This window comes from Triticum aestivum, chromosome 7B (genome assembly GCF_018294505.1).
Source record: "Triticum aestivum cultivar Chinese Spring chromosome 7B, IWGSC CS RefSeq v2.1, whole genome shotgun sequence".
Lineage (NCBI taxonomy): Eukaryota > Viridiplantae > Streptophyta > Magnoliopsida > Poales > Poaceae > Triticum > Triticum aestivum.
In genome coordinates, this window is record NC_057813.1 from 710132959 (window position 1) to 710277137 (window position 144179).

General features: G+C 45.8%; 3 protein-coding genes and 3 pseudogenes across 5 annotated transcripts; all 6 read left to right on the plus strand.

Moving 5' to 3' along the window:
• The first annotated feature begins 52483 nt into the window (after positions 1–52483).
• Positions 52484–62283, plus strand: LOC123158566 (uncharacterized; annotated as a pseudogene).
• Positions 62284–62300: 17 nt separating this feature from the next.
• Positions 62301–63528, plus strand: LOC123158567 (uncharacterized; annotated as a pseudogene).
• A 16739-nt stretch (positions 63529–80267) lies between these two features.
• On the plus strand, positions 80268–80930 carry LOC123159607 (uncharacterized). The gene has a single exon (XM_044577424.1). The coding sequence runs from the start codon at positions 80424–80426 to the stop codon at positions 80673–80675; it is 252 nt and encodes an 83-aa protein (XP_044433359.1). The 5' UTR covers positions 80268–80423; the 3' UTR covers positions 80676–80930.
• An 8584-nt stretch (positions 80931–89514) lies between these two features.
• On the plus strand, positions 89515–90370 carry LOC123159042 (small polypeptide DEVIL 4). The gene has a single exon (XM_044576845.1). It carries the CDS (start codon positions 89918–89920, stop codon positions 90035–90037), a length of 120 nt encoding a protein of 39 aa, XP_044432780.1. The 5' UTR covers positions 89515–89917; the 3' UTR covers positions 90038–90370.
• A 10622-nt stretch (positions 90371–100992) lies between these two features.
• LOC123163395 (uncharacterized) lies at positions 100993–101130 on the plus strand (annotated as a pseudogene).
• Positions 101131–108023: 6893 nt separating this feature from the next.
• Positions 108024–116770, plus strand: LOC123156531 (probable plastidic glucose transporter 3). Of its 3 annotated transcripts, none has more exons than XM_044574655.1 (14): positions 108024–108328; positions 108419–108533; positions 108692–108759; positions 108890–109022; positions 109480–109579; positions 109675–109787; positions 109885–109978; positions 110842–110995; positions 111094–111237; positions 111319–111392; positions 111465–111550; positions 112130–112244; positions 116062–116246; positions 116363–116770. In XM_044574655.1, the coding sequence occupies exons 1-13, from the start codon at positions 108247–108249 to the stop codon at positions 116242–116244; spliced, it is 1461 nt and encodes a 486-aa protein (XP_044430590.1). In that variant the 5' UTR covers positions 108024–108246; the 3' UTR covers positions 116245–116246; positions 116363–116770. The 3 variants fall into 3 exon arrangements, with proteins under 3 accessions (XP_044430590.1, XP_044430588.1, XP_044430589.1); XM_044574653.1 differs by having other exon boundaries at positions 108032–108328; positions 108407–108533; XM_044574654.1 differs by having other exon boundaries at positions 108038–108328; positions 108416–108533.
• The last annotated feature ends 27409 nt before the right edge of the window (positions 116771–144179 follow it).

Below are 144179 nucleotides of genomic sequence, written 5' to 3' on the forward strand. Positions count from 1 at the left end.
TCTTGCTTTGAAAAACTCTTACTCCTTTATGCTTTCCAGAAAATTCTACATTATTTCTGATCAACAATATGTCATTCATATATACTTATCAGAAAGGCTGTAGTGCTCCCACTCACTTTCTTATAAATACAGGCCTTTCAAAAAGTCTGTATAAAACCATATGCTTTGATCAATTCATCAAAGCATATATTCCAACTCCGAGATGCTTGCACTAGTCCATTGATGGATCGCTGGAGCTTGCACATTTTGTTAGCACCTTTAGGATTGACAAAACCTCTTAGTTGTATCATATACAACACTTCTTTAAGAAATATCCATTTTAAGGAATGCAGTTTTGACATCCATTTGCCAGATTTCATAAAATATGGCAATTGCTAACATGATTCGGACAGACTTAAGCATCGTTACGAGTGAGAAAATCTCATCGTATTCAACATCTTGAACTTGTCGAAAACCTTTCGCAACAAATCGAGCTTTGTAGATAGTAACACTACTATCAGTGTCCGTCTTCCTCTTGAAGATCCATTTATTTAATATGGCTTACCGATCATCGGGCAAGTCCACCAAAGTCCACACTTTGTTCTCATACATGGATCCCATCTTAGATTTCATGGCCTCAAGCCATTTCGTGGAATCTGGGCTCATCATCGCTTCCTCATAGTTCATAGGTTCATCATGGTCTAGTAACATGACTTCCAGAACAGGATTACCATACCACTCTGGTCCGGATCTTGCTCTAGAAGACCTACGAGGTTCGGTAGCAACTTGATCTGAAGTTTCATGATCATCATCATTAACTTCCTCACTAATTGGTGTAGGAATCACTGGAACTGATTTCTGTGATGAACTACTTTCCAATAAGGGGGAAGGTACAATTACCTTATCAAGTTCTACTTTCCTCCCACTCACTTCTTTCGAGAGAAACTCCTTCTCTAGAAAGGATCCATCTTAGCAACAAATAACTTGCCTTCGGATCTGTGATAGAAGGTGTACCCAACAGTTTCCTTTGGGTATTCTATGAAGACACACTTCTCCGATTTAGGTTCGAGCTTATAAGGTTGAAACTTTTTCACATAAGCATCGCATCCCCAAACTTTAAGAAACGACAACTTTGGTTTCTTGCCAAACCACAGTTCATAAGGCGTCGTCTCAGCGGATTTCGATGGTGCCCTATTTAAAGTGAATGCAATTGTCTCTAATGCATAACCCCAAAATGATAGTGGTAAATCGGTAAGAGACATCATAGATTGCACTATATCCAATAAAGTACGGTTATGACGTTTGGACACACCATAACACTGTGGTGTTCCAGGTGATGTGAACTGTGAAACTATTCCACATTGTTTTATATGAAGCCAAACTCGTAACTCAAATATTCTCCTCCATGATCAGATCGTAGAAACTTTATTTTCTTGTTATGATGATTTTCCACTTCACTCTGAATTATTTTTGAACTTTTCAAATGTTTCAGACTTATGTTTCATTAAGTAGATATACCTATATCTGCTCAAATCATCTGTGAAGGTCAGAAAATAACGATACTCGCCACGAGCATCTACACTCATTGTATCACATACATCGGTTTGTATTATTTCCAATAAGTCAGTAGCTCGTTCCATTGTTCCGGAGAACGGGGTTTTAGTCATCTTGCCCAAAAGGCACGGTTCGCAAGCATCAAATGATTCATAACCAAGTGATTCCAAAAATCCATCTTTATGGAGTTTCTTCATGCGCTTTACACCGATATGACCCAAACGGGCAGTGCCAAAAATATGTTGCACTATCATTATCAACTTCGCATCTTTTGGCATCAATATTATGAATATGTGTATCACTACGATCGAGACCTAACAAACTATTTTCATTGGGTGTATGACCATCGAAGGTTTTATTCATGTAAACAGAACAACAATTATTCTCTGACTTTAAATGAATAACCGTATTGCAATAAACATGATCAAATCATATTCGTGCTCAACGCAAATGCCAAATAACATTTATTTAGGTTTCAACACTAATCCCGAAAGTATAGGGAGTGTGCGATGATGATCATATCAATCTTGGAACCACTTCCAACACACATCGTCACTACACCCTCAACTAGTCTCTGTTTATTCTGTAACTCCTGTTTCGAGTTACTAATATTAGCAACCGAACAAGTATCAAATACTCATGGGCTACTATAAACACTAGTAAGGTACACATCAATAACATGTATATCAAATATACCATTGTTCACTTTGCCATCCTTCTTATCCACCAAATATTCAGGGTATTTCCGCTTCCAGTGACCATTTCTTTTGTAGTAGAAGCACCCAGTTTCTGGCTCTGGTCCAGTTTTGGGCTCCTTCACAGGAGTGACAGCTTGCTTGCCATTCTACTTGAAGTTTCCCTTTCTTTCCCTTTGCCCTTTTCTTGAAACTAGTGATCTTGTCAATCATCAACACTTGATGTTCTTTCTTGATTTCTACCATCATCAGTTTCAGCATCATGAAGAGCTCGGGAATCGTTTTCGTCATCCCTCGCATACTATAGTTCATCATGAAGTTCTATTAACTTGGTGATGGTGACTAGAGAACTCTGTCAATCACTATCTTATCTGGAAGATTAACTCCCACTTGATTCAAGCGATTGTAGTACTCAGACAATCTAAGCACTTGCTCACTAGTTGAGCAATTCTCCTCCATCTTTTAGGCGAATTATTTGTCAGAGGTCTCATACCTCTTGACACGGGCATGAGTATGAAATATCAATTTCATCTCATGGAACATCTCATATGTTCCATGACGTTTCAAAAACGTTTTTGTAGTCCCGGTTCTAAGCCATAAAGCATGGTGCACAAAACTATCAAGTAGTCATCATATTGAGCTAGCCAAAAGTTCATAACATCTGCATCTGCTCCTGCAATAGGTCCATCACCTAGCGGTGCATCAAGGACATAACTCTTCTATGCAGCAATTAGGACAATCCTCAGATCACGGATCCAATCCGCATCATTGCTACTAACATCTTTCAACACAGTTTTCTCTAGGAACATATCAAAATAAACATATGAAAGCAACAATGCGAGCTATTGATCTACAACATAATTTGCAAAATACTACCAGGACTAAGTTCATGATAAATTTAAGTTCAATTAATCATATTACTTAAGAACTCCCACTTAGACATACATCTCTCTAGTCATCTAAGTGATCACGTGATCCAAATCAACTAAACCATGTCCGATCATCACGTGAGATGGAGTAGTTTTCAATGGTGAACATCACTATGTTGATCATATCTACTATATGATTCATGTTCGACCTTTCGGTCTCCGTGTTCCGAGGCCATATCTGTATATGCTAGGCTCGTCAAGTTTAACCTGAGTATTCCGCATGTGCAACTGTTTTGCACCCGTTGTATTTGAACGTAGAGCCTATCACACCCGATCATCACGTGGTGTCTCAGCACGAAGAACTTTCGCAACCGTGCATACTCAGGGAGAACACTTTTTGATAATTAGTGAGAGATCATCTTAAAATGCTACCGTCAATCAAAGCAAGATAAGATGCATAAAGGATAAACATCACATGCAATCAATATAAGTGATATGATATGGCCATCATCATCTTGTGCTTGTGATCTCCATCTCCGAAGCACCGTCGTGATCACCATTGTCACCGGCGCGACACCTTGATCTCCATCATAGCGTCGTTGTCGTTACGCCATCTATTGCTTCTACGACTATTGCTACCGCTTAGTGATAAAGTAAAGCAATCATAGGGCGTTTGCATTTCATACAATAAAGCGACAACCATATGGCTCCTGCCAGTTGCCGATAACTCGGTTACAAAACATGATCATCTCATACAATAAAATATAGCATCACGTCTTGACCATATCACATCACAACATGCCCTGCAAAAACAAGTTAGACATTCTCTACTTTGTTGTTGCAAATTTTACGTGGCTGCTACGGGCTGAGCAAGAACCGTTCTTACCTACGCATCAAAACCACAACGATAGTTCGTCAAGTTAGTGCTGTTTTAACCTTCGCAAGGACCGGGCGTAGCCACACTCGGTTCAACTAAAGTTGGAGAAACAGACACCCGCCAGCCACCTGTGTGCAAAGCACGTCGGTAGAACCAGTCTTGCGTAAGCGTACACATAATGTCGGTCCGGGCCGCTTCATCCAACAATACCGCCGAACCAAAGTATGACATGCTGGTAAGCAGTATGACTTGTATCGCCCACAACTCACTTGTGTTCTACTCGTGCATATAACATCTACGCATAAAACCTGGCTCGGATGCCACTGTTGGGGAACGCAGTAATTTCAAAAAAATTCCTACGCACACGCAAGATCATGGTGATGCATATCAACGAGAGGGGGAGTGTTTCTTCATACCCTTGAAGATCGCTAAGCGGAAGCGTTTATCAACACGGTTGATGTAGTCATACGTCTTCACGATCCGACCGATCCAAGTACCGAACGCACGGCACCTCCAAGTTCTGCACACGTTCAGCTTGATGACGTCATCGCCTTCTCGATACAGCAAGACGGGCGAAGTAGTAGATGAGTTCCAGCAGCTCGACGGCGTGGTGACGGTGTTGGTGAAGAACAATCTCCGCAGGGCTTCGCCTAAGCACTACAAAAACTATGACGGAGGATAAACTAGAGGGGACGGGGTTGCCGGCACACGGCTTGGTGTTTCTTGATGTGTCTTTGGTGTTAGCCCTGCCCCTCTATTTATATGTTGAGCCTTGGGGTCGAAACTTGGAGTAAAAGCCTCCACAAGTCGGTTTCACCCGAAAGGCAAGAGTCCTTCTTGGACTCCAGGGCCAGACGCCAGGGTTCCCGGCGTCTGGCCCCAGACACCAGGGACCCTAGCGTGTGGCCCCTGGACTCCACGAAACTTCCTTTTGCGCTTTCCAAAAACCTTGTGGGCTTTCCCCTTTGGCCCAAATAACATGTTCTCGTACCCAAACATTTTGGGAAACATCCGGAACCCCTTCCGGTGAATTCCGGAACCCTTCCGGAGATCAAACACTATTATCCCATATATCAATTTTTATCTCCGGACCATTCCGGAGTTCCTCGTCATGTCCATCATCTCATCCGGGACTCAGAACAACATTCGTCTACCAACATACATAACTCATATAATACTATATCATCAACGAAACATTAAGCGTGCGGACCCTACGGGTTCAAGAACTATGTAGACATGACCGAGACACATTTCCGGTCAATAACCAATAGCGGGACCTGGATGCCCATATTGGCTCCCACATATTCCACGAAGATCTTTATCGGTCAAACCGCATAACAACATACGTTGTTCCCTTTGTCATCGGTATGTTACTTGCCCGAGATTCGATCGTCGGTATCTCAATACCTAGTTCAATCTCGTTACCGGCAAGTCTCTTTACTCGTTATGTAATGCATCATTCCGTAACTAACTCATTAGCTACATTGCTTGCAAGGCTTATAGTGATGTGCATTACACAGAGGGCCCAAAGATACCTCCCCGACAATCGGAGTGACAAATCCGAATCTCGAAATACGCCAACCCAAAATGTACCTTCGGAGACACCTGTAGAGCACCTTTATAATCACCCAGTTACATTGTGACGTTTGGTAGCACACAAAGTGTTCCTCCGGTAAACGGGAGTTGCATAATCTCATAGTCATAGGAACATGTATAAGTCATGAAGAAAGCAACAACAACAGCAACATACTAAACGATCGTGTGCTAAGCTAACGGAATGGGTCAAGTCAATCACATCATTCTCCTAATGATGTGATCTCGTTAATCAAATGACAACTCATGTCTATGGTTGGGAAACACAACCATCTTTGATCAACGAGCTAGTCAAGTAGAGGCATACTAGTGACACTATGTTTGTCTATATATTCACACATGTATTATGTTTCCAGTTAATACAATTCTAGCATGAATAATAAACATTTATCATGAAATAAGGAAATAAATAATAACTTTATTATTGCCTCTAGGGCATATTTCCTTCAATCTCCCACTTGCACTAGAGTCAATAATCTAGTTCACATCGCCATGTGATTCAACACCAATATTCACATCTATATGTGATTAATACCCATAGTTCACATCGTCATGTGATCAACACCCAAAGGGTTTACTAGAGTCAATAATCTAGTTCACACTGCTATGTGATTACACCCAAAGAGTACTAAGGTATGATCATGTTTTGCTCGTGAGAGAAGTTTAGTCAACGGGTCTGTCACATTCAGAGCCGTATGTATTTTGCAAATATTCTATGTCTACAATGCTCTGCACGGAGCTACTCTAGCTAATTGCTCCCACTTTCAATATTTATCCAGATTGAGACTTAGAGTCATCTGGATCAGTGTAAAATCTTGCATCGATGTAACTCTTAATGACGAACTCTTTTATCACCTCCATAATCGAGAAACATCTCCTTAGTCCTCACTAAGGATATTCTTGACCGCTGTCCAGTGATCTACTCTTAGATCAAAATTGTATTCCTTTTCCAAACTCAGAGCAAGGTATACAATAGGTCTGGTACACAGCATAACATACTTTATAGAACCTATGACTGAGGCATAGGGAATGACTTTTCATTCTCTTTCTATTTTCTGCCATGGTCGGGTTTTGAGTCTCACTCAACTTCACACCTTTGCATCACATGCAAGAACTCTTTCTTTGACTGTTCCATTTTGAACTACTTCAAAATCTTGTCAAGGTATGTACTCATTGAAAATCTTATCAAGCGTCTTGATCTATCTCAATAGATCTTGATGCTCAATATGTAAGTAGCTTTGCTGAGGTCTTGCTTTGAAAAACTCTTACTTCTTTATGCTTTCCAGAAAATTCTACATTATTTCTGATCAACAATATGTCATTCATATATACTTATCAGAAAGGCTGTAGTGCTCCCACTCACTTTCTTATAAATACAGGCCTTTCAAAAAGTCTGTATGAAACCATATGCTTTGATCAATTCATCAAAGCATATATTCCAACTCCGAGATGCTTGCACTAGTCCATTGATGGATCGCTGGAGCTTGCACATTTTGTTAGCACCTTTAGGATTGACAAAACCTCTTAGTTGTATCATATACAACACTTCTTTAAGAAATATCCATTTTAAGGAATGCAGTTTTGACATCCATTTGCCAGATTTCATAAAATGTGGAAATTGCTAACATGATTCGGATAGACTTAAGCATCGTTACGAGTGAGAAAATCTCATCGTATTCAACATCTTGAACTTGCCGAAAACCTTTCACAACAAATCGAGCTTTGTACCTAGTAACACTACTATCAGTGTCCGCCTTCCTCTTGAAGATCCATTTATTTAATATGGCTTACCGATCATCGGGCAAGTCCACCAAAGTCCACACTTTGTTCTCGTACATGGATCCCATCTTAGATTTCGTGGCCTCAAGCCATTTCGTGGAATCTGGGCTCATCATCACTTCCTCATAGTTCATAGGTTCATCATGGTCTAGTAACATGACTTCCACAACCGGATTACCGTACCACTCTGGTCCGGATCTTTCTTTGGAAGACCTACGAGGTTCGGTAGCAACTTGATCTGAAGTTTCATGATCATCATCATTAACTTCCTCACTAATTGGTGTAGGAATCACTGGAACTGATTTCTGTGATGAACTACTTTCCAATAAGGGGGAAGGTACAATTACCTTATCAAGTTCTACTTTCCTCCCACTCACTTCTTTCGAGAGAAACTCCTTCTCTAGAAAGGATCCATCTTAGCAACAAATAACTTGCCTTCGGATCTGTGATAGAAGGTGTACCCAACAGTTTCCTTTGGGTATTCTATGAAGACACACTTCTCCGATTTAGGTTCGAGCTTATAAGGTTGAAACTTTTTCACATAAGCATCGCATCCCCAAACTTTAAGAAACGACAACTTTGGTTTCTTGCCAAACCACAGTTCATAAGGCGTCGTCTCAGCGGATTTCGATGGTGCCCTATTTAAAGTGAATGCAATTGTCTCTAATGCATAACCCCAAAATGATAGTGGTAAATCGGTAAGAGACATCATAGATTGCACTATATCCAATAAAGTACAGTTATGACGTTTGGACACACCATAACGCTGTGGTGTTCGAGGTGATGTGAATTGTGAAACTATTCCACATTGTTTTATATGAAGCCAAACTCGTAACTCAAATATTCTCCTCCACGATCAGATCGTAGAAACTTTATTTTCTTGTTAGGATGATTTTCCACTTCACTCTGAATTTTTTTTGAACTTTTCAAATGTTTCAGACTTATGTTTCATTAAGTAGATATACCTATATCTGCTCAAATCATCTGTGAAGGTCAGAAAATAACGATACTCGCCATGAGCATCTACACTCATTGTATCACATACATCGGTTTGTATTATTTCCAATAAGTCAGTAGCTCGTTCCATTGTTCCGGAGAACGGGGTTTTAGTCATCTTGCCCAAAAGGCACGGTTCGCAAGCATCAAATGATTCATAACCAAGTGATTCCAAAAATCCATATTTATGGAGTTTCTTCATGCGCTTTACATCGATATGACCCAAACAGCAGTGCCACAAATATGTTGCACTATCATTATCAACTTCGCATCTTTTGGCATCAATATTATGAATATGTGTATCACTACGATCGAGATCCAACAAACTATTTTCATTGGGTGTATGACCATCGAAGGTTTTATTCATGTAAATAGAACAACAATTATTCTCTGACTTTAAATGAATAACCGTATTGCAATAAACATGATCAAATCATATTCATGCTCAACGCAAATGCCAAATAACATTTATTTAGGTTTCAACACTAATCCCGAAAGTATAGGGAGTGTGCGATGATGATCATATCAATCTTGGAACCACTTCCAACACACATCATCACTACACCCTCAACTAGTCTCTGTTTATTCTGTAACTCCTGTTTCGAGTTACTAATATTAGCAACCGAACAAGTATCTAATACTCACGGGCTACTATAAACACTAGTAAGGTACACCTCAATAACATGTATATCAAATATACCCTTGTTCATTTTGCCATCCTTCTTATCCACCAAATATTCAGGGTATTTCCGCTTCCAGTGACCATTTCTTTTGCAGTAGAAGCACCCAGTTTCTGGCTCTGGTCCAGTTTTGGGCTCCTTCATAGGAGTGACAACTTGCTTGCCATTCTACTTGAAGTTTCCCTTTCTTTCCCTTTGCCCTTTTCTTGAAACTAGTGATCTTGTCAATCATCAACACTTGATGTTCTTTCTTGATTTCTACCATCGTCGATTTCAGCATCATGCATGAAGAGCTCGGGAATCGTTTTCGTCATCCCTCGCATACTATAGTTCATCATGAAGTTCTACTAACTTGGTGATGGTGACTAGAGAACTCTGTCAATCACTATCTTATCTGGAAGATTAACTCCCACTTGATTCAAGCGATTGTAGTACTCAGACAATCTCAGCACTTGGTCACTAGTTGAGCAATTCTCCTCCATCTTTTAGGCGAATTATTTGTCAGGGGTCTCATACCTCTTTACACGGGCATGAGTATGAAATATCAATTTCATCTCATGGAACATCTCATATGTTCCGTGACGTTTCAAAAACGTTTTTGTAGTCCCGGTTCTAAGCCATAAAGCATGGTGCACAAAACTATCAAGTAGTCATCATATTGAGCTAGCCAAACGTTCATAACATCTGCATCTGCTCCTGCAATAGGTCCATCACCTAGCCGTGCATCAAGGACATAATTCTTCTGTGTAGCATTGAGGACAATCCTCAGATCACGGATCCAATCCGCATCATTGCTACCAACATCTTTCAACACAGTTTTCTCTAGGAACATATCAAAATAAACATATGAAAGCAACAACGCGAGCTATTGATCTACAACATAATTTGCAAAATACTACCAGGACTAAGTTCATGATCAATTTAAGTTCAATTAATCATATTACTTAAGAACTCCCACTTAGACAGACATCTCTCTAGTCATCTAAGTGATCACGTGATCCAAATCAACTAAACCATGTTCGATCATCACGTGAGTTGGAGTAGTTTTCAATGGTGAACATCACTATGTTATCATATCTACTATATGATTCACGTTCGATCTTTTGGTCTCCGTGTTCTGAGGCCATATCTGTATATGCTAGGCTCGTCAAGTTTAACCTGAGTATTCCGCGTGCGCAACTGTTTTGCACCCGTTGTATTTGAACGTAGAGCCTATCACACCCGATCATCACGTGGTGTCTCAGCACGAAGAACTTTCGCAACGGTGCATACTCAGGGAGAACACTTTTTGATAATTAGTGAGAGATCATCTTAAAATGCTACCGTCAATCAAAGTAAGATAAGATGCATAAAGGATAAACATCGCATGCAATCAATATAAGTGATATGATATGGCCATCATCATCTTGTGCTTGTGATCTCCATCTCCGAAGCACCGTCGTGATCACCATTGTCACCGGCGCGACACCTTGATCTCCATCATAGCATCGTTGTCGTTACGCCATCTATTGCTTCTACGATTATCGCTACCACTTAGTGATAAAGTAAAGCAATTACAGGGCGTTTGCATTTCATACAATAAAGCGACAACCATATGGCTCCTGCCAGTTGCCGATAACTTGGTTAAGAAACATGATCATCTCATACAATAAAATATAGCATCACATCTTAACCATATCACATTACAACATGGCCTGCAAAAACAAGTTAGCCGTCCTCTACTTTGTTGTTGCAAATTTTACGTGGCTGCTACGGGCTGAGCAAGAACCGTTCTTACCTACGCATCAAAACCACAACGATAGTTCGTCAAGTTGGTGCTTTTTTATCCTTCGCAAGGACCGGGCGTAGCCACACTCGGTTCAACTAAAGTTGGAGAAACAGACACCCGCCACCACCTGTGTGCAAAGCACGTCAGTAGAACCAGTCTCGCGTAAGCGTACGCGTAATGTCGGTCCGGGCCGCTTCATCCAACAATACCGCCGAACCAAAGTATGACAAGCTGGTAAGCAGTATGACTTGTATCGCCGACAACTCACTTGTGTTCTACTCGTGCACATAACATCTACGCATAAAACCTAGCTCGGATGCCACTATTGGGGAACGTAGTAATTTCAAAAAATTTCCTACACACACGCAAGATCATGGTGATGCATAGCAACAAGAGGGGGAGTGTATCTTCATACCCTTGAAGATTGCTAAGCGGAAGCGTTTATCAACGCGGTTGATGTAGTCGTACGTCTGCACAATCCGACCGATCCAAGTACCGAACGCACGGCACCTCCGAGTTCTGCACACGTTCAGCTCGATGACGTCCTCGCCTTCTCGATCCAGCAAGACGGGCGAAGTAGTAGATGAGTTTCGGCAGCATGATGGCATGGTGACGGTGTTGGTGAAGAACAATCTCTGCAGGGCTTCGCCTAAGCACTACGGAAACTATGACGGAGGATAAACTAGAGGGGACGGGGTTTCCGGCACACGGCTTGGTGTTTCTTGATGTGTCTTTGGTGCTAGCCATGCTCCTCTATTTATATGTTGAGCCTTGGGGTCAAAACTTGGAGTAAAAGCCTCCACAAAGTCGGTTTCACCCGAAAGGCAAGAGTCCTTCTCGGACTCCAGGGCCAGACGCTAGGGTTCCCGGCGTCTGGACCCAGACGCTAGGGACCCTGGCGTCTGGCCCCTGGACTCCGGAAAACTTCCTTTTGCACTTTCCAAAAACCTTGTGGGCTTTCCCCTTTGGCCCAAATAACGTGTTCTCGTACCCAAACATTTCGGGAAACATTCGGAACCCCTTCCGGTGAATTCCGGAACCCTTCCGGAGATCAAACACTATTATCCCATATATCAATTTTTATCTTCGGACCATTCCGGAGTTCCTCGTCATGTCCATCATCTCATCCGGGACTCCGGACAACATTCGGTTACCAACATACATAACTCATATAATACTATATCGTCAATGAAAGGTTAAGCGTGCGGACCCTACGGGTTCGAGAACTATGTAGACATGACCGAGACACGTTTCCGGTCAATAACCAATAGCGGTACCTGGATGCCCATATTGGCTCCCACATATTCTACGAAGATCTTTATCGGTCAAATCGCATAACAACATATGTTGTTCCCTTTGTCATCGTTATGTTACTTGCCCGAGATTCGATCGTCGGTGTCTCAATACCTAGTTCAGTCTCGTTACCGGCAAGTCTGTTTACTCATTATGTAATGCATCATTCCGTAACTAACTCATTAGCTATATTTCTTGCAAGGCTTATAGTGATGTGCATTACCGAGAGTGCCCAAAGATACCTTCCCGACAATCAGAGTGACAAATCCTAATCTCAAAATATGCCAACCCAACATGTACCTTCGGAAACACCTGTAGAGCACCTTTATAATCACCCAGTTACGTTGTGACGTTTGGTAGCACACAAAGTGTTCCTCTGGTAAACGGGAGTTGCATAATCTCATAGTCATAGGAACATGTATAAGTCATGAAGAAAGCAACAGCAACATACTAAACGTCGTGTGCTAAGCTAACGGAATGGGTCAAGTCAATCACATCATTCTCCTAATGATGTGATCACGTTAATCAAATGACAACTCATGTCTATGGTTGGGAAACACAACCATCTTTCATCAACGAGCTAGTCAAGTAGAGGCATACTAGTGACACTATGTTTGTCTATATATTCACACATGTATTATGTTTTCGGTTAATACAATTCTAGCATGAATAATAAACATTTATCATGAAATAAGGAAATAAATAATAACTTTATTATTGCCTCTAGGGTATATTTCCTCCAGTCTCCCACTTGCACTAGAGTCAATAATCTAGTTCACACCGCCATGTGATTCAACACCAATATTCACATCTATATGTGATTAATACCCATAGTTCACATCGTCATGTGATCAACACCCAAAGGGTTTACTAGAGTCAATAATCTAGTTCACATTGCTATGTGATTAACACCCAAAGAGTACTAAGGTATGATCATGTTTTGCTCGTGAGAGAAGTTTAGTCAACGGGTCTGTCACATTCAGAGCCGTATGTATTTTGCAAATATTCTATGTCTACAATGCTCTGCACGGAGCTACTCCAGCTAATTGCTCCCACTTTCAATATGTATCCAGATTGAGACTTAGAGTCATCTGGATCGGTGTAAAATCTTTCATCGATGTATCTCTTAACGACAAACTCTTTTATCACCTCCATAATCGAGAAACATCTCCTTAGTCCTCACTAAGGATATTCTTGACCGCTGTCCAGTGATCTACTCATACAATAAAATTTAGCATCATGTCTTGACCATATCACATCACAACATGCCCTGCAAAAACAAGTTAGACGTCCTCTACTTTGTTGTTGCAAGTTTTACGTGGCTGCTACGGGCTGAGCAAGAATCGTTCTTACCTACGCATCAAAACCACAACGATAGTTTGTCAAGTTGGTGCTGTTTTAACCTTCGCAAGGACCGGGCGTAGCCACACTCGGTTCAACTAAAGTTGGAGAAACTGACACCCGCCAGCCACCTATGTGCAGAGCACGTCGGTAGAACCAGTCTCACGTAAGCGTACACGTAATGTCGGTCCGGGCCGCTTCATCCAGCAATACCGCCGAACCAAAGTATGACATGCTGGTAAGCAGTATGACTTGTATCGCCCACAACTCACTTGTGTTCTCCTCGTGCATATGACATCCCCGACCTGCCAGTTCGCCGGAACCGCCGCTCCGGCCACCTCATCACCGGCCTCCCCGATCTGCAACACCACGACACGAGACGACCCTGTCCCTCCTTCCAAACACGCTCCCCGCCGACACGCTCCCCTCCGTCCCGGTACCACTTGGTCCCGCGCTGACTTTCGCGGAGGTAAAAATCGCCTAAGTCCCTGAAATTGTTGCATTCTGGTGCCCACTTTGAGATGCCATAACTTCATGTGTGCGGCTCCGTTTTGTGCGTGTAATATATGAAAACGTTCATTGTGAGATGCTCTTCATTTCATTCCATTGTGTCATGCTTGTTTGGGTCCATCTTGATGTCCTAATCATCGTTGCAAGAGTGCTATATCATGTTAACTGCTGTATGTTAACAGAACTTCGTGATTTGTCTTTTTCGTTGCATTTTGTGTGTGCATCCTATGAGCTTGATGTCTACATGAGTTCTGAGATCCATCATTCCATCTTTACAGGGGTGCAATCCATGTATTTTCGTGAGTCTTGTAGTGAGTGCATCAAGCTCGTGAAGTAGGCTACTTGCTGTTGCTGTTTTGCTAGTCTGAATCTGCTATATCATGATGCTATGTAAACCTGCTGCTACAAGTAATTCTATGCATAATCTGGAGATCTTCACTAAGGACATCTTGTTCTACATGTCATACTCTATCTGTCAATGCCCTTGGTTGAAATTATGGCCTGCTGTAGCTTGTTGTTATCTTGATCCAAAGTTGCTAAATAATGTTGCTGTCAGCCTGTTAACATGAAGTTCAGTTTTGCCATGTGTTTTGCTAGTGATCCATGCACCCTATGAACTTGATCTTGCCATGATTAGCTTCATAAATGTGTGTTATTACTGTTGATCACCTTTTCATGCCATGTATTGCTCTGTTGTGAGTTGTACAAGCTCACCAACATGCCTACTTATCGTTGTTCCTACCACGTACTCTTTTTCTGAATCTGTCATATAACTTGCCATGTTTACATGGGTGCCATCATATCTTCTGTTCCTTTTTGGCTCATGTTCAGTAAGGGACTTTTGTTCTATGCGTTTAGTAGATTCAAGCCATGCCTTTTTTTGCCATGATAAGTTCCTATATCATGTTGTTTGATAGCTCTAAACATTGCAACCTGATATTATTTCTGCTAAGTCTGAAACTGTTATTATTTGCAATCTTGCCATGACCTTGTGAGCATGTTCTAGTGATTTCTGGAGATAGTTGAGTGTTCATGTTTTGTTATGCTTCATCTGTACATCATGTTCATGCCTTTTGTTTTAATGTTGAGGTGCTGTAGCATACTGTTTTGATGCTTGCAAGATGCCTAGTTATTGTTTTGGACAGATTGTTGTTATATCTTGTTTGGAGCGTATGTGTTGCACCGTTGCTCCGTTTTGAGTGTGCTCTATATGAAACTTGCTTAGAATTGCATGTAGTTTCATATTATCTTGTTGCATTCATGTTTTGAACGTGTTTTCTTGATGTTTGTATGCATTTTGCATCAATGCCATGTTTAACTTGTTTTGCTCATATCTTCTAGGCCGTAGCTCCGAACTAAATAAACTTTATATGTAACTTGACTAGATTTTCGTGTAGATCTTCTTGGTGCATCTTAACTTGCTGTTTAACAACTTCAACATTGTGTTCTAATCAGATCTGGACCAATCTCGAAATTTGCATATGAGGACTTACCGGATTAGTTATATGTTGTTTCCGGCCTCATTTAAACTTGCTTTGATGTGTTGCTCTTGTATGCATCATCTCTTGCCATGAGTAGCATCTTATAGCATTTGTCATGCATCATACTTGGTTGTGCATCATGCCATGTCTATGTGTTGTGTGTTTACCTTGTTGTTTGTTTCTTTTCGGTTGTGCTCCTTCTTGTTAGTTCCTGTTTCATTGTGATCGTGAGGATTTGTTCGTCTACGCTTGGTTCGTCTTCGTGGCTTCATCTTCTTCATGGACTCGTTCTTCTCCCTTGTGGGATTTCAGGCAAGATGACCGCTACCCTGGATCTCACTACTATCATTGCTATGCTAGTTGCTTCGTTCTATCGCTATGCTGCGCTACCTATCTCTTGCTTATCAAGCCTCCCAAATTGCCATGTCAGCCTCTAACCTTTTTCACCCTTCCTAGCAAACCGTTGCTTGGCTATGTTACCACTTTTGCTCAGCCCCTCTTAAAGCATTGTTAGTTGCAGGTGAAGTTGAAGATTGCTCCATGACGGACATGATTATGTTGGGATATCACAATATCTCTTATTTAATTAATGCATCTATATACTTGGTAAAGGGTGGAAGGCTCGGCCTTATGCCTGGTGTTTAGTTCCACTCTTGCCGCCCTAGTTTTCGTCATACCGGTGTTATGTTCCTTGATTTTGCGTTCCTTACACGGTTGGGTGATTTATGGAACCCCGTTGACAGTTTGCTTTGAATAAAACTCCTCCAGCAAGGCCCAACCTTGGTTTTAACATTTTCCACCTAAGCCTTTTTCCCTTGGGTTCCGCAGACTCAAGGGTCATCTTTATTTTACCCCCCCGGGCCAGTGCTTGTCATGAGTGTTGGTCCAACCTGTCAGCCGCCGGTGGTCACCAGGGGCAACTCTAGGCTGGCCTACCGAAAGTTTGGACAATCCGGTGTGCCCTGAGAACGAGATATGTGCAGCTCCTATCGGGATTTGTCGGCACTTTCGGGCGGCTTTGCTGGTCTTGTTTTACCATTATCGAAATGTCTTGTAACCGGGACTCCGAGTCTGATCGGGTCTTTTTGGGAGAAGGAATATCCTTCATTGACCGTGAGAGCTTGTGATGGGCTAAGTTGGGACACCCTTGCAGGGTTTAAACTTTCGAAAGCCGTGCCCACAGTTATGTGGCAGATGGGAATTTGTTAATATCGGGTTGTAGAGAACTTGACACCAGATCCGAATTAAAACGCATCAACCGAGTGTGTAGCTGTGATGGTCTCTTTTTGGTGGAGTCCGGGAAGTGAACACGGTTTTGGGTTATGTTTGACGTAAGTAGGAGTTCAGGATCACTTCTTGATCACTTCTAGCTTCTCGACCGTTCCGTTGCTTCTCTTCTTGCTCTTATTTGCGTATGTTAGCCACCATATATGCTTAGTCGCTGCTGCAACCTCACCTCTTTACCCCTTCCTTTACCCATTAAGCTTTGCTAGTCTTGATACCCATGGTAATGGGATTGCTGAGTCCTCGTGGCTCATAGATTACTACAACAACAATTGCAGGTACAGGTTATGCGGTGATCATGACGCGAGAGCGATATTTGCTTGTCTTGGAGTTCTTCTTCTACTTCTTCTTCGATCAGGGGATAGGTTCCAGGTCGGCAGCCTGGGTTAGCAGGGTGGATGTTGTTTGAGTTTCTGTTTGTGTTTCATCCATAGTCGGATGCTGATCTTATGTATGATGTGTTGTTGTATTCATGTGGCATTGTATGCCTTTGGTATGTATCCCCATCTATTATGTAATGTTGATGCAATGATATCCACCTTGCTAAAGCGTCTCAATATGCGGTTCTATCCTTGGTGGGACCTTCGAGTCTCTTTAGGATAGTATCGCATATTGGGCGTGACAATAGGGAGCCTTGATGCATAAATTGTCCCTATATAACCATTTCTGATGCCTCGAATATCTGAAACACTTCATCCTTGCTACTCGTTTGTGCTCACATTTCCATCACAGTCGGAGTTTTGTGGTTTTACCTAAAACGAGGCAGATTCCAGGCACGGGAGTTTTCTAGGCACGTACCAAACTGGCTCTACGTTTACGATGCTTGGCACATCACAAACAGTTCATGATTATAAACCGTGTAGGATAGGTAGACATTCGCACACGTTTAGTTTTCCTGCACCGTATGTGATAGTGTCTGACATCACACATGCTTTGCAAACAACAACTATGTGCATTATTACGCACGTTTCCACTCCGTGAACTGTGTCAGATTATGATGTATATCGCACACACTGTGCTTTATTAATCATGTGCGCTGTAATGACCCGCACACCGTAATTTTTCCCTAATTTAATTGCTGCTATTTAAAATTGTACCTAATTTAAACTTGAAAGTAGGCTATAGCTTTATTTATATCCACCAGGTTCAAATAACCAATGCATTATTCAATTCACAGGTACATATGCTTAAGAATTACATAAGCACCACATAAAGAATGATGAACCAGGGTTCTATACTTGTACTATTACACATGGTAAAGAAAGAGGCGACAGACATTCTGGTTGCTGAACAAGGTGAAGTGGAATGACCCTATTGTGCTCTCCTGGATGCAAAAGGCACACACGACTCTAGTCCAACCCCTTGTGATGGCCGACCACCAATCATGTAGTTTGAGAGGTAATCTTGAGTAAACCGCTTCAGGATCCACTGCAAAGGAAAAAAGATTCAGACATTGTCATCTAACACAACTCATTACGTGCAGTAAAAAGAAGGCTATGCAGTTCACTGTTGTCTTGCATAAAGTGTAAAAAAATAGTTCGATTGACATCTTTTGACCCATTTTAATGACAATATTTATCAGTTTCCTCACTTGATGCTGGTTCATGAATATCTCATTACCCCATATGCAGAAAGGGTCGAAGTGTGGATCTTTGGCAATGACATGTGTACCTAAAAGCACGAAGTTAATATTAGAAGCTAAACAACAATTGCAAAATGATGTAGTACAACACCCCCTCCATCCCATTATATAAGATTTTATACATGTATCTCAAGACATCATTAGAACATTAAGGTAACACGAACATTAAGGTAACACTCTTCCTTGTTGCTATGTAGCCTGGGATTGCATATAAGCCATTCAGTAAAATGCATGTTGCTATGTAGCCTCAGATATATTAAATATGGCTCCAGTTAACCTACTAATAAATGGGTTACAGATATATTCAATGAAATGTCCGAGTCGATGATTAATCCCTTATCAGCCCCCAGGCTATGGTACCAACTATCGAGATCCTGAACAGTGAGTACATATAAGCAATGCGATGAAACTAACCTTGATGGAAAACAACACTATTCTCAATATTGTCCTGTATGAGTACACATAAAGGCATGTTAAGCACAACATGCTAAAGATCAACCAAATATATCCATGGTAGACAACATAATCTACAAATGATAGCTTCAGTGTGCAGGCTTAAGCATGCTAGTTAAGAAAAACAAGAAGTGGAAAGGTGTGTTAACTGAATCAGGCATAACATTTATAAACAAGCAAATAATCATTCAAACTGGTATTGTGTAGGTCTAAAGTACACTACTTATTGTAAAAAAACGAAAAGGCATGTTAACTGCAATATCCTTAACAACAACCAAATATCGTAATTCATAGTGGTATTGTTGGAACTGTTATTGATGAAATTGAATTGCACGGCAAATAGTTGCACATATAGAGCATCACATTGTAAAGAACTGAAATAAACAAGGCATAAGGCCATCTCTAGCCGATCCTTTAAAAGTTAAAGGACTAAAACCCTTAGTGGATATATATATATATACTCCAGCAATTTTTGGCCGTTTCTAGTCGTCCCCTAAACTTAATGTTGTAAACTTCGATTTGATCAAGTTCAAAGCAGGTTCAAGTGAAAGTAGCATGCATTCAAACATAAACATAGATAGTTTTGCATAACCGAACATAAAACATAAATTTAAACTAAGCTAAACTACTTTCAGTCGAAGTAGAGGTCGAGCCAATCCTTCCTCGTCAGGTACGGTGTGCCATGAGCGGGGCCGGGCCGGTGTCGTCATCGGGGTCGTTGGGGAAGGCACTCCTCCACTCATCGACGTCGATATCCTCTTCCTCGCCGCCCACCTCGACGCCCTCCATGCCGCCGTCTTCGCCGCCTTCGACCTCGTCATCGAAGGAGCGCGCGATAACCTCGCTGCCCTCCGCACCGCCGTCCTAGCCGCCTTCAACCTTGTCATCAGAGGAGAGCGCGATAACCTCACCGCCCTTCGCGTCGCCGTCCTCGCTGCCTTTGACCTCGTCATCGAAGGAGAGCGCGATAATGTCGCTGCCCTCCGCGCCGGCAAAGATAGCATGCTCCGCCTCCACAAGCTCCGGGTGCTGCCAACGGAGCTCTTGCATGTAGGCCTCGTAGGCGGCCTCAGCCTCGAGGCGCTCCCACGCCTCGCAGTCCTCTCGCGCCATAGCCGAGCTCACCACCCCTGGCTCCGGCGAAACGAGGTGGACCAGACACGTGCTGAAGGGGAATTGAGCCTAGCTGCCGCGTTGTGGTAGCGATCGTACTTCATGGTCACGAGCTCGGCCGTGTGGAAGGTACCGAGCCACCAGCGGGTGTTGGTCTCCCGATCTGTAATCTAGGCAACCCACGTCCCCCACCGCTGCTGCCAGACCCCGAGGTAGTACCTCATCGGCTGCCGGTGATGGAGTCGTGTACCAAGGGTAGGGTCATGGACCTGTCCAAGGTACCCTCCCCAAGGACATCTTCAGATGATGCCGTCTTCCAGTCGACCTAGAGGGACTCCACTCGACTGACTGGAAGACACTCGACGTACTCGAAGACACTCGACCACGAAGACTCACTCGACCACCAGGAGTTCAAGATCTACTTTGTATCCAAACGGTCTGTAATTAAGTAGTCTTTATGGTCATGATGACACTTTATGTAAGGCGTTACCAGTAATGCCAGGCCTTAATGTACTTTAAACCCTCCGCTACGTGGGCTGGCTGGGGTCTTGGCATCCTCTATATAAGCCACCCCCTCCACTGGCAAAAGGGTTCGCACCCCTGTAACTCTCACACATATAATCCAGTCGACCGCCTCCGGGCACCGAGACGTAGGGCTGTTACTTCTTCCGAGAAGGGCCTGAACTCGTAAAACTCTTGTGTGCATAACTACTCCATAGCTAGGATCTTGCCTCTCCTTAGTACCCCTCTACATTACTGTCAGACTTAGAACCACGACAGTTGGCGCCCACCATGGGGCAGGTGTCTTAGCGACTTATTGGAGAAGTTGCAATTTTTCCGATTCCCGTCATCATGGTTACAGGCGGAGTTTTGGTTGAGGGCCGCGAGATCCGTCTCGGTGCACTCACGTTCGTCGCCGACGACTCTGCCTGGCTGCAGGAGGCTCTGCTCGACGTCGATGTGCTCCCAGTCCGCAGGGCTACGCACTTTCGAGCGTGTGTCCGTGGCGTCCTTTTGCGGCAACCTTGACCCAGTATCGGCCGGTTTTCGTGTCATCCTCCCTCCCCGCTTCCCGCCGGTGCAAGCGCTCCGGTCGGTCGAGGCTTCAGCGGTGGGTGAGGCATGCGGTGGCTCGCCAGTCGACCACCGCTCAAGTCGCGGCAATCGAGCCCGATGAATCTCTCTACGGCCTGTTCGACCTGTCGACTGGCTCCGCAGAGACTGCATCCGAGTGCGACAGCAGTGATCCAGCGGCAGAGGTCCTGATGGTCAATGGACTGCACATTCCCCCTGGCTTTCCTGGTGCCGAGAGATGCAACGGCGGAGGCGATCCGTCACATGCCCATGAAGAATATCTCCCCGAGCCCCTCAATTCGCAGCAGAGGGAAGAGCTTCACCGCCGGAACATGGATGCGCTTCACACTCCGATCGTTGGAGAAACCCCTAAGGCTCGCGCCTTGGAGGACGCGCGCTTGGCCAACCTGGCCGAGCGCACTCGACTGGAGAACCTTTAGCGGGCACTCGACGAGCACGCGCGGCAACGGATTCCAGATTCCAGTCGACGCCAGCTCTTTCCACCTCCGACTCAGGTATATCGAACTCCGATTCAGAATTTAGCAGCTGCAGCCCGTATAGCAGAATCAATTCAGCCTTCCCAGTCAGAGGCTGGCAGAGGCTTGATGTAGATCAGAGATTTGCTCCGGGCAGCAGGAGATCAGAACTCAGCTGTGTCGCAGTCGCGGAACAGGATTCACAGTAGGTCCGTGGCTGCAAATACGGTCCAGTCGGCTCATAGCCCCAGATCGCCCCCGAGGCGTGAAGGGCGTGGTGACCGGCATGATCAGTACAGGAACCATGAGCAGTATGATCATCGATTTGATCGCAATGATCGATGTCGAGTGCCTACTCCCCCAAGGGGTGGGTCCTATATGCCTCGACAGCAGGATGATAGACGCCAGCACAGTGGTGGGCGAAGAATTCCGGTTGACCCCAGGGAACCAGGCTTTGATGCGAGATCCATCATCGTTCAAGGTCTGGTCGACCGAAACAGAGCCCACAGAGAGGGTAACAACAAAGATGTACCCACCAGCAGCCGAGTGCATGTCTCCGGGCCAGAGTGTTTCAGCAGATCCATCAGAGCCGCGGTGATTCCTCCCAACTTCAGGTTGGCGACTGGAGTCAGCAAGTTCAACGGTGAGTCTAAGCCCGATACTTGGCTTGAGGACTACCGAGTGGTTGTTCGGATCGGCGGCGGAAATGACGAGGTGACCATGAAGCATCTGCCTCTTATGTTGGAAGGGTCAGCCAGAGCATGGCTGCATCAGTTGACACCCAGCAGCATTTACACGTGGGAGGACCTCTCCCGAGTGTTTTTCAGAATGTTCGAAGGAACATGCAAGCGACCAGCAGTACTGACAGAGCTGCAATCTTGTGTGCAGAAGTCGAATGAGACTTTGAGGGATTGCATCCAGAGATGGATCACACTGCATCACACAGTAGAGAATGTATCTGATCACCAGGCAGTCTGCGCCTTCAAGTAGGGTGTAAAGTACAGAGAGCTAAGCCTGAAATTCGGTCGAACCGCAGACATGTCTCTGAGTCGAATGATGGAAATAGCCACCAAATATGCCAATGGTGAGGAAGAGGATCGGCTCCGGAGTGGCAAGCACAAGTCAGTCGCCCAGGAAACCGGAGGAGGGAACTCCAGTCGGAAGCAGAAGCGGAAAGCCGAGACAGCTGCTCCTGGAGAAGCCTTGGCCGTGACTCAAGGGAAGTTCAAAGGAAAGCCCAAGGGGCCTTGGAACCCCAAAAAAGTACAGGATAAAGAAGGAAACGACGTGATGGATTTACCGTGTCACATCCACACGAAGAAAGATGAGGAGGGTAACTTCATTTACCCGAAGCATACCACTCGGCAGTGTCGACTCCTGATACAGCAGTTTCAAGGGAAGCAGCACAAGGATAAGGAAAAAGAGTCGGACAAAGTCGAGGACAAGGAGGACAGTGACGAGGAATATCCATAGGTCAATTCCACCCTGGTGATTTTTGCTGACGTTGAGAGCAAAAACCGACTGAAAGTTATAAACCAAGAGGTGAATATGGCTGCTCCGGCAACACCCAATTATCTGAAGTGGTCTCAAACCGCCATTACATTCGACCAGTCTGATCACCCAACGCACATAGCCACCCCTGGGAGGCAATCTCTAGTGGTCGACCCAGTCGTTGAGTGCACTCGACTGACTAAAGTATTGATGGCTGGCGGCAGTAGTTTGAACATACTGTATGCTGAGACGCTGCAAGGGATGGGCATTCCGATGTCCAGACTCAGCACGAGCAACATGAGTTTCTATGTAGTCATTCCTGGCAAGAAGGCCGCGTCACTTGGCCAGATTGCTCTTGATGTGGTTTTTGGTGATTCCAAGAACTTCCGCAAAGAGAAGCTGACATTTGAGGTTGTAGATTTCCAGAGTGCCTATCATGCTATTTTGGGCAGGCCAGCTTATGCACGTTTTATGGCTCGACCATGTTACGTGTATCTCAAATTGAAGATGCCAGGCCCCAAAGGCGTGATCACTGTTACTGGTAATCACAAGAAGGCAGAAGAGTGCTTCCAGAAAGGCTCAAAGATCGCCGATGCTCATATGGTGGCAGAAGAGTGGCAGGAACACCAGAGGAATGCAGACCCGAGTGATTTGTTGCGAGCTAAGAAGCCTGCTACAGAATCAGCGTTCCAGTCGTCCGGTGAGACAAAACCAGTTCATATCCACCCGACCGACCCCAACGCTGCTCCAACTCATATCTCCACAACACTCAACCCCAAATAGGAAGAAGCGCTCATCCAGTTCCTCCGTGAGAACTGGGACATCTTCGCTTGGAAACCTTCTGACATGCCGGGTGTACCCAGGGGACTGGCTGAGCATCGTCTGCGAGTCGATTCAAAGGCAAAACCTGTGAAGGAACATCTGCAACGGTCTGCGGTCTAGAAAAGGAAGGCTATTGGCGAAGAGGTGGCTCGGCTCCTAGCAGCATAGTTTATCCGAGAGATTTACCAGTCCGAGTGGCTCGCCAATGTCGTCATGGTCCCCAAAAAGGATAATTCGCTTTGCATGTGCATTGATTTTAAGCACATCAATCGGGCCTGCCCAAAAGATCATTTTCCTCTTCCCCGCATCGACCAAATAGTCGACTCGACTGCGGGATGTGAGCGACTGTCTTTCTTAGACGCTTATTCCGGGTACCATCAGATCCGTCTGTTTGGGCCCGATGAAATCAAAACAGCTTTCATCACCCCATTCGGGTGCTTCTGTTATGTCACCATGCCATTCGGCCTCAAGAATGCCAGAGCCACGTTCATGAGGATGATTCAGAAGTGTTTGCTCACTCAAATCAGTCGGAATGTGGAAGCGTACATGGATGACATTGTGGTCAAGTCATGGAAAGGTTCCGACCTGCTGACTGACCTCGCTTAAACATTTGCCAACCTCAGGAGGTATGATATCAAGCTTAACCCATCCAAGTGCACATTCGGAGTTCCTGGTGGAAAGTTACTCGGTTTTCTCATTTCCGAACGAGGAATCGATGCAAACCCGGAGAAAGTGGGCACTATACTCCGAATGAAACGACCTGTGCGTGTGCACGATGTTCAGAAGCTTACTGGTTGCTTGGCCGCTTTAAGTCGATTCATCTCTCGTCTCGGTGAGAAGGCATTGCCTCTTTACCGACTGATGAAGAAGTCAGACAAGTTCGAGTGGACTCCTGAAGCTGACGCAGCGTTTGCAGAGTTCAAAACCCTCCTTTCCACCTAGCCGTTGCTTGCTGCCCCGATCAGCAAAGAGCCTTTGCTGCTTTACATTGCAGCCACAGGACAAGTCGTCAGTACTGTACTTACGATCGAGCGGGAAGAAGAAGGGAAAGCATTCAAAGTTTAGCGTCCAGTATATTACATTTCCGAAGTCCTGACCCCATCAAAGCAACGATACCCTCATTATCAGAAGCTTGTATATGGGATTTATATGACCACGAAGAAAGTTGCTCATTACTTCTCTGACCATATCATCACAGTCGTCAGCAACGCCCCCTTATCAGAGATTCTGCACAACAGGGATGCAACTGGCCGAGTGGCAAAATGGGCGATTGAACTTCTTCCCCTGGATATCAGATTTGAGGCAAAGAAAGCTATCAAGTCCCAAGCAATAGCAGATTTCCTCGCCGAGTGGATTGAACAGCAGTTACCAACTCAAGTTCACTCGGAGCACTGGACTATGTTCTTCGATGGCTCTAAAATGCTGAATGGTTCCGGTGCCGGGGTAGTGTTGGTTTCCCCCCGAGGAGATAAGCTCACATATGTACTCCAGATTCACTTTGATTCCTCCAACAATGAAGCAGAGTACGAAGCACTCTTGTATGGGTTGCGTATGGCCATTTCACTCGGTGTCCGTCGCCTCATGGTCTACGGGGACTCGGATTTAGTGGTCAACCAAGTGATGAAGGAGTGGGACGTCAGAAGCCCAGCCATGACTGGTTACTGCAATGCAGTCAAAAAGCTGGAGAAGAAATTTGCGGGATTAGAGCTCCATCACATCCCCTGATTGAAAAATCAAGCAGCCGATGACTTGGCGAAGATAGGTTCAAAAAGAGAAGCCATCCCGAGTGGCGTGTTTTTGGAGCATGTTCACACGCCGTCGGTTCAAGAAGATCCATTCACTGAAGAAGCCCCGCAGCCAAAAAGCGCCACAGATCCGACTGAAGTCGAGATCCCAGCTGTGGTCGACTTAATCATGGAAGTTCTGGTTATCACTCCCGACTGGGCAGTGCCCTATATCGCGTATATTCTAAGGAAAGAGCTCCCAGAGAATGAAGAGGAGGCTCGAGAGGTCGTCCGTCGATCCAAAGCCTTTACTGTCATGAAAGGACAGTTGTACAGAGAAAGTACGACTGGAGTCAGCCAGAAATGCATAACACCGGAAGAGGGTCGAATGATTCTCAATGACATCCACTCGGGGACCTGTGGCCATCATGCGTCCTCTCGGACCATCGTGGCTAAAGCATACCGAGCGGGTTTTTACTGGCCCAGAGCAAATGAAATGGCGAAAGAAATAGTCGACAAGTGTGAAGGATGTCAGTTTTACTCCAACATGTCACATAAACCCTCCTCAGCCTTGAAGACCATCCCGATCGTCTGGCCTTTCGCTGTTTGGGGTTTAGATATGGTTGGACCGCTGAGAACTGGTAGGAGCGGCTTCACCCATGTACTGGTGGCAGTCGACAAGTTCACCAAGTGGATGGAAGCCAAGCCCATTAAAAATCTTGATGCTGGCACTGCCATCAGCTTCATCAGAGAATTAATATTCCTTTGGCTGTTTGGGGTTTAGATATGGTTGGACCGCTGAGAACTGGTAGGAGCGGCTTCACCCATGTACTGGTGGCAGTCGACAAGTTCACCAAGTGGATGGAAGCCAAGCCCATTAAAAATCTTGATGCTGGCACTGCCATCAACTTCATCAGAGAATTAATATTCAGATATGGAGTTCCGCATAGCATCATCACTGATAATGGGTCAAACTTCGACTCCGATCAATTCAAAGCTTTCTGCGCTTCCCAAGGCACGTGAGTCGACTACGCTTCAGTCGCCCACCCCCAGTCGAATGGACAAGCAGAAAGAGCAAATGGCCTAATTCTCAAAGGACTGAAACCCCGGTTGATGTGCGACCTCAAGCACGCAGCAGGCGCGTGGGTCGACGAACTTCCATCGGTTCTTTGGGGATTGAGGACTACTCCAAATCAGTCGACTGGGAGGACTCCGTTCTTTCTGGTCTACGGAGCTGAGGCAGTTCTACTGAGTGACCTGCTTCACAATGCACCGCGAGTCGAGCTCTACTTTGAAGCTGAAGCAGAACAAGCCCGGCAGGACGCAGTTGACCTTCTAGAGGAAGAAAGAGAGATGGCCATGATCCGATCGACCATCTATCAACAAGACTTGTGTCGATTCTACGCCAGAAATGTGAAGAGCCGAGCCTTCCAAGAAGGAGACTTGGTCCTCCGAGTGGACCAACAGAAGCCACACAAACTCGCCCCTACTTGGGAAGGCCCCTTCATTGTTACCAAGGTTCTCCACAATGGAGCATACCGTATTTACAACGTCGACTGCCAGATTGACGAGCCACGAGCTTGGAATGCGGATCTGCTCCGCCCCTTTTATACTTAAGTATTCACTCGGATGAGTTGTAATAAAAGTACTTCTGTAGTTTATTTATCAAAGAAAAGAGTTTCATAATTTTCCCAGTGATTGTTATTACTTTTGTTCACATAAATCAGTCCCCCAGTGGGTGGCTTAGCTGCGAATCCGTTTCGCCTAAGTTTGTAAAAAAAATCCTACCGAGTGGTAAGCCAGCCTTCCACTCGGAGGCTTAGCTGCGAATCTGTTTCGCCTAAGTTTAAACAAAATCCTACTGAGTGGAAAGCCTGCCTTCCACTCGGAGGCTTAGCTGCAGTCCAAGTACTCGCCTAAGTTAAAACAAAATCCTACCGAGTGAAGAGCAAACCTCCCACTCGGGGGCTTAGCTGCAGCCCAGTGCTCGCCTAAGTTTTTGAAAACCCTACCGAGTGGTAAGTCAACCTTCCACTCGGGGGCTTAGCTGCAACCTAGTGTTCGCCTAAGTATAAAAGACAACATGCGCTCCGCAAGGAGGACGAGGCGCAGGTCGACTCCTGCCTTCTCCTTCCGAGCTACGCCAAAAATACAACGTGCGCTCCGCAAGGAGGACGAGGCACAGGTCGACTCCTGCCTTCTCCTTCCGAGCTACGCCACAAATACAACGTGCGCTCCGCAAGGAGGACGAGGCACAGGTCGACTCCTGCCTTCTCCTTCCGAGCTACGCCACAAATACAACGTGCGTTCCGCAAGGAGGACGAAGCGCAGGTCGATTGCTACCTTCTCCTCGAAAGCTATGCCACGAAAATCCTACCGAGTGGAGAGCAAACCTCCCACTCGGGGGCTTAGCTGCAGCCCAGTGCTCGCCTAAGTTTCTAAAATCCTACCGAGTGGAGAGCAAACCTCCCACTCGGGGGCTTAGCTGCAGCCCAGTGCTCGCCTAAGTTTCTAAAATCCTACCGAGTGGAGAGCAAACCTCCCACTCGGGGGCTTAGCTGCAGCCCAGTGCTCGCCTAAATTTATAAAATCCTACCGAGTGGAGAGCAAACCTCCCACTCGGGGGCTTAGTTGCAGCCCAGTGCTCGCCTAAGTTTATAAAATCATGCCGAGTGGAGAGCAAACCTCCCACTCGGGGGCTTAGCTGCAGCCCAGTGCTCACCTAAGTTTATAAAATCCTGCTGAGTGGAGAGCAAACCTCCCACTCGGGGGCTTAGCTGCAGCCCAGTGCTCGCCTAAGTTTCTAAAATCCTACCGAGTGGAGGGTAAACCTCCCACTCGGGGGCTTAGTTGCAGCCCTGTGCTCGCCTAAGTTTCGAAAATCCTGTCGAGTGGAGAACAAACCTCCCACTCGGAGGCTTAGCTGCAGCCCAGCAATCGCCTAAACATGACGAGTACAAGTCGATTGCAATTTGTGCTTCGTCCCTACCTGCAAAAGAGCATCACAGACACTAGTATATATTCCAACCCAAGGATGATGATTGTTCGAAAGCAGAGGCAAACATATTCAGCGGCAAACCAAGTTCGGATAGCGTCCTACGGATCCAGAAGCGCTCAGGGATCAAGACTGTTAAGGTTTATCGGTTAAAAAAATCACTCGGCATTCCGAGGCAAATTCAAAGCATCAAACACAGAAGTTTTTACCCCTCCTACGGAGGGCTGGAAGGCGCAACAAACTCGTCCAGGTCGATTCCATCTGCGATCCGAGTGGCAGCGGCGATGAAGGTCTCCATGAAGGATCGGAAGTCATGCTTCTTGGTGTTGGCCACCTTGAGAGCTGCCAGCTTGTCCTCTCGCGCATCCTTGCAGTGAACACAGACTAGAGATAGAGCAACATCGGCACCGCATCTGGCAGAAGACTTCTTCCATTCGTGCACTCGACTTGGAACTTCGTTCAATCGAGTCATCAAGGACTCAAGGTCATTCTGAAGTGCTTCTCCTGGCTAGAGCGCCGTGTCGATGTGTGACGTCGCAACCTTCAGCCTTGCAAGATAGTCAACAACAGCAACAACGCGAGACTCGAGTCGGAGCACGTTCATGGCAGCTTCATCCTTCACGGGAGAGTTGATGGGGTCCAAGCCAGTATCCACTCGACTAGTCTCTTCTTCAAAGTTTTGGCAGAATTCTGTGGATACGGTCCAAGGATAAGCTAATGTTCCCACAAAGTCAGTGATTACCAGTCGGATATAAAGGGTTACCTTCGAGCATGAGGAATAACTTCTTGGCGAGCCCTCCCAGATAAGCCTCCAGGTCATTCTTCTTTCCCGCCAGTTTGCTGGCCTTGTCACTTAGGTCTTTCTTCTCACGCTTCTGTTGGGTGACCTCCTTGTTGGCCGCGTCGAGAGCAGCTTTCAGAGTGGCATTCTCCTCTTCAAGTTTGCTGACCGAAGCCAACTTCTCTTCGGCAAGTTTCGTCTTGTCCGAAGCCGCTTTCTGTGCCTCGGCAAGGTCAAGGTCCTTCTTCTTCAGAGCATCCCTCAGTTTATCTGTAAAATCACAATAAGATCAGACTCGGGGACAGACAAGAAGCAAAGACAGTCGTCAAGATTCTCACCAAACATACCTTTTGCCTCCTCCTTCGCCTTCGTGAAGTTCTCCTGGACAAGCTTCAGGTCAAGTTCGAGTTGAATATGCTTGTTCTCCAATTTAGTATAACAAGCTGCAAGCTCACAAGATCTCTGCAAAAAACCAATCGAGAGATGTCAAAGATAGGTCACTTCCGAGTGACTAAGAGAAAATTCGTAGTATTTCTAAGACTACAGTTGAATCTAAACATTCAACTGTAGTCTCGGGGACTACACCCAGTGGGTGCACTCAGCGTGCCCCCACTAGTTCTATCAGCTAGACTCAGAGTCGGTCAGTCGACCAAAAAAGAGAAAGAGAGGGTGTGTTCTTCAGACCATAGTCGACTGCCAGCAGTCGACCACGGTCTCGGGGACTACACCCAGTGGGTGCACTCAGCGTGCCCCCACCGGTTTATGATTCCATTCGACCAGATCGAGTGAAGACAGTAATGAGAAAAAAAGAAAAACTCAAGACATAAAGACTATGGTCCACTGCCAGCAGTCGACCATAGCCTTGGGGACTACACCCAGTGGGTGCACTCAGCGTGCCCCCACCAATCCAGATTCTCAATCGACACACCCAGTGGGTGCACTCAGCGTGCCCCCACCAATCCAGATTCTCAATCGACACACCCAGTGGGTGGACGACAGATACTAAGATTTTTAGAAAGAAAAGTTTTCAGATACCATATCCTAATAGAACAGGCAGTGATCGACCAACCTGAATGTTGCTCTGAAGGGCCGAACTGGCGCCATAAGCTGCTTGACCGGCATCTCGGATCGCCTTCACTTGCTATATCATAACCCCCTCCTGGCGTATGGCTTCTTTAGCAGCGCTTGCTTGGTCTTCAGGGACGTGGTGGGTAGAGAAAAGTGAAGGCTGGCCAGCACCCGACGATGAAGGGCGAGCACTCGTTAGCGGCACCGCAAAGGATACGGTAGGCCGAGTGACGTTGTCCCCCTCCGCAACTAACATCTCAGGTGCTGATACGACCTGAGCTGCCTTGCCAGCAGACGCTCTCCTATTCCTCCTCTGCCTCAGTGGTTCCTCGTCTTCATCATCATCAGGAAGATCAATGATGATATTAGACGGAGCTGCAGAAAAGAGTCAAAGTTAAAACAGAAGATCCCACCGACTGAAAACGAAACTTCAAAGGTCATACCAGGGTTGGAAGTGACAGCGTCTTCCATTTCTTGATCATCAGGTCTAGCCGAGGTATCAGAAGTAGCAGCACTGCAGTTTCAGAAATCAGTCGATCAGCTAACGAATCGACCAAGAATAAATCAATGAGAAACAAGAGGACACAAGTTATGTCATTACCCAGAAATAGTGGGAATCACCATCTTCATCTTCGGCAAAGCCTTCGTCGGCCTCGACGACACCACTCGAGATTGTTTCGACGCTTTCTCAGTCGGCACCGGAGAGGTCGTCCGAGGACGCTTGGTCGATTGCACAGCAGGCGCGGCCCCCTTGCCGCGCTCGACCGCAGGGTCATGAGCAAGCTTGGACCTTCTTTCAGAACGGGGAGGCACAACTTCCTCCTCCTCCTCCTCATCGGAGCCTGCATCTTCATCACCCTCATCGCCATCCGATTCCCACTCCTCCTGACTTTCACCTCCACTTCCTTCCTCCTCCTCGGTCTGTGCTTGCGCCCCGTTGGGCATCGAATACAACTCAGTGGTAGCCTGAAAGACAACAAACAAGACAAAAGCCGATCGACTGATCTGCAGTGAAACAGAATGGACGGAACATGATTACAGTCAGACATAAGCGGTCATACCTTGTCTGCCTCATAAGATTGGTCGAGTGGCGGGATCCTCCTGGCCCCACGAGGGTTGTCCTTGTTCCCTGTGATGGCAGTCATCCACCTCTCCAGTGTGACATCGTCGACCTCTTCTGGGTGGACCCGAGGGGTGTCTTCAGTACCAGAGTACAACCACATCGGGTGGCCCCGGTACTGGAGTGGCTGGATGCGCCGTCGAAGGAAAACCTCCAGAAGATCCATGCCAGTCACACCATCGCGAATGACTTGGACTACCCGCTCCATCAACATTTTAACCTGAGCCTTCTCCTCCGGAACTACTTTTAGAGAAGACGGCTTGTTCACTCGACTCATGGAGAAGGGAGGGAGCCCAGTTGACTGCCATGGCGTCGATTGGTCTCGGCAGTAGAACTAGGTCGACTGCCACCCTCTAACTGACTCAGGAAGGGTCATAGCCGGAAAAGCACTCTTACTCCTCATCTGGACCCCAAGACCCCCACACATCTGGATTACTTGGGTTCTCTCGTCATTTGGATTAGCCTTTTTCACCGTCTGAGAGCGACAAGTGAATATGTGTTTGAAAAGGCCCCAGTGCGGCCAACAACCCAAGAAGTTTTTGCACAGAGACACGAAAGCGGCAAGATAGGCAATGGAATTGGGTGTGAAGTGGTGGAGCTGAGCCCCAAAGAAGTTCAGAAATCCCCGAAAGAAAAGATGCGGCGGCAAAGAAAACCCACGATCGACATGAGTCGCTAGGAGGACACACTCACCCTCCTAAGGCTGCAGCTGCCACTCCGTCCCCGGAAGCCTCGCTGCTCTGTGCTCGATCAGCCCCTCGTTGGCCAGGTCGTCGAGATCCTTCTGGGTGATGGTCGAGCGGATCCAATCCACTTGGATCCAACCTTGTGGCAGGCGGGACCGCGACGAGGATCCACCCCGACTGGTCGCTCTCCCCTTCGCCTTCGCCGTCGCCTTCTTCGCCCGCTCCAAAGCCGCCGTCTTCTCCTTCACCATTGTCGTCGATGAGGCCGGTACAGAGCAATGGCATTGAACAGATGGCAAGTGCGGCGGATGAATCTGAAGACGGGGGAGGGGAAAATGAGGGAGTGTCGTGGTTCTAAGTCTGACAGTAGAGTGGGGGGTAGGTATGGAGAGGCAAGGTCCTAGCTATGGAGAGGTTGTAAACACAAGAGATGTACGAGTTCAGGCCCTTCTCGGAGGAAGGAAAAGCCCTACTACGTCTCGGAGCCCGGAGGCGGTCGAGTGGATTATGTGTATATGAGTTACAGGATGCCGAACCCTTCTGCCTGTGGAGGGGGGTGGCTTATATAGAGTGCGCCAGGACCCCAGCCAGCCCACGTAATGAAGGGTTTAAGGTGTATTTAGTCCGGGGCGTTACTGGTAACGTCCCACATAAAGTGTCTTTACTATCATAAAGTCTACTTAACTACAGGCCGTTGCAGTGCAGAGTGCCTTTTGACCTCCTGGTAGTCGAGTGAGTCTTCGTGGTCGAGTCCTTCATGTCAGTCGAGTGAGTCCCTCGTTGGTCGACTGGAAGGTGACCTCTTCTAAGGGTGTCCTTGGGCAGGGTACCTAGATCAGGTCTGTGACCCTACCCTAGGTACATGACCCCATCATTAGCCCCCGGATGGATTGAGGCTTTGAGTGACGGAGGAGTTGATGTTGTTTCCGATTAACCTTTGCACACTGGTCGTGCGTTGTTCTGAGCCAGAGAATCTCTTCGTTGATAGTGAGCAACTTGTCTTCAGTCGACTCGATCCATTCTTTTCTTTCGTTGAGTGATCTTTCGGGCTTCGTCGATTTCCGAGCGACGGATCGCAGGAAATCCCGCGCCTGACAGACCGATCTGCCGTTCGCGGATTCCGCGGGATGCGAAATTTGGGGAAACGCGCGAAGCAGAGCGGACCGCAGGGTTCGGATGGGACGGAACATAGACGCCTCGATCCCCGCGCCGCTTTCTTCACCACGTATCCCGCCCGCGTAACAGTTCCAGGATATGATTAGATCTGCCGGGCCCACCTGTCATCCACTCGGAAGGGATCTTATAAATGCGCCCGGCGAGGGTTTTTTGAACAGTGCCTCAGCATTCTCTCTCTCTGCCTCCTTCGTCTCCGCCCAACGCGCTCGCTCTCACCTCCGCACCACTTCTCCTCACGCGCCCCACCGGAAGCCATGGTCAAGGAGAAGACGGCGGCACTGGAGCGCGCGAAGAAGGCGTCGGTGACAGAGAAGGCAAAGGGGAGATCCACCAGCCGCGGTGGGTCTTCGTCCAGATCCCGCCTGCCGAAAGGCTGGGTCCAGGGAGATTGGATCCAGTCGACCATCACGGAGAAGGATCTCCTCGACATGGCCAACAAGGGCCTGATCCCCCATGGAGCTGCGAGGCTTCCGGGGAAAGAGTGGCAGCCCCAGCCGGAAGAGGGTGAGTGCGTGCTTCTGGCTACCCATGTCGACCGCGGATTCTCTTTGCCGCCGAGCATTTTCTTCCGTGGTTTCTTGAACTTTTTTGGAGCGCAACTCCACCACTTCACCCCGAATTCTATCGCCTATCTTGCCGCGTTTGTGTCCATGTGCGAGAGTTTTCTGGGCTGTCGACCGCACTGGGGCTTGTTCAAGCACATATTCACATGTCGCTCTCAAACTGTGAAGAAGGCGAGTCCAGGCGATGAAAGAACCCGAGTGGTCCAAATGTGTGGAGGTCTGGGGATCCAGGTGAGAAACAAGAGCACCTTCCCAGCCATGACATTTCCCGAGTCAGTCAGAGGCTGGCAGTCGACCTGGTTCTACTGCCAGGATGAGTCGACACCGGGGCAGTCGAGTGGACTCCCTCCATTTACCATGGACCGAGTGAACAAGCCCTCCTCTCTGAAGCTGATTCCGGAGGAGAAAGCTGACGTGAAGATGTTGATGGAGCGCGTAGTTCAGTTGGTTCGGGAGGGAGTGACGGGCATGGATCTCCTGGAAGTTTTCCTTAGGCGCCGAATCCAGCCTCTTCAGTTCCGGAGCCATTGCATGTGGTTGTACTGTGGGACTGAGGATGTGACTCGGGTCAATCTAGAAGCAGTCGACGATGCCACTCTGGAAAGGTGGATGGCCGCTGTTACTGGGAACAAGGACAACCCTCGCGGGTCCAGAAGGATTCCTCCACTCAACTGCCACAGTGACCCAAACAAGGCATGTCTGCCCCACTTCCCGTTGTATTCTCATCATATTTTATTTCTGCTTTCTCTGCCGATCGGTCGACTGATCTTTGTCTTGTTGTCCCTCAGACCCTTACTAAACTGTACTCGATGCCCAACGGAGCGCAGGCTCCGACTGAGGAGGGAGAAGCGAGCGGGGGCGAGAGCCAGGAGGAGGAGTGGGACTCGGACGTCGCCGAGGCTGATGATGATGACGATGACGATGATGATGATGACGATGAGGACGGGGAAGAGGAGGAGGAGGAGGAGGTCGCACCACCGCGCTCGGAAAGGCGGTCGAAACTTGTCCATGACCCTGCGACTGAACGCGGCGAGGGGGTCGCGACTGTTACACAGTCGACCAAGCGCCCTCGGACCACCTCTTTGGCGCCGACTGAAAAGGCGCCGAAGCAGCCCAGGGCGGCCCCGTCGAAGCCGACCAAGCACCTGCCGAAGATGAAGGTGTCCATCCCCACCATATCAGGGTAATCATGTTGCTTAAGTCTTCTTGTTTTGTGTGAACTTTATCTCTGGTTGGCGCTGGAGTTAGTCGACTGACTCTTTGGAGTTGTAGTGCTGCTACTTCTGAGACCTCGGCCCGGGCTGACGACCATGAGATGGAGGACGCAGCAACCTCAAAACCTGGTACTATATTCTTAACACTGTTTTTAGTCGACTGACTCATGATCTAATCCTGATTCTTTTCTGTAGCTCCATCCAATGTTGTAATCACTCTCCCCGATGATGATGAAGATGAGGAACCGCTGAAGTACAGAAGGAGTAGGAAAGCGTCTGCCAGCAAGGTGACCCAGGATGTGACGGTGCCTGAGGCTCTGGTCGCGGAGGAGGGGAACACCACTCGACACACCGTGTCCTTCGCAGATCCACTGACGAGTGCTCCGCAGCCCTCCCTCTTCACGACGCACCACGTCCCAGAGGACCAAGCTGGCGCAGCGAAGGAGGCAATACACCAGGCAGGGATCATGATGGAGCAGTTGAAGACCATCCGGGATGCAAGCCAGGCAGCTTACGACGCCAATTCCGCCCTCCAACGCAATGTTCAGGTCAGTCGACCACCATTTGTTCTGTTAGGATATGCTATCAGAAACTTTTCTTTACAGAATTTATAGTAGTCACCCAGTGGGTGTGTCGAGTTAAACTCCGTGTTAGCGGGGGCACGCTGAGTGCACCCGCTGGGTGTAGTCCCCAAGGCTAAGGTCGACTGCGGGCAGTCGGCCTTAGGCTTTATAATTTCAGTCTTTCTGTCATTCGACTATGTCGAATGGACTTCGCAAACTGGTGGGGGCACGCTGAGTGCACCCACTGGGTGTAGTCCCCAAGGCTAAGGTCGACTGCGGGCAGTCGGCCTTAGGCTTTATAATTTCAGTCTTTCCGTCATTCGACTAGGGCGACTGGATTTCGCAAACCGGTCGACTGGTCGACTCTGTCTTCGACTGGTCGATTAGTGGGGGCACGCTGAGTGCACCCACTGGTTGTAGTCCCCGAGATTACGGTCGAATGCTTGTATTCGGCTGTAGTCTTAGAAATGCGTGATTTTTCCTTTTTCACTCGGAAGTGAATTATATTTGACATTTTAGTCGATTGGTTCTTCGCAGAACTCCTGTGATCTTGTGGCTCGCTACTCTGAGCTGGAAAACAAGCACATTCAGCTCGAGCTGAATTTGAAGCTGGTTCAGGAGAATCTGACGAAGGCAAAGGAGGAGACCGAAGGTATGTTTGGTGAGACCTTGACGACTGCTTTTTCCCTTTATTTGTTTCAAAATCTGATCTTGCTGTAACTTGCAGGTAAGGTGAGGGAGGCCCAACGGAAGAAGGACCTTGAACTAGCTGAGAAGATCAAGCTTGTTGACGAGAAGTTAGCTTCAGTCGCCAAGCTTGAGCAAGAAAATGCCAATCTGAAAGCTGCTCTTGGGAAGAAAAAAGATCTGGAGGCCTTCCTGAATGGTCTTGCCAAGAAGCTGTTTCTTATGCTTGAAGGTAAATCTCTATGCTCGGCGATCATTTCCAACCGTGGTTTTTCCATTCGACCATCGCCTTGACTCGGTGATCGTCCTTGCAGAATTTTGTCAAAACTTTGAAGAAGAAACTAGCCGGCTGGAACCAAACCTTGACCCCGTCAATTCTCCGATGGATGACGAAGTTGCCATGAATGTTTTCCGACTGGAGTCCCGTGTTGCAGCTGTCGTGGACTATCTTGCAAGGCTGAAGGTCGCCACATCTCGCATCGACTCGACGCTCTGGCCCGGGGAGACACTTCAGAACGACCTCGAGTCGCTGATGGCTCGCTTGAACACGATCCCTGGTCAAGTGCAGGAGTGGAAAAAGTCCTCGGCTCGGTGCGGTGCAGATGTTGCTCTGTGTCTGGTCCGAGTCCACTGCAAAGATGCGCGAGAAGACAAGCTGGCGGCCCTCCGGGTGGCCAACACCAAGAAACACGACTTCAGGTCCTTTATGGAAACTTTCCTTGCGGCTGCCACTCGGATCGCAGATGGAATTGATCTTGATGAGTTTGTTGCACCTTCCAGCCCTCCACAGGAGGGGTAAAAAACTTCTTCTAAACTCGACGCTTTAAATTTGCCTCGGTATGCCGAGTGGAGTTGTAACCGATAAACCTTAACGGGCTTAGCGCCTGAGCACTTTCGGTTCCTTTAGGTATCGATCCGAACTTGAATTTGGTGTTTGAATATGATTGCTTTTGGCTCGAAATGCCTTTTGCAGGTTCAAAGCGGGGCGCTTACTGCAATCGACTTATTCCTTAGTCCACTTAGGTGAGCGCTGGGCTGTAGCTAAGCCTCCCGAGTGAGAGGTTTGCTTTTCACTCGGTAGGATTTCTATATCTTAGGCGAGCACTGGGCTGCAGCTAAGCCTCCGAGTGAGAGGTTTGCTCTTCACTCGGTAGGATTTCTGATAACTTAGGCGAGCGCTGGGCTACAGCTAAGCCCCCGAGTGAGAGGTTTGCTCTTCACTCGGTAGGAATTTTGATAACTTAGGCGAGTACTTGGACTGCAGCTAAGCCTCCGAGTGGAAGTCTGGCTTACCACTCGGTAGGATTTTTCATAACTTAGGCGAGTACTTGGACTGCAGCTAAGCCTCCGAGTGGAAGTCTGGCTTACCACTCGGTAGGATTTTATTTAATCTTAGGCGAAACGGATTCGCAGCTAAGCCTCTGAGTGGAAGTCTGGCTTACCACTCGGTAGGATTTTATTTAATCTTAGGCGAAACGGATTCGTAGCTAAGCCTCCGAGTGGGAGTCTGACTCACCACTCGGAGGATTTTTACAAACTTAGGCGAAACGGATTCGCGGCTAAGTCTCCGAGTGGAAGTCTGGCTTACCACTCGGTAGGATTTTATTTAATCTTAGGCGAAACGGATTTGCAGCTAAGCCTCCGAGTGGGAGTCTGACTCACCACTCGGAGGATTTTTACAAACTTAGGCGAAACGGATTCGCGGCTAAGTCACCCACTGAGGGGAAATTTTATTGGACAAAATGAAAAGTGACAAAAATTATGGAGGAACTATGACACTATTATCTTGAGGTCCATGGACTACAGAAGTACTTTATTGCAACTCATCCGAGTGATTAAACTTAAGTGAAAAATGGGCGGAGTAGTTCCGCGTTCCAAGCTCGGGGCTCGTCGATATTATGCTCGACGTTGTAAAGGCGGTACGCCCCGTTGTGGAGAACCTTGGTGACGATGAAGGGTCCTTCCCAAGAAGGGGCAAGCTTGTGTTGTTTCTTCTGATCCACTCGGAGAACTAAATCTCCTTCCTGGAAGGCTCGACCCCTCACATTTCTGGCGTGGAAACGACGCAAATCTTGTTGGTAGATGGTCGACCGGATCAGAGCCATCTCCCTTTCTTCCTCTAAAAGGTCGACTGCGTCCTGCCGCGCTTGTTCAGCTTCTGCTTCGTTGTAGATTTCGACTCGAGGAGCATTGTGGAGAAGATCACTCGGTAAGACTGCTTCAGCTCCGTAGACCAAGAAGAATGGAGTTCTTCCGGTCGACCGATTAGGTGTGGTCCGCAGTCCCCAAAGCACCGAGGGAAGTTCGTCGACCCAAGCTCCAGCTGCATGCTTGAGATCACGCATCAGTCGGGGTTTAAATCCCTTGAGAATCAGGCCATTGGCTCGCTCTGCTTGTCCATTCGACTGCGGATGAGCGACTGAAGCGTAGTCGACTCGTGTGCCTTGAGAGTTACAGAAATCTCTGAATTCCTCCGAGTCAAAGTTCGACCCATTATTCGTAATGATGCTGTGCGGGACTCCATATCTGAATATTAGTTCCCTGATGAAGCTAACAGCAGCACCGGCGTCAAGGTTCTTGATTGGTTTAGCCTCAATCCACTTGGTGAATTTGTCGACTGCCACCAGTACATGCGTGAAGCCACTTCACCCTGTTCTCAAAGGACCGACCATGTCCAACCCCCATACTGCGAAAGGCCAGACGAGTGGGATGGTCTTCAGAGCCGATGCAGGCTTGTGCGACATATTCGAGTAGAACTGACATCCCTCGCACTTATCCACTATTTCCTTTGCCATCTCATTCGCCTTTGGCCAGTAAAATCCGGCTCGGTATGCTTTGGCCACGATGGTCCGAGAGGACGCATGATGACCACAGATTCCCGAGTGGATATCATTGAGGATGATTAGACCTTCTTCTGGTGTTATGCACTTCTGACCAACTCCAGTCGCGCTTTCTCTGTATAATTGTCCTTTGATTACGGTAAAGGCCTTAGATCGACGGACGATCTGTCGAGCCTCTTCTTCATCCTCCGGGAGCTCTTTTCTCAGGATATACGCGATATATGGAACTGTCCAGTCGGGAATGACCACCAAGACCTCCATGACCAAGTCGACCACTGCTGGGACTTCAACCTCAGTCGGATCTGTGGCACTCTTGGGCTGCGGAGCTTCTTCGGTGAAAGGATCTTCTTTGACTGACGGAGTGTGTATATGCTCCAAGAACACACCACTCGGAATGGCTTCTCTCTTGGAACCTATCTTTGCTAGATCATCAGTTGCTTGATTTTTCAGTCGGGGTATATGATGGAGTTCCAACCCCTCGAACTTCTTCTCCAGCTTCCTCACTGCACTGCAATATCCAGTCATGGCTGGGCTTCTCACGTCCCACTCCTTCATCACTTGGTTGACCACTAAATCTGAGTCGCCATAGACCATCAGGCGACGGACGCCGAGTGAAATGGCCATGCGCAATCCGTATAAGAGGGCCTCATATTCTGCCTCATTGTTGGAGGAATCAAAGTGAATCTGGAGCACATATCTGAGCTTATCTCCTCTGGGGGAAACCAGGACAACCCCAGCACCGGAACCATTCAACATCTTAGAGCCATCAAAGAACATGGTCCAATGCTCCGAGTGAACTTCAGTCGGCTGCTGCTGTTCAATCCACTCGGCGAGGAAATCTGCTATTACCTGGGACTTAATGGCTTTCTTTGCCTCAAACTTGATATAAAGGGGAAGAAGTTCAATCGCCCATTTAGCCACTCGACCAGTTGCATCTTTGTTGTGCAAAATCTCTGATAGTGGAGCGTCGCTGACGACTGTGATGGAATGATCAGAGAAATAATGAGCAACCTTCTTTGTGGTCATGTATATTCCATACACAAGCTTCTGATAATGAGGATATCTCTGCTTGGATGGAGTCAAGACTTCAGACAAATAATACACTGGGCGCTGAACTTTGAGAGCTTTTCCTTCTTCTTCCCGCTCGACCGTAAGCACGGTACTGACGACTTGTCCTGTGGCTGCGATATAGAGCAGCAGAGGCTCTTTGCTGATTGGAGCAGCAAGCACCGGCTGGGTGGAGAGCAGAGCTTTTAGCTCGGCAAACGCTGCATCAGCTTTTGGAGTCCACTCGAACTTGTCTGCCTTCTTCATCAGTCGGTAAAGAGGCAATGCCTTTTCACCGAGTCGTGAGATGAATCGACTTAATGCGGCCAAGCATCCAGTAAGCTTCTGGACATCGTGCACTCGCACAGGGCGTTTCATTCGGAGAATAGTGCCGATCTTCTCTGGATCAGCGTCGATTCCTTGCTCAGAAACGAGAAAACTGAGTAACTTGCCACTAGGAACTCCAAATGTGCACTTTGATGGATTGAGCTTGATATCATACCTTCTGAGGTTGGCAAATGTTTCGGCGAGGTCAGCGAGCAGGTCGGAACCTTTTCGTGACTTGACGACGATATCATCCATATACGCTTCCACATTCCGACTGATTTGAGTGAGAAGACACTTCTGAATCATTCGCATAAATGTGGCTCCGGCATTCTTGAGGCCGAATGGCATGGTGATATAGCAGAAGCACCCGAATGGAGTGATGAAAGCTGTTTTTACCTCGTCGGGTCCGTACAGACGTATCTGGTGGTACCCGGAGTAGGCGTCTAGAAAAGACAGTCTCTCTCATCCCGCGGTCGAGTCAACAATTTGATCTATGCGAGGGAGAGGAAAATTATCTTTCGGGCAGGCCCGGTTGATGTGCTTGAAATCAATGCACATTCGGAGCGATTTGTCCTTCTTAGGAACCATGACAACATTAGCGAGCCACTCGGAGTGGTATATCTCTCGGATAAACCCTGCCGCCAACAGTCGAGCCACTTCCTCACCAATGGCTTTTCTCTTCTAGACGGCGGACCACCGAAGATGCTCTTTGACTGGTTTTGCAGATGAGTCGACTCTTAGGCGATGCTCAGCCAGTCCCCTGGGAACACCTGGCATGTCAGCGGGCTTCCATGCAAAAATGTCCCAGTTCTCACGGAGGAACTGGATGAGCGTTTCTTCCTATTTCGGGTCGAGTGTTGTGGAGATGTGGGTCGGAGCTGCATCGGGGTCGGTCGGGTGAATGTGAACAGGCTTTGTCTCACCGGACGACTGAAATGCAGATTCTGTGGCGAGTTTCTTGGATCGCAGCAAATCACTCGGATCTGCGTTTTGCTTGTATTCTTCGAACTCGACCGCTGTCACCTGGGAATCGACAATCTTTGAGCCCTTCTGAAAGCACTCTTCTGCCTTTTTCCGATCACCGGTGACAGTGATCACTCCTTTGGGGCCGGGCATCTTCAATTTGAGGTACACGTAACATGGTCGAGCCATGAACCGTGCATAAGCTGGTCTCCCCAAAATGGCATGATATGCACTCTGAAAATCCACGACCTCAAACGTCAACTTCTCTTTGCGAAAATGTTTCGAATCACCAAACACTACGTCTAGAGCTATTTGGCCGACTGACTCGGCTTTCTTCCCTGGTATAACTCCATGAAAGCTCATGTTACTGGTGCTCAGTCGGGACATCGGAATGCCCATTCCTTTCAGCGTGTCTGCATACAACAAATTCAGCCCACTACCACCGTCCATCAGCACTTTTGTCAGTCGAGTGCCTTCGACAACTGGATCGACCACCAAAGCTTGCCTCCCAGGGGTGGCAATATGAGTCGGGTGATCAGATTGGTCGAATGTGATGGGTGTTTGGGACCATCTCAGATAATTTGCTTTTGCTGGGGCGACCATGTTCACCTCTCGGTTAATGACTTTCAATCGACTCTTGCTTTCCACATCTGCAAAGATCATCAGAGTGGAGTTGATATGTGGATATCCTTCCTTACTGTCCTCCTTGTCTGCGGGCTTGTCCGACTCCTTCTCCTTGTCCTTAGACTGTTTTCCCTGAAACTGCTGGATCAGGAGTCGACAATGGCGAGTGGTATGCTTCGGGTAGATGATATTCCCCTCTTCGTCTTTCTTCGTGTGGATGTGACACGGCATATCCATCACGTCGTTCCCTTCCTTATCCTTTACCTTCTTAGGGTTCCAGGATCCTTTTGGTTTCCCTTTAAACTTTCCCTGAGTCACGGCCAGAGCCTCTCCAGGAGCTGCCGGTTCAGCCTTCCGCTTCTGTTTCCGACTGGTGTTTCCCTTTTCCGACTGACTCGGCTTGTGTTTGCCGCTTCGGAGTCGGTCTTCTTCTTCGCCGTTGGCGTACTTGGTAGCAATCTCCATCATCCGACTCAAGGTCATGTCACCGGTTCGACCAAATTTCAAACTCAATTCTCTATTCTTGACACCATCCTTAAAGGCGCAGACTGCCTGATGATCAGACACATTCTCCACAGTATGGTGCAAAGTGATCCATCTCTGAATATACTCCCTGAGAGTCTCATTGTTCTTCTGCACGCAGACTTGCAGCTCCGTCAATCCAGCCGGTCGCTTGCAAGTTCCTTCAAACGTTCTGATGAACACTCGGGATAGATCTTCCCAAGTGTAAATGCTGCTAGGAGGTAATTGAGTCAACCATGCCCTGGCAGAACCTTCCAGCATGAGGGGCAAATGCTTCATGGCCACCTCGTCGTTCCCACCACCAATCTGAACCGCCACTCGGTAGTCCTCAAGCCAAGTTTCAGGCTTAGACTCACCAGTGAACTTGCTGACTCCTGTTGCCAACCTGAAATTGGGAGGGATAACTGCGGCTCTGATAGCTCTGCTGAAACATTCAGGACCAGAAACATGCACTCGACTGCTTGTGGGCGCATCTCTGTCGAGTCCACCTCGATGGGCTCTGTTCCGGTCGACTAAGCCTTGCACGATAATGGATCGCGCGTCAAAGCCTGGTTCTCTGGGGTCGACTGGAACTCTTCGCCCCGCACTGAGCTGACGTCTGTCATCTTGCTGCCGAGGAGCGTAAGACCCACCCCTCGGAGGGGAATTGGGCACTCGACGCCTATCATCTCGGTCGAGTCGGTCACCATATTGGTCTCGCCGATTCTCGCGCCCTTCACGCCGCGGAGGCGATCTGGGGCTGTGAGCCGACTGAACCGTATTCGCAGCGACGAATCGACTGTGAATTCTGTTGCGCGACTGCGACACAGCCGAATTCTGATCTCCTGCTGCCCGGAGCAGATCCCTGATCTGCATCAAGCCTCTGCCAGCTTCCGACTGAGAGGGCTGGATGGACTCTGCTATACGGGTCGCAGCTGCTAAATTCTGGATTGGGGTTCGATATACCTGAGTCGGCGGGAAGAGTTGACGTCGACTGGTGTCGGGAACTCGTTGCCACGCGCGCTCGTCGAGTGCTCGCTGAAGATTCTCCAGTCGAGTGCGTTCGGCCAAATTGGCTAAACGAGCCTCCTCCAAGGCGCGAGCCTCGGGTGTTTCTCCTGCGATGGGAGTACGCAGGACATCCACATTCCTGCGGCGAAGTTCCTCTCTTTGCAGAGAGTCGAGTGGCTCGGGCTGGTACTCTTCGTGATCTCGTGCGGGGTCGCCTCCGTCGCCTGCCCCACCATCACGGGCGAAGCCAGGGGGACTGCGGGGCCCGTCGACCATCAGGATTTCCGCCGCTGGATCACTGCTATCGCACTCGGATGCAGTCTCTACAGAGCCAGTCGACAGATCGAACAGGCCGTAGAGAGATTCGTCGGGCTCGATTGCCGCAACTTGGGTGGTGGCCGTCTGGCGAGCCACCGCGTGCCTCACCCACCGCTGAAGCCTTGACCGGCCCGAGCGCTTGCGCTGGCGGGAGACCGGGAGGGTGGTCGATGGGGGAGTCGACCGATACGGAGTCGACGGTTGCCGCAGCAGAACGCCGCGGACACATGCGCGAAAATGTGTCGCACCGCGGACGGGGAGCGCATCGACGTTGAGTGGAGCCTCCTGGAGCCAGGCGGAGTCGTCGGCGACGAAGGTGAGAGCACCGAGACGGATCTCTCGACCCTCAACCAAAACTCCAGCAGTCATCATGATGAAAGTACTCGGAAGAACCGCAACTTCTCCACGAAATCGCTAAAACACCGGCCCCACGGTGGGCGCCAACTGTCGTGGTTCTAAGTCTGACAGTAGAGTGGGGGGTAGGTATGGAGAGGCAAGGTCCTAGCTATGGAGAGGTTGTAAACACAAGAGATGTACGAGTTCAGGCCCTTCTCGGAGGAAGTAAAAGCCCTACGTCTCGGAGCCCGGAGGCGGTCGAGTGGATTATGTGTATATGAGTTACAGGATGCCGAACCCTTTTGCCTGTGGAGGGGGGTGGCTTATATAGAGTGCTCCAGGACCCCAGCCAGCCCACGTAATGAAGGGTTTAAGGTGTATTTAGTCCGGGGCGTTACTGGTAACGTCCCACATAAAGTGTCTTTACTATCATAAAGTCTACTTAACTACATGCCGTTGCAGTGCAGAGTGCCTTTTGACCTCCTGGTAGTCGAGTGAGTCTTCGTGGTCGAGTCCTTCATGTCAGTCGAGTGAGTCCCTCGTTGGTCGACTGGAAGGTGACCTCTTCTAAGGGTGTCCTTGGGCAGGGTACCTAGATCAGGTCTGTGACCCTACCCTAGGTACATGACCCCATCAGGGAGCGCTGTTCAAAAACCTCCGCCTGGTTCCTTATATGGAGTCGCTTCCGAGTGGCTGACTGGTGGACCTGGGCAATCTTGTCAAATCCCGAAACAGTCGCACGAGGGATACGTGGCAAAAATGGTGGCGCAGGAATCGAGGCGTCTCTGTCTTATCCCATCCGAGTACCACGGCCTTCTCCGCTTCACGCGCTTCCCGAAATTCGGATCCCACTAAATCCGCTAACCGCAGGGCAACTTGTCAGACGGAAGATCTCCTGTGATCCGTCACTCGGAAATCTCCAAGTATATAAAGATCACTCGACCTACATCCAGAATGGATCAAGGCGATTGAAAAAGAAGTTGATGCCGTCACCTACGGTCTTTTGATCCAGAACAAGACATGCTCATAGCATAGAAAGAGGAGTCGGAAGAATTCTCAACTCCTTCCTCACTCAAACCTCGATCCATTCGGGGGCTAATGATGGAGTCGTGTACCTAGGGTAGGGTCATGGACCTGTTCAAGGTACCCTCCCCAAGGACATCTTCAGATGATGCCGTCTTCCAGTCGACCTAGAGGGACTCCACTCGACTGACTGGAAGACACTCGACGTACTCGAAGACACTCGACCACGAAGACTCACTCGACCACCAGGAGTTCAAGATCTACTCTGTATCCAAACGGTCTGTAATTAAGTAGTCTTTATGGTCATGATGACACTTTATGTAAGGTGTTACCAGTAATGCCAGGCCTTAATGTACTTTAAACCCTCCGCTACGTGGGCTGGCTGGGGTCTTGGCATCCTCTATATAAGCCACCCCCCTCCACTGGCAGAAGGGTTCGCACCCCTGTAACTCTCACACATATAATCCAGTCGACCACCTCTGGGCACCAAGACGTAGTGTTGTTACTTCTTCCGAGAAGGGCCTGAACTCGTAAAACTCTTGTGTGCACAACTACTCCATAGCTAGGATCTTGCCTCTCCTTAGTACCCCCCTACATTACTGTCAGACTTAGGACCACGACAACCGGGTATGAGGAAGGACGGGGAAGTCCTCGAACCGGCGTAGGGGCACGGCGGCGGGCGGATGGGGGATTAGCGACGGTGGGTTGATAAAGAGCCCGCGGAAGACGACAGTGCCACCTTGGTGGCCACCTCGCCAGCGTCGGGCGAAGAGGCCTTGGTAAACCTCTCTTTGTCCATTGGCTCCTCGAGCTCCCCGACACACAGGCAGAGGTTGTGGATGGAGGCGGCGGCGATGGCAGCGACCTACCAATGGTTACGGGGGTGGTGTGTGTCGGTGAGCGGAGGTTTTGAGGAGTGTGTGCTATGTGTGGAGGGCGGCAGGGGGGTTAAGGTGGTGTTTGAGGAAATACCGCGGCAGTTGAAAATTTTACTAGGCGGGAGTAACAAGGCGGGGCTACTGAAAATTTCGATCAAGGGCGACTAGATATTTTTGAGTTGCGAGGGATGCAGAGGCGGGAGTATTTGGGGAGCGAGCTAGTGTGCTTTACACACGGGCTGTGGACTGTAGCCGACACACCTTCTTGCGTAAGCCATAGGCATACTATACACCGACGGTGCTCCAGGATATTTTGTATTGCATCTCACACGGTTGGTGATAATAAGTTGTGTGGGACCTACTTGATTTTTCATTTTGATTTGAATTACATAATGGGGTCACAACGGCAATGGATTGTGTTTGAATTGCTAGACCTTTTATCTGCAGTGAACATGCAACTATATGTGTGTCGTACAAAAATTGGAATTATTCAGTATTCGTTTGGAAATTTTATACATTAAATTGGTTTTCTAGCCATTTTAGATGCACAATTCAAAATTAAAGCACATGCTCCAGTCCACAAAAATGGGTTGCAAAATAAAATGTTTGTCCTTGGTTGCAAGCTTAGGTCACAGAGAGGTCACACACTAACGACATGGCAGTCCTCTCAGACCTAGTGCCCGCGCGGGATGGCCTCTGTCCCCCCACACGAGCGAAGCCACTTCGCACCCCACACGGTTAGTCCGCCACGCCGCTAAGAACAAGTACTACAATAGTGGGCTTATAGCCTGCTTACATGGCAATTTTTTCTATGTGGAGGAGAGAGACATGAAGGATTCCTGCAACAAGGACAAGCGTGCCTGGCACTCGGCCTGGAAGGAGAAACTTGACAAAGCTCACGTTGTGTACGTGACCAAGGAGGCGTGCACGAGCTACGACACGTACAGGCGGATCGTTGACATGAGGAAGTGCCTCCTTCCCCAAAACGGCAGGGATCCAGCCGGAAGCAGAGCAATGGAAAGTTCGTCGCAACAAGAAGTAGATGATTAGATCCTCGTTTCTCCTAGTTTAGTATGCATGTAATTGCTTACTTTGATGTGTGAAATTGTTATGTGTGTAGTCACTTGTGTAATTGTATGCTTAATTTGATTATGCAATGTTGTCTTTTTAAGTATACTAGTAGAATGCCCGTGCGTTACCACGGGCTTTTAAAATATTTTGCTGGAGCTATGTAAATATAAAGTATGTTAAATTTCACGTGTAAAAAATAGATATCATGGGCCCAATCGAGTAACAATTTAAATCCACTTCACTTGCAATGTTAATTGATAGCAAAAAAGCAATTTGACCTTGGATACATATAGAACGATTATCCAACTAAAAAATTGTTACAAATTAAGATATACTATTTGATGTACTTAAGAAATCTCGCACAATATTAGAAATTTTGTTTTTATCTGCACTGGCATGATATTCGAGCAAGTATAATAGAAACATCTTTCTCAACTCGTACCCATTATGCACAAGCAATATATGCAGTTAGCACAAACCTGATGAAGTAATTCTTTACCACTCCACCAGAGCATAAATAAATAATAGCCAGACAAATCTTGGTAATTTCCTAAATTAATATTATTTTGAATATAGTGATAACAGAAGTAAAATGTATTTGTATGGTCACAATGCATGGAAATTTGAAGGGAGTGCCTTTGCAATTAACTAAAAAGAAATGTGTGTTTTAGTCGAGCTCGATTGCCGCTGGTATTCCTCCAAATGTTTGTATTTTTCTTCACCCGTCGATCCAACTACCTCAACTACGCCACAACAGAGAGCATCTGCATCCGAGCACCACAAACCACCCCTATGTGCCCGGTCGAAAGGCCTGGTCACTAACCGGTCAGAAAAACCAACGCAGACCGATGACTCATAACAACCCTATAGGCCTGGGGTGTCCCGCACCCATCATATCTAACCAAAATCTAGAGCAGATATAGGAAGGCCGCGTCCGCCACATCAGCCTGGCCCACGCTAGCCCGTGTCAACCCCACTTTGTCCCCACTAAAATCCCCACCCGGAGCAAACCCTAACTCCACTTCACTTTCGATCTGCACTACATCGATTCACCTCCACTCCACGTCCATTCCCCTCCCCCTCTCTGTCCCAATGTCGACACCGACGGCGCCAGAGGTGACAGATCCGGCAAAGAGGATGACTGGGACGCCTTCGTTGGCGAGGCGGAGGGGGACAAGGAGGAGTGGCCCTCCACATCGTGCTATAGCGGTCGCGGGTTGACACGGGCAGCATCTCCGGCTCAGCTTCGCCCCTTGTCGCTCGCCACTGCAGCGCCGACGTTGGTGTAGGCCCGTCCCATACCCGCGAACATACTGATCTGATGACCCCCGCAGCCCCTAGTTGAACCCGCCACCCCCCTGCCTTGCTTCTCCTCCACTCAGCATTTCCAAACTCTTCCTGATATACATTTATCTTGTTAATCATCGATGGTTTTGATTAGAGAGCTAAAGATGAAAAGTTGACGCACTGATGTTTCCTCAAGAAGTCTTGAACCAAGTATCAAGCATTCATAACTTTAAATGTATGTTATACTATATCAATGCCAAAATTATCCTTCGAAACATTGGGAAGAACAGAATACATAAAGAGCGCAGTTGCAAATGCAGGCTTCAAATTTAGGAGAAGATGGTCTCTACCACTTGTCAACAATCTCATGAATCATAAAGAAGGACCAATAGCTCTATGTCCAAAACTACATTAAACCACCTTTAAAAAGCATTGAACATAAGAACTGGAATATATTGTGTGACAAAAGAATGTATCGTGTTATATACAGTTTTTAAGGCGATTCAATTGCTTGAGTGATATTTATAAATGAATCACATCATTGGTACATGGACAAAAAATATATCACATATTCGAATATACTGCCAACTGAAGCATATATTCGGTTCACTCAAATCAATTCGGTGGTGAATAGTGAGTGGCGAAACAAAAACTTTTAATCACACCTAGGACAGATAATCCTCTAAATGTGCTCAAACAACTTTTGTGCTAATAACATCAACATCAACACAAAGAGATATGAAGAAGAAGGATCAGGGAAATGACCTTATTTAAAGAAGAAATATTTATTGGCCTTGGTGGCAATCTTGATGGCTGCTTGTTTGGTCTCTCTGCACACCAAAAGAAAAAACTCCAAGAAGATCAAGAACTCCAACAATTAGTATCTTCTAATTCCAAAAGTTTCTAAAAGAAAATAGGAATTTTGTAACAAAAAAAAGCAAATGTCATATCTTGCTCAACGAAGCTCCAGAATGAAATAGTTTTCCTACACATCTTGCTAACAAAAAGTTCACGAAAACTTAATGAAGAAATAGTAAGGATATTTCTTAATGCAAAATCTAATGCATCTAAATATAACGCGTAGCAACGGGAGGAGTCATATTAAATTGAAAAATATTTGCATACGAGTTTTAGGTTCTTCTGTCTATAGTCACCCAACAACAAAAGTACACATATGTTCCCCACGGGTTATTATAATCTATGCCACTATCCTCCGGAGCAAACTAACTCAAGAAATATGAGTCTATGTTACTCTATATTTTGTTAGAAACCATATAAAGTCCATTGTTAGACAAAAATTTGGAAGGTAAAAAGTAACATATTACATGGGGTGCAACACAAGTGAGATAAGTGGCCAATCAAAACTAAAAATTGATCAACTGATGTACATGGAAATAATTGTCGTGGACAAGTCAAATCAAATTTTCTTGAAGCGCAAATTCAAAGTCATAAGATTAGATGTTTCTATCTTTAGGCATGTAAAGGTTAAAATGCGGTGAAGAATTCTCGCTTTAAACAAATATCATTGAACTTTTGCTAACCTATTCCCGACAACAGTATGCAAGCCCTGGAAAATAAAACATACCAAGAGTAATGTTTCCAATCATTAAATACTTAGTAAATCCTCAAATGCCATCTTACAATCCAATAGAACATAGTAGCATCACATCCCTTTCTATTTCACAGTCCTCATATCATTCTAGATATAGGCTTATGTCATTGTGTGAGATTTTCCTAGATGAATCACACGAGTAAGCTTAGCTATTTCCAATATCACTAATTGAACATATAAAAAGTTTATCAACTTACATAGTATAAAAAAATTGGGTCTTCTCAAACTTGCTATATCGACCAAAAATTACCAATCTGCCCACTGTTAAGGAAGTAGAATAAGTGTCACTGGTCCGAGCAGTATATTGTATACTCGATGTTGTTAGTGCTAGCATGACTAACATGATCACAGTGGCAAACCCCTCTGAGCTTATCGTTACCACCGGTCCACCGCAATGGCCCATGCTCTCAATACTTAGTTCATCGAGTTGTGTCATTAACCATTACTTAGTTCATGAAAATAGCAACAATATTATGACCTAGATATAGTAAATTAGCAGGCTAACATAATACAAAGGTAACATGAGATTACCTCAGTAATATCTTAATTATGTTTTCATCAAAAGATCTACATGCTTAGATTTCTGCATTCCAATTAAGAAAATCTAAAGGCTCTTTCTTTAAGTATTGACACCTGATCACACACCTCAATTTTCTATCTTCAAATTTCCAACTTGGCATTTGCTTAGTTGTTATGATAATCCTGCTAGTACAACTATGAAAAATAGGAATCACCATGGTGTTTTCATTTGAAAGAAAGAAACACCACCAATCATGAGACCAAAAATTACCAATTTGCCCACTGCTACAGAAAGAATATACTAGCACCACACCTATCTGCAGCAGCTTTCTGCGGAGTTTCTGAAAATGCATAGCAGAAGGACAAACAGATTATACCAGCACAACACCTATCTGCAGCAACTTTCTGCAGAGTTTCTGAAAATGCATGGCAGAAGGACAAGCAGATTGTCAGATACCAAGCAACTTGTCATAATAATTTGCATGGCAATTCAAAAAATTGTGGGATCTCCATTGCCTGGGTAACTAAACCAAGAGGTTAATATTCCAATACCAAGCTATATCATTTTGGTAGCTTATTTTTGCTTTCTAATTACATGATTGATCAACTAAGAAATGATTTAGAGTTAGCTTGTACTATTTCCTCCAGAATTGCTCCGTGCAAATTGAATCAATCATCAATCAGAAGAAAAATATCAGCAAAATGTGATTATTTAGATGTTCCAAGAGGGGTGGTTGCCAACCTACTCCCATAAGTTGAGCACCACCATGCCAGCATGTACGATGAGCACGACATTGCCGGAATTTTGGAGAAAGAGGGTTCTCCAGCCACATGGACCCACCAACACCAATTTATTACATCAAAGAGGCTAACCAAGCCGAATTGACAAGCTTCTTCTACAAGTAAATCTAAGGCTGGTTCAGCTTTAGAATCTATATGTCTAGTACTCTTCTACTACAACTTATATTACATGTCTAGTACAGAGATAAAACTTGACAAGCTTCTTCTTCTTCTTGTACAAGTTATATTACAAGTGTAGTACAGAGATAAATTATAAATTCTTTCCATGAACCAAGAATTCGAAGCAAGCATGAATACACTGTAGCCAGCACAGATCATGTAATGTTAATTGTGTCAAGAACTAAATTTCCTTGGTTGTGAGCGAGATTGTCAGCGAATTAGCTTGAATTGTACCTGCATTGCCATAGTGAACCGCTCCTTCGGATCGGGGCCGTAGGCCTCAATCTGTTTGGTAGTCTTATTGGTGAAGTAGCCCATGGTGAGATTGTTTTGGGCGAAATGGAAGGTGTACCATGCCTTGGAGAAGTACTCGGATTTGGGTAGGATCTCACGATAAATTCCACCTATAGAGCAAAATATCAAAAATTACTATCGCGTTCTCTGAAATGAGAATGAAAATATGGAATATGACACACCTTTACTCCTCACCCATTATGTTATACACGAACTGCCTTCTCTTGGTGAATTGTTCCAATTACCAGGTCTGCACACCCCAGTAGGTCGGGCTCTAAATGAATGTCCAAAAAATTATGAGGCTGTAATTGGAGATGAACATACCCCAATTACCATAGCTGTGACTGAGAGTCTGAGATAGATGATGAACTGACGGATGTGCCGGTTAAATGAAAGACATTAGACATGATTGCACGGTATGTCAATTTTTGACATTGAATAAGATTCCTATGCATCTTGCATTAGCAGCATCAGGGAGGGACAAAGCTACATTACTCTCTGGCCGTGATTCAATACTGGTCATACATGTGGCTTTCTTCTGCTTTGACATTGACCAAAACTACTGCACCTAATTACACTGGTCATACATGTACGTTCACATAAAGAAGAGAACGAAGCATCTCACTAATTTGACTACAAGAGGAAAATACGCCACCGCCAATCCAACTCGACATGGCACGAATTCATCACCAGAGCACGTAAATTTCATTAGCTGGTACCATGAACCAAAATGATTAAAGAAACCGTGCATAAGCATCTCTGAAACATCCAACAAGAGACCCTGCACCAATATAATGCAGCACAAATCTAATTATGCGAGGAAATAGACAGGGCTCAAGTGGAAACATCATCTTACCTGAGCCAATCTCTCCTCCCTCCTCGCAATATTCCTCTCCCTGCTAGCTAGCCTTGCTCTTGCACGCTTGGCCTCAAACTGGTCAGAGAGGGTCGTCTCTCTTGCCTTCTCACTTTCTCAGCCTTGGACTTGTGGATACTCTCCATGAAGACCCTCTTGTTCTTGAACATGTTACCTTGACCTTCAGGTACATGTCATGAAACATGCAAGCATCTCAACACGCTGGGCGCCAAGGCCGTGCTGGCCTTCTCGACCACCGTGCCGCTCTTGGAGATCGCCTTCGCCGTCCTGCTCCTCCCCTACCTCCTCCTGGCCACGCTCGCCTTCTCGCAGCGCCCCGGGAAGCCCAACCCGTCCTTGCCCATCTTCCTTGTCCTCGCACGCCTCCTCCTCGCCGCACACACCGTGGCCGGGTTCCTTGTTGGGGCCGCGCTCCCGTTGCTCTACGTCCTCGACGGCCTCCAGTCCGCGAACACCACGGGGATCGCCGCCGAGGCCCCGCACGCGTTCCTGCTCTCCGCGCAGGTCTTCATCGAGGGGCTCACCGCCGCGGTCCCGTGGCGGTTCTCGCTCTCCGTCAGGGCCGCCGTACCGGTCATGTACAACGCGCGCAGGATGTTCGCGGCAGGGTAGTGGCTCCAGCATGAGATGGAGGGGGTGACTGCGGCGACGGGAAGGGAAGGGTGCGGAGCGGCAGGAGGTTGGGCTGGTCGACGAGTTCCCCTGCGGCGGCGGCGGCGTAGGAAACCTAGTGCGTGCAAGGGTAATCAAGGAGAAGAGCTGCTCTCAGGGTTGTTTAGAGCGTTTTTTTCTCTCTGGGAGGGTGAAAATCGGTGGAATCGGAGTGAGGGGTGGAAGGTGGGGGACGAAAAAAACCAGACGAAAAAAACCAGATGAAAATGATGGGACTATTCAACCAACTCGTTCATTAGGAGTAGAGATGAGGGGTGAAAGGTGGGGGACGAAAAAGACCAGACGAAAAAAAACCAGACGAAAATGATGGGACTATTCAACCAACTCGTTCATTAGGAGTAGAGATTAGGAGTAGAGATATGTTGATGCTCTGTAGACAGAGAAAATCACATCGCACATGGACTAAACAATGGAACCCGTCGGTGATGATTTCATCAATCACTGCCAATTGTATACCAACAATCGTTTGCTCACAACACACACGACATGTTAATAGGAATCGTCTGTGTTGTTATCAGTCTTCCCACCCATTTTCGATTACAGACCTGTTTGCCGCTTATCACACACATCTTGTTAAGTTGAACCATTTCAGTTCTCTTGGCTCAACGCAAATAGTTCATCCGAGTGAACTGTATGCCGTATATCACACACACCTTCATCTGGCTGCCCTTTTTTGTTGTTACGCCTCATCACAGACAGTTCATCCGAGTGAACCATATGCTCTACATCGCACACGCCTTCATCTGGCAACCCATTTTTTTTGTTCCTCCTCACTGCAAACAGTTAATTGAACTGAACCGTATGTCCTGAATCTGCACATGCAACAAAAATCTAAACTGTGTTTGATGCATCCGTCCTCGCAAAAGTTTTGCACCTTTTTTGACGGGTTTTTACACCATCTTTTGCGATTATTGCATCACACACAATTTTGTCAAAGAGTCTCTGATCGTAGTGTCACGTTAGCAGTATCCTGCAGTAGTGTTTGCAGTGCTTGTCAAGCAGAAAAACAAGTTGGAGGAAGTCATCCTGTGAATTACATTATGACCACGAGAAACCGCTCGAGCTACTTCATATGGATCTTTTTGGTCCCAACGCCTACAAGAGTCTCGGTGGTAACTCGTTCGGATTGGTCATTGTTGATGATTTTTCAAGATTCACATGAGTGTTCTTTCTTGATGATAAATCACAGGTGCAAAAGATCTCCAAGAACTTCGCCAAGAAGGCCCAAAATCAATTTTAAGTGAAAATCAAGAAGGTTCGTAGCGACAACAGAATGGAGTTCAAAAATGCCAATGTGGATACCTTTCTTGATGAAGAAGGGATTTCACATTAGTTCTCGGCTATGTACACACCTCAAGAAAATGGAGTTGTTGAGAGGAAGAACCAGACACTCATTGAGATGACGAGAATGATGCTTTATGAATACAAGACGCCAGAACACTTTTGGGTGGAAGCGGTTGAGACAACTTGTCATGCAACAAATCGACTATATCTTCACAAGCTTCTCGGCAAGACGGCATACAAGCTTCTCACCAGTAACAAACCCCAAGTTGGATACTTTCGAGTATTTGGCTCAAAGTGTTACATTCTTGATAAGCATCATCGTTCGAAATTTGCCCCTAAGTCTCATGAAGGTTTCCTACTCGGTTATGGCTCAAATTCTCACACTTACTGTGTCTAAAATAATTTCACCTGAAAGGTTTAAGAGACGGTAGATGTGAAGTTTGATGAATCTAACGGCTCACAAGTAAAGGAATTGCCAATTGATGTAGGAGACAAAGATCCCTCAGAAGAAATTCAAGACTTGTCTATTGGCAAGATTCACCCAACGGAGGTGAAGGAGAGTAACTTGTCCGTTCAAGTGGAAGCCTCTACTTCACGACAAGGTGAACCACAAGTTGACTTGGAGGCATCCACAAGTGGAACACTTCAAGATGAAGGAAACGAGGAAGTACAACAAGATGATCCTCATCGACCTACCTCTCCACCTCCACAAGAGAACAACAACGCCAACAACAATGAAGAAGGACAAGAGGAAGAATAAGACAATGAAGAGGATGTTCCACCCCGACCCAAACAAAAGCTCTCACGAGTTTCAGCAAGAGTCTCAAAGATCATCCCGTCTCAAACCGGGAGAATTACTCGCTCTAAAACTCGTTTGGCTAACTATTGTGAACATTACTCATTCATTTCTATTATTGAACCTATGAAGGTTGAAGAAGCTCTTGATGATCCGGGTTGGGTGAACGCTATGCATGAAGAGCTACACAATTTCGAGAGGAATCAAGTATGGATGCTTGTTGAAAAGCCCGATGAGAAGCATAATGTCACTGGAACCAAATGGGTGTTTCGGAATAAGCAAGATGAAGATGGACAAGTTGTACACAACAAGTCTCGTCTCGTCGCCCAAGGCTACACTCAATTTGAAGGTATGGACTATGGTCACATATGCCCCCGTTGCTACACTTGAGTCCATACGCATCTTACTTGCTTATGCCAATCATCAGGACATTACTTTATATCAAATGGAGATAAAAAGTGCTTTTCTAAATGGAGAAATTGAAGAGGAAGTCTATGTCAAACAACCTCCTGGCCTTGTTAATCCCAAGAAACCCGATCATGTTTACAAACTTCACAAAGCTCTTTATAGTCTTAAACAAGCTCCTAGAGCATGGTAAAATGCTTGACTAAGTTTCTTATTGAAAAAGGATTTGAAATTGGAAAAATCGATTCTACATTTTTTACTAAAAGGGTTAATGGTGAATTATTTGTGTGCCAAATTTATGTGGATGATATAATATTTAGTTCGACTAACCCTTATTTTAGTGAAAATTTTGAAGGCTAATGTTGGAGAAGTTTGAGATGTCTATGATGAGTGAACTCAAATTGTTTCTTGGTTTGCAAATCAATAAAACTAAGGAGGGTACCTTTGTTTCCCAAACAAAGTATACCAAGGACTTATTCAAGATGTTCAACATGCAAGAAAGCAAAGGTATGAAAACACCCATGCCTACCAGTGGACATCTTGACTTGACCAAGGATGGCAAACCGGTTGACCAAAAGGTTTACCGCTCTATGATTGGTTCATTGTTATATCTATGTGCCTCCCGTCCCGATGTTATGCTAAGTGTGTGCATGTGTGCACGATATCAAGCGGTCCCTAAAGAATGTCATCTTAAGGCTGTGAAAAGGATAGTGAGATATTTAATTCATACACCAAACGTTGGCATTTGGTATCCTAAGAGGTCTTCCTTTGATCTTGTTGGCTACTCCGACTCGGACTATGCCGGAGACAAGGTTGATAGAAAGTCCACTTCAGGTACTTGTCAATTTCTTGGTAGATCTCTTGTATCTTGGTCCTCCAAGAAACAAAACTCGTTATCCTTATCCATCGCCGAAGCGGAATACATTGCCGCCGGATCATGTTGTGCTCAATTACTTTGGATGACCCAAACCCTTAAGGATTATGGGATATATGTGAAACATGTTCCATTGCTTTGTGATAATGAAAGTGCTATTAAGATTGCTCACAATCCCGTGCAACATTCTCGGACTAAGCATATTGAAGTTTATCATCATTTCATTCGGGATCAAGTTGCTAAAGGAGACATCAATCTTAAGCATGTTTGTACCGATAAGCAATTGGCGGATATATTCACCAAACCGCTTGATGAGAAAGTGTTTTGCCATTTGAGAGGTGAATTGTACATCATTGATGCCTCAAACTTGGAGTAGGAAATCCATCTAGATACATGCAAGGCATGAGCCTTTTTGACCAATCCTTGATATTTCTCTTAAGATGATGATCATATGTCTTGGATCTATACTTGTACCCTTGCATGTTATCTAACCCTTGTAGGTACTTTGATGAGCCCAAATCTATGAGATTGCAATTCAGTCACATCTTGAGCAATCTCTACGTCACCAAGCTTCTATATGATTGTGGAATACAAGGAAGGATGAGCTCACTCAACATATCCTTCGACAATTTCTATATATCAAATTTCATAATCAAGTTTCATGATTGTCATTTTGGATACACAAGTGCTATTCCTTGCAAGACTAACCCATTTAGGAAGATGAACTTAAACTACAAGTGGTGCTCTCAACTCTTGATGGACTACATCAACCTTGAGCACCCAACGCAAGTTCAACTACATGACCAAGATCAACACAACCCAAGGTATGGTATTCCATCTTAGAGAAGGTTTGACCCAAGTCATGAGGCAAAGCAACTCAACGAGGTGTGAATACATAAAATGCTTAAACGAAAAATGGTAACCCCATTTTGAGCTTAAACGATGAGTATGACCTATGATCAAGTGTTATCACTTGACTCCTCGGTCAATATACACTAACATGGGTGACTTTGTCGCCGACTAATACGTCTCTAACGTATCTATAATTTTCTATTGTTCCATGCTATTATATTACCTATTTTGGATGTTTAATGGGCTTTACTATACACTTCTATATCATTTTTGGGACTAACCTATTAACCTAGAGCCCAGTGCCAGTTTCTGTTTTTTCCCTGTTTTTGAGTTTTACAGAAAAGGAATACCAAACGGAGTCCAATTGATGTGCCAATTTTTGACGAATTTTTATGGACCAAAAGAAGCCCCTGGAGTGCAAGAGTTGGGCCAGAAGAGTCCCGGACTGCTCACTAGGGTGGAGCCCCCCCCCCAGGGCGCGCTCCCTGCCTCGTGGATAGCCCGGAGACCCCCCTGATGTGAAACCTACACCAAAAATTCCTATAAATACTGAAACCTCCAGAAAATAACCTAGATCGGGAGTTCCACCGCCGCAAGCCTCTGTAGCCACCAAAAACCAATCGGGACCCTATTCCGGCACCCTACCGGAGGGGGGATCCCTCACCGGTGGCCATCTTCATCATCCTGGCGAACATACTGATCTGATGACCCCCGCAGCCCCTAGTTGAACCCGCCACCCCCCCCCTGCCTTGCTTCTCCTCCACTCAGCATTTCCAAACTCTTCCTGATATACATTTATCTTGTTAATCATCGATGGTTTTGATTAGAGAGCTAAAGATGAAAAGTTGACGCACTGATGTTTCCTCAAGAAGTCTTGAACCAAGTATCAAGCATTCATAACTTTAAATGTATGTTATACTATATCAATGCCAAAATTATCCTTCGAAACATTGGGAAGAACAAAATACATAAAGAGCGCAGTTGCAAATGCAGGCTTCAAATTTAGGAGAAGATGGTCTCTACCACTTGTCAACAATCTCATGAATCATAAAGAAGGACCAATAGCTCTATGTCCAAAACTACATTAAACCACCTTTAAAAAGCATTGAACATAAGAACTGGAATATATTGTGTGACAAAAGAATGTATCGTGTTATATACAGTTTTTAAGGCGATTCAATTGCTTGAGTGATATTTATAAATGAATCACATCATTGGTACATGGACAAAAAATATATCACATATTCGAATATACTGCCAACTGAAGCATATATTCGGTTCACTCAAATCAATTCGGTGGTGAATAGTGAGTGGCGAAACAAAAACTTTTAATCACACCTAGGACAGATAATCCTCTAAATGTGCACAAACAACTTTTGTGCTAATAACATCAACATCAACACAAAGAGATATGAAGAAGAAGGATCAGGGAAATGACCTTATTTAAAGAAGAAATATTTATTGGCCTTGGTGGCAATCTTGATGGCTGCTTGTTTGGTCTCTCTGCACACCAAAAGAAAAAACTCCAAGAAGATCAAGAACTCCAACAATTAGTATCTTCTAATTCCAAAAGTTTCTAAAAGAAAATAGGAATTTTGTAACAAAAAAAGCAAATGTCATATCTTGCTCAACGAAGCTCCAGAATGAAATAGTTTTCCTACACATCTTGCTAACAAAAAGTTCACGAAAACTTAATGAAGAAATAGTAAGGATATTTCTTAATGCAAAATTTAATGCATCTAAATATAACGCGTAGCAACGGGAGGAGTCATATTAAATTGAAAAATATTTGCATACGAGTTTTAGGTTCTTCTGTCTATAGTCACCCAACAACAAAAGTACACATATGTTCCCCACGGGTTATTATAATCTATGCCACTATCCTCCGGAGCAAACTAACTCAAGAAATATGAGTCTATGTTACTCTATATTTTGTTAGAAACCATATAAAGTCCATTGTTAGACAAAAATTTGGAAGGTAAAAAGTAACATATTACATGGGGTGCAACACAAGTGAGATAAGTGGCCAATCAAAACTAAAAATTGATCAACTGATGTACATGGAAATAATTGTCGTGGACAAGTCAAATCAAATTTTCTTGAAGCGCAAATTCAAAGTCATAAGATTAGATGTTTCTATCTTTAGGCATGTAAAGGTTAAAATGCGGTGAAGAATTTTCGCTTTAAACAAATATCATTGAACTTTTGCTAACCTATTCCCGACAACAGTATGCAAGCCCTGGAAAATAAAACATACCAAGAGTAATGTTTCCAATCATTAAATACTTAGTAAATCCTCAAATGCCATCTTACAATCCAATAGAACATAGTAGCATCACATCCCTTTCTATTTCACAGTCCTCATATCATTCTAGATATAGGCTTATGTCATTGTGTGAGATTTTCCTAGATGAATCACACGAGTAAGCTTAGCTATTTCCAATATCACCAATTGAACATATAAAAAGTTTATCAACTTACATAGTATAACAAAATTGGGTCTTCTCAAACTTGCTATATCGACCAAAAATTACCAATCTGCCCACTGTTAAGGAAGTAGAATAAGTGTCACTGGTCCGAGCAGTATATTGTATACTCTATGTTGTTAGTGCTAGCATGACTAACATGATCACAGTGGCAAAACCCTCTGAGCTTATCGTTACCACTGGTCCACCGCAATGGCCCATGCTCTCAATACTTAGTTCATCGAGTTGTGTCATTAACCATTACTTAGTTCATGAAAATAGCAACAATATTATGACCTAGATATAGTAAATTAGCAGGCTAACATAATACAAAGGTAACATGAGATTACCTCAGTAATATCTTAATTATGTTCTCATCAAAAGATCTACATGCTTAGATTTCTGCATTCCAATTAAGAAAATCTAAAGGCTCTTTCTTTAAGTATTGACACCTGATCACACACCTCAATTTTCTATCTTCAAATTTCCAACTTGGCATTTGCTTAGTTGTTATGATAATCCTGCTAGTACAACTATTAAAAATAGGAATCACCATGGTGTTTTCATTTGAAAGAAAGAAACACCACCAATCATGAGACCAAAAATTACCAATTTGCCCACTGCTACAGAAAGAATATACTAGCACCACACCTATCTGCAGCAGCTTTCTGCGGAGTTTCTGAAAATGCATAGCGGAAGGACAAACAGATTATACCAGCACAACACCTATCTGCAGCAACTTTCTGCAGAGTTTCTGAAAATGCATGGCAGAAGGACAAGCAGATTGTCAGATACCAAGCAACTTGTCATAATAATTTGCATGGCAATTCAAAAAATTGTGGGATCTCCATTGCCTGGGTAACTAAACCAAGAGGTTAATATTCCAATACCAAGCTATATCATTTTGGTAGCTTATTTTTGCTTTCTAATTACATGATTGATCAACTAAGAAATGATTTAGAGTTAGCTTGTACTATTTCCTCCAGAATTGCTCCGTGCAAATTGAATCAATCATCAATCAGAAGAAAAATATCAGCAAAATGTGATTATTTAGATGTTCCAAGAGGGGTGGTTGCCAACCTACTCCCATAAGTTGAGCACCACCATGCCAGCATGTACGATGAGCACGACATTGCCGGAATTTTGGAGAAAGAGGGTTCTCCAGCCACATGGACCCACCAACACCAATTTATTACATCAAAGAGGCTAACCAAGCCGAATTGACAAGCTTCTTCTACAAGTAAATCTAAGGCTGGTTCAGCTTTAGAATCTATATGTCTAGTACTCTTCTACTACAACTTATATTACATGTCTAGTACAGAGATAAAACTTGACAAGCTTCTTCTTCTTCTTGTACAAGTTATATTACAAGTGTAGTACAGAGATAAATTATAAATTCTTTCCATGAACCAAGAATTCGAAGCAAGCATGAATACACTGTAGCCAGCACAGATCATGTAATGTTAATTGTGTCAAGAACTAAATTTCCTTGGTTGTGAGCGAGATTGTCAGCGAATTAGCTTGAATTGTACCTGCATTGCCATAGTGAACCGCTCCTTCGGATCGGGGCCGTAGGCCTCAATCTGTTTGGTAGTCTTATTGGTGAAGTAGCCCATGGTGAGATTGTTTTGGGCGAAATGGAAGGTGTACCATGCCTTGGAGAAGTACTCGGATTTGGGTAGGATCTCACGATAAATTCCACCTATAGAGCAAAATATCAAAAATTACTATCGCGTTCTCTGAAATGAGAATGAAAATATGGAATATGACACACCTTTACTCCTCACCCATTATGTTATACACGAACTGCCTTCTCTTGGTGAATTGTTCCAATTACCAGGTCTGCACACCCCAGTAGGTCGGGCTCTAAATGAATGTCCAAAAAATTATGAGGCTGTAATTGGAGATGAACATACCCCAATTACCATAGCTGTGACTGAGAGTCTGAGATAGATGATGAACTGACGGATGTGCCGGTTAAATGAAAGACATTAGACATGATTGCACGGTATGTCAATTTTTGACATTGAATAAGATTCCTATGCATCTTGCATTAGCAGCATCAGGGAGGGACAAAGCTACATTACTCTCTGGCCGTGATTCAATACTGGTCATACATGTGGCTTTCTTCTGCTTTGACATTGACCAAAACTACTGCACCTAATTACACTGGTCATACATGTACGTTCACATAAAGAAGAGAACGAAGCATCTCACTAATTTGACTACAAGAGGAAAATACGCCACCGCCAATCCAACTCGACATGGCACGAATTCATCACCAGAGCACGTAAATTTCATTAGCTGGTACCATGAACCAAAATGATTAAAGAAACCGTGCATAAGCATCTCTGAAACATCCAACAAGAGACCCTGCACCAATATAATGCAGCACAAATCTAATTATGCGAGGAAATAGACAGGGCTCAAGTGGAAACATCATCTTACCTGAGCCAATCTCTCCTCCCTCCTCGCAATATTCCTCTCCCTGCTAGCTAGCCTTGCTCTTGCACGCTTGGCCTCAAACTGGTCAGAGAGGGTCGTCTCTCTTGCCTTCTCACTTTCTCAGCCTTGGACTTGTGGATACTCTCCATGAAGACCCTCTTGTTCTTGAACATGTTACCTTGACCTTCAGGTACATGTCATGAAACATGCAAGCATCTCAACACGCTGGGCGCCAAGGCCGTGCTGGCCTTCTCGACCACCGTGCCGCTCTTGGAGATCGCCTTCGCCGTCCTGCTCCTCCCCTACCTCCTCCTGGCCACGCTCGCCTTCTCGCAGCGCCCCGGGAAGCCCAACCCGTCCTTGCCCATCTTCCTTGTCCTCGCACGCCTCCTCCTCGCCGCACACACCGTGGCCGGGTTCCTTGTTGGGGCCGCGCTCCCGTTGCTCTACGTCCTCGACGGCCTCCAGTCCGCGAACACCACGGGGATCGCCGCCGAGGCCCCGCACGCGTTCCTGCTCTCCGCGCAGGTCTTCATCGAGGGGCTCACCGCCGCGGTCCCGTGGCGGTTCTCGCTCTCCGTCAGGGCCGCCGTACCGGTCATGTACAACGCGCGCAGGATGTTCGCGGCAGGGTAGTGGCTCCAGCATGAGATGGAGGGGGTGACTGCGGCGACGGGAAGGGAAGGGTGCGGAGCGGCAGGAGGTTGGGCTGGTCGACGAGTTCCCCTGCGGCGGCGGCGGCGTAGGAAACCTAGTGCGTGCAAGGGTAATCAAGGAGAAGAGCTGCTCTCAGGGTTGTTTAGAGCGTTTTTTTCTCTCTGGGAGGGTGAAAATCGGTGGAATCGGAGTGAGGGGTGGAAGGTGGGGGACGAAAAAAATCAGACGAAAAAAACCAGATGAAAATGATGGGACTATTCAACCAACTCGTTCATTAGGAGTAGAGATGAGGGGTGAAAGGTGGGGGACGAAAAAGACCAGACGAAAAAAAACCAGACGAAAATGATGGGACTATTCAACCAACTCGTTCATTAGGAGTAGAGATTAGGAGTAGAGATATGTTGATGCTCTGTAGACAGAGAAAATCACATCGCACATGGACTAAACAATGGAACCCGTCGGTGATGATTTCATCAATCACTGCCAATTGTATACCAACAATCGTTTGCTCACAACACACACGACATGTTAATAGGAATCGTCTGTGTTGTTATCAGTCTTCCCACCCATTTTCGATTACAGACCTGTTTGCCGCTTATCACACACATCTTGTTAAGTTGAACCATTTCAGTTCTCTTGGCTCAACGCAAATAGTTCATCCGAGTGAACTGTATGCCGTATATCACACACACCTTCATCTGGCTGCCCTTTTTTGTTGTTACGCCTCATCACAGACAGTTCATCCGAGTGAACCATATGCTCTACATCGCACACGCCTTCATCTGGCAACCCATTTTTTTTGTTCCTCCTCACTGCAAACAGTTAATTGAACTGAACCGTATGTCCTGAATCTGCACATGCAACAAAAATCTAAACTGTGTTTGATGCATCCGTCCTCGCAAAAGTTTTGCACCTTTTTTGACGGGTTTTTACACCATCTTTTGCGATTATTGCATCACACACAATTTTGTCAAAGAGTCTCTGATCGTAGTGTCACGTTAGCAGTATCCTGCAGTAGTGTTTGCAGTGCTTGTCAAGCAGAAAAACAAGTTGGAGGAAGTCATCCTGTGAATTACATTATGACCACGAGAAACCGCTCGAGCTACTTCATATGGATCTTTTTGGTCCCAACGCCTACAAGAGTCTCGGTGGTAACTCGTTCGGATTGGTCATTGTTGATGATTTTTCAAGATTCACATGAGTGTTCTTTCTTGATGATAAATCACAGGTGCAAAAGATCTCCAAGAACTTCGCCAAGAAGGCCCAAAATCAATTTTAAGTGAAAATCAAGAAGGTTCGTAGCGACAACGGAATGGAGTTCAAAAATGCCAATGTGGATACCTTTCTTGATGAAGAAGGGATTTCACATTAGTTCTCGGCTATGTACACACCTCAAGAAAATGGAGTTGTTGAGAGGAAGAACCAGACACTCATTGAGATGACGAGAATGATGCTTTATGAATACAAGACGCCAGAACACTTTTGGGTGGAAGCGGTTGAGACAACTTGTCATGCAACAAATCGACTATATCTTCACAAGCTTCTCGGCAAGACGGCATACGAGCTTCTCACCAGTAACAAACCCCAAGTTGGATACTTTCGAGTATTTGGCTCAAAGTGTTACATTCTTGATAAGCATCATCGTTCGAAATTTGCCCCTAAGTCTCATGAAGGTTTCCTACTCGGTTATGGCTCAAATTCTCACACTTACCGTGTCTAAAATAATTTCACCTGAAAGGTTTAAGAGACGGTAGATGTGAAGTTTGATGAATCTAACGGCTCACAAGTAAAGGAATTGCCAATTGATGTAGGAGACAAAGATCCCTCAGAAGAAATTCAAGACTTGTCTATTGGCAAGATTCACCCAACGGAGGTGAAGGAGAGTAACTTGTCCGTTCAAGTGGAAGCCTCTACTTCACGACAAGGTGAACCACAAGTTGACTTGGAGGCATCCACAAGTGGAACACTTCAAGATGAAGGAAACGAGGAAGTACAACAAGATGATCCTCATCGACCTACCTCTCCACCTCCACAAGAGAACAACAACGCCAACAACAATGAAGAAGGACAAGAGGAAGAATAAGACAATGAAGAGGATGTTCCACCCCGACCCAAACAAAAGCTCTCACGAGTTTCAGCAAGAGTCTCAAAGATCATCCCGTCTCAAACCGGGAGAATTACTCGCTCTAAAACTCGTTTGGCTAACTATTGTGAACATTACTCATTCATTTCTATTATTGAACCTATGAAGGTTGAAGAAGCTCTTGATGATCCGGGTTGGGTGAACGCTATGCATGAAGAGCTACACAATTTCGAGAGGAATCAAGTATGGATGCTTGTTGAAAAGCCCGATGAGAAGCATAATGTCACTGGAACCAAATGGGTGTTTCGGAATAAGCAAGATGAAGATGGACAAGTTGTACACAACAAGTCTCGTCTCGTCGCCCAAGGCTACACTCAATTTGAAGGTATGGACTATGGTCACATATGCCCCCGTTGCTACACTTGAGTCCATACGCATCTTACTTGCTTATGCCAATCATCAGGACATTACTTTATATCAAATGGAGATAAAAAGTGCTTTTCTAAATGGAGAAATTGAAGAGGAAGTCTATGTCAAACAACCTCCTGGCCTTGTTAATCCCAAGAAACCCGATCATGTTTACAAACTTCACAAAGCTCTTTATAGTCTTAAACAAGCTCCTAGAGCATGGTAAAATGCTTGACTAAGTTTCTTATTGAAAAAGGATTTGAAATTGGAAAAATCGATTCTACATTTTTTACTAAAAGGGTTAATGGTGAATTATTTGTGTGCCAAATTTATGTGGATGATATAATATTTAGTTCGACTAACCCTTATTTTAGTGAAAATTTTGAAGGCTAATGTTGGAGAAGTTTGAGATGTCTATGATGAGTGAACTCAAATTGTTTCTTGGTTTGCAAATCAATAAAACTAAGGAGGGTACCTTTGTTTCCCAAACAAAGTATACCAAGGACTTATTCAAGATGTTCAACATGCAAGAAAGCAAAGGTATGAAAACACCCATGCCTACCAGTGGACATCTTGACTTGACCAAGGATGGCAAACCGGTTGACCAAAAGGTTTACCGCTCTATGATTGGTTCATTGTTATATATATGTGCCTCCCATCCCGATGTTATGCTAAGTGTGTGCATGTGTGCACGATATCAAGCGGTCCCTAAAGAATGTCATCTTAAGGCTGTGAAAAGGATAGTGAGATATTTAATTCATACACCAAATGTTGGCATTTGGTATCCTAAGAGGTCTTCCTTTGATCTTTTTGGCTACTCCGACTCGGACTATGCCGGAGACAAGGTTGATAGAAAGTCCACTTCAGGTACTTGTCAATTTCTTGGTAGATCTCTTGTATCTTGGTCCTCCAAGAAACAAAACTCGTTATCCTTATCCATCGCCGAAGCGGAATACATTGCCGCCGGATCATGTTGTGCTCAATTACTTTGGATGACCCAAACCCTTAAGGATTATGGGATATATGTGAAACATGTTCCATTGCTTTGTGATAATGAAAGTGCTATTAAGATTGCTCACAATCCCGTGCAACATTCTCGGACTAAGCATATTGAAGTTTATCATCATTTCATTCGGGATCAAGTTGCTAAAGGAGACATCAATCTTAAGCATGTTTGTACCGATAAGCAATTGGCAGATATATTCACCAAACCGCTTGATGAGAAAGTGTTTTGCCATTTGAGAGGTGAATTGTACATCATTGATGCCTCAAACTTGGAGTAGGAACTCCATCTAGATACATGCAAGGCATGAGCCTTTTTGACCAATCCTTGATATTTCTCTTAAGATGATGATCATATGTCTTGGATCTATACTTGTACCCTTGCATGTTATCTAACCCTTGTAGGTACTTTGATGAGCCCAAATCTATGAGATTGCAATTCAGTCACATCTTGAGCAATCTCTACGTCACCAAGCTTCTATATGATTGTGGAATACAAGGAAGGATGAGCTCACTCAACATATCCTTCGACAATTTCTATATATCAAATTTCATTATCAAGTTTCATGATTGTCATTTTGGATACACAAGTGCTATTCCTTGCAAGACTAACCCATTTAGGAAGATGAACTTAAACTACAAGTGGTGCTCTCAACTCTTGATGGACTACATCAACCTTGAGCACCCAACGCAAGTTCAACTACATGACCAAGATCAACACAACCCAAGGTATGGTATTCCATCTTAGAGAAGGTTTGACCCAAGTCATGAGACAAAGCAACTCAACGAGGTGTGAATACATCAAAATGCTTAAACGAAAAATGGTAACCCCATTTTGAGCTTAAACGATGAGTATGACCTATGATCAAGTGTTATCACTTGACTCCTCGGTCAATATACACTAACATGGGTGACTTTGTCGCCGACTAATACGTCTCTAACGTATCTATAATTTTCTATTGTTCCATGCTATTATATTACCTATTTTGGATATTTAATGGGCTTTACTATACACTTCTATATCATTTTTGGGACTAACCTATTAACCTAGAGCCCAGTGCCAGTTTCTGTTTTTTCCCTGTTTTTGAGTTTTACAGAAAAGGAATACCAAACGGAGTCCAATTGATGTGCCAATTTTTGACGAATTTTTATGGACCAAAAGAAGCCCCTGGAGTGCAAGAGTTGGGCCAGAAGAGTCCCGGACTGCCCACTAGGGTGGAGCCCCCCCCCCCAGGGCGCGCTCCCTGCCTCGTGGATAGCCCGGAGACCCCCCTGACGTGAAACCTACACCAAAAATTCCTATAAATACTGAAACCTCCAGAAAATAACCTAGATCGGGAGTTCCACCGCCGCAAGCCTCTGTAGCCACCAAAAACCAATCGGGAACCTATTCCGGCACCCTACCGGAGGGGGGATCCCTCACCGGTGGCCATCTTCATCATCCTGGCGATCTTCATGACGAGGAGGGAGTAGTTCACCCTCGGGGCTGAGGGTATGTACCAGTAGCTATGTGTTTGATCTCTCTCTCTCTCTCTCTCTCTCTCGTGTTCATGAGGTGATACGATCTTGATGTACTGCGAGCTTTGCTATTATAGTTGGATCTTATGATGTTTCTCCCCCTCTACTCTCTTGTAATGGCTTAAGTTTTCCCTTTGAAGTTATCTTATCGGATTGAGTCTTTAAGGATTTGAGAACACTTGATGTATGTCTTGCCGTGCTTATCTGTGGTGACAATGGGATATTCATGTGATATACTTGATGTATGTTTTGGTGATCAACTTGCGGGTTCAATGAACTTATGCATAGGGGTTGGCACACGTTTTCATCTTGACTCTCCGGTAGAAACTTTGGGGCACTCTTTGAAGTACTTTGTGAACTTATGCTCACTTTTACCACTTGTTACCTTGCTGTTTTTATAATTTCAGATTATAAATACTTATATCTACCATCCATATTGCACTTGTATCACCATCTCTTCGCCGAACTAGTGCACCTATACAATTTACCATTGTATTGGGTGTGTTGGGGACACAAGAGACTCTTTATTATTTGGTTGCAGGGTTGTTTTAGAGAGACCATCTTCATCCTACGCCTCCCACAGATTGATAAACCTTAGGTCATCCACTTGAGGGAAATTTTCTACTATCCTACAAACCTGTGCACTTGGAGGCCTAACAACGTCTACAAGAAGAAGGTTGCGTAGTAGACATCACCGACGCCCTCTAGATGAAGTTCTCTAGTGTTTCTTTATTCACTTACTTTGTGTTTTGCATATGTAACCTGCTATCTTGTTCCCCTTTAAAAAAAACTTCATCTAGATCTCTTTTGTTTTGAGTGTTTCCTTTTCTAATTCATTGCAAATCTGTTAGTAAATTCCTTGCAAATCCTTGTGAGATTTCAATTGCCAAGTGAGCTGAGTTGACAAGATTTTTCCTCTACATTGAACTTGGACTCACCGATTCATGGCTATCGGCTAGACCGTACTACATATATTACTTGTAGATAGTTCATCAGTACAACCGACGAAGACTAACCCGGTCTGACCGATATGCCTCATCCATGACACTGCCAACTCGGTGTCGCCGACGACAATGGATCGGTGCTACCGATTTCATTGTTGAGAAAACCTTTTGCCCTTGCATATTTCTTTTCTTCTCCAGCTCCATTCAATGATTCTTATCCTCTACCCGCATCATAAACTACATGCTGCTTTGTAATGTTCTCAAGGACCGAACCTATTTGACTCATACTCCAGATGTTCCCTTCTTGGAAATTGATGTCAAAGGGGGAGAGAGAGAGCACATCAATGCTTATCACATGGGAGAGAAAGCACATCTTAGCCTCTCCAGATGCTTGTTAACAATAGAGGAGAGAAGTCACATGTCTTTAAGAGGGGAAAGGCATGTTAATATATATAATTGATTGTACCATTTCTTGCTTTAATTTTTCTTGCTCTGATTTTGTCTTACCCTACCTTCTCCCATTATCCAATATCAGATTCAGGGGGAGAAAGAGTTCATATCTAGGGGAAGAAAATCTTTGGAATTCATTGCATATCTTTAATCTTTGGGGACATGTCTATACCCAAATGATGTACTAAGTACTCACTCATTACATGTCATCCCAGTCTTGGTACTCTTGTGGTTCCCTATAATTGCTTTGATTAGAGTGTTCTTGTGTTATCTAACCCTGTTTTATCAAGCTCATCTCTTCCAAAGCCAGCTCAAGACCACAAGGTAAGTATATGCATCACACTCATGTGCATGATGATCTCTTGCTGATGTGCATATTGTTTGCAAGAAGGACTCATGAACATGATGGTACACTTCCTTTATCTAGATCATTTGCTCTGATGCATATAGCCAAGATACATGTAACTCATTGCTTGCTCTACATGCTTATGCATTCACATGTTCTCATATTCCATCTTTACATGATTGCATACATGTAGGGGGGAGCCTATGCATGTTACATGTCTTTTCGAAGCTTTACCTATTACTCTTCGTATCTTTATCTAAAGCTTTGATGTATGTTGTCATCAATTACCAAAAAGGGCGAGATTAAAAGCACAAGTGCTCCCTGAGTGATTTTGGTAATTACTCTCAACATATATCTTGTGACTATTATCTTTATCTATTATTTTTCAGAAAGTTCAACAATGGCGTGGCATGGACAAGAGGATGTGGAACCCCTTCAAAATGCTAAGGACAAAGATTGGCAAAAGCTCAAGACTCTTAATTTTAATTTTAGTGATCCAAGATCACATTGAGTCCATAGGAAAGCCAATACTATTAAAAGGGGATGAGGTGTTGCTTAATGGTTTACTTGCTCAAAGTGCTTAGTAATATTAAGCCAAAACCCTCAGCCACTTTCTCATTTCCAAATATTTCCAAAACCCAAAGTCAAACATGGCCCCACCAAGTTGATCTATTCAGTGCCACCGAGTTCAGTTGACAAAGCCACTGCCAGAAACCCTAGACAATTCGGTCTCACCAATACGGATCTCGGTCTCACCGAGATGGCCCTGCAAACTCTCTGTTGCCTGTTGTAATTATTTCGGTCTCACCGAAATGTGCAATCGGTCCCACTGAGTTGGTTTGACCAACTCTCTGTTTGCTCATCGCTGAAATCGGTGTCACCGAGATGAGGTTTTGCCCTAGCCCTAGCACATCGGTTCCACCGAGTTGATCATGTCGGTCCCACCGAGATTCCTAATGTTCACATTTTGAATTGAATCGGTCTCACCGAGTTCCTCTATTCGGACTGACCGAGTTGGGTCAAATGTGTGTAACGATTGGATTTTGTGTGGAGGCTATATATACCCCTCCACCCCCTTCTTTATTCAAGAGAGAGCCATCAGAACGTGCCTACATTTCCACTACTCATTTTCTGAGAGAGAACCACCTACTCATGTGTTGAGACCAAGACATTCCAATCCTACCACTAGAATCTTGATCTCTAGCCTTCCCCAAGTTGCTTTCCACTCAAATCTTCTTTCCACCATAGCCAAATCCGTGAGAGAGAGTTGAGTGTTGGGAAGACTATCATTTGAAGCACAAGAGCAAGGAGTTCATCATCAACACACCATCTATTACCTTTTGGAGAGTGATGTCTCCTAAATTGGTTAGGCGTCACTTGGAAGCTTCCGACAAGATTGTGGAGTTGAACCAAGGAGTTTCTAAGGGCAAGGAGATCGCCTACTTCGTGAAGTTCTACCCGAGTGAGGCAAGTCCTTCAAGGGCGATGGCCATGGTGAGATAGACAAGGTTGCTTCTTCGTGGACCCTTCGTGAGTGGAGCCCTTCGTGGACTCGCGCAGCCGTTACCCTTCGTGGGTTGAAGTCTCCATCAACGTGGATGTATGATAGCACCACCTATCGGAACCACGCCAAAAATCTCCATGTCTTCATTCCGTTTGCACACTCCAATCCCATCCCTTTACTTTCTTGCAATTTGCATGCTTTACTCTTTCCGCTGCTTATACTCTTGCCATGCTTCCGTGAAATGTATTGAGAATGCTCAATCTTGTGCTAAAACTCCACCTCAACTTGAAGAACTTAAAAACGGCTACTTTTGCTTGTTGAGGGTCTAATCACCCCCACTCTAGACACCTCTTCTCGATCCTTTCAGATAGTCTTGGATATTCCAAAATAATCACTCTAATGAATAATGATAAAGAATTACAAATCCCTCTATTTATTTTGTTTATTGCAGGAAATGACTATTTGATAGGAATCAAAGAATATATGAAAATATTATTGGAGATATGCCCTAGAGGCAATCATGTATGATGATATTTCCTATTTGTTTATGAATAAAGATAGTCCTTGGACATTATCAATGATGTGTATCAGCAAGTACGTGACTTATTTGTGGAACTATGCATTGTATGATGACCGTCCTAAAAGGTCCCTAGTCGAAAGGGCTGTGTGGACGCACAGCCGACTAGACTAGCATATGACACGGTCGATGGCTTGGTCTCACTAGCCATGAAGCATTGGATGCTAACCGGATAATATGGACTCGGAAGGATCTGGTCGGATTCGACATAGTCTGATCCGAGTCGAGATAAGGTCCGAGTCGGACAGACCCAACTATGAGACGCATCGATATGTCATCTGTGAGTCTCTAGTACAACATACGTTCTATGTCCTAAGACCTGAGCTGACGCATGTACTCGGGATGGTGACAGACCTGCTTTGGACCGACCAAACGCTACTCCATAATTGGGTAGTTACAAAGGTAGGTTTCAGGCTTGTCCAGACCCATGCTGCGAGACATGGTCGAGGAAGATGGGATTTGCCTCTCCGATTAGGAGAGATATACTATGGGCCCCTCGTGTGATCCGACCAAGAGAAGCATGCCATGCGACAAGGATTATGAGATAATCCGGATAGTGGTCGGCATCACTGGAATGAGAAAGAGGTCGGGCTAGCACAAGGATGACAATCCCGCCTTGAGCCCGACAACATATATCGTATGGCAAAGGGAACAGAAGTGTGACATGTTGTACATGTTCGCCTAATCAACTTCATAGTCTGCTTGGTGTTCGGCATGCCTTGCTAGAGGCCGCTACCAACCATGCAGTTCGGAGGTGATCCAAACTGCGACCAAGATGACTTGAACCTAAGGGGTCGCGCGCTTAAGGGAAGGAACCTACGAGGTCAGATCCGAGGACACTGGTCGGATGTGATCCGAGCTGTATTCGGATTGTGGCCGAGTAGACTTGTGGGCTTTAGGGTCCGTGCGATGCCGAAGTGTTGAGCCCGCGACGGACGCCTATATAAAGTGGAGGTGCGGCACACTCATGCGTTGATCGATTCGGCGCTGTCACTAGGGTTTGCATGTGTTGCGAATAGCCACCCCCACTCGCCGCCAGTTGTGTGATCGGACCTAGCAGTCCTCCACACGATGTTCCTCCTGCACTCGCGGATACCGTTAGAGGCGGTGCACTTGCGCCGCTCCGGTGAACCTGTTCGCGGGATCCGATCGGCTACGTGGGAGACCGGCAAGGAGGAGACGACTCCGGGAACGCGAGGCGACTTCGGGAACGCGCTGCCTCAACTCTACTTCCGTTGCACAGCACTGCACGTCTAGTGGTAACAATCTGTGATCCATCTCCCGTAGCATGTTCTTGGTTGTTCTGCACGTAAGAAAATTTTTATTTGCAGTCGACGCACCCTATCGTAGAACCCAACAAATATGAAGTTAAGCGATCAACCCCGAGCTACCGAAGGTGTCGGAATGCGACCAAGAACGATGCCAGGTACGCTTGCACTAGTGCTCATACCACTCAGTGCTGCCATCGTGACGTCACCGCAAGTCAACTTCATAAAAGGCTTGAGCCCCCATTCACAACAAAAGAGAGCCCATTCACAACAGGATACCCAGAAACCCCTTACCCTCCATCCATCTACACAGCTTCCACCATCCCTATCTCCATCTTCACCTCTATAACATTGGGTAGTCATTAAACACCCAATGCGATGGTCCAAAGAAATCCTTCATAACCGAGGCAACCCCGTGCGATGGTAAAGGGCCTTGGTTGGATTATAGAATCCCGATGCAGTTTGCTGATCAGTTGTGAGGGTATTAAGACGCATCCCCCACATTTGCACATTAAAAAAGCATCATTTCCGCTTCGGTACAACCCCCCTAAACACATCAACGACTGTGATTATTCTATACCCCTTCATAATAAAGGGCATGATGTTATTTTTGAGAGTACGTTGTCCACAACCAGACCTCCGATGCGCGGGCGAGCGAACGAACAAGCACGCGCTAGGATGCACATCTGGGCCAGCCCACCAGGCGCTAGGCCACTTGCTATTTAAAGCAAGACGTAAAAATCCTGAAAAAACACCAAGGTCGCACGAGGAATCGAGCTCCTGACCACGTCTCCCAAACTTCACAACTTACCAATCCACTAAGCTGCCCTTTGGTGATAGAAGTAGCACAAGGTTTATAAGAACATACTGTGCCGGTGCGCAAAACCAGCCCATCGGCCCATCAATCTGGACCACCCAAGAAAAAAAATGTGTTTTGTTCACACTTCTCAAGACTCGATTATCAACTGTAGGCTTTCTTGCCTCAAAAAAAAAAAAGAAACTGTAGGCTTTCTGCTTGTGGATATATTTTCTAAAATGCCAAAACGCTATATATATGAATGCACCTAAAATACTTTTTGTGCATGCAACCCGCCTGCCATAGACGACAAATTGATCTAATAGGACGTTTTCTGTAACAAGATAGGGCCATCTTAGATTTTGACACACGGACCTCGATTTTGATGGACCGCCCTGGAACACACGAACACCCCAATCTCCAAGGAGGAAAAACATTCACAAAATTGAAAATGTTCATCGATTTGAAAGAAGTTCACGAATTTGACAAAAAAAGTTTGCAAAATTGAAAAAGTTCATCGATTTGAAAATAAGTTCACGAATTTGAAAACAAGTTCACAAATTAAATACTTTATTCATAGGAGGCCGCCCGACCGGGCCGGTTCCCAAGGCCTCGTACGTTCCAATTCAAGGCACAATGCCAAGCTATTTTGGTTGTCAAATCTTTCTGCATTTTCTGGAGTTTTCTCGGCCAAAAAAGACCGATAAATGGCCGAACTTGTAGCAACTTGCATACTATGTCAGAAATGATTCAGACCTGACATGGATGTCTACCATGAACATGCCCACTTGTTTGCAAAAGTTGGGGTGATTTGAAGGATGTCCAAACATATACCATGACGGAGGGTGTTCAGGTAGGCGTGAAGGCTTCCTGTGAAAGTATGTTGTTTTTTGACATCCTTGAAATGACCCCAAATTATTCATGGCCCTATATGACCAATTCAAGGGAACATGCCAAGTTGTTTTGGTTTTCGACAAATTTTGTATTTTTCAGAGTTTTCTTGGTAAAAAAAGACTGATAAATGGACAGGCGTGTCAGAACTTGCATACGGTGTCAGAAATTGTTCAAACCTGATATGGATAACTACCATGGTCATGCCCACATGCTTGAAAAAGTTGGGGTTATTTCAAGAATGTCTAAAACTGGACCATGTTTCAATGGGGGGCGTTCGAGATGGCCAGAAGGCTCCACCAGAGGGTTCGTTGTTTCTTGACATAATTAAAATGGTCTCAATTTTTTTCAGTGACTTCTATGATCAAATCAAGGCACCTTTCCAATTTTTTTGTGTTTTCGACAATTGTTACATTTTTTTTGGAGTTTTCTCGATGAAAACTGGCCGATAAATGGTCGGACGTGACACAACTTGCATACTGTGTTGGAAATTCATTCAAACCTCGTATGGATGCCTACCATGGGCATGCCCACTACTATAAAAAGTTGAGGACATTTCATGCATGCCAAAAATAGATCACATTCAACAGAGGGTGTTCGAGTAGGTGAGAAGGGTTCATTTGAGAGCTTGTATTTTTGGCATCCATCAAATGACCCCAATTATTCCATGATCTTATATTTCCTATCATGTTTTAATTTTTCTTTTTATTTGCTATCCTATTTTATTTTTTCTGTTTCTTTTTTCCTTTTTCATCTTCTTTGACTTTTTGTTTTTTTTGTTTATTGTTTCTGTTTCTCAAATTCAAAATTTTCAAAATTCAAATTGTGTTCATATTTTTTATGATTTTTAAAAAAAGTTTATGTACAATTTTTAATTTCTATTTTATGAAAAAAAGGAAAATAAAAACGAAAGAAAAGCAAAGAGTGAAGGTGCTACGTTTTTTTCTTAGCGTTATTTATCTCGTTCAAAAAGAGGAAAATAAGATTAGTAGGCACGCAAGGTTAGCTATCTCAGATGGTTGTGCACTTATGCATTGTTCCTGAGGACTCAGGATCGAATCCCAGGTCGGACGCCCAGTTTTTTGAAGTTTAAGACTTACAAATGAAACTAAACGGGCTGAGCCATGAGGGACGAGTGTGGCCGGGAATTGTACAAACCTATGACCTATACATTCTAGTGGGTACAATTTATGAAATGTCCGTACTACCCTTTATACGTTTTGTGAGGGGGGGTGTACCGAAGCGCTCCTCGAAAAGCATAGTAGCGGTATCTACCCACGCGATATTGAATATTTAAATAAAATCCCAAGTGCAAGTATACGGCTGCAAGTAAGATCTTAAGTCCTAACCAATTTTACTTCATGATTTTCTCCCTAGAACTGTGTAATTTTGGTTCGCGAAACTGGAACTCTTTACGATGGCAAAGCTTGTCAGAACCTTCCAATTATCATCCTTTCCGCGGGAAAAACTCAAGGACCGAATAAAAGGTAAACAGTAGGTGCCGCTGGTCACCGCGTTCCGGATGCTGCAGGAGGAGCAATGGTACAATTTGCAGCTCCTTGAGCACAACCGGCTGGCAGAGGACCATATCGCCGGCGAGCAGGCTCCGAACAGGTCGCCGCGGCCATGCTCTCGATGGATACAAGCTTGGCGAATGAGTAGAAGGCGGTGCTCGAGTCCGTGCACATCGCCTGCACCATCCACTGAGAGCCGTAGTAGCTCCACATCAACGAGGTGGAGCTCAACCGTGTTTTCGACCAGATCGCGTCGAAGGCAAAGGTGGTGGAGGCGCAAGTGGAGGCCAACATCGGCAGCTCCGCGTCGTCTGTGTTGGGCCACGACGACGACCATGCCAGACAGTCTAGTTTAACCGTAGACGTCACCTCCGTTGACAACGATGTCAACGGCCAGGCGCCGGACGTCGGACACGTGCCCACGTCCGACGAAGAATAGACCAGGGTCGAATCCCATAGCATTCTAAAAAAATCCAAGTTCAATGAAAATTAGTGTATATTTTCTATTTGATGCACCGCGTTTGATGATCAGCTCAGGTAAAGCTATATGTGGTCACGTCTAGACGTGTCAACGAACATCTGGTGTGTCCGTTTTGATGCACGGCGTTGGAGTTGGCCTTAGACCTCAAGGATATGTGGACGATTTTCTTTGTTGAAAAAGAGGGTAACCCTGGCCTTTGCATCGAGCGATGCACACAACTATCTTTATTATATTATTCAACACTAACAAGAATGAATGCATGAATCAGTCTAGAGCCACCTTTCTAACGAATTGTGTTGCTACACCTACTAGCTTGATGATGTGTCTTGACCACACACCAACACACACCATATAATCTGGTGGTCTCACCAAGCCGCCCCACGGCGAGCTGAGATCACTAACGAGTCTAGTAGGCCCTTAGCGCGCACCGCATCCACACGCCCAGTTCCACTGCCGTCATCTTCTGTAGTCCCAACTTCATGAAAGATCCACGCATTGACCTTGGCAGGCCCAACTAATCGTCGATGCAATGACGACACCAGACAGTGTCACCATCCTGCCCATGTCCATAAACACACATCCATCATTGATACACCGCCGTGCCACGCCATCAAGACCTGTCGTCGTCAACGCAGTAGATGCCACACCGCACCATGTCCGGCACCAGGAACCATCCGCGCTTGCCGACGGTATATGCATGCTTAAATCGAGTCTTGCCTTTTGCGGGTTTTGGCTGTCACTGAATTTCACATGTCAAGAGAGACAAAGATTGACCCACAGAATGGTCCATTAGCTAGAACAAAGAGGAAATGGTGTGTGGTCTGCAATATGTCGAGTATGTTCCTGGTTTTCTTTTGAGAGTTTGAGTGGTTGAGATGTGCTCCACAGAAAGGTTAGAGGATATCAGCTTCTTGTTTATCTAGGCATGATTGTGTATCTTGTTCTTTCTAGTGGTTTCGTGTCCGATTGTGCAAAAGGTGGCGATTGTTTCTTTCCCCCAACTTGCCTACCCACAGAGAGGTGACTAGATGAGGTCGCCGGCGCCGCTGCAAGCTAGAGTACTTAATTTGCAGAAAACAAATCGATGCGAATCCACTCACTGTTTATACTGAAAAGGAACAGCATATCATGGTTCTATAAAATAAGGAACGGCATATTGCACTAAACTAGTTGATCTAGCTTCTTTTTTAATTAAAAATTTAGTGGCTTGATGAACACAGTATGTAGATAGCGAGCCGATCAGTCTGAAAATCAAACTTTCTGATAAATAAGCTCAAAAATGTTCCCTTGGTAGAGTACAAACAACAACGGACAAAGTGCCCTTAAGGATTTTTTCCACGACTTTCGCAAATGTTATTTCATGATGAAACTTTGCAAGGACTCAAAACATTCATCAATATTTGCCACAAAAAAACAATTTAGAATTATTTATTTATTTTGTCAAAAAAAATTGAATTTTACTGTTCACCCGATCTCATTTGAGCTTGAGCTAAGACACTCCGCGTCCCTTGCCCCTTAGTTCCCTTAGTTGATGCAGATTTTGTTTCGTATCTGTTTTGATTTTGCCACGGGTGCAACAAATACTACTACCTTTATAAATTTTTGTAAGACGTTCTAGGCCAGTTTTACAGTTGGAGTACTCATGTCATAGTGTAGTATGACTCATCTAGACTCTTGACACAAAAATGGCTCCTAATGTCCGAATGTACTGTCAAAGGTCTCAAAATAATGACTGTGTGCATCACAACGATGCAGAGGCCCAAGGTTTAAACCTCCTTTTTGAAAGAAAAAAAGAGAGCCGATGATGCATGGGCAGCTGTGTACGTCTCACATCAAGAATAAATAACAACATTTATCTGAACAAATTAAATCAGGAGCCGGTAATGGAATTGCATACCCCACGTCCCTTGATCTCAAACCTCGAATGAGGGTGTAGGACATTCAAGGCAGCTAGCTACAGTACCACAAAGGTAACAACACAGCTTGCAACAACTAAACACTAAACAAGTCTATCTGCACATTCAAGACTGACCAGAGCTACGTAAAGCAGATTATTCGGCCACTTTTGTTTTGTTTGAAAGATCGGATTTGGACTACCTTGCCTTCTCACCAAAGTTAATGGTTAAATTGCAAGATGTCACAAGGGAAAGTGCGCCACTTTTCGTTCGGATCATGCATGAAGCTAGGGCAAATTAGCTTTTCGCACACAATGTTTACTGAAACTGCCAAGAAAAAGCATGCCTTATGCTGTAGCCTCGTTGAGAGATGGAGATGGGCGATGTGTTGCAATGTTGACTGCAAACGGTTTTGGCAGCCAAAGATATGTAAACAATGGATTTGCTATATTTCTGTTGAAAAACAAAACATTTGCCATGCCTGGCAGGTTTTTCACAGTTTTATTTGCTTCCAAATCCATGGTCTCCCCGACATAGCACCTCCCCACTGTTTTATCACTCTAGTCATGATCATTTGATGACCCTCCCCTCGATCAAAACTATGCCACTGTCGTGCTCGACTAGCTAAGTAGCTAACACCGCAATGTCCCATGTGGAAATTCAATTTGTTATAAAAAAAACACTTCAAAACCTAGTGGTAATCATATATTCGACTCTGGAACAACCACTATATCAGCTGGGTATCCTGCTGTTTTTTTTCCTTGTCCCATAGATTATCAGGGTTTTCACTTTTGTAGGTTATCAAGGTTTCTTATTCTTCTCCATCTTCCTTGCCCTAAAAAAATGGAGATACATATGTGTACGCATTCCGTGAACGAACATACCCTACAAGAAGAACCATAAGATACCTTTTGTTAGATACGTTCGTGTACCTTTTGGCATAGTGCTCTGGAAAGCTCTGGTGAGAGACCGCGATAAACGAGCAATGAAGATGAAGCTTCATCTACTGTGCAGCATAACAAGGGAAAGATAGCATAAAGAGAAACAATTGTAAGGTAAATGCATGCGTTCCTTCCTCCTCTAGGGGTGCTGGTGCGAAGGTAAAGCAGAGGCCTAGAAGCCACGCTTGCTTTCTGCCCTGCGCTCATATAATTAGCTAGCGCTCCCCTCATCTCATCATCAACCCCATTATGCACCGGTGATGCGAATACTATAGCGGCATGATCATGGCCGTCCAAATATCGCCGGACATCTCGATCCAATGGTGTGATCGATCCTCTTCCTCCTATAAATTGAGGAGGTGCGCTGGCCTCTCATTCTCCTTAAGCATAAGACAGCAACAAGCGACAGAGCCCCTTAGCGGCCACCAATAATCACTTTCTCTATGCTTCTCTAGTCTCTACTAGCTAGCAAGTTCCTCTTACTAGGCAGCAAGCTAAAGTTGGTGTGGAGGTAGCTAGGATGGGAGGGAAGTCGCCCTTCTCCTTCTTCTGCCCGATATTCAGCTTCCTGTCGAGGTCGAGTTCGAGCTCGAGGTACGACGACGGCTACATGAGCGATTGGGAGGGCCGGCCGAGGTGCGGGAGCAAGGTGCGGTCCAGCGACGAGGACTCCGGCTGGTGGGTCGGCGAGCGCGACGTCGACCGCAAGGCCGCCGACTACATCAACGACTTCCACCAGAAAAAGGCACCACCAACACCTAGCTACTCCTAGGTAGCATGCAACACTCGATCATGCAACCGTGTACCAGGAGACCAGGGCATGAAGGTTCTTGAATGGTTCCTCTTGTTATCATGCATGTTCAGTTGTGTGGATTTAGAGGAGGTACGAATAATTTTTGCTTGGCAGATGTAGATCTCTGTGTTCGTGTGTGTGCGTGTGGGGTGGGGGGATCACAGGGATGCGTCACAGATGTATTTGTTGTTTGCTGCCAAATTAAGCGATGATCATGAATGTATAGTGTGTTTCCATGCATACGTGTTATGTTTGATTAGTACTTCAGCGGATTTGCTAAGACTAGCCACAATGGGGAGTAATTTAGACTAGTAATAACATGCATATGTTACTAGTGTATGTTACTATCTCTATAGTGGCAAGTAACATGTGTGTGATATCATACAACACTTCATTTATTAGGTTGTACACTCATCTTGTCTTGGTATGTGTGATGTTAAGTAACTAGCTATGTTAACACATGCCTCTCTTTCTTCATTAGTTACTTGTCACATCATCTATTTTGCCTGAATACGTGTGATGTTACCACATATGTTACTTCCATTGTGGGTAGTCTAAGTCACACGCAACTGATTATTACTTGTGCCCCTCAATTTCTCTGCATGGTGAGCAGCAGCGTCCGAGGCCAGTTGCGGCGTCCCCGCGAGGCCTAGCGAGGAGTGAGCTGGCGACTACCCAGCTGGCCACGGCGTCGCAGATGGAGGCGAGTTGGAGGTATGTCGGGTTCAGGTCGGAGCCTTTTCATGCTAACTGCATGTCGGATTGGACCGTGCCTATGCCGGAGATGCGAACTCCGAGGCATGGGAAGTCAGGGCTCGGATAGGAGAAAGGCAGGGCACAACTGGAGGAAGAGTGAACGGACTTCTGAGCAACTCTGAGCAAAAATAAAACAAAATCAGCCCCCAACAGTGCATGAACAATAAATTTTTCCATAAATCTTGATTTTTTTTCTAAGAGCTGCTCAGATGTCGCAATGAGCTGAAATTTGTGACTGATCTCATGCACTAAAACATCTTCCATACAAAAAAAATCCAGTATTTATTATGATTTTACCGTTCATGCGGAGGAGCACATGAGCTTGAGAGCCATTCAGCCTCTCTGACTTGATGCTATATTTCAGTGGTTTTCTTGTTAGTGAGCAGTGCTATTGCTAACTTTTATTTGCTTTATTCTTTAAAAAAGATATTTCGTGCATTTGTCAGAGATACTTCTCAAGTTAGGATATGTCCAACGCCATCCCTAAGATGGACGCATTTCTTGAATTTATTTCAGGCCTTTCGATGATGTGCGTTCAGTGGAAGGAGAAATTCACGTCGACCACGAAAGTGTCTATGTTGTAGATGTTGTAGCCACGTGTCCGCACCCCATTACAAGTCGGTCTTGCTCTTGGGCTTGTGCTTCGATGGCGTTGCGGCGGTGCAGGTAAGGCGACAATGTGGCGATGAGACGAAACAGTGGTAGCGCGGAGGTGGTGCGATGTCTGCTAGGGATGGGCGACCATCGAATCAAGTGTGCGGCAGTGGTGGCGGCGTGGAGGTGGGCGTCGACAAAATGGAGGTCGCGCAGTGGCAGATTCAGTTGGCGCAGTGGGCAACGGCGACATGGATGAAGATCCGACGGCAGCGGTGTGTGACGTGGTGCGGATTTGACCAATTTGGTGGCCGGGGCGCGGCAGTGGCGCGGCTATCACGCGGGGGGCGAGGGTAGGGCGGCTACGGCACCGAATTTGTTTTGCTCCAAAGGCCCAGGTGTTGCATATTTGCAATACTTGGTGCCCCATTTTCGTAATGTTGTATGTTCAGAGCAACTTTTTATAGATAGGGAACCTATTAGAGTATTATTTTAGCCTAAAAAGTGGCAAGGTTGCAATGGCGCATCCTTGCAGATTGGGGTTCGGCTCCCGTCGGAAGCGGATTTCTGCAATCTCACTCAGGTGGGCTGCTTTTACAAAAATATATCATGGGTGCGAGTGCCCATGGATCTCAAATTTTTTTTTATAGATGGGGCACCTATTAGAGCATTATTTTAGCCTAAAAAGTGGTCATGGCTTAATATGCAACGCCTATTGGAGATGGCTCTTATGGTTTAAAAAAGGCGCAAGCTATGTCCGTCTTTAAATTGATAAACTCTAACAAAGAAACCAAGCAAACTACATCAAAGTTTTAAAAGTTTGAACAACATAAAGCAACTACAGGAAAAAGAATATACACACCATGGCTACACATCTAACAAAATAACCAAACAAAGTGCACATTGAGTGGGCGCATCGGATGGGCAAGTAAAGTCACTACTGATGGCCCGCCACCCAGAGTCGTTGCCCCGGCATCCAAGATCCAGCCCACCACCATCATTGCACTTTAACAACCGCGGAAGGAAGAGCAGGAAGACATCTCCCTCCGCTCATGGCCCGACACCATCCATCGAGTCTCAGCGAATCTGGTGACTCAACCACGTCAGTGCCCCTGATGGCCCACTGTCGAGTACGCCATGGCCATAGCCCCTCTGTCCTTGGCCCACACACACCCACACATCACCATACATGTGGCTATCGGAACCAAAACATACGATGACATGGCAGCCCGACTAGGACTGGACCGACACAATCGAGAGAGGTTGCAAAGGGGAGGGAGCAAATTTTCCATGGATTCGCTCCCACATCGACCATGATGGCAACCGAGAAACCTGGGACTGGAGCACCGTCCACGGCCACCATGCTTTGTCACGAGCAGTAGGCACCGCAGGCGCGTAGAGCCCAGATCGATCCTACATCCCCGGGCACCTCCATGCCACCACGCCACACGCCGGAACTCCTCAGCGCCGCCGCCCCTAGGCGTCCTTGTTTGCTATGTCCCTCATGTTTGTACGTCTCCTTGTTCCTACACTTATTCCATGACTATCACTTCATTGTTAGAGACGCAAAGGTAAAGGTGCAGCCATGCTACGCCCCTCATGTTTTCTGCGTCTCCTTGTTCCTCAATTCTTACATGACCATCACTTCATTGTTAGAGACACAAAGGTAAAGATACAGCCACACTACGCCCCTCGTGTTTTCTGCGTCTCCTTGTTGTTGCACTTCTTCCACGACCATCGCTTCATGGTTAGAGACACAAAGGTAAAGGTCTAGTCATGCTACGCTCCTCATATTTTCTACGTCTCCTTGTTGCTGCACTTCCTCCACGACCATCATTCATTGTTACAGACACAAAGATAAAGGTCCAGCCATGCTACGCCACTCATGTTTTCTACGTCTCCTTGTTGTTGCACTTCCTCCACAACCATCACTTCATTGTTAGAGACACAAAGGTAAAGGTCCAGCCATGCTATGCCCCTCATGTTTTCCACGTCTCCTTGTTGCTGCACTTCCTCCACAACCATCACTTCATTGTTAGAGACACAAAGGTAAAGGTCCAATCATTATGCGCCCCTCATTTTTCTGCGTCTCCTTGTTGTTGCACTTCCACGACAATTGTTAGAGACACAAAGGTAAAGATGCTGCCATGCTACGCCCCTCGCGTTTTCTACATCTCCTTGTTGCCGCACTTCTTCCACGACCATCACTTCATTGTTAGAGACAGAAAGGTAAAGGTGCGGCCATGCTACAACCCTCATGTTTTATACGTCTCCTTGTTGCTGCACTTCTTCCACGACCATCACTCCATTGTTAGAGACATAAAGGTAAAGGTGCAGTCATGCTACGCCCCTCACGTTTTCTACATCTACTTGTTGTTGCACTTCTTCCACGACCATCACTTTCATTGTTAGAGACACAAAGGTAAAGGTGCAGCCATGCTACGCCCCTCACGTTTTCTACGTCTCCTTGTCGCTGCACTTCTTCCACGACCATCACTTCATTGTTAGGGACACGAAGGTAAAGGTGCAGCAATGCTACGCCCCTCACGTTTTCTACGTCTCTGCTGCACTTCTTCCACGACCATCATTTTTACTGTTAGAGACATAAAGGTAAAGGTGCAGCCATGCTATGCACCTCCCGTTTTCTACATCTCCTTGTCGCTACACTTCTTCCACGACCATCAGTTTCGTTGTTAGAGACACAAAGGTAAAGGTGCAGCTGTGCTACACCCCTCACGTTTTCTATGACTCCTTGTTGTTGCACTTCTTCCACGACCATTGCTTTCATTGTTAGAGACACAAATGTAAAGGTGCTGCCATGGCCACCCCTAATGGATTCACATGATTATGGTTAGTACTTAATCTTCCGCTACATTTAAGGTGTTCTAATAGGAGATCAAAATCCTATTATGTTAATCTTAAGGAATTATTCTAAGAGAAAGCAACCCTGGAACACAACCCTGCGGAGCATGGGGCTCCAACACGGGTGACGGGCAAGGTGCACAGTTCACCGCGCGCCAGTAGCCAACTTGTCTGACAGTCAGTTCCTTGATCAATTGTACTCCCTCTGTCCTCGTTTATTAGTCTCAGTTTAAAAAATAAAATAAAATGATATGCCACAAAAATTATACGTTGTGAATCCTCTTTCAAATACGAATACAATAGTACTCCCTCCATAAAGAAATAAAGAGCATTTCTTTACAGAGGGAGTACATTTTTTGCAGAATATAAATTCTATTTCATTGGTCATACATATGATTAAAGTTTGACATAAAATTTGAGGACACCGATAAACCAACTTTGATCCAAAACATAAGAGCATTTCTAACCGATCCCCTCTATCGCCTTAGTGGAGTAAATTTGGCTTTTTACTCCACTAAGTTTGACCTAGTCGATCCCCTATATGGCTTAGTGGAGTAAAAAAATTAGTCCATCCCTAAAAATCTGAATATATTTACTCCATTTCAACTCGGCCGAGTAAAATCGGCGCCTCTTCTCCCCCCCGCCCCCCCCCCCCCCCCCCGCACCATCGTCGGTGTGCCCTCCGCCTTCCCCCACCCCTCCGATGGCCGAACGTGGTGGCTGCCGATCAGCGGCATGGATCCACGCCGCCACGCGTGTGGGCCGTCCTCCGCGTGTTCTTCAACGAGCCGATGTCGCCGTCCGCCCAATCTGCCCGCCACCGCACCCCTACGCCGGTTCGAGGACTTCCCCATCCGACCTCCGCCCCGGCTGCCGACAAGGACCTACCTCGGGGTCCGGCAACGGCACTAGGGGACGTGGGTCGCCGAGATCATGGATCGGGAGACCCACACCCGGCGGTGGCTCGGGACCTTCCACACGGCCGAGCTCGCAGCCATGGAGTATGACCGCTGGCAGGTCCGCTACCACGGCGCGGCGGCTCAGCTTAATTTCCCCCCAGGCATGGCTCCAGTCCACCTCGTCCCGCTGGAGCCAGGGGTGGTGAACTCCGCTATGGCGCGAAAGGACCGTGAGGCGAGGGAGCGCCTCGAGGCTGAGGCCGCCGCTGATACCTACATGGAAGAACTCCGCCGGGAGCACCCGGAGCTCGTGGAGGCGGAGCGGATGATCTTTGCCGACGCTAGCGGCGAGGTTATCATTATCTCCGACGACGAGGTCCAAGGCAGCACGGAGGGCCGCGAGGACGAGGAGCTCGACGTTGACGAGTGGAGGAATGTCTTCCCCGACGACGGCACCGGCCCGGACCCGGCTCGCGGCACACCGTACCTAACGAGGAAGGATTGGCTTGACCTCCGCTTCGACCGAAAATAGTTTACTTGCTTAGTTTAGTTTAAATATATGTTTTATGTTTGGTTGTGCAAAACTATTTATGTTTTCGTTTGAATGCATGCTTCTTTCGATTCCAATTGCTTTGAATTTAATAAAACTGAAGTTTACTCCGTTGAGTTTAGAGGATCGGCTAGAAACGGCAAAAAATGAAGTGTATATACTTCACTAAGGGTTTTACTCCGTTAATTTATAGGGAATCGGCTAGAGATGGTCTAAGTAGAACAATAAACCCAAAGGAAGGAAATATGTAAGGTCACCTAGTCATGACAGTTGCGCGTGTAGTAAAATAGAAGTTGTGCGTCGCCGCGAATCTCCCTCCACGTCGTGCCCACATGTAGGGCTGCTTTGGACTCTTGACTGGAATTGTTTTTAGGAAAACAGTCATGGAAGTAATCCAGTAATCGAAGAAAGCAAAGATGGTCACTTGTGTGCAGTGTGCACACCCACCATGCATCCAGGTCCAGGCCAGGCCAGGCCGACAGGAGCACATGCACCCACGGTCCCCGACCCCGGCCCAAGTGGTTACTTTGTTGAGTTTTTGTCAAAAAGGACTGCATACGAATTCATATTGACAAAAAAGACTACCTGCACGACGTATTGACAGAAAAGACCATATACGGTGGCGGCAGGTCCGGCAGCCGACACGTGGCACCTGCCACCACGGGCGCCGGCGGTGGGACATGCCGCCATGAGCGCAGGCGGCAGCTTCGGGGCAACAGGTTTTTCATCTCAGGTGCCGCGTGACAGAACGGGGCGAGGCCAGGTGGGTCCCGCCGCCACGGCTGTAGGCGGCAGCAGCTGCTGCTGCGCGCGACAATGCGCCTGCGGATAGCTGTGTTATTCCGGCTGCATCTTTCCATCTGTAGAGCTTCTAGATCCTCGCTGGCTGCGTGCAATGTTTGCCACTACTGGCTGGGACCTGGTATAAGCTAGACTTTTTACCTCCGTACGTCCATGCAGGTGCCTTTGCTGTTGCCGCGTATACGTATGACCATGCATATAATGGCCTGCATGCGTCAGAATGTACGTGCAGCAGCCAGTAAATACTTTCATGCAGCGGCAGTGCGAGGACTAAGATATTTTCACGTCGCACGCATCAAACCTGCCGTCATGGCATGTGGCGGCAGGGGCCACCAGCCTCTTCTTGTTCCGTTACTTGCTCGATAACCGGTTATATACCTGGGCTGCCGCCACCGCCCACGGCGGCAGGTCCCGCCGCCAGCGCCTGTGGCGGCAAGTGCCATGTGTCGGCTGCCGGCCCTGCCGCCATGACGTAAGTGATCTTTTTTGTCAATACGGTGCGTAGATGGTTTTTTTTGTCAATATGAAATCGTATGTGGTCTTTTTGACAAAAAATCTACTTTGTTAACATCTGCTACAGTGCATAGGGTGTATGCGTTCAACAGATAGTCGTTCGCCTGTGGGAATAGGAAAATGACAAAACGCCTACGAGTTGGTCATTAGCACCTCGTCCCGGCGACACTCTCTTAATGACTTTTCCTCACAAAAGCATGTGATCCCGATCTCACTAGTCGCTAATGAAATCATGGTGTCTCATTAATCAAAAAAAGCCTTCGTCAAGCCTCACGTACCCCCTATCTCCTGATACTTGGACGCAAACTGATTTAAAAAGAAAACGCAAAAGAGTATCTCTGTCTGCATTGTGATGGCATCTTCAACGCCACGCATTAAAATCGACAATAAACATCCACGGGCACGTTCGGGTGTCTGCTGATAATGGACAGAGCGGCGGTCATCCAATTCGGTGCACCAAATATCCATCTCCTTTTTAAAAAAGAATAGAATAAAACTTAACCTAATATCTGCCATGCAGCCTCATTTTGATTCATTGTTCGACAACAATTCAACTACACCTTTAAAATCTAATGAAAGAGCCAGATGCTAACCATAGTCCTCGAAAGCGGCATTCATCTCAAGTTTTCTCTCCTTGAGATTGAACTTCTTCATCGATGCATGAGTTCACCCACATGGGCTGCCCCTTGAGCCCCATACAACAATGTGTCAATGTGAAGAGCTTGCCCTCCATCCTTTGGTGCATTGCAGCGATGCATCCGGGCTATAGAATGTCATGACCATCAAGTTGCAACATTCAATGATCAATGAACTGACCAACACGTAGAGCAACATGGAAGCAAAACTTACGATATCCATGACTGGCATGCCTGTTGGCCACATTCTTTCCGCTTGTAAAATCGCACATCAATATTTCATGACAGCCTTTGAAATGGTGTACCACTGATGTGACTTCTTATTGCAATCATGGATCGCATCAAAATTATAGGGTGTTTGTGCTTGTGCTCATGAAACCAAAAATTCACATGTTGCAAATACATCGTGGCCAAGCACGCGTCACACAACAATGCATTCGCCCTCACTGATGCCCCACCATCGTACTTGTTTCATGTTAAACAAGGAGAAATTAGAAAAAATAAATCTTAATGACATGGACAACATTAGCAGTGGAAAACGGTACCTGGCCTGAGGACGGATTCTAAAGTGAATTGCCAGCGAAGTACAAGGCGCCTGGGTGGAGCAAAGGTTTTCCAGCAAAAACCGGGCGGCGATCTTGGTGGGTGTGGATACAGAGTAAGAAGGGAGGGATGAAGTGGGGACCGAAGTCTGACTCGGCGGGCGTCCGTACTCCCCCAAACTTTCTCAACTTTGTTTTTGGTTTGGTGGAATTTGAACGTACAAACCACGACAGTTTGATACAAAGAGTTGGATGACACAAAAGTGCTTAAACATTTTTTTTTCGGGATGTTTAGCAGCGTTTTGATGCATGACGAAATTGGTGATGCCCTAAACATTCTGCACTCCTGTTCGGTGCGTTGGACTCGAAGTAGGCCGTGTACGTCAACGACAGATTAAAAAGAAAAAAAGAAAAGAAAAGAAAAGGAAGATAACGGTGACACGCCCGCGCACGGTCTGATCGATCAGATCCGAGTCATGAACCACCATGGGAACACGACAGAGGAGGTGGGAGAGGCTGTGGCCTGCACTGGCCTGAGCTGGAGCGCACGAGGACCGAGCGCGGATCTAGCGGTCCGCCAGACGCACGAGAGGGCGTGCGGGCGTGGGCATGGCAGCGACCCTTCGCCGCCGTGCCCCGACACATTTTCCACCGGGGCCAGGCCGGGGCAGCGCACCGCACGCGCGCACGCTCTCTGACGCGGAGCACGACGGGCGAGCCACCTTGCCCGGCGGTCCCGGGGGCAGCAGGAATCCGCGCTGCGCTGTCTGCCGTTGCACGCCCATGTGGCCCTCCCCTCCCCACGCTTATCAATTGCTAAGCCGCCGTCGTCTTCTTCCTTCTACCTCTTTCATCCCTACGTCCCACCTACCTAGCTCGTGTGCGCCATCTGGATCTGAATCTAGCCCCCTCCTCCATCCCTGTATATAAGCCCACCCGTTGCCGAGAAGAAATCATTAGCCAGAGTGAGAGTTCAGCAGCACTCCTTCGCTACACTTCGTTCACTTCCAACGATCTCCACACCACAGAGAGACAGAGAGAGAGAGAGAGGGTGTGTGTTGAAGCAAAGATGAAGCTTATGGGGAGCCGGAGGAGCGGAGGAGGCCTGAGCAGGAGCCTCAAGGAGCACAGGGCCAGGCTCTACATCATCCAGCGCTGCGTCGTCATGCTGCTGCGCTGGCACGACTGACTCCGATCCCTCGCTCCATGGATGGATCTGTCCTTCCATTCCATGGATGGTGTTTGAAGCAAAGATATACTTTCTGATTTTGGGTCTGTGATTGTGCTGTGCCAGAATGGTGCCGGCAGGTAGTACTTGTACATAAGAGGTCACTTAATTATAGAAGTAGAAGTAGAAGTGGTAGCAAAGCAATAGGATCGATCTTGTGTTCGTCGATTCACCACCTCCTCTGCCCTCCACCCCCTTGCAGCAAGTGTGTCTGTCCCATTGTACAGTTACATCACTGCCGAATACTCGTGTGATGCAATATATCAACTGAAAGAGAAGGAATCACCGGATCAATCGCTTGTCCCCGTCCCAAAGCTCGTGTGATGCCAGCTGATCTCGGTGCTTCTTGCGCGTGTTGCCATCTTCCTTCAATAGATCACGTCTAGTTCCTTTTTTTTTCCCACCACATGTCCAGCACCTGCTGCGGAGCGCCATCGTGCTCCAAGAAATCAGAGGAGTCCAACATGGCAGGGCACCGCCACGCACTGTGGCCGTCGCCGTACACGGGAAAGATGTTGAGCAGATCAACCTGTGGCTGTGGGTGGCCCAGGAGCAGCAGATCCTCATGGCCTCGGTATCGTGAGAAATTCCCGCTGCCAAGGTCTGAACTCTGAAGCGCAATCACAGAGATGTTCGGCTCTCTCTCACACAAGGGCACGCTGGGTGAACACTCCGGTAGCTCTCGCCAACATGCAGAGGGGTTCCCTCAGCGCGCCGGACATCTCTAGACGATCTCGGATGACCCGGGCACCCGGCAATCTTCGTTTAAAGAGAACCGCACTGACAAACTTATTTACTTCTTTTTTTTCTTTTCTTCTTATACCGTTAGTTGAAGCCCCCGGTTTTACTGGGCCGGCTGATTGCCAAACCGGTCTTTTTCCCACTATTTTCATTCCTTTTTTTGTACGTTTATTGTTTATTCTCATTTTTTTGTTTTTCCTTATTCATTACTTTTTCCTTTTTCAAAAATGCTAGTGCTTTTAAAATTTTGTTCACATTTCTAAAAAGTGTTTGCTTTTTCCAAAAAATGCTAGCGCTTTCAAGATATTGTTCACATTTTTTTAAATGTTTGCTTTTTCAAAAACAATTCGTAAAATACATATATTTGCAATTTCAAAAAGTTATAGAGAATTTTAAAAAAATGTTCACTTTTCCAAATTTTATTCATAAAATACAAATATTCACATTTTCAAAAAAAATTATATAATTTCAAAAAAAATGTTCGTGTCTTTCATAATTGCTGAGAATGCCAAAACACAAACATTTTTAGATATTTTCAAACATTTTTTTAAAAAACGATATGAAAATTGAAATTTTAAAAAGATTGGCATGTTATTTGAATTGGCCATACAAGGCAATGAAAAGGAATTGCGGCCATTTCAGGGATGTCAAAAAAACAAGCTCTCGAACAGAGCCTTTTGGCCTACCCGGACACACTACGTTGAACATGGTCTATTTTTGGACATCCTTAGAATGATTCCAAATATTCCAAGCAGGTGGGCATGCTCATGGTAGGCATCCTTGTCAGGTTTGAATGAATTTTGCCACTGTATGCACATTGCGACACGTCCGGACATTTACCGGCATTTTTTCACTGAGAAAACTCAAGAAAATGCAAAACTGGTTGAAAACATGAATAACTTGGTATGTTGTCTTGAATTGGTCATACAAGGCCATTAATTTTTTTCATAATTAAAAAAATGCTCAGAGAGTTTCAAATAATGTTCACACTTTCAAAATTTGTTCAAAATTACAAAAATGATCCTTTTTCAAAAAAAATCTACACATAAAAAAATGTTACGGGAAATTCAAATAAATGGTCCCAAAAAATTTCTTCATCCCCAAATCTAATCCTATTTTTATTTTAAAAAATATTTAATGAATATGTTAGTTTTCATTAACTAAATCCCACCTAGCTCATGTGCTGTCTGATTTTACACGAAGAATTGGATGTTTTTTTATTATTATTTTTTTCTTTTCAATTTTTGGTTTAATAGATTTATGTTTTTTTCTTCGTATTTTCACGCCCCACACAACTAGAAGTGTCCACTCCCACACCGACATGGAACTGCAATCGCTTGTCGACCAGCCTCATGTAACCGCAGTTGCACATGTCGCCAATTGTGCACAATCTATGTCCATCGGCTGCGTGTAACTGCACAAGTGTATTCTGCATATTTCATTAAAAAATATACAATTAAAAAATCTGACGACAAAAAAAGGAAAAAGAAACAACAAAGACCGCCTTTTCATTCTCAGAATTACAAAAATGAACTACAGTCAAGCTAACATCCAAAGCCACATAAAATATGATAATAAATCCAGTAATCGTAGTTGTTCTTTACTTAACACTATGTGTTCATTACAGCGGACAGTGGTTGATCCTACTTTTCTGCGATATGTGTGTCACAACTTGTGTCATGCGGAAAGTGGATTCTTTTCTGTTAATATTCTACACACTAAAATATGTCTATATACATTCATATGTAGTTCTTTTTTTTTTGAAATGGTCACCGTGGGGGAAAGACTCCCCACCTGAATATATTTCAAAAGCGACATAGCTCAGAATTTTACAAGTTGTTTGAAATCTAAAAGGACTTATATCTATGAACAGATGTAATATTAACCAAATTATGTTTCCATCGATCACCAAACTTGTTACTAGTTCATCTAAAAAACTGTTGACAAATTGGGGGGGGGGGGGGGGGGGGGGGGAACGCTGGCTTGATGAGCCGGCCTACAAGCGAGCCTAATGTCATCTCCAGCCTCTCTTCTGGTCCGCTGAGTACGCATAAGTGGGCCGCATCTTCACGACTGACCCAGGCCGAAGCCCGAAGCTATATACACAGGCGCATCGAAGGCCTCCTGTTTCCCCTCAGAATCTTCTAAAAAAACATGTTTCCATCATAAAAAAAGAGAGAGAATGCCTCCTGTTCGTCTCCCACACACACAGAGCAGAGCCGATCTCAATGGGTGTGTTTGGTTGTCTGCATAGAGCCTAATCAGGCCTGCGCGGGAAGCCAAAGGCATGTTTGGTTTCCTGGTTTCACTGTTGCGCCTGCATCGCACGCTTCTTGAAGCAGCTCAGAGGCTGGCTCGTTGGAAACACTCGAATCGGCAGTTTCTCGCGAGGCAGGCCAAGCCGAGCGCAAGCGAGCCGGCCCTTGCACGAGTGGAGACGCGAGGGATGCGAGATGATTATATGAGGTCTTCTTCAATCTCAAGTAAGCTCCTATCTAATCTCCTTCCTCTGATCTACACAACGGTGCTTCGGTTCGAGGTAAGCTCTACACGAAAAAGATGCACCTCGATGCTACGGTTCCATTCAGGCGATCGGTTCGTAGTTTCGTCGGCCGTAAGTTCCTAATTTCGTCTTCCCGTTTGGAGCTATTCTGGATGAATTTTGTCAGATTTGTCGCACACGATCGATCATTTGTAATTTCCTTTGACCAGCACTCTAATCCCGCAATTCCTCACAACATTCATGTTGTAAGTTTTTGATTTTGACGATCGTAGCTTCATCTCTGTTTGAACAACAGTCTACTACATTGATACCGCCATGTCGAGCTCCTCTATCCTCTGCTCAAAGCCCTCCTGTTCGCCCCTCTCGACACCGACGCCCTTCCCCTTGATCTCCTTGCCCGCTTCCTACTACACTAGAGTCGTTTCCGGCATCGCTCATCTCGGCCTACTCTCTGTCGTCCTCCTACTGCACTGACGCTGCAATGACGCGCACACTGTAGTTCGCCGCGCCGCCGACGGGATCGATCATCTTGGCCTCCACTCGGCCTCCTCTCTCTCGCCCCACGACATTGGAGTCGCTTCCGGCGTCGATCATCTCAGTCTCCTCGTCCCACCGCACGGACGATACCATGGCGCGAGCACTGCATTCTCCTCCCCTGTCCACTGTCTTTGCACGAGCAACGCAACTAGTTCGCCGACGGTGTCGCTCGCCCACGACTCCATGCTCATCATGTCGAACACGACGCCACGCCCACTATCCACCGCAGTCGCCATGGTCCGACGTACACTGCATTTCTTCTCCCTTTCTGCTAGCTCTTAACCCTGTGTGCTAAGCGCAAGTGCTAGCTCTTAATCATACCCCATGCAGGCAACCAAATAGCATGTAGTTGTATGCGCCGAGACAATGCAGGCAACCAAACAACGTGCCAAAGTTGATCCCCTAATGCAGGAAGTCCATATGGAGCCAACCAAACAACTTGAAGATGTCGCATATGAGGCTGTTTTTCCAGAGCCAGACCGGATTGAGATGTGTTTACAATGCAGGTACTGTTCACTGTTGCAACCAGACACACCCAATGTCTCTCTCACACAGAGCAGAGCCAGCCTAGAAGCGAGCCTGCAAAAAAGAGCATCTCATTCTACATTGGAGCTTGTGCAAGGGGTGTTGGTTCATGTACATACAACCTTTCTCTCTTTCTTCATTTATTGTATGACACATCATCAAAAAAATTATGTGACAAAATCTACCAACAACTATCTTACAATCATTGGAGATGCCCTAATGCCATCCTAGTCGACACCGTTGGCGCCGATTAGTGATGCTCTGATCGAGACTGCAAAAAAGAGCATCTCATTCTACATTGGAGCTTGTGCAAGGGGTGTTGGTTCATGTACATACAATATTCCTCTCTTTTCTCATTTATTGTATGACACATCATTAAAAATCTTATATGCCAAAGTCTACCAACAACTAGTCGACGCCGATTAGCGATGCTCTGATCGAGACTGCAAAAAAGATATGCAGGGCAGCCTTCACATAGAGCTGCGCCAACCACTACGCCAATGACCAACCAGTGCTAATTGATGTCGTTTGTACACTTTTAATCTTTCTCTAGTTTTTTTTTCTTGTTTCTGTTTTTCTGTAACGGTTTTGTTCGCCTTTTTCCTTACTTTTTTGCTAAATGTGTGCACTTTTATTGAAAAAATCATGAATTTGAGAAAAAAAATCAAATTTTCAAAAAAGTTCGCGAAATTTTGAAAAAAGTTCAAGAAATTTTGAAAAAAGTTCATGAAATTTTGAAAAAGGTTCATGAAATTTTGAAAAAGGTTCATCAATTTTGAAACAAGTTCACAGATTTTGAACAAAAAGTTCACCGATTTTAAAAAAGTTCTTTGAATTTGATTAAAAAAAGTTCAGAAAATTTGAAATAATACTTCACTCATTTTGAAACACGTTCGTCGATTTTGAAAAAGTTCATCGATTTAGAAAAATGTTCATCAAAATTGAAAAATAGTTCATCGGTTTAAAAAAAGTTCATCAAAATTGAAAAAGAGTTCATCGAAATTGTAAAAAAGTTCACCGAATTTGAAAAAAGTTCATCGATTTGGAAAAAAATTCACAAATTTCAAAATGAGTTCATCAATTTGAAAAAAAAATCATCGAATTTGAGGAAAAGTCCATCAAATTTCAGAAAAGTTCATCAATTTGAAAAAAAGTTCAACAAATTTAAAGAAATTTCATTGAATTTGAAAAAACATCCAATTGTTAAAAGTAGTTCACTAAAAAAGGTTCACTCATTTTGAAAACAAAATTTCATCAAATTTTTAAAAAACATCATCGATTTTGAAAAGGTTCACGTACTTAAGAAAATAAAACACATGAAAATCATTGGGGGGGGGGGGACCTGGAAGATGAAAAAAAAGGCAGGAAACAAAAATGGAAAAAAGGAAAAAGGAATAAAAGAAAACAGAGAGGGAAGGAATAAAAGAACGAAAGATTTGAATCTTGACAAATGCTACTCTGTAGCGCGGTGGTTGTGCTGACGAAATTTGACTCGTGAGGTCGTGGGTTTGATTCGTAGTGATGCCGTTTCATATTTTGCAAATTAAGATACATAATAATGGGTCGACCCAGCGCTGAGCCCGTTTGTAAATTTGCCTATAACAGCGCCTGCAGCGCTTAGTAATGGGCCAGCCCAGCGCTGCGCCCGTTTGTAAATTTGCCTATAACAGGCGCCTACAGCGCTAAATAGGATTTGCCAGAATCTCCAGCCTCTCCAGTCCGCTGAATACGCATAAGTGGGCCAAATCTTCACGACTGACCCAGGCCCAAGCCCGAGGCGATATACATAGGCGCATCGAAGGCCTCCTGTTTCCCTCAAAATCTTCTAAAAAAAAGTTTCTGAGAAGGGAGATGCTACGCGTCCACCGGTTGATCGTATAAAACGTCCGTCACCTCGACGGCCGTTTGATGTACACGTGCAGCCGTCCGATCTAGTTCTCGCGCTCGGTCGCCTCCCCCGACCATTAATTCCTGAAACAACGATCGAGTTGCAGAAACAAGCACGTCGGCCGGTGGATCTTTTAAAAGGATCCACCGCCTCGCGAGCCATTCGATTCGTGACGTGAGCCGCTCAATCCTCTTCTCTAATTTTCTGCAACAATACTCTTGTTGCAAGGCCTGGTCTTCTCTAATTTCCTGCAACAAGACCTCTGTTGCGAAACCTCATCTTCTACAATTTTCTGCAACCAAGATCCATGTTGCAAAACCTCTTCTCTTTAGTTTTCTGCAAAATTTGCAACAACATCTCCCGCCGCGTCTAATTTTCTGCATATCTTTCACGCGTCTAATTTTCTGCGACAAGATCCTTGTTGCAAAAATTGCAATAACATCTTCCGTCGCGTCTAATTTTCTGCAACAAGACACTTGTTGCAAAAAAATAAAACAACATCTCTGCCACATCTAATTTTTTGCAACGGGACCCATGTTGCAAAATTTGCAATAGCATCCCATGCCGCTCGCGTACTTGTGCGGTCTGCTACCATTTCTCTAACAACACCGTTGTTGCATAGATAAGATGACGCCACAACACCAGGAGGGCTCTTGCCTGAAGCTTCTGCGCTGCCCAGCGACGAGCCCTTTCTCCAGCACGCCACGCCTCTCCCCTCCCATGACCTTCCTCCTCTCTCTCACCTCCATCTCCTTCTCTTCACAGGAACCATGCCAGCGGCAGTCGAGTCCTTCGCCTCCGGCTGCTTTCCCGGCGAGCTTGAGCCTGATTCGCGCCCAGGGAAGGAGAGATGTGAGTGGCACGGGGAACCGCTTCGCTTGGCAGCGCTTATTCATGAGCAAGGAGATTCAGGAGAAAGAGGATAAGGTACGAGGCGAGGCGTGGCTTGGCTGTTGCAAACAATGTGGTGGTGGGGTCCAGGACGGACGCGTGGCGCGCAACCGAAGCGGCGGACGCGAGGGTGATTATCCGCCGAGTGATCTGAATCGTTTCCCTTCCGAGAATGCCTCGCCGATCCCAATGTCTCATAAAAAAAGCAGAGAAAACAGAGCCGATCCCAATCCCTCGCCGGAGCCGGAGCCCTCGCCCTCCTCCGCCTATTTCCCCATCTCTGTTCCTCCTCACTATGCGACCTCTTGCCGTGGCACTGCTGCAGAGTGGCCGGCCATGCTGGGCACTGGTGTTTTCGAGGACGCCGGCCGTCGTCGGCGGAGGAGATGGTGGAGGAGGACGTCAGCGACCGGGGAGGAGCACGGTGCGCGCATAGAGGGATGCGGTGCCATCATAGCTGCAAATTTGTGTTTGAATGGACTCTGGAAAAAGTTGGCAATTCCAGAGAGCAATCAAGTCTCAACCTGCAGCATCACAACTGTGAACTGGCGCAGCGAGAAGCTCGGTTCTTGTATTAGCGCACAAGTCTGAAACTACCTGAATGCGAGGCACAAGTCCTTCGACTGTCACACAATAATTAGCATAGTACAGAACAGACTATTAAGACTATTAAGGCATGATCACCACATGATATTGAACACATGATCAGCACACGATAGTAAAGAAAATTGATTAAAAAACACACTTTACATTCATCCTGCTAGATGACCAGCACAAGTTGTTTGAGTTTTACCTTGCACATAGAGGAGGAGGTTCCCCTGGTTAGGAAATAATGGTTCAGCAGTTGTTTGTCGTTTCTTCTTTGCTATTGACCAACATAGTATCTGTTGATAACAACAAACTTAGTCATTGATTCTGTATAAATGCTAAACTGATCTGTCGAAGATATGTACATCTAATTTCAGTACACGATAGTGTAGCCACTTAATTTACAGGTCACCATATATGTTAAGTAGTAGTACATAAGTTCCAACTAAATAGTCGAATACAGGAAGGCTGTTGTCCAATGAAGCCCCTATCTTTTATGTTCTTCTCATACTACTACTACTACTTAGCTTCTCGATACCAGGAACCACGTTATCTTTGTGTATTTCCATAACCAGCGTTATTGAGAACGGCCATGTGTGCTTATGCAGGACATGTTCGGTTGTGGAAGCTCAAGTGATGCTTGCGGATGGTACAAAGAATCAAGCCTGGGAGATAATTTGGAGCTTTGCCTTGCCCAAGTAAAGTAACCCGTTTTATTTGGAGGCTTGCACGGGTCCATTGACCCAGAAGAATGTTTGAATGTGAGACATTGATGATGATCCCTTATGCTCTGTATGCCGAAGACCAAACGAAGATGGCGGAGCACCGCACCTATTTTAGAAATGTAATCATGTCGAAATGCAGTGCTCCTTGAAGAAGAAGAAAGGCAGAATCTCTCATGAGGTGCATCTCAGCTAAAGAGACTGCCGATTACATTGAACATATAAATCCTGGTAGACTACCCGCTCATCTGGAGGCATCACATCAGGCGGTCATTCCGGCTCGCACGATCTACCTCACTGGCAGTTTTACTTGGCGTTGTCAAAGATCTAGCCGGCCGTTTCTATAGACGTTGCTATTTCGTGCTATAGCCGATGACAGGTGGGGATCCTTTCCTCGCTGGCCCATCTCTACTGTGTGGGTGCGCGCCTCTTGGGTGAGAAAAGAGGGAGGAGTGGGGTGGATCGTGGTGAAAACCTGGCAACCAATCCTGCTCGCCTCGAGCCCCGCTCCCCTCCTCAACCAATCCCTCCTCGAGCCCCGCTCCCCTCCTCAGCCAATCCCTCCTCGAGCCCCGTTCCCCTCCTCCCCTACTCTCCACCGCGCCGCCTCCTCCCCTGCTCCCGCCTCCTCCCCTGCTCTCCACCGCGCTGCCTCCTGCCCTTCACTTTTCTCTCCGGCGGCGACGACGACCTGCAGGCAAAAGGAGACGACGGTGACGGCGAGAGAGAGAAGATGAGAGGGAGAGAGAAAAGGAAGGAGAGGAGGAAGGAAGAGAGAGGAAAGAGAAGAGGCCTTGGTGGTCCAGGGAGGCGTAGATGGCAGCCTCCGCCCTGAGCTCCATCCGATCTGCCGCCTTGTGAAGTCATCCGAGGCCCCACGAACTCCAGGTTTCGGGCGCCGCTCCCGAACGTCGCCTACAAGTCCTTTGGGTGAGCCCTCCTCCTCTCCCTTTCTCCTCCCCCAGCCCTCTTCTGTCCCTCACTGCTCCTCCTCCTACAATCTCTCCCACCATGGTTTAGTATGGTGCTTAAATCCTGGTAGACTACCCGCTCATCTGGAGGCATCGCATCGGGCGGTCATTCCGGCTCGCACGATCTACCTCGCTGGCAGTTTTACTTGGCGTTGTCAAAGATCTAGCCGACCGTTTCTATAGACGTGCTATTTCGTGCTATAGCCGATGACAGGTGGGGATCCTTTCCTCACTGGCCCATCTCTACTGTGTGTGTGCGCGCCTCTTGGGTGAGAAAAGAGGGAGGAGTGGGGTGGATCGTAGTAAAAACCTGGCAACCAATCCTGCTCGCCTCGAGCCCCGCTCCCCTCCTCAGCCAATCCCTCCTCGAGCCCCGCTTCCCTCCTCAGCCAATCCCTCCTCGAGCCCCGTTCCCCTCCTCCCCTGCTCTCCACCGCGTCACCGCCTCCCCTGCTCCCGCCTCCTCCCCTGCTCTCCACCGCGCTGCCTCCTGCCCTTCACTTTTCTCTCCGACGGCGACGACGACCTGCAGGCAAAAGGAGACGACGGTGACGGCGAGAGAGAGAAGATGAGAGGGAGAGAGAAAAGGAAGGAGAGGAGGAAGGAAGAGAGAGGAAAGAGAAGAGGCCTTGGTGGTCCAGGGAGGCGTAGATGGCAGCCTCCACCCTGAGCTCCATCTGATCTGCCGCCTTGTGAAGTCATCCGAGGCCCCACGAACTCCAGGTTTCGGGCGCCGCTCCCGAACGTCGCCTACAAGTCCTTTGGGTGAGCCCTCCTCCTCTCCCTTTTCTCCTCCCCCAGCCCTCTTCTGTCCCTCGCTGCTCCTCCTCCTGTTAAATGATATAGTTGTAGTTGTAGCGTGACATATGTCACGATGGTGTAACCGCGTGTAGTTGGAGATCCTTATCTTGTATAGACTTGGATGAGGGGTCAAGCCACACAACAACCTGCGCCATTGTACTTTGTTTTCTATATATAACACGCACGTGTCCCTGCACAAATGCATACGCTTCCAATCTTCTTTTCTTTCATGGTAATCAGAGCCTGCCTCGAACTCATCCATGGTAAGCTCCTCCGTGAACTCCTTCCCCTCGTCGCCGTTTGCACACATCGCAACAGAGAAACTCACGAGAGGGAACGAGCCGCTATGGCGCGCCACTGTGCTCTCGGCCATCCGGGGAGCGCGGATGGCGTCGTTCCTCGACGTCGAGCAGGAGGTACCGCCCATGACCATTGAGGTCACCGGCGCCGATGGGAAGACCAAGTCCTAGGGCCCCAACCTAGAGTTCGGCGTGTGGTATGCGCGCGATCAGCAGGTATTCTCGTACCTACTGACCACGCTGCCGCGCGAGATGGCCGTCCAAGTGGCGACTTGCCACACCGCAGCGAAGCTGTGGAATACCGTGCAGGGGATGCTGACATCGCAAACCCGAGCGCAAACCGTCAACGTCAGGATCGCCCTCGCCAATCTTCAGAAGGGAAACTCCACGATCACTGAGTACGTTGGTAAGGTTAGAACTCTCTGTGATGAACTCGTTGCTTCAGGGAAGAAGGTGGATGAAGAGGACGTGGTGTCCCACATCCTAGCTGGACTAGATGAGGAGTTCGACCCTGTGGTGTCGGCCATGTGCTCTCGGGTCGAGCCAGTCAAGGTCCCGGAGTTGTACTCGCAGCTCTGAGCTTCGAAACCCGCATGAATCTTCGTGGCGGGTCCTCCCAGTCATCTGCAAATGCAGTCGGACGTGGGCGCTCCAACAACAGAAACGGCGGCGGCGGCAGTGGTGACCGCGGCCGCGGCAGGCAAGGCGGCGGCGGCGGTGACCGTGGCCGCGGCAACTTCTCCAAGCCATCCAACCGTGGCGGCGGCATTGGTGGGGGTGGGAACTACAACAACAATCCCACCACCAAGCTGACATGCCAGATCTGCGGCAAGGTGGGTCATCCAGCGTGGAAGTGCTGGAAGCGCTATGACTCCACCTACCAGGGAGGAGAAGAGCGCTCGGCGAATATGACTGCACCGCAATATGGGGTGGACACCAACTGGTACATGGACAGTGGTGCCACTGACCACATCACCGGCGATTTGGAGAAGCTCACCGTCCGGGAGAGGTACACCGGCAACGACCAAATCCATGCAGCCAATGGGTCAGGTATGTCTATTGATTACATTGGTCACACAACTATTTCAACCCCAGATCGTAATTTATATCTCAACAATGTTCTTCATGTTCCGGAGGCCACAAAAAGTCTAATCTCAGCAAGCAAACTTGCCCTTGATAATGATACCTTTGTTGAAATTCACCCTCATTTTTTTCTTGTCAAGGATCTGGAAACGAGGAGGGTTCTACTTCGAGGCAGGGGTAGGAGAGGCCTCTATCCTGTCAAGCACGTCGGGACAAACGTCAAGAAGCAAGTGCTAAGTGTCACCAAACCATCTTCGGATTGGTGGCACCGACGTTTTGGTCATCCATCTTCCATCCTTGTTAGGAAGATCATTAGTGAAAATAAACTCCCGTGTGCTAGTAGTAATGAAAATAAACTTGTATGTGACGCCTGCCAAAAAGGCAAAAGTCACCAGCTGCCTTATCCTCAATCTATGAGTGAATCAAAATTTCCTTTGGAACTTATTTTCTCTGATGTCTGGGGTCCTGCCATTGAAACCATAGGAAGAAAGAAATACTACGTTAGTTTCATTGATGATTTCAGTAAGTTCACATGGATCTATCTTATAAAGCATAAGTCTGAAGTCTTTCAAAAATTTCATGACTTTCAGAAACTTGTCGAAAGACAGTTTGATCGAAAGATCCTTGCCCTTCAAACCGACTGGGGAGGGGAGTATGTCAAGTTGAACTCCTTCTTCACAAAAAATGGTATTTCTCACCACATTTCATGTCCCCATGCCCATCAACAAAATGGCTCGGCGGAACGGAAACACCGTCATATAGTTGAAGTTGGTTTGTCTTTACTTGCTCAAGCTTCCATGCCCTTAAAATTTTGGGATGAAGCCTTCATTGCAGCTACCTATCTCATCAATAGGATGCCAAGCAAAGTCATAAACTTTGAAACACCTCTCACCAAACTATTTGGTGAAACACCAAACTACTCCTCTCTCCGTATTTTCGGATGTGCTTGCTGGCCTAATCTTCGGCCGTATAACACACATAAGCTCCAATTCCGCTCTAAACAATGCACCTTCCTTGGGTATAGTAATCTCCATAAAGGCTACAAATGTCTGGATATTCCTACTGGACGAGTTTACATATCTCGTGATGTAGTTTTTGATGAAACATGTTTTCCCTTTTCTGAACTACACCCTAATGCGGGCGCTCGTCTTCGCGCTGAAATTCTCTTGCTTCCAGCGGAGCTCTTAAATCCTACTGATCAAGGGGGCGAATGTGTTGGTGACCATGGGATTAATAGTGCTACTGACCCTGATCGTCCTTGTGTAGAAACAGGCAGCAAAAATGATGCAGAAAATGTTGTTACACAGCGTGATTTTATGCTCCATATCACGCCAAAGGGAACCAGCGCGGGACACGAGACGGATTCACCTGCCACTGCCGATCCCGAGAGATCCAGCGGCGCAGAATCCGGCGCCCCAATCATGCGCGCAGACTCCCAGGAGGATCTGCCTCCTCCGCGCACGGGCAACCCCTCTACGCGCGACACGCGGCCCGCGTCTGCCGAGCGGTCGGGCGCACCGGACTGTGGCGCGGTCCCCAGCGCCAGTTGTCGCCGTTCTGCTGGATCGCCCGCGCCTGGCCCACTGCGCATTGATGGCGCTGGCCCGCGGTCTCCAGGGCGTGTGTCGCCCACACGACAGCCAGATCCGGCGCGCGATCCCATGCCCGATCGCACGACAGCCGAGAGGGATCCTCTGACGGATCTGTCAGTACGAGGAGCAGGATCCTCTGCAGCACCAGGATCGTCTGCGGCCAGTATTCCTGCACGTCCAAGTACGCGGTCACAGAGAGGTATTTTTAAACCATTGATTCCAAAGGATGGCACGGCCAGGTATGACAAGAATTTCAGGTTTGCGAACTTTGCTACTGCTACTACAGAACCACGAGATCTAGCAGAAGCTCTAGGCAATAAAAATTGGAAACATGCTATGGAAGTTGAGTATGATGCACTTATGAAAAATCAAACCTGGCATTTAGTTCCACCTAGACAAGGAAGAAATATAATAGACTGCAAGTGGGTGTACAAGATTGAAAGACACTCAGATGGCACTATAGATAGATACAAGGCTAGACTAGTTGCTAAAGGTTTTAAACAACGCTATGGTATTGATTATGAGGACACGTTTAGTCCTGTTGTTAAAGCAGCTACTATCAGACTTGTTTTGTCTATTGCTGTTTCTAGAGGTTGGAGCCTTCGCCAATTGGATGTACAGAATGCGTTTCTACACGGCGTTCTCGAGGAAGAGGTCTATATGAAGCAGCCACCTGGTTTTGTGAATACCACCAAGCCACATCATGTGTGCAGATTAGACAAATCATTGTATGGTCTGAAACATTGGACAGCTGTAAAAAGGATATTGAGATATGTCCAAGGAACTGCTAGTACAGGGCTCAAAATATGTAAGTCACCCTCAACTACTGTGAGTGCCTTCTCTGATGCAGATTGGGCAGGATGTCCTGATGACAGAAGGTCCACTGGTGGTTTTGCTGTTTTCTTTGGGTCCAATCTTATATCATCGAATGCAAAGAAACAAGCAACAGTCTCCCGTTATAGCACTGAAGCTGAGTATAAGTCTTTAGCCAATGCAACAGCTGAGGTAATGTGGATGGAAACTTTATTGGATGAACTAGATGTAAAGAGGTCACACACCTCCTACTTATGGTGTGATAATCTTGGAGCAACGTATCTCTCTGCCAATCTAGTGTTTCATGCAAGGACGAAGCACATAGAAATTGATTTTCACTTTGTCAGAGAAAGAGTTGCTAGAAAATTGTTGGAGGTCAGATTTATTCCAACAGGAGATCAAGTGGCAGATGGATTTACAAAACCATTGCAGGTTCGACAACTACAAGCTTTAAAGAACAATCTCAACCTTGACACGTTTAGATTGAGGGGGGATGTTAAATGATATAGTTGTAGTTGTAGCGTGACATATGTCACGATGGTGTAACCGCGTGTGTGCGTGCGTGAGATGTAATCTAGGCAGGTTGTTGTAGTTGGAGATCCTTATCTTGTATAGACTTGGATGAGGGGTCAAGCCACACAACAACCTGCGCCATTGTACTTTGTTTTCTATATATAACACGCACGCGTCCCTGCACAAATGCATACGCTTCCAATCTTCTTTTCTTTCACCTCCTACAATCTCTCCCACCATGGTTTAGTATGGTGCTTGCTAAAAAAGTGTATGGCTGTTTGATTTTGGTTCTCTTGGAGTCTTGGTGATATCTTTCCTACCGTCTTTTTCTTTTAGTTTCTAATTTCGATGCTTTGATTTGTTGTTTTGGCCAGCAGGATAAGTAGGAGGAGCCACGAATGAGGAGGAAGGAGACCAGCAGCAGCGGGAGATATTCTTGTTCGATTTGGTTCTCATGGTGGCATCTTCCCTAGTTTTGGAAAAAGAGGCAGGTGTGGCTACGAGTGAAGCTGGCCGCTTCCATGTGGCTTCTGTGGTCTGACCCGCAACGCGGGGACGCAGTCGATTCAGTCTAGGACTTTTCAGATGCAAAATACTTCCTCTGAATTTAGTTAACATCGTCTGATGGTAAAAATCCATATGCCCGTCCTGCCAGCTCCTGGTATGGTTGTTTGCTGGAGCAAGCGGGGGGCTTTGATTGGCACATGTGGATCAATTGTCCTCAGGCTCTGCAACATACGTGCCGTCTAGTAATTTGTTTGGGCGGGCAACTTTATCTTCTGTCGTTGTTTCATGCCGGCGATTTTTAGAAGATAAGGGAATCTGCATTTTTTTTTCTTTGAGAAGTTGCACATATTTTTCTCCTCAGACAACGTATTTTGTTTCCAAAGAGGATCAGCATGCCATGCCAGTACATTGTTGGCCGGCGGGTGACGGCCGTGGCGGAGCGGGGGCGACGCGGGCTAGAGCTTGTCCGGCGGGTGGAGGGCAGGGGAATAGTATGGATGCGCTTTGGAAGTGGACTGGCCGGTCCACGCGCACGGGCTAGCCATGAGAAAGAACCTCGGCAGGGGCGAGAAGTGGTTGGACGGCAGACATGTGGGCCTGAGGGCCGAAACAACACGCGCACGTCGGTCCTGATCTTGCGGCCGAGGTTGGTGTGTTGGGCCGTGATATTTGTTTATTTTGATCCAAACGGATAGGGCGGACCAAATACGATGTCGTGTTGTAGTTGATCTTAGCATACCTCTACCCTTGCACGTCATCATTCGTCACCATAATCCCTTCATTTTTATAAAGAGTTAAATACATCTATTTTGAAACTAGAGTTAAATACATCTATAGTACCCCAACTTGCGACGCGGGAACAATTTCATAAAAAACTTGAAAATTTAGAGAAACCAGTCACTAAACCTGGTTTGCTGGTTCATTTGTACACAACTCGAGTCCGCACTTGCCACATTGGACGCCACGTGGGTCATCGGCTCCAGGAATTTGAAACTGGTTATTCATGTGTATTCATTTTGTCAAAATCATTGTTGTTTTTTGAAAACTGTCACTGTTTTATCAAAATCAGCACAGTTTTTGAAAATCATGGGTATTCACATGAAGACCCCAAAATACCCCTAGCGCCGCCCCTGGTCATAGCCCGTCCACATCTCAGCAATTTTTGTAGAAAAATCCCTGTTTATATGGTAAAATATCTGAAACTGAAAGTACCTAACTGAAACCAAAAGGAGAGGTCTGACACTTCACGAACACGAACAGAGCAAAGCATAGCACGGCGACGTCCCATGGACCGCTGCCGCTTGCCTCCGCGTCATGCGCCCTTGATGGCCTTGCGTCCTCTGCTGCAGCAACCGATGCAGCGTAGGGTCGGCAGCTACGGGCGCTCCTCTGCTGCCGCAACCAGTTGTCGATGCTGTGGACGGCCGGTGGTGATGCAGCGTACGGCCGGCAGCGACGTACGCTCCTCTACTGCCGCAACCAGTCGCCGATGCAGCATATGGCCGGCGGCGACGCCGCCGCAAAAGAATTAACAGCAAGACATCCACTATTTTATTTTCCCCCTATCCACTCTCAATCGGGACTGCGGGTTCAGTGTTTCCATTACTTGAGGTGCTCCCGCAAGATAACCAGGTAGCCGACACGTGCTCCCCTGTCGACATGGCGTGCCACGTCGCCATTTCGGATTATTTTGTATTATTTTATTCTTGGGAAGCAAATTTAGTAATAGGTTTGTTTCAGTTTTTAAGTTTTGGTATGAAGTTGTTCATGCAGCGCAAGTTTTTGTGTACTGTAGGTGTATCTAACTCTTTTATAAAAAAAAGTTCATCTTGAGGCCAGATAGTGGTATCTTCAGCATTAATAACTGTGAGACTTTGCTCATGATTACCGGCATTTAGAGGTAAAGTCGGGGCAGTTTTGGTTCCTTTTGTGTAAAAGAGAGTATCTTTTCAAGGCAGGTAGACAAAAGTTGTAAAGTTTTTTTTGTTGAGATTGAACAAAAGCTGTAAAGTTATAGGTAATCCATGTTGTCCGGCGTGTGATGTAAAATAGGCCGAACTGTACCCAAGTCCAAAATTGAAAGAGCCATGTCACCATGCAAATCTGCTGATCTACCTCTCCCTCCGTCCACCACCGCGGGTCCTCCTGTCCTGCATTTCACTAGTTGGCAGAAGCGTGAGGAACAAAACAAAACAACTGACCGCGCTTTGCTTTGCCCACCGTCGGAATAGGGCATAGAAGACGGCGATGCCTTGAATCATGTGAGTCGGCTTGTGTCCTATGCCTAACCGTACCAACACTCCGGGGAGCACGGTAGGCTGGGGATTTGGGCATTGTGGAGTCGGATGAGCTCCTCTTAGACTAGGTTTTACGTTGCATGTAATAGTTTGGATTTGAGGTATCATGTTGTGAAATGAATTATTTGAGGCGTGAGGGCATCTCCAAAGGAGACCCGCAAAACTCCCGCACTTTTGTTCACTTTTGCAATCCAACACGGTTCTGAACCGGTCCGCGAAGTGGTCCGGAAGCCCGTTTTCCGGCAAACCGGAGACAAAAGTGAGGGAGAGCTATACCGAAGTCCGGACATTCACTTTGACCAACCAAACCTTCTCTTTTCTCTCTCTTTGTTCATATGCATTGCCCCCCTCTTCTCTCTTTCCCAATCGGACACTCTGTGCTTAACATCGGATTGGATGACTTACTCCGATATCATGTCTGCGAACCGTATTCGGCCATAAAAACGAACATATAAAGAAGACTTTTGCGGGTTGATGCCCAGATCGGTCATTGTCTCGGATTTGCAAGTCGGGGTACCGACGGTATACAGCCCACCGACGAAGCGCGGTGGGCCCGGCCCGGTGTCGATGGTCCTGGATTCCCGCGGGCGGCCACGCGTCGCCGCGAGCTCCACCCGACGCCAACCAACGGAGAAAAGAAGCAAAGGCATTTCTCTTTCTCCCCACCACCACCACCTTCTCCGTCCTTCGTCTCCTTGTCGCCGCTGGTCGGTCCCCGTGCTACGACGCCAAACCCACTCAAAAGGTAGTCAAATCTCCCCCACCGTGCCACTCAGCGACACGCGCCCAGCCCCAATATAGGCCAGGCGGCCCTCTACCAGATCCCTTTCTCTCTCTCCTCCCCTCGCCTCGCTCTCCGCCTCCGATTCCTTCCCCAATCAATCTCCCGCGGGGAGGCGATGCGGTGGAAGCTCGGCACCGCGGCGTACAAGCGCGTGCCGTCCCGCGACGCCGCCATGGACCCCGACCTCGAGACGCCAGGTCCGTGCGCCCCTCCCTCCACCGATCTCCTTCGCATTTCGCTTTAATTTGCTTCCGATTTTCGTGGTGACGTCTTAGATCCGACAGCAGAGAAGACGCCCGACGGGGGCGGCGGCGGAGCAGGGGCGGGCCCGTCGTGGCGCAGGTCGCTGCCGCACGTGTGCGTCGCCACCGTCACCTCCTTCCTCTTCGGCTACCACACAGGGTGCGTCATCCCGTTCCTGGTCACTCCCGTCCCCACGGGATCCATCTCACGCGCACGCATCACTCGTTTTTCTGCTCGGGGGATCTCATCTCACGCATGTCTGCCATGTGACGGTGCTCATGTCTGTTTCGTGATGATGTCATGGTGGTTTGGCGCAGGGTGGTGAACGAGCCGCTCGAGAGCATCTCCGCGGACCTCGGATTCGCCGGCAACACGCTGGCCGAAGGTACGCCGCGCCACGCCACGCACGGCCTCTCCCTCCCTCCCTCCCTCCGTATGCACGGCCTTGACTTGGCTTATTTGGGGATCTGTCATGAGATTTGTGTGTGTGTGTGTGTGTGGTTCCGTGGACGCAGGGCTCGTGGTCAGCATATGCCTGGGGGGAGCGTTCGTCGGGTGCCTCTTCAGCGGCTCTGTCGCCGACGGAATCGGCCGGCGCCGCGCTTTTCAGCTCAGCACCCTGCCCATGATCGTGGGAGCCGCCTTAAGGTGCCATCTATTTGTAGGATGACATCATTTTATTCATAAGCCTGTTAAATCAATACCTGTCTCTCTCCATCTATTTGTAGTTAATCTTGTTTAATTGCCACCTGCTAGTATTCCTTCTTTTTTATTGCAAGTATACTAGTAGTTGATTGCTGGGTGTTTTAAATGAATGTACACATTGACTGCTGACTGCTGATCTGGTCATTATGTGGGATTTACTTGCACCAAGAAGAAAATAAAATTAGACCAGGAACTAAAATACAAGCAAGCAGCCTGTGCGGTCTGCAATCATTTAGCATGCTTTGTTTTGCAAATATACTACTTAATCTGATCTACAGTTGGAATGAACCATGCATGGCTGCTCTCGACTTCTTTTTATACGATTTGGATACAAATCATTCGTGTGACTTATGTTTCGCTAGACCATACTATACTGAAGAAGAGAAAAAACATTTTGCAGTGCTCTCACCAACAGCCTGGAAGGAATGCTATTTGGAAGATTATTGGTTGGAGCAGGAATGGGGTTGGGTCCACCGGTGGCTTCACTCTATATAACAGAGGTATGCATCTGCTATTTTTGTCAATGCACGATTGCTAACAGCAGATATCAACATAGTTCGCCAATGCTCACTATCACCTGCCTGCTTGAATCTAGGTCTCTCCCCCCTCTGTGAGGGGTATGTATGGCAGCTTTGTTCAGATTGCGACCTGTCTGGGAATCTTATTTTCTCTTCTAGTCGGTACCCCTGTCAAGGACATTGATAGATGGTCAGAAGCTTGTGCTCTAGTTCTTCAATCTTTACTTGTGTGTTACAATTGATGTGTACAAAACTGTTGTGTGCTGACATTATCCTTCCAATGGCAGGTGGAGAGTGTGTTTCTGGGTTTCAGCTGTCCCAGCAGTTTTACAAGCTATTGCCATGGAGTTCTGTGTTGAGAGTCCCCAGTGGCTATATAAGGTGCCTTTACTTAGGAATATTGCCTTTTCCTTTTTCTTTTCTTGAACACGCTTGGATATTGCTTGTTTTCTCATGTCACCTTTCCGATTTATCAATTAAAAGATTCAAACCCATGGTAATACCCACTTCTCTCTGAATGGGCTTCTATAGTTTGATGTTATGTGCCTTCGCTAGTCATACAATAGGGTGTTGATTTTCTGAGCAGAACCTTGGATATCATTTTACTGCACTGAACTTCGGAGTTATCTTTTAGAAACAGAACAAGTTTTGGTAAACTGTCTGCAATATAGATGTGCAGGTCTTTCCAGTTTTCACTAGTTTATGAAGGTTATTCTCTAAACTGGGTATGTGTTGAATCGAACAATCTGTATATTGGGCCGTTGGCTACAATCTTTGTCCACTACCCTACAGCCTTTTGTCCCTACTTGAAATTATTGCCTACTGCTACTTAAGTAATACTCCCTCTGTCCAGAAATACTTGTCATTGAAATGGATGTATCTAGATGTATTTTAGTTCCAGATACATTCATTTTCATCCATTTTGATGACAAGTAATTCTGGACGGAGGGAGTATTAGGTATATTTATAATCTATCTGCTCGAAAATATGAAGGAAGATGAATCCATTGACACATATAGGTCAGATACAACACATATATATTCCTGGTACAGATCAGTGAGATTCTAGGTTACCTCAGTATTTTATTTGTATTGCGACACGTATACATCTCTGACTATGGTCCAGGGTGTATTATTTTGTTTCTTCAGTTCCAACGCGTGCGCGCTCACACGCAACTTACATCTAGGAAGTAACATGTTTAGCAGTCTTCTAAACGATTTAAAGAGTCCTGTTCTTCTATGCAGTGTGGAAGAACAAACGAAGCAGAAATGCAGTTTGAGAAGCTTCTAGGCCCTCTTCACGTAAAATCTGCTATGGCAGAACTTTCTCGATCGGAGAGAGGAGATGATGGGGAAAGTGTGAAGTTCTCAGAGTTATTTTATGGTCGTCACTTCAATGGTACACGCTTTGATTGTGTCACATTTTTCTGCTTCAGTGTAACCTTATTTCTGTTCTTCCTTGAAGTTTGTTCATTACAAGTCCCTTTTTTGCTACAGTTGTTTTTATTGGCACAACGCTCTTTGCTTTACAACAGTTATCGGGCATAAATTCTGTGTTCTATTTCTCATCAACTGTGTTCAGAAGTGTGGGGGTGCCCTCTAGCCTTGCCAATATATGCATGGGGATTGCCAATTTGTTAGGTGAGCCCATTAAAGCTGTTTGTTCTTCTACTGCTCTGTTATATTCAGTTGCTGATCTTATTTTGCTGTGTTCGCTACCAGGTTCTATTATAGCTATGCTTCTAATGGACAAGCTAGGCAGGAAAATGCTTCTTGTAGGAAGCTTCTTTTTCATGGTGAGCAATTACTGTAATTGTAAGATATATGGAACATTACTGACTGCACTTCCTTACTGGTGTAATGTATAGGCCTTCTCAATGGGACTTCAGGCTATTGGAGCGAATCGTCACCTTGGTTCTGCAAGTGTGTATCTTTCGGTTGGTGGGATACTGCTGTAAGTCATGCAGATTTATACCATTTAGTAGCTTGGTTCTACCATGCAAGTTTCTGAACCTTAGTTTTGGTTCTTCAAATCATCTATGTTGAATAAGTTCCCTCAAACCACCACTTTAACTTTTTTTTGTTGCTCACAACTAGCACATCGATAGTTTTGAGCAAAACCACCGCGATTCAGATAGCCGAGCATAACCTTGATTGCCGGCTTAGCACGTTCACAAAATTCTGACAAGGTTAGGGTCACCTGTTAGCTCTGAGGTGGCTAAAGGATTTGCCAAGTGAGCAGCACATGTGACAGGGGTGTGGGGATTGATCTATGATCTCCCCCCTCCCCACCTGCCCCCCCAAACCCATAGCTACATTCGATATTTGCACCCGTAGAGGTCAAGGAATCTGGCTATGCCACCGCTGAGCCACTATGGTAACTTTCTATTCAGTTAACCAACATATGAAGCATTTTTGCCTATGTTCTCATGGTAGGACTCCTTAACTTCTTTGCCAGTTTTATTTTTCTTTCTTATAATTATACGATCAATATGGTACATATGGTACTTATAGTTGGACATTTTGTTGGCAGGTTTGTCTTGGCATTTTCATTGGGAGCAGGCCCAGTTCCAGGACTTCTTTTACCTGAGATTTTCCCAAACAAAATTCGGGCCAAAGCTATGGCTCTGTGTATGTCAGTACATTGGGTAAGAGTTCTCTTTTTTCAGCATGAAGCAACCATTGGTTCAAGCTAAATATTTTCATCAGATCAAACGACATCTGCCAGTATGGGAAAAAAAAATATGCATTTTAAATTTGTACGCTACTTCGTCATGGGCTTTGGTTCAGCTGAGAGTAAATGCATAAACTAGAAAACAACGAAAATGCCTTGGTGTTCAGCAGTGCTCAAATTTGGGTAAAAGTCTAGACATGCACACCCTTTGAATGGAATAGGGAAAACAGACAGAAGGTTATGGTCGTGTATATTCAGCTATACTGTTGTAAGCAATTGAAGAATTGACTAGTTTCTGTCAGTTATGAGTTAGCCAGGTTGAATTAGGGATACATTCGTATGATTTTAACTTGCAAGTAGCCAAGCAGTTACGTTGCCAGACTGCAAGAGGGTGCCAAACTGGTATACTGACCCTCTGCATGTTATGAAGATTGAAAACACTTACTTCTGTTGTGGTCATGAAGTGTTAAACGTTGTAGGCTAAAGCCTTTTTCTATCTTAGAGAATTAATGCATCTCCCGTGTGCTACCAGGAAGAGAATCATAATAATTAACTGTGAACACCATATGTAGATGAAATGTTTATGCAGTCAATCCTCATCATGCAATCATGGTTTTAAATTCGGAAAGACAAAATCTGACGTCAGATTTTTAGACATGGCGAATCAAACGTTTTTTGTGGCAATTTATGTTGGAACAAGGATGGCAAATTGAGTTCGCAAGCACGGCAAGTTTTCTGGCAAAAAATGAACTGAGGTGGATTTTCCATGCTCGCCAACTAAACTTGCCATCCTCAACGAACACAACTTGCCATGAAAGACGTTCGATTTGCCATGTTTAAAAATCTGACGTTTGCTAGATATCCGAGTCCTTCAAATTATACCCAAATATGGTTGCCACTGTATGTAGTACTCCCTCCGTCCGGAAATACTTGTCGGAGAAATGGATGAATCTAGATGTATTTTAGTTATAGATACATTGGTAGGATCAAGTACTCTACCAGTTCTAGGGCGTAGGTGGTAAGGGAAGGATGGAGGGAGACGTGGCGAGGATCGGGCGCGCCGGCGGCAGGGCGCCGTCGCGGCTAGGAGAAGGGCGGCGGCTAGGGCTGTTGGCGGCTAGGGTTCCGGCTCCTCAGGGAGCCGGGCAATAGGAGATAATATTCTTCTTATTGCTTGCCTTCAAAAAGAGTCTTACAACCTATATTTATATCCTAGATAACTTGTAGAAGAATCAACCTAAGATAACTTGCCTAAGATAACTTGCCTAATCTGAAAATAAAAACTAAGATAACTTGCGGGCCTAAGCCGGCCGGCCATAACACTTCTCCCCGCCTGCACAAACAGCTCGTCCTCGAGCTGTAAGGTGGGGAAGCGCTTGCTTGAACTCTTCGAGGTAATCAACCAGCGTCAAACACCTTCTCGACATCTGGGGCGGCTAGGTCGGCGGCGACGGCGTCCTCCGGAATGTAGTCTGCCACCTCCAGGTAGAAGAGTCGCGGGCAGGCGTGGCCGGGCTTGTAGGGTTCGTCGCAGTTGAAGCTCAACCCTTGGCGGCGATGCTCGAGTATCTTAGCTGGGGTGAGCCGGCGGAACGGGCGCCCCGCGGTCGCGGCGAGGGGTGCCGCAGAAGCCTGCACATGCCGACCCTGCGCGGACGGTGATTCCTGCTGGATGGCCACCGCGCGGCGCTCGAATGCGCGGGCGTAATACACGGCCGACTGGAGATCCTGGGGTCCTCGAAGCTCCACGTCCACGCGGATATGGTCCGGTAGACCGCCCACAAATAACTCGGCGCGCTGAGTTGCGGAGACGCCCGGCGTGTGGCACGCCAGGGCCTGGAAGCGGTCGGCGTAGTCCTGCACCATGGATGTGAAGGGTAAGCGGCCCAGGGCCGCCAGTTAGCTCCCGCGGATAGGAGGCCCGAACCGGAGGAGACAGAGTTCCCGGAAGCGCTCCCATGGTGGCATGCCGCCCTCGTCCTGCTCGAGGGCGTAGTACCAGGTCTGCGCTGCGCCTCGAATATGATAGGACGCGAGCCAGGTGCGATCCGAAGCGAGCGTGCGCTGCCCTCGAAAGAACTGCTCGCACTGGTTGAGCCAGTTGAGGGGGTCCTCCGTGCCCTCGTAGGTGGCGAAGTCCAGTTTGGCGAAGCGAGGGGGTGTCGGCCCGCCGTGCCCGGGGGCGGCCGTAGTTGCCGCCGGCGCGTATGCTAGGTCGGGAAGCGCCGGGGCGTAGTTCGCCGAGCTGGAGGGGTGATCAAACCGCAGGGAGGGCGTCGGGTGTTCCGGCGCCGTGGAGTAGACCGGCCCCGAAGACGAGCCGGTCGCCCAAGCGGGGATCGGCGATGGTGACGGTGGAAACTGCACCTGGTGCAGGGGCCGACCCGTAGCCCTAGGCGCGGGTGGTGGTACTGTCGATGGCGGCGGCGCCTGGTGGAGCTGCACCGGCGCCTGCGGCGTGGGGGCCGGCGGTGACGCCGGAAGAAGCTGCTGGGTCTGGCCCTGCTCCGAGGCGTCGGTGCCCAGGTTAGGGCTGGGCGGGGCCGGTGGAGGACCCTGCTCCGAGGCCGCTGGAAGGTAGGGAGCAACGGAGGACGACGCGGCCGGCGCGGTCCAGGTGGGCCACTGCGGCCCCGTGGTGGCGAGAAGTGGCGGGGCTGCCGGCGCGATCTGCGGCGGCCACTGCGCCCAAGGCGGCTGTGCGGCCGCTGGGGCGAGGAGCGCCGGGTAGCCTCCGGTGACGGCCCCCGGTGCCAAGTACCACGGAAGCGCCTGCTGACCCGCGGCCATGGCTGGATGGAGTCCGGTGATGGCCCCCGATGCTGAGTACCACGGAAGCGCCTGCTGACCCGCGGCCATGGCTGGATGGAGTGGTGGGGGCGGCCCGTACGGACCTGCCAGGTAGAGGCGGATCCCTTGAACCGCGGTGACGAGGTCGTTGAGGACGCCCGCCATGGCCTCCGGCGTGAACTGTTGCGGCTGCGGGGGAGGTGATGGCGGCGACGAGTGTTGGACGGGGGCCTGTGGCTGCCCTTGGCCCGGCGTGGTGTCGGGTGCCGTTAGGACCGGCGCTGAGAGCGACGCAGTGGTGCCCGCCGAGAGCGAGGCCGTGACGCCCGGCGCAGAGGCGGCGGAGGTGGAGGAGTTGGCGGGCAGCGGTGGTGGTGGCGGTGGAATTGGCGGAGACACGGTCGAAACCCGGTTACATGATACCAAATTGGTAGGATCAAGTACTCTACCAGGTCTAGGGCGTAGGTGGTAAGGGAAGGATGGAGGGAGACGTGGCGAGGATCGGGCGCGCCGGCGGCAGGCGCCGTCGCGGCTAGGAGAAGGGCGGCGGCTAGGGCTGTTGGCGGCTAGGGTTCCGGCTCCTCAGGGAGCCGGGCAATAGGAGATAATATTCTTCTTATTGCTTGCCTTCAAAAAGAGTCTTACAACCTATATTTATATCCTAGATAACTTGTAGAAGAATCAACCTAAGATAACTTGCCTAAGATAACTTGCCTAATCTGAAAATAAAAACTAAGATAACTTGCGGGCCTAAGCCGGCCGGCCATAACATACATCCAATTTTATCCATTTCTCCGACAAGTATTTTGGGACGGAGGGAGTATAATTCAGCGGTTAAATCGATGCAGACAGCTTCTGTAGATTTTTCTGGTGAAGAGTTGGGATACCAGTAGAAAAGAGTGCACCAGATATCCTTGATTATAGTTCTATTCTATGTCGAATTTCCATGAGTTATAATCATTTCCTCTTGCTTACACACGATGCTTGACTGTAATGGGCAGGGCGTCAACTTCTTCGTCAGTTTGTTATTCTTGCGGCTTCTGGAGCAACTTGGCCCACAAGTTCTGTACACAATGTTCTCGTCAGCGTGTGTGGTAGGAGCAATATTTGTGCGGCGACACGTAGTCGAAACAAAGGGCAAAACTCTGCAGGAGATAGAAGTTTCACTGTTACAAACACAGTAAAGGTACCACCCTCTGCTCTTTCCCTTGACGCAAACCATTTGAGATCATCTCTGTGTAACTAGGGCATGCGGATTGCGAGCAGCGCGTTGAGGAAACTTACATGCCCTTGTCGTCGCAGGTTTCTTCGAGGCAGTGCCTTCTTCTGCACGCTGGGAAGGAATGAATTCAGCGGCGTTTTTGTCGCTGAACACCAGCCGGGCGGGCGGTCTGTTCCCAGATCAAGTGATCTGATCATCTCCTGCGGACAGAATCGCCCTACGCTCGGTGTAAGTTCCCGGCCGTGCACGAACCTGTGACCGCTAGAGCAGTGGCATACTATCTTAGGAATACATACATACATATATGACAGACTGGTGAGGAGTTTTTTCTGTCTGTTTAGGCTGATAGTTGTTGGCCCTATGTACTATATTGTGTTGTCTTGTGCTTAACTGTTTTGTCAGCAAGGGCAGACTGGACTTTGGATACTGATGAACGAACGGTTTACTATTGTTTGGAATAAATAACAGCAGTGACATGCCTCGTCGGATGTATTCTACTCCAGCTTCTACCTGGCTTTGCCTGGTTTACAAGGAAATGAACAGCTATGTATGTGGAGGTCAGTGGCGTAGCTAGCCCAACATGCCAGGGTGGTCCACCAATGCAAAATATTCACATAAATATATTTATTTATTATAAAAAATATATTTTTCTCTATGCTATATAGATTATGGGGAAATTCCAGGGTGGTCCATGGACCACCCTGTCCACCCCCTAGATACGCCACTGGTGGAGGTGATGTATTTGAGCCCGGAGCTTGGATGAACAGTAACCCCAAAACAATTTAAAAATAATTCAAAAAATTCTGAATTGTTTTTGGGTGCAAACATTGACAACAGTTCTCAATGCTTACAAAATTTCATCACAAAATAACATTTGTGGAAGTCGCAGAAAAAAATTTATTTTCAAAAACATTTTGGAGTACTGTTTTTCTTTTTTTTGCCACGACTTGTACGAATGTCATTTTTGGATGAAATTTTGCAAGCACTGAGAATTTTTGTTAGTGTTTCCACCCAAAAAAATTCAGATTTTTTTTTGGATTGTTCTTCATTTTTTTATTTTACTGTTCATTCTGAGCTCAAATGAGCTCGGGAGCAGAACATGACTTTCGTATGTATACTGTTTAGTGGTGGTAGTGATTCGAAGTTGTTAAAGTTAGCAACACAAAACATATAGTGACGTGAATTTTTGGGACATGCAGCCACGCGCTGCTGAAATCACGATTGTCCACATGCCGATTACTGATGATCGAGACATAATTTTTCAGAAACATTAACTTTTTTACTTTGGGTGTATAGTTACACCGACTTTTCTCTACATCTGTTAGCCCATCATTGCAAGAGGTTATGCAACATACTCAACTATGCTAGAGTCCATAATAGCTCGTGACTGCATATGAAAGTTTCTAGCATGAATAATCTTATGATCCCTTTAAGTTTGATTGGCGGACTGTAGAATGATCACACGGAACCCCGGGATATCCGAGAAAAACATTGGATTCTACATGTGCTTGCAAGCAATCCACCAGATGTGATTTAAAGTATTCACCTTAGTTAACCATTAATTAACAATACTCACATCTGTCACGGATACACTCACCCAATTCACGTCTATAAGCATAGCATAAGAATTCTGAGCAATCGTAAAAGTAACTCCCAAAGGTTTGATAATAAACAGGTAATAGGTTCTATCTCATCATCTACTTCCCAAAATCCACATGTTATTCAGATCCTAACCATGCAATATTTTAGGGTTGGACACTAATGCATAAAAATATGGGTAATAAAGGGATATGATTAAAGTGTTACTTGCCTTGATGATGATCAGCAAAACCTAGAGACTCGTAGTAGCACGCTTCGCACACCGGAAATTCTATCACAATCAAACAATAGCATACATAAGTACTCAACTAAATGCACAGATAAAACTCAAATAAGAATATCTAAATAGAAAGTTCAACTGAAGAACTCCGGTTTGCAAAAAGGATCAAATCAAACGGAGAAACGAAACTCAAACTGCGAAAGAAACAAGATTCGATTACTAATCTGGACTAAAGTCAAATTTTACAATAACAAAATCTTGTTCAAGTTGGTTAAACAAAAAGAGGGCTTCGAAACAAAGATCTAGGCGTTTGAATCACCTGATTCCGATAAACGACCGAAAAGATAAACTAAAACGAAGATCAGGGCTGAAATCGCGATCGAAAATAATCGCGGAAAACCCTGCAAAAAGAAAAACTGACGAACAGGCTAACGAATGAACGTTTGCTGTCTGCGGCTAACTAACGAACAATGTTCGTTAAAATGAACATACAGATGAACATCCGCTATTTAACTAAACCGCAAAAACCCCGAATCAGATCTAAAAAAACGCATCTAGGGTTTTTAGAAGAAAACCAGATCGGTTTTCTAAAAAACCGAACAACGGCGGCGGCGGCTACCTCGTCGGCGGCGGGGTTGGCGGCGGCGGCGGCACTCCGGCAACGGGGCTCCGGCGGCGGCGGGCGGAACGGCGGCGCGGGGCGACGACGGGACGGGCGATGGCGGCGGGCGCGCTGCGGAGAGCGGCGGCGGCAGCGGCTTGGGCGGCGCGGGGCTAGGGTTTGGGGCGGCGGCGACTTGGGCTGGGGGGGGGGGGGGGGGCTCGGCCTCGGCTTATAAGGGCCGTCCGGGTCGGAGTCCTGGGCGGACACGGTCCGGTAGGTCGGTTGACTTTTTTTATATATAATTTCAATGCGCAGAAAAACAAATAAAAGAAATACTAAACGGACTTCAAAAATCCTGAAATAAATTTTCACCGTTCTCTAAAAATATAACGGACAAGGTGAACTTTTATTTGGGCCTCTAATGCAATTTTGAAAATGCACTTTTTTCCTAATTCAAATAAAATAGCAATAAAACTTCAAATAAAATTCTTATTTGATTTTAATATTTTCCCTCCAATATTTCTTTATTTTGGAGAAGTCATTTTATCTCCTCTCTTTTATTTTCATAATGGAAATATTCGGAGAGAAAATTAATTAAAACCAAATGATGCTCTTTTCAAAATTTGAGAAAACTTAAATATGAAAATATCAAAATCCCCAACTCTCTCCGTGGGTCCTTGAGTTGCTTAGAATTTCTAGGATTAACCAAAATGCATGAAAATATGATATGCAATGACGATCTAATATATAACATTCCAAATTGAAAATTTGGGATGTTACAAACCTACCCCCCTTAAGATGAATCTCGCCCTTGAGATTCGGATTGGCTAGAAAATTGGTGTGGGTGGTCCTTCCGTAGGTCTTCCTCTCGTTCCCAGGTGGCTTCCTCCTCTGTATGGTGGCTCCAGTGAACTTTGCAAAACTTGATAACCTTGCTGCATGTGACCCGGCTGGCAAACTCGAGAATCTTCACTGGTTTCTCCTCGTAGGTCAAATCGCTATCCAACTGAATCGCTTCTAGTGGCACTGTATCTCTTAGAGGAATGTCATCCTTCTCTGCGTGGCACTCCTTCAACTCGGAAATGTGAAAGACATCATGAACTCCTGACAATCCTTCAGGCAATTCCAGCTTGTAAGCAACTTCTCCCATACGTTCTAAAACTTTGTATGGTCCCACAAAACGTGGTGCTAACTTTTCCTTAACTCCAAAATGCTTAACTCCTCGAAGTGGAGATACACGAAGATTACTCTGTCTTCGACTTCGTAAACTATCTCCTTGTGTCTAGAATCCGCATAGCTCTTCTGCCTGGACTGGGCTACTTTGAGTCTGTCGCGAATAAGTTTTACCTTATCTTCCGACTCCTTAATCAAATCCGGTCCAAACAACTGACGATCTCCTACTTCATCCCACAATAACAGTGTCCTGCACCTCCTTCCGTACAAAGCTTTGAAAGGGGCCATCTTCAAACTGGCTTGATAGTTGTTGTTGTAAGAGAACTCTGCATACAGCAAATTGTCGTCCCAACTAGATCCATAGTCTAGCGCACAAGCTCTCAACATGTCCTCCAGAATCTGATTGACTCTCTCGGTCTGTCCATCTGTCTGTGGATGAAAGGTTGTACTGAACTCTAGCCTAGTACCCAAAGTTTCATGCAAATGTTTCCAGAACTTTGAGGTAAACTGGGTTCCTCTATCTGATACAATGGTCCTCGGAACTCCATGCAGACAAACGATCCTGGTCATATATATCTTTGCCAACTTCGCACTTGTACAGGTGGTCTTCACTGGGATCAAATGAGCTACTTTCGTCAAGCAATCGACTAAAACCCATATCGAGTCATAGCCTGAACAAGTCCTGGGCAATCCAGTGATAAAATCCATGCCTAGCTTGTTCCACTTCCATTCGGGTATCGGCAATGGCTGTAATAATCATACTGGCTTCTGATGCTCTGCCTTCACTCTCTGACATACATCACATACTGCTACAAACTCCCCAATATCCTTCTTCATTCCGGTCCACCAGAAACTTTCCTTCAAATCCAAATACATCTTGGTCTTTCCTGGGTGAATCGAATACGGTGAATCATGGGCTTCCTGCAGAATCAACTTCCTGATCTCGGGGTCATTAGGCACGTATACGTGATCCTCAAACCATAACGTATCATGCTCATCCTCACGAAATCCTTTGGCCTTTCCTTTGCTAATCCTTTCCTTTATCTCAGCAATCTCCTTGTCCGTCTTCTGAGCTTCTCTGATCTTATCCACCAAGGTGGAATGAATTTCCAATGCTGTTACATTACCTCTCAGAACTATTTTCAAACATAGCTCACGAAGATCCTCTGCTAACTCCTTGGGTAATTCTCCGGTTATGAGCATATTAACATAGCTCTTGCGACTCAATGCATCGTCTACTACGTTAGCGTTTTGTAGGATCTTGAAGTATGACTAGAGGGGGGGGGGGGTGATTAGACTACTTGACCAAATAAAAACTTAACCTTTTCCCAATTTTAGCCTTTGGCAGATTTTAGCAAACTTAGCACAAGTCAAGCAATCTTAACACAATTCAAGCAAGCACGCAAAGAGTATATGAGCAGCGGAAAATAAAGTATGCAACTTGCAAGAATGTAAAGGGAAGGGTTTGGAGATTTCAAACGCAATTTGGAGACATGGTGATTTTTGAGCCGTGGTTCTGATAGGTGGTGCTATCGTACATCCACGTTGATGGAGACTTCAACCCACGAAGGATAACGGCTACGTGAGTCCACGGAGGGCTCCACCCAAGAAGGGTCCATGAAGAAGCAACCTTGCCTATCCCACCATGGCCGTCGCCCACGAAGGACTTGCCTCACTAGCGGTAGATCTTCACGAAGTAGGCGATCTCCTTGCCCTTACAAACTCCTTGGTTCAACTCCACAATCTTGTCGGAGGCTCCCAATTGACACCTAGCCAATCTAGGAGACACCACTCTCCAAGAAGTAACAAATGGTGTGTTGATGATGAACTCCTTGCTCTTGTGCTTCAAATGATAGTCTCCCCAACACTCAACTCTCTCTCACAGGATTTGGATTTGGTGGAAAGAAGATTTGAGTGGAAAGCAACTTGGGGAAGGCTAGAGATCAAGATTCATATGGTAGGAATGGAATATCTTGGTCTCAACACATGAGTAGGTGGTTCTCTCTCAGAAATGGTAAGTTGGAAGTGTAGGTTTGTTCTGATGGCTCTCTCCACGAATGAAGAGGAGGTGGAGGGGTATATATAGCCTCCACACAAAATCTAACCGTTACACACAATTTACCAATCTCGGTGGGACCGAATCAACAAACTCGGTCAGACCGATTTAGTAAACCTAGTGACCGTTAGGGTTTTCGGTGGGACCGACATGCAACTCGGTAGGACCGATATGGTTAGGGTTAGGGCATAACGTAATCTCGGTGAGACCGATTACACAAACTCGGTGAGACCGATTTTGGTAATAAGCTAACCAGAGAGTTGGTCAGGTAAACTCGGTGGGACCGGTTCGCTCTTTTCGGTGAGACCGAAATGTTACGAAAAGGAAACAGAGAGTTTACATTGCAATCTCGGTGGGACCGATCGCTCATCTCGGTGAGACCGAAACGTTACGAAGGGAAACAGAGAGATTACAATCCCATCTCGGTGAGACCGAGATCCCTATCGGTGAGACCGATTTGCCTAGGGTTTGTGGCAGTGGCTATGACATCTGAACTCGGTGGCGCCGGATAGAAAGAATCGGTGGGGCCGAGTTGGACTTTAGGTTTAGGTCATATGTGGATGTGGGAAAGTAGTTGAGGGTTTTGGAGCATATCACTAAGCACTATGAAGCAAGAAACTCATTAAGCAACACCTCATCCCTCCTTGATAGTATTGGCTTTTCCTATAGACTCAATGTGATCTTGGATCACTAAAATATAAAATGTAGAGTCTTGAGCTTGAAGCTTGAGCCAATCCTTTTATCCTTAGCATTTTGAGGGATCCACTTTTCTCATCCATGCCATGCCATTCATTGAGCTTTCCTGAAATATTTGTCTTGGAATAGTATTAGCTCAATGAGCTATATGTTGTTAGGAATTACCAAAACCACCTAGGGATAGTTGCACTTTCAATCTCCCCCTTTTTGGTAATTGATGACAACATATAGATCAAAGCTTCGACAAATGATAATAAGATTGAAAAACATCGTCGCTTTGAGAAGTATGTGAAATGTGAGAGCTCCCCCTAAATTTGTGCATAGTTTAAGATTTGCTTTGGACTGCAAATGCACATAGAGTTAGGTTCATGAGTTACTCTCATCTTGGTGGAGCGCTCAAAATGATAATATTCAAAATACATGCACTCATCACCAAGCAAAGTGAATGATCATATAGAGATAAAATGGATAATGTCATCCAACAAGCATTAATGTAGCATATGATCAAACACATGATCATCATTGTATCACACAGGCAATAAAGTATCTCAAGCAAGCGAAAGCAAATAAAGTTCAACCACAAAGACAAGAGAGAACAAAAGCAAACTCTCTCTCTCTCGAAGCCTATGATCTATACATTTTTCTCCCCCTTTGGCAACAAGTTACCAAAAAGTTCCTAGAAAATGCATAGTACTATGTCGTCTCTCAGGCTTGGTCTTGATGTGGTGGTGTAGATATGACTCCAAGGACGAAGGCATCAGTTGATGAAGTTGGAGCTTGTGGAGTAGAAGCTGGAGCTGGTGGCACTGAAGGTGTAGCAGGTGCAGATGATGTTGCTCTTGTGTCTGTCACAGGCACAGCAGCTGGTCTCTGAGCTCTAGGCACTCTAGCAAATGCCTCAGTGGTTGTCTTCCCCTTCCTCTCCTGCATGTCATCTTGGAGTTGCTCAACAACAGACTGGATCTCAGTTACTTTCACATCCAAGTCATAGAACTTCTGCTCCATGATCCTCTCCAGGCTCTCTTGGTTTTGAGTTAGGGTGGCCAACCCTTTCTCAATCCTCAAAGTGGATGCTATCAAGTAACCAAGTTGGTCTTGTTTGCTCTTTAAAAAGTACTCAGATGCCTCATCAATTGTTGGCATCTTGGTAGCCTTCTCAGTCTTTGCCTTCTCCTTCTTCACTTGTGCTTGCACTGAAGATGGTTCATTTTCATCTATAACCACTTGGTTGTCCTCAAAGTCTGGATAGATAGGCATGTGTTCCTTGTTCAACAAGTAAGTGCCAGTGCCCATCTTGGAGTTAATCAGCTCCTGGATCTGTGGGGCATACCCACAACTTCTCTTCTGGTCTGCAGCTGTCCTCTTGATTGTTTCAATAATGAGGCTCATGACCTTGAACTTTCGAGGCACATCAAATAAGTGTAGCAGATTAATAGCATGGCCTCTTATCATGTTATGATCACCTGACTTGGGCAAGAGCGTGTGCCTTAGGATCCAGTTGATGGTTGGCAGTCCTGACAGAAGAAAATGTACAGATCCAAACTTGTGAGACTCAAGTGCATCATCTGGGATCTCCTTGTACATATGTGCCATAGAGTCGTGATCCATCTTCTTCTTGGCATAGAAATCCAAGTCATCCTCTTTCTCCTTTGGTGCATTGATCAGATTTGCCCATTCTTCAATAGTAGACTGGTACCTTGTACCTTCAGACATCCAAACTATTCTGCCATCTGGATAGAAGTGTGCTGTGGAGTAGAATTGCATTATGAGCTCATCATTCCACTTTGTGAGCTTCTGCCCAACAAAGTCATCCACTCCACAACCCTTGAAGCTGTCAAGTACTCCTGGGTAGTGTTCCTCATTCTCCTTGATGCACTTCCAATCTACCCATCTCATATCATAGACTATTAGTTTCTTGTCCAGCAGCACAGTCTCATAGAAGTCCTGCTGTTCCTTTGTATGAAACCTGTAGTCTACAACAGTTCTCCTCCTGACTGCATAAGGATCAGTCAATCTCCACTGTCTGAGTCCTGCATCCTTTCTCAGCTTCATGTTCTCAGCAATAGGATGAGAATCGTTATGATCTGGAATCTTAGGCTTCAACTTTCTCAGAACATGCTCTTCATCTTCTTCTTCTTCTGCAACAACTTCAGGCACTGGGGCCTTGTTCTTTTCAGTAGCTGGGATGTTCCTGGTATTCCTGTTTGGTGCAGTCTTGGGCTTGGAAGCAGCCTTAGGTGCTTCTTTGGGCTTTGATGAAGCAGCCCCTGACCTTATGTCATCTCCCATGAGCTTATAAGCTTTTGGAGCTGGAGCAGCAGCCTCTTCTTCTTCCTATTCCATCATGGAACGCTTCCCAACAACCCTGGCCATGGTCTTCTTGACCCTTTCCTTCATCTTCTTTTCAACCACTTCTGGCTCCTTGGGTTCTCATCTCTCAGTTTCCTGAGTTGATGCTATGACTTTCAGCATAGGAGTCCTCTTGGCAGGGACTTTCCTGTTCAGTCCTGGCTTGGTGGCTGCAGTAGTGCCATACTCCTTCTTGAGCACTTTCCTGGAGGTGGCTTCATCCTCTTCTTCCACATAGTCTTCATCCTTAGAGTCTGAGGTTTTCTTCTTCCTGTTCCTGATGGCAGCTTTGGGTAGGTTGCTTGGGGTGCTCCTGCTGCCCTCATCTGAGGAACTAGAGGGACTAATGCCCTCACTCATAGGAATCTGCTCCTCTTCCCTGTTCTGGCTGTCACTTTGATCAGACATGTTGCAAACACTAACTGCTGACCCATGTGAATAGATGTAGATGAGATAGAGAGGATAAGCATCACAAAATACAGAGGTTTTTGCAAAAGATTGAGTTAAAAACTTAGTTTTAGTTTTCCACAGAAAGCATTTCGGATCAACTGATTTGTGAACTCGGTGATACCAAAGCAGCTTTAGGAACCTAAACTAGTGAACTCGGTCAGACCGAGTCATAGTTCAGTGGCACCGAGACTGCTAGGGTTTCACAAAGTTCTGATCTCGGTCACACCGATTTGCAATTCTCAGTCAGACCGAGAATCACAAGTGCAATGGCCTTGGCCAAATCGGTGGAACCGATTTCTACAACTTGGTGGGTCCGAGATGGTTTCGACGGAAACCTAACCCTAAATTTTCAATCCAAACCTAATCTACGGATAGTTTTGACTAGATGAGATAGTTTCAATCATGGCAAGATTCATGACGAACACAATGTGCTAGGAATCAGATTGGAATAGCACAGTGATCAAGTCCATACCCTAGCTCGGCGATGGACTCGCTACGACGGCAATGGCGGTGGAGATTCCCGTTAACGGCGGCGAAGACCAGCGGCGGGAGGCGGCTGGCAATGAGGAGAACGATCCAGAGACCCTGGAGGCAGAGTGGGCTGAGCGCGGGCGAAAACTGTTCGGAGAAATTTCCAAATTTTTTGCCCTTTGGTATATATAGCCCGACCCTGTCGGTGTGACCGAGTGGAACAACTCGGTGGCACCGAGATGCATTACTGCAAGCAGTTAATGCAACTCGGTGAGACCAAAAAGTTCAAATTGGTTGCACCGAGATTGAAAACCTAGATCGACTTAGTGATCTCGGTATGACCGAAATGGAAGAATCGGTCAGACCGAAACGCACAAAGAAGTTTTGGAAGTTTAAGTCTATGACGAATCGGGGACTCCGAGTGCTCCTCACACAGAGTGGTTTGAATCTGACTTGATCAAAGAAGAAGAAGCCAAATAAGCAAAACTACAAGTGGATGTCCTTGGATGAGTAAAATATGCAATCAACATGCTCACACAATAAAATGAGAAATGAAATATGTGGCAAAGCATGCACAACCAATTCTACCATCTATCAAGCAGTTGGCGATGACTAGGTCATCTATATATGAGTATATTGACTTAGGAGTCAAATGAGAATATTTGATCATAGGTCATACTCATCATTTAAGCTCAAGTGGGGTTACCACTTTTACATAATGTATTGATGTGTTCACACCATTAGAGTTGCTTTAGCTCAATTCTTAGAGTAAAGCTCCCCCTAGATGTGAGATCCCCCCTATAGAGGGATGAACTAACCTTGGGTTTTGTCGATGTTGACTTCATGTAGGTGTTGTAGATGTGGATGCTCAATGTTGATGTAGATCTTTTGGAGCAATCCTTTTGAGTGAGTTGCACTTTCAATACCTACACGGGTTAGTCCCACAAGGAACAAACAAGGATATCCATAAACATAGAGTGATGCACACACAACATGATGTCTATGAAAGCATTAGGTTACCTTGTCCCTTGTCTTACCAACAAGAGGGTTTGTGACTCCTTGAACTAGTGCAAGATGTGAAAGTTGATTGCACTTGTCCTTGCCAAAATAATATAAGTGAAGAATGTTGGCGGAGTCACCCTCAAGAACTCTCTAGTTCTTCTTCTTCGGGATCCACACCATGTTGATGGGAATCCTTGGAGTTGTAGTTGTACTTGATGAAGTAGAGCTTGACGTAGTCTTGGAGATCCACTTGACCAAGGCCTTGGGAGCTTCTTCAAATGCATCAATCTCCTCTTGAAGCTCATCCTTGCCTTTTTGCTTGTGGTCTTGTGGTGGAAGATCATCTTGAGCTTGTGTCCCTTTGAATGAAGTAGGATCATACTTCTCTCGTTGAGGAACAAACTTTGTCTTGGGGTATTGATCTTCTTCCTACTCAACTCCATTGGCATTGAACTTTCGTTCAAAACCAACACCTTGGTTCTTCCGATGCCTTCCTTGCTTGCGTACAATTTCTTTGAATTGCTTACTCCCGGCAAGGCTCTTGTAAACACCTTTCTCTATGATTCACTTCAATAAGCTATTTTCTTGCTCAAGTGTAACTTGGCTAAGAGAATCATTAGTGGAATCAAGAGAACTACTATAAGCAACAATATTGGATTTAGCATGATGATTGTTACTACTAGAGGAAGAATCCTTCTTATTTTTGTTACTAGACTTGACTTGAGGCATGTAAGTAGATAAGAGTAAACGCTTGGCAATGTAAGAAGAACTTTTCTTGCGAAGATCATCATTGATTGCATTTAAGAACTCATGCTCTTGCTCAAGGTTGAGCTTTTCAAAGCATAACTTCTCATGAGTCCTTAAAAGTTCTCGATGATCCCCTAAGATAGTTTCATGAGATAACTTAAGAGTGTTTAGTTCTTTAGTTAGGAGCTCAATCTTCTCATTATCATCGTCATTCATTTTATCTTTATTAGCATGATTAATTGACGTTTCATCATAGTATTCATCACTAGAGTTGTCAACAAGTAAATCATCATCACCTAGCAAGTCATCTTCATCACTATTGAAATCAACATACTCGGGATGTGTTACCTTTGGGCCTTTAGCCATGAAGCATCTTCCAAGTCCTTCATTTGGTGAATTAAATATGTCGTGGGAGTTGGTTGACACAAGTGCTAGACCGGCAACACCTTCATCTTGAGTATGTTCAGAGTCGGAGTGATAGCTTCTCTCGGAGTGATGTTCAGAGTCGGAACCGGATACCCATTCACCAACATGAGCTTGATGTCTTCGTTTTGTGTAGCTCTTTGATGACTTGTCCTTCATTTCGTAATCCTTGCTTCTCCGGGATGTTCTTCGTTCATAATGATCATCTCTACTCCTTCTCTCTCTTGGCGGTGATTCTTCTCTTCTACTTCTCCTCTTAGGTGAATCTTCTCTTCTCTTGTAGGGAGCCGTACACTCATTGGAATAGTGTCCGGGTCTTCCACAGTTGTAGCAATTTCGCTCTCAACTGGAAGATCTTTTTTCATTGTAGGACCTTGACTTGGAACTTCTTTCCTTGCTTCTACTCTTGTAGAATTTGTTGAAGTTCTTCACCATTAGACTCAATTCTTAATTTAAGGTTTGTTTCTCACTTGATGATGTGGGAGCTTCACACGAGGCTTTGTAAGCACCACTTGACTTGTTATGCAGCTCCTCCTTATCCTTGAGTGACATCTCATGAGCAACAATTCTTCCGATGACCTCCGTTGGCTTGAGATTCTTATAGTTGGGCATCATTTGGATCAATGTGCACACGGTATCATATTTTCCATCCAAGGCTCTTAGGATCTTCTTGATGATGAATTTGTCGGTCATCTCTTCACTTCCTAAGCCGGCAATCTCATTTGTGATGAGAGCAAGCCTAGAGTACATTTCAGCGACGCCTTCACCATCCTTCATCTTGAACTTGTCAAGTTGACTTTGAAGCACATCCAATTTGGCTTCCTTGACGGAGTCGGTACCTTCGTGCATATCAATCAAAGTGTCCCAAATTTCCTTTGCATTCTCAAGACGACTGATTTTCTTGAATTCTTTGGGGCACAATCCGTTGAAGAGGATATCACAAGCTTGAGCATTGTATTGCAGCATCTTCAACTCTTCCGCGCTAGCTTCACGGTTTGGTTCTCTCCCATCAAAGAATTCACCTTGCAAGCCAATACACACAATAGCCCAAACGGCGAGGTTATGTCCGAGAATATGCATTTTCATCTTATGCTTCCAACTAGCAAAATTAGTACCATCAAAGTAAGGACCTCTATGGTGGTAGTTTCCCTCGCTAGAGGCCATACTCTCCTAGGTTGTGAAACCGAGGCTATGGCCACCAAAAGCTATGGAAATCAAAGCAAATGGAGACCAAGGCTCTGATACCACTTGTAGGATCTTGAAGTATGTATAGAGGGGGGGTGATTAGACTACTTGACCAAATAAAAACTTAACCTTTTCCCAATTTTAGTCTTTGGCAGATTTTAGCAATCTTAGCATAAGTCAAGCAATCTTAACACAATTCAAGCAAGCATGCAAAGAGTATATGAGCAGCGAAAAATAAAGCATGCAACTTGCAAGAATGTAAAGGGAAGGGTTTGGAGATTTCAAACGCAATTTGGAGACACGGTGATTTTTGAGCCGTGGTTCCGATAGGTGGTGCTATCGTACATCCACGTTGATGGAGACTTCAACCCACGAAGGGTAACGACTGCACGAGTCCATGGAGGGCTCCACCCAAGAAGGGTCCACGAAGAAGCAACCTTGTTTATCCCACCATGGTCGTCGCCCATGAAGGACTTGCCTCACTAGTGGTAGATCTTCACGAAGTAGGCGATCTCCTTGCCCTTAAAAACTCCTTGGTTCAACTCCACAATCTTGTCGGAGGCTCCCAAGTGACACCTAGCCAATCTAGGAGACACCACTCTTCAAGAAGTAACAAATGGTGTGTTGATGATGAACTCCTTGCTCTTGTGCTTCAAATGATAGTCTCCCCAACACTCAACTCTCTCTCACAGGATTTGGATTTGGTGGAAAGAAGATTTGAGTGGAAAGCAACTTGGCGAAGGCTAGAGATCAAGATTCATATGGTACGAATGGAATATCTTGGTTTCAACACATGAGTAGGTGGTTCTCTCCCAGAAATGGTAAGTTGGAAGTGTAGGTTTGTTCTGATGGCTCTCTTTATGAATGAACAGGAGGTGGAGGGGTATATATAGCCTCCACACAAGATCTAACCATTACACACAATTTACCAATCTCGGTAGGACCGAATCAACAAACTCGGTCAGACCGATTTAGTAAACCTAGTGACCGTTAGGGTTTTTGTGGGACCAACATGCAACTCGGTAGGACCGATATGGTTAGGGTTAGGGCATAACGTAATCACGGTGAGACCGATTACACAAACTCGGTGAGACCGATTTTGGTAATATGCTAACCAGAGAGTTGGTCAGGTAAACTCGATGGGATCGGTTCGCTCTTTTCGGTGAGACCGAAATGTTACGAAAAGGAAACATAGAGTTTACATTGCAATCTTGGTGGGACCGATCGCTCATCTCGGTGAGACCGAAATGTTACGAAGGGAAACAGAGAGATTACAATCCCATCTCGGTGAGACCGAGATCCCTATCAGTGAGATCGATTTGCCTAGGGTTTGTGGCAGTGGCTATGACATCTGAACTCGGTGGCGCTGGATAGAAAGAATCGGTGGGGCCGAGTTGGACTTTAGGTTTAGGTCATATGTGGATGTGGGAAAGTAGTTGAGGGTTTTGGAGCATATCACTAAGCACTTATGAAGCAAGAAACTCATTAAGCAACACCTCATCCCTCCTTGATAGTATTGGCTTTTCTTAGACTCAATGTGATCTTGGATCACTAAAATATAAAATGTAGAGTCTTAAGCTTGAAGCTTGAGCCAATCCTTTTATCCTTGGTATTATCCACTTTTCTCATCCATGCCATGCCATTCATTGAGCTTTCCTGAAATATTTGTCTTGGAATAGTATTAGCTCAATGAGCTATATGTTGTTAGGAATTACCAAAACTACCTAGGGATAGTTGCACTTTCACCTTTCTGGGATGATAATGCAACTTTATATCATAATCCTTAATGAGCTCCAACTATCTCCCCTGTCTGAGACTCAACTCCTTCTGTGTGAAGATATACTTCAAACTCTTGTGATCCGTGTACACCTCACGATGATTTCCGATGAGAAAATGTCTCCACCTCTTCAACGCATGCACTACGACTGCTAACTCCAAATCACGGGTGGCATAATTTAGCTCATGAGGTTTAAGCTATCGTGAGGCATAAGATACAACTCTTACCTCCTGCATAAGCACTGCTCCAAGTCCTCGACGTGAAGCATCGCAATATACTTGGTAATCCTTACGTTGGTCTGGAAGAATCAACACTGGGGCTGTAACCAAATGCTTCTTCAACTCCTGAAAACTGGCTTCACACTCCTCAGTCCATTTAAACTTGGTGTCCTTCTTCAAAAACTCTGTCATGGGCTTTGCAATTTTGGAAATATCATCAATGAACCTCCAGTAATATCCCGCGAGTCCAAGAAAACTCCTGATCTCTCCAACTGACATGGGTGCTACCCATTTAGTCACAGAAAAAACCTTGGTGGGGTCTATTGCTATCCCTTCTCCGGATATAACATGTCCGATAAATCCAACCTCCTTCAACCAGAACTCACACTTGCTGAACTTGGCATACAACTGATGTTCTCTGAGCTTCTCAAGAACCAAACACAAATGCTCCTTATGTTCCTCCTCATTCTTTGAGTAGACCAATATATCGTCAATGAACACCACGACGAACTTATCCAAAAACTCCATAAACACTTTGTTCATCATGTTCATGAAATATGCAGGCGCGTTAGTCAGACCAAATAACATAACGGTGTACTCATATAGCCCATACCTTGTGGTAAAAGTTGTCTTAGGTATATCCTGCTCTCGAATCTTCAGTTGGTGATATCCCGATCGCAGATCGATCTTGGAGAACTCCTTGCGACTGGTCAAACAAATCATTGATCATCGGTAGTGGGTACTTGTTCTTGATCGTCACCTCATTCAATGCACGATAATCAACAACCATCCTTAACAATCCATCCTTCTTCTCCACTAGAAGTACTGGGCATCCCCAAGGTGATGAACTTGGTCGAATAAAACCTTTATCCAATAACTCCTTAATCTGCTTCTTAATCTCCTCCAAATCCTGTGCGGGCATCCGATACGGTCTCTTAGATATTGGCCCGATGCCTGGCAAAAGTTCAATCAAAAACTCAATGTCTCTATCCGGTGGCATGCTTGGCAACTCCTCCGAAAATACGTCGGGGTAATCCTTCACCACGGGTACTTCCTCCTGTACAACTCCTGATAAGGAATTCACTTGAGTCCTCTTCGGCATATGACGAGATACATACTTAATCCTTCTTACTTCTGGGGTGGTGAGCATAATCGACTTGCTGGCGCAATCAATGTTTCCTCCATACATCGATAGCCAATCCATACCCAAAATCACATCCAACGTTGTGACTCCAGAATTACCAAATCCGAGGGGAATACATGTCTACCTATGTTCAATGGCATCTGAAAACATCCTTGATTTGCCATATGCTCTACTCCTGGCGAACTTACTAGCATAGGTGTCCTAAGAACTTTGGTGGGCAACTTATACTTATCCATAAATCCCCTTGATATGTATGAATGCGATGCACCAGTATCAAAAAGAACAATTGCAGTAAATGACTTAACCAAAAACTTACCTATTACTGCATCCGGCTATGCTTCAACCTCCTCCAAGCTGACATGGTTCACATGTGCCCTGTTGAAAGGGCTGGGCTTCTTCCCAGAGCTTCCATTGCCATTTCCGTTCTTTGCTCCAGAACACTCCGTGGCGTAATGTCCATTCTTCCCGCACTTGAAACAAGTAATGTGACTTAGATCCTTCTTGCCGGGCGTAGCTGGGTTGGAACGGTTCTGGCCGTTGCTTCCTCCATTCCCATTCCCATTTTTGGGGCCACTATGGTTATGCGAAATCCCTCCATTGGAATTATGACCTCCATGGTTATGGTGAATGTGTCCTCCCGAGTTCGGGATAAAACGGGGTCTCTGTTGAGCTCCTGAGTCGTATTTCCCTTGTCCATACTTCCTCTTGCGGCTGTCTATCTGCTGTTGCTTCCCTTCAATCATAAGAGCTCTATCTACCAACTCCTGGTAGTTGTTGAAGGTTGCCACCATCAACTGCATGCTCAACTCATCATTCAGTCCTTCCAGAAACTTCTCTTGCTTAGCAGCATCTATAGCAACGTCATCAGGGGCATAACATGCTAACTTACTAAAATCATCCACATACTGGCCCACTGTGCGTCCTCCTTGGTGCAAGTTGCGAAACTCGTGCTTCTTCATGGCCATAGCTCCTGCTGAAACATGGGCAGTGCGGAAAGCCTGCTGAAACTGATCCCATGTAACAGTGTCAATGGGGTAAGTGGCTATGAAATTCTCCCACCATGATGCTGCGGGTCCATCAAGCTGGTGTGCGGCAAAACACTCTCTCTCCGCATCTGTGCATCCTGCAGTGGTCAGCTCCCTTCCAATCTTGCGGAGCCAATCATCTGCAACAATCGACTCGGTGCTACTAGAGAACACCGGTGGATTCAGCCTTAGGAAACGGGCTAAGTGATCAACAGGTGGTGGTGGTGGTGGGTTGTTTTTGTTGCCTTGGTTTTGGTTCTGGACTAGTAGTTGCATCAGGGTATTTTGCTGCTGGATCAACTGGGTGAGCTCCGGTGGAAAAGCAAATCCATTGTCACGTCTCGGAGGCATCTGTAGGTTTAGAAAAGACGAGAAAACAGAATAGAATGAGGGCTAAAGGGGAAAACACTACCCATATGCACATGAGATAAACACAATCATATCACTTCAATCAATTCAGACAAGGGCATACAATCGGTCTAAGTATCGTTACAAAAGTGCTATACTATATACATAAGGGAATACTACTACTGGTATGGTGGTCGACTAGAAAGTTTGATCAGTGGAAGACTCCATGATATCTGCTCCAGCTTCATCAACATAGTCATCATCGCTATCGTCGTGGTCTGAGTCGGTGTCATCAATGATGATGTAGTCCTTGGATTTGTCGTCATCTCCTCCTGGCGTGGGGTCTCCCATGAACACTCCTAGTTTCCTCATCATGTCGTCATTCTTCTCCACTAGTATCGTCATTTCCTCCTCATATCCGTCGCATGTAGACTTGAGTTCTTCCTCTAGCTCCAAAATCTTGATCATTGCCTTCTTTAGATCTATCATGCCTGCGCACATTTGGTTCTCCTAGCGACGAATGTGCTAGTTTAACTCCTGGATGAAAGCTGCAATGGATCTATCTCTCCTGGTATTGATCATCTCCTATTGCTCATCTCGGTGCCCACATATCTGGTAGATAGTGTCCTTGAGACCCTTGTGGTAAACTTCACCAATGCGTCCCATAGCGATGTGGGCTGCCATGCTCTTTCCTAGACTCCAGGTTGGTGCATCGAAGGAAAACTCTATGGGCTCAGTGACTGGCATGAACGTCCTTCCTGGAACTTGAACTTGAATCATCCAACGCTCCTCTTCTGGTAAAGTGGCGATGTAGATCCCAGTGAAGCTTGGTATTACTATGTTCAGGTACCTAGTGACTTCCTTCAAGTGTCATCCAAAAGGTGTATCTTCATCCGGTTGTGCAAACTTATTCCTTGAGTCCGCCATCCTATAGAGTAGAAAAGGGAGATGAGTCAGAAATGAGTAGAGAAGAGTGTACTATGGTCTTAGCTTAGTGGTCGTGTCCTACAGTCAACGTGTGCTCTGATACCATCTTGAAGCGACCAGACCTCAAACATTCTAGTCTTTATGCATCAGTGTTATCCCTAGACCAGTAATGCTGACACGCACAGTACTTGAGGATTTATAACAGAGTTGCAATCACACACTTATTATAATGAATGTCTCAAAAGAGAACTTATTACAATAATATGGCTTAAGGCCATCTAAATTCGATAACAGTGGAAGTCTTGGAAGATAAAGTGAGTCCATCAACTCCAACGGCATAGCTGAGTGAACGACAACGACCTATGGCACCTTACTCTTCATCTGAAAAGTCTGCAACATGATATGTTGTAGCCCGAAACGGGTCAGCACATGGAATATGCTGTCAATGTAACACATACAGTAATAAACAGAATAAATGCTATCACTACATGCAAATATGGCTGGTAGAAAGCTCTATGGTTACAGTTTTTGCATAAAGCCAATTTTTCCGTACAATAAAGGAATAAAGTAAATTTAACTATCATGGTCGTTGTTAAGCATTGAGAAGGTTCCTCCAACTCAATCCCAATTAAGCATCATTAATTACCCAATCAAATTAATTTAGAGTGATGAGATCAACATGATAATCTAAGAACTAGATACTCAAGATGTCCGTAACCGAGGACACGACTAACCATGATTAGTTTATACACTCTGCAGAGGTTTACGCACTTTTCCCCACAAGACTCGACCTCCTCCGTTGGATTTCTCGCACTACATGGTGTTTGAGAAACGGATGACCGAGACACAATTTTTCAAAAACATTAAATCTTTACTCTGGGTGGACAGTTACACCTACTTTCCTCTACATCTGCTAGCCCACCACTGAAAGAGGTTATGCAACATACTCAACTATGCTAGAGCCCATAATAGCTTGTGACTGCACACGGAAGTTTCTAGCATGAATAATCTTATGATCCTTTTAAGCCTGGGTGGCGGACCGTAGGATGATCACACGGAACCCTAGGATATCCTAGGACAACATTGGATTCTACAGGTGCCCGCAAGCAATCCACCAGATGTGATTTTAAGTATCCACCTTAAGTTAACCATTAATTAACAATACTCACATCTGTCATGGATACACTCACCCAATCCACGTCTATGAGCATAACATAACAATTCTGAGCAATCGTAGAAGTAACTCCCAAAGGTTTGATAATAAACAGGTAGTAGGTCTATCTCATCATCTACTTCCCAAAACCCACATGTTATTCAGATCCTAACCATGCAATGTTTGAGGGTTGGAAACTAATGCATAAAAGCATGGGTAATAAAGGGATATGATCAAAATGTTACTTGCCTTGCTGATGATCCGCAAAACCTAGAGACTCGTAGTAGCACGCTTCGCACTCTGGGGATTCTATCGCAATCAAACAATAGCATACATATGTACTTAACTAAATGCACAGGTAAAACTCAAATAATAAGATCTAACCAGAAAGTTCAACTGAAGAACTCCGGTTTGCAAAAAGAATCAAATCAAACGGAGGAACGAAACTCAAACTACGAAAGAAACAAGATCCGATTAGTAATCTGGACTAAAGTCAAATTTTACAGTAACAAAATCTTGTTCAAGTTTGTTAAACAAAAAGAGGGCTTCAAAACAAAGATCTAGGCGCTCGAATCACCTGATTTCGATAAACGAGCGAAAAGATAAACTAAAACGAAGACGAGGACTGAAATCGCGATCGAAAATAATCGCGGAAAACCCCTGGACAAGAAAACTGATGAACAGGCTAACGAACGAACATTCACTGTCTGCAGCTAACTGACGAACAACGTTCGTTAAAACGAACGTACGGACGAACGTCCGCTATTTAACTAAACCACAAAAAAATTCGAAACAATCTAAAAAAACACATCTAGGGTTTTTCAAAAAAAAACCCAGATCGGTTTTAAAAAAAAACCGAACAACGGCGGCGACAGCTACCTCGTCGGCGGCGGGGTTGGCAGCGGAGGCGGCACTCCGACAGCGGGGCTCCGGCGGTGGCGGGCGGAACGGCGACGCAGGGCGACGGTGGGACGGGCGGCGGTGGCGGCGGCGACGACGACGGCTTGGGCGGCGCGGGGCTAGGGTTTGGGGCGGCGGCGACTTGGGCTGGGGGGCCTCGGCCTCGGCTTATAAGGGCCAGCCGGGTCGGTAGGTCGGTTGCCTTTTTTTTAAATAATTCCATCGCGCAGAAAAACAAATAAAAGAAATACTAAACATACTCCAAAAATCCTTAAATAAATTTTCACCATCCTCTAAACATATAACGGACAAGGTGAACTTTTATTTGGGCCTCTAATGCAATTTTGAAAAATGCACTTTTTTTCCTAATTCAAATAAAATAGCAATAAACTCCAAATAAAATTCTTATTTGATTTTAATACTTTTCCTCCAATATTTCTTTATTTTGGAGAAGTCATTTTATCTCCTCTCTTTTATTTTCATATTGGAAATATTCGGAGAGAAAATTAATTAAAACCAAATGATCCTCTTTTCAAAATTTGAGAAAACTCAAATATGAAAATATCGAAATCCCCAACTCTCTCCGTGGGTCGATTTGCTTAGAATTTCTCGGGTCAATCAAAATGCATGAAAATATGATATGCAATGATGATCTAATATATAACATTCCAAATTGAAAATTTGGTATGTTACATTCTGCTTCAAGTTGTGCCGTGTGGAAAAGCAGAGGAACAAGAGGTGATAGCTTCAGCGGAAACGAATGTTAACAGGTTAGCTTATTGAGACTATACTTGATCCTTCTTTTGTTTATTTGATCGCTTCAAGCTGCTATTCTGCTTCTTTTGTTTATTTGGTTACCGCTTGATCCTTCTTCATCTTGTGCTTCCTGTTACATTGTCAACTGTGCTTGTTGCTGTTGTATGGTGTACTTGTGAACCTTCCCTATGTAGTGACTACTGTGTGGCTTATGCATTTGCTTAGCTACCCTGTGCAAATCTCATTGACGCTTATATTTTGTTTCGCTTATAAACTTGTTTTCTCCATAGAAATGTAGCAATTTATACTTCCTGTGGGTGTCCTGATGGGCTGCAGGACAGTCACGGGTGGATTGATGGGGTGCAGGCCGGTATTAATTTGCCTTTGCAATCAATTAAATGGCTGTTGGTAGTATGAGATTTATCCCCGTTTCAAAATTATCCATTTGGAGAATAATAACAAAGCAAACCATGGCACTTTCGGGAAACCAGGTTAGCCCATCCAAGTCCATTATCTAATGCGTGTTTTCTATGCCTACAGGATACACGCCAACGGTAATCATCTCTCGTTTGCCTAATCTAAAGTGGCGAATATGGAAGTTATACGGTGCTACAACAGTGTGTTACAGATAAGAGTACAGGCTAGAACAACATCTTCAGCAGTGTTATTAAACTTTCTAGAGTAAATGGATAGCTAACTGGAGCACGTCCTGCGTGTGTCAGAACGAAGAGATAGCACAGTGCCACGGTACATGGTGAGGGACGATGGACAAGTTAGCACCGTGGTAAAAGCCGTGTCGGTGTGTGTTTGAGCATTTAACTATACACCATCCTCTACTATTTGTTATTATAATGCTGCCTGCTTAGTTTCGCATTATGTAATATATTAATTAATTTCAGCACTAATAAATTAATTAACTATTATTTCAGTGCCATGTTTTACTTGTATAAAAAGCTCCCTGAAGAAATTTTCATGGGATTTTTTAGTAATTATGAAAAATAAACTTTGTGACGAGAGGGGCGGCGGCGCGCTAGGTTCCGCCCGAGTCGCCCCCTCCTGAAGAGCGACGCAAGCGAATGTTTCCAACATAGGACCTTGCGATATCTCACGCAAGGTTACTTTTGGTACAACACACAGTGTCTTGTTAGTAATCATGAAACACCTTCTATGCTATTAACTAATTCATTTAATCTTCCAAATTCGAATCAATATTATACCATTTTGTTCGTGTATTTAACTTATCGTCACTAAGATTTTCTTGTGTGCTTCTCCCATTTTCTAATTGAACTTTCATAATCAGCCAACTAATAAACGTGCATTTTTTTTACTTTTAAATATACCCTATCCCACTACGCATGGTGGGATTAAATGCTCAATCACACACCGAATATACACATGCAACACAGAATAGTTACAAGTTCACACTAATTCATCTCAAAATTAGGTTCACACTAACTAGCTTACTCAATACACGTTAATGATTCCGGTTGCAGCTGTAGAGCATGGTGCACTAGTAAATATGTAGTGCGGCAGCATGTAGTAACCAGAAGGCAGTGTGGTGCATAATGAGGTGGTCAGCTGTGTTGCAGTTTGTGAACTGGTAAGTGGTCTGCTGCACATCAATGCAAAATTAACTTCAAACTCTTGTGGCTTGTGGGGCATGCACACTTATTGACCAACAAATACGTTGCATATCATTCCTGTGAATTCTATATACATCATGTATTATAAATACGGCACGAATCCCGGAGAAACGGAGGGTGCAGATTACATCCTCGCGTGGCACCATGTCCACTCATGATTTATCGAGCATATAGCCACAATTTTATTTTTTTATTCAAAGAACCACCTATCCTGAGCCTGATGACGATTTTGATCCATCTGTGAGGAACACGTTGCTCAGGAAGCTCGTCTTTGGTAATCGATGTGGCTCGGCGGCTGTGAGTGAGAGATAGTAGGGAAATGGTTCCAGTGTTTTGGTGATTTTGAGTTTGATCTAGAAGCACATTGCAGGAAAAGGTATCACCACTCATCTTTGATTCCCTTCTGATAGTATCATCATACACATGGACTCGATTATCACTAAAAAAAATTAAGACATAACTTGATTTTGGATCTCTAAAATAAAAATTAAGAATTAATCCTTCTTCTTAGCAACACTTGTCTTTGAAGAAGTACATGGGTCATAAACCATCATCCTAGTTGCATCTTTAGGGATATAATCTGAAATTGATCACCTGGGCTTTTACTGTTGCTAGAGCAAGGGAAACTGGTGTATCTGTATTAAATGCGCTTTATGAGCTGTAGCTTAGGCTCCGCGGAGCCCAATGGCCACCCCTGTGGCACAGGCATCAGGGTCTAAATTATCGGCGAGCGTCATGTCCCGTATTAAGTGAGGCCTCCTTTGGGTCATAGAATAGGAATTTTATAGGAATAGAAAAATCGTAGGAAGTGAGATGACATGCATTTCAATTCCTATAGAGGAAGAGATGTCATTTGGTGCATAGGATAGGAATTTTTTCATTGAGTCTAGGCTAATATTTTTTTTCCTCCAAAATGTGAAGGATTGATTCCTATCCTAAATAGGAATAGGAATCCATTCCTACAAACCAAATGGGCTTCAAAGGAATTTTTCCTTTGCAAATCCTATCCTATAGAATTCCTATAAAATTCCTACGAACCAAAGGAGGCCTGAGACGGTAGCAGCTCTTGCTGAAGGTTTTCCCTCCTCATGCGACATATTGCGCTGGCCCACTCGTGCGCGCATAGTGATTAGAAATGGGGGAGGAAATGGGAGGCAGATCACGGGTGCCGCTAGCCACTCCGCCTAGCTCCCTCTCGTGGTATGTTTTAGGGCCGCGTCCTACTTGAGGTTATTCGAGCCATTTTTTTCTTTTTTCTCTCTCTATTTTTTCATTCTTTCTTGCACTTTGTTTCTTCGTCTTTTTTCATTTTCATTTTGTACTTCTTTTTTTTATTCTTTTGGTTATTATTTTATATTTTGTACATGCCAACGACATTTTTCTAATACATGATTAATTATTTTTAATGTAAATAAAAAATTTGTATACATGGTCAATTTTTTTAACATTTTTGAAATACAAGATTCATATTTTTTGAATATAGGGTCAAATTTTTTTGTTTACACATTTAACATTTTTCAAACGCTTGATTACAATTTTTCAAACACTCGTTCCATATTTTTTTAAATGCTTGATTAACATTTTTATATATATTGTAAAGATTGTCATCATCTTTCTAATACATGTTAAAGATCTTTTCTATACAAATTCAACATTTTCCAATTCTTGATTAACATTTTTCAAATACTTGTTCAACATTTTCAAATGCTTGATTAACATTTTTATATACATGACCAATTTTTTTCACCATTTTTAATACATGGTAACATTTTTTGTATATACATTTCCCAAATGCTTGACTAAGATTTTGGAAATACTTCTTCAAATGTTTTATTCAAAATGCATTCTTAACATTTTTATATACATGGTCAAAAAATTTCTTCAGTTTTTAATATATGATCAACAATTTTTCTAAACACATTCAACATTTTTCTGAATGCTTGTTCAACATTTTTCAAGTGTGTTTTGTACAGTGTTTTGTAATATATAATATATGTAGAATATTTTAAAGTATAAATAAAAATACAAAAATAAAGCAACAAGAACAGAAAAAAGAGGCTGTGGCCTGCCGGGCGCGTGGGCCGGCCCATTTCGCTCCCCCTACCGCGAGTAGTAAGCTGGAGTCGTTGAAGGCGAGCTATAAGGGTGGCCCTAATTTTTTGTTGGACTGCTAGTTATCACATTTTTCAGGCAAGCTAATTATCACATATAAAGCCCAAGCCATCAAGGTGGGCCAGCAGTAGTGCCTCAAGACCCATTAAACTAGTCTGGGCACTAAGCTCTGGTACGTAAAAGCCCATGTCGCAGCGCCAACACCAAAAGCCGAAATCATCAATTAAGGAGCACTCTTTGCAAAGGCACTCCCACCGTTGCGAGTCCAAATCTCTTAAACAGTGAGTCCAAATTTCAAACCATTTTAACAATTGGATTCCTCGCATGGAGATCTTCAAAACTAGATCTCATGTTGATAGGGTTTTGATGAACTTTTTTTTTCATAAAAAAAGGGCAAAAAAAACCGAATCGGGAGCATGTTTTCTTTCCTTTCCGAAAAGGTACGACCATGCCTATCAGGGAATCAAATCCGTGCCTCCCCGAAAAGTAAACCCGTGCTTCTCGCGGAAGGAAAAAGAAAAAGGAAACGTGTTTTCTTTTCATTTCCGAGAGGCACGATCCGTGCCTGTAGCGGAAGGAAACAATAGTAAACACATTTATTTTTCCGTTTTGAAGAGAAACAGACGTGCTTCTCGCAAAAGGAAAAAAATAGACAAAAAACATTTTTTTGTTTCCGAGGAAGCAAAATCATGCCTCTCGCGAAAGAAAAAAAATCATTTTTTCTTTTCGTTTCTGAGAGGACGGCCGTGTCTCTCGCGGAAGAAAAAAAAACACATTTTTTCGCACATTTTTCCCCAAAAGTTAGAAAGACAGATGAAAAACCGGAAGCCAAAAAGTCTAGAAAAAACCCATATAAAAGCTAAAAATGCTTGAGGAAAAATAAAAATCAAAAATCAAAGGGAGCGGCCAGAGCGCAACACGTGGCAGCGGCTGAGCGGCTGAGAGCGCTCTCAGCCCACCCCAGGTTGACTGTTGGCGGGGCTCCCGAATGAGTACTCCTTTGTTAGTTGCTCCCACCAAAAGCTGGTAGCTCACAAGCTTTTTGAACGATCAATAGATAGGCTTGTTAAGCTCGTAGCTAGATTCTTAATAAACAGAACCAATCACTGTTTTTAGCCCGTCAAGGTCAACGAGCTTAATGAACGAGCTAACGAATTTCACGAGTAGCTCATTGAAATTGTTAGTATAGCATACCACAGATTTTTTTCCTTATGTGACAATATTTTTGTACCACCTCAACCCATCTATTAAATTTAATCGACCCAACCTAGCCCATAGGAGGCAGGATACTAGAGAGCGTCCTACGGGCAGAGGTCGGCACAAAGGTGGCAGAAGAGGAGGCGCGGGCATTCGCGGACGACGCCAACTCCGCGTCAGTCACGTCGCCGGCTTGGGTCCCAGGAAAGCCACTCCTACTCTTCCGCTCCCATAGCCTCACTTCCCGAGGCTCATGACAAATGAGCTTGCCAGACATGGGGAAGACAAGACGTGGGGCACGGACTCGGCCAAGGTTGACGATTATTTAGACTAGGTTAAAAAAAGTCTCGTCCGCTTTTGTTTAGTTGAAATGTGTTGAAAATATAATGAATTTGATCCGGTTTAAATGAAAATTATCCGTTTTGCATAAAATTTATCCGGTCTGTTCAAATTTGCTTTGAAATATACATGGGCATGGTTGGAGGACCGACTTCATCACTATCCGCGGACGCGTCATATTTGTGTATAGATACCATGTCAGTTTTAGGGTTCCTTGGAGATTTCCTAGAATAGTGGGGCCAAGCACGTGCAGTTGAATCGTCGGTTGATGACATGGCACTATCCTCCTCACGGCCTGCGTCCGGCCTGCCGGCCGCCACCCGCACGTTCCCACGCCGGGAGAAGACATGAAAACAGTTTCTTTAGTTTTCGGTGCTGCAAACCTTTGCGGCGCTAGCGCCTCTCGAAGCTAATAAGAGCGGGCGGGCAAGTCAAAAGCGGGCGGACTGCACTAAACAAATCAGCGAGACGGGTACGCGGCCGACCACATGAAATCACAATTGGTTACCAGTGCTACTATATATTGCAGCCCAACGTCCGTACCCACCCCATGCCTAAAACTTCCACACACTATGATCTATACTCGTTGCCACAGCACCACACTCTCCCCAGATCCAGGTGCTAGCTAATTAACTCGTTGCTTCTCTTGATCGACAATGGCACAGCAGCCAGCTGCGATCCTGTGCCTCCTCCTCATCATCAACATCACCCTCATCGTCCCCGTCGCTGCCGGCCGGGCCCTCCACAAGGTCCGGCCGCCACCTCCCCCTACAGCGGCGACGGTGCTCCCACCTTCGGTGCCCGCCGTGGCCTCGGCGATCATTCAGCAGCCACCGGCCGATCAGCAGCCGGCGGCGACCTCGTACTGCTACTGCATTCATGTCACTGGGATCGGGTTTCTGTGCGTGCTGGTCTCGTTCCTCGCAGGCTGCTTTCTCTGCGCGCTCTTCATCTTCTGCATCGCGCGCTCTACAACGACGGCGACGGGGAGCCAGGACGTCGAGGAAGGTCCTACTGTGGAGGACACCGCTCTGCAATGTCTGTCCTGCCTAGCTAGAATCGCGGCATGTGTATGATTCTTACTAAAAGATGGTTTAGCTAGTTTGAGGTGTGGTTGGAGTACTAGTCTATGGACTTTTGAGGTGGTTGGAGTAGTATTTATGTGGACTGTGATACTATAGCTCGCACTAATTGTTATCGTTTGTTCGGGACGTTGATTCAAGAACCGGTCTAATTAAGTGTGCTTTCTTTCTTTCTTTCTTCCCACTGAACCCTCTTTTTTCGCTACGCATCGGTCGGTTGACACATGGATCGGGTCGGTAGCCTCCAAAGACCGTTGGATTGTGCATGCGAGAGTACCGTCAGCTGTTTTTTTACCGTTGC

Coding starts and splice junctions, on each gene's coding strand:
- LOC123159607 (XM_044577424.1), top strand. CDS start 80,424: ATGGGAGGGAAGTCGCCCTTCTCCTTCTTCTGCCCGATATTCAGCTTC.
- LOC123159042 (XM_044576845.1), top strand. CDS start 89,918: ATGAAGCTTATGGGGAGCCGGAGGAGCGGAGGAGGCCTGAGCAGGAGC.
- LOC123156531 (XM_044574653.1), top strand. CDS start 108,247: ATGCGGTGGAAGCTCGGCACCGCGGCGTACAAGCGCGTGCCGTCCCGC. Junction 108,534..108,691: donor CTCTTCGGCTACCACACAGG/GTGCGTCATCCC, acceptor GGTTTGGCGCAG/GGTGGTGAACGAGCCGCTCG. Junction 109,023..109,479: donor ATCGTGGGAGCCGCCTTAAG/GTGCCATCTATT, acceptor AACATTTTGCAG/TGCTCTCACCAACAGCCTGG.